This window comes from Myotis nattereri (genome assembly GCF_964212035.1).
Source record: "Myotis nattereri genome assembly, chromosome: 14".
In the NCBI taxonomy this organism is placed as follows: Eukaryota; Metazoa; Chordata; class Mammalia; order Chiroptera; family Vespertilionidae; genus Myotis; species Myotis nattereri.
Window position 1 is genome coordinate 1,044,491 of NC_138089.1, and position 144,179 is coordinate 1,188,669.

The following is a 144,179-nucleotide window of genomic DNA, read 5'->3' on the forward strand; positions in this document are numbered from 1 at the left end:
GTTTTCACATGAATTTGCTTTCAAATATTAGGAATTCTTGTTTATACAGCTCAAAATTTGTGAAGAAAGCCTGTAAGTGACGACTGTACTGCTTATGTTTACAATTGAGGCCGCATTACTCTGGCGACTTTTGTATGACTCTGTTAAAATCCTGACGGTTCCAGTACATATTAGTAAGAAAACTCTCTAGTTGTGGTAAAACTCTTAAAATACGCAATCAGAGTTTCCAGAAATGATTAAAAAGTTGGAAGAACCCCTTGAAATTAAAGTAAATTGATTCTTCCTACATTTCCTGCCTTTTGTTATCACAGACATTACCAGTGGAACGCCGTGAAATGACCAGCAAACTGATAATATTTACAACTCCGGGCACTTTAGGGAGCGTTTTCACTTGAATTTGCTTTCAAATATTAGGAATTCTTGTTTAGACAGCTCAAAATTTGTGTAGAAAGCCTGTAAGTGAGGACTGTACTGCTTATGTTTACAATTGAGGCCGCATTACTCTGGCGACTTTTGTATGACTCTGTTAAAATCCTGCCGGTTCCAGTACATATTTGTAAAAAACTCTCTAGTTGTGGTAAAACTCTTAAAATACGCAATTAGAGTTTCCAGAAATGATTAAAAACTTGGAAGAACCCCTTGAAATTAAAGTAAATAGATTCTTCCTACATTTCCTGCCGTTTGTAATCACAGACATTACCAGTGGAAAGCCGTGAAATGACCAGCAAACTGATAATATTTACAACTCCGGGCACTTTAGGGAGCGTTTTCACTTGAATTTGCTTTCAAATATTAGGAATTCTTGTTTATACAGCTCAAAATTTGTTTAGAAAGCCTGTAAGTGAGGACTGTACTGCTTATGTTTACAATTGAGGCCGCATTACTCTGGCGACTTTTGTATGACTCTGTTAAAATCCTGACGGTTCCAGTACATATTTGTAAAAAACTCTCTAGTTGTGGTAAAACTCTTAAAATACGCAATTAGAGTTTCCAGAAATGATTAAAAAGTTGGAAGAACCCCTTGAAATTAAAGTAAATTGATTCCTCCTACATTTCCTGCCATTTGTAATCACAGACATTACCAGTGGAAAGCCGTGAAATGACCAGCAAACTGATAATATTTACAACTCCGGGCACTTTAGCGAGCGTTTTCACTTGAATTTGCTTTCAAATATTAGGAATTCTTGTTTATACAGCTCAAAATTTGTGTAGAAAGCCTGTAAGTGAGGACTGTACTGCTTATGTTTACAATTGAGGCCGCATTACTCTGGCGACTTTTGTATGACTCTGTTAAAACCCTGACGGTTCCAGTACATATTTGTAAGAAAACTATCTAGTTGTGGTAAAACTCTTAAAATACGCAATCAGAGTTTCCAGAAATGATTAAAAAGTTGGAAGAACCCCTTGAAATTAAAGTAAATTGATTCTTCCTACATTTCCTGCCGTTTGTAATCACAGACATTACCAGTGGAAAGCCGTGAAATGACCAGCAAACTGATAATATTTACAACTCCGGGCACTTTAGCGAGCGTTTTCACTTGAATTTGCTTTCAAATATTAGGAATTCTTGTTTATACAGCTCAAAATTTGTGTAGAAAGCCTGTAAGTGAGGACTGTACTGCTTATGTTTACAATTGAGGCCGCATTACTCTGGCGACTTTTGTATGACTCTGTTAAAATCCTGCCGGTTCCAGTACATATTTGTAAAAAACTCTCTGGTTGTGGTAAAACTCTTAAAATACGCAATTAGAGTTTCCAGAAATGATTAAAAAGTTGGAAGAACCCCTTGAAATTAAAGTAAATAGATTCTTCCTACATTTCCTGCCCTTTGTAATCATAGACATTACCAGTGGAAAGCCGTGAAATGACCAGCAAACTGATAATATTTACAACTCCGGGCACTTTAGCGAGCGTTTTCACTTGAATTTGCTTTCAAATATTAGGAATTCTTCTTTATACAGCTCAAAATTTGTGTAGAAAGCCTGTAAGTGAGGTCTAAACTGCGTATGTTTACAATTGAGGCCCCATTACTCTGGCGACTTTTGTATGACTCTGTTAAAATCCTGACGGTTCCAGTACATATTAGTAAGAAAACTCTCTAGTTGTGGTAAAACTCTTAAAATACGCAATTAGAGTTTCCAGAAATGATTAAAAACTTGGAAGAACCCCTTGAAATTAAAGTAAATAGATTCTTCCTACATTTCCTGCCGTTTGTAATCACAGACATTACCAGTGGAAAGCCGTGAAATGACCAGCAAACTGATAATATTTACAACTCCGGGCACTTTAGCGAGTGTTTTCACTTGAATTTGCTTTCAAATATTAGGAATTCTTGTTTATACAGCTCAAAATTTGTGTAGAAAGCCTGTAAGTGAGGACTGTATTGCTTATGTTTACAATTGAGGCGGCATTACTCTGGCGACTTTTGTATGACTCTGTTAAAATCCTGCCGATTCCAGTACATATTTGTAAAAAACTCTCTGGTTGTGGTAAAACTCTTAAAATACGCAATTAGAGTTTCCAGAAATGATTAAAAAGTTGGAAGAACCCCTTGAAATTAAAGTAAATTGATTCTTCCTTCATTTCCTGCCGTTTGTAATCACAGACATTACCAGTGGAAAGCCGTGAAATGACCAGCAAACTGATAATATTTACAACTCCGGGCACTTTAGGGAGCGTTTTCACTTGAATTTGCTTTCAAATATTAGGAATTCTTGTTTATACAGCTCAAAATTTGTGTAGAAAGCCTGTAAGTGAGGACTGTACTGCTTATGTTTACAATTGAGGCCGCATTACTCTGGCGACTTTTGTATGACTCTGTTAAAATCCTGACGGTTCCAGTACATATTAGTAAGAAAACTCTCTAGTTGTGGTAAAACTCTTAAAATACGCAATCAGAGTTTCCAGAAATGATTAAAAAGTTGGAAGAACCCCTTGAAATTAAAGTAAATTGATTCTTCCTACATTTCCTGCCTTTTGTTATCACAGACATTACCAGTGGAACGCCGTGAAATGACCAGCAAACTGATAATATTTACAACTCCGGGCACTTTAGCGAGCGTTTTCACTTGAATTTGCTTTCAAATATTAGGAATTCTTCTTTATACAGCTCAAAATTTGTGTAGAAAGCCTGTAAGTGAGGTCTAAACTGCGTATGTTTACAATTGAGGCCCCATTACTCTGGCGACTTTTGTATGACTCTGTTAAAATCCTGCCGATTCCAGTACATATTTGTAAAAAACTCTCTGGTTGTGGTAAAACTCTTAAAATACGCAATTAGAGTTTCCAGAAATGATTAAAAAGTTGGAAGAACCCCTTGAAATTAAAGTAAATTGATTCTTCCTTCATTTCCTGCCGTTTGTAATCACAGACATTACCAGTGGAAAGCCGTGAAATGACCAGCAAACTGATAATATTTACAACTCCGGGCACTTTAGCGAGCGTTTTCACTTGAATTTGCTTTCAAATATTAGGAATTCTTGTTTATACAGCTCAAAATTTGTGTAGAAAGCCTGTAAGTGAGGACTGTACTGCTTATGTTTACAATTGAGGCCGCATTACTCTGGCGACTTTTGTATGACTCTGTTAAAATCCTGACGGTTCCAGTACATATTTTAAGAAAACTCTCTAGTTGTGGTAAAACTCTTAAAATACGCAATCAGAGTTTCCAGAAATGATTAAAAAGTTGGAAGAACCCCTTGAAATTAAAGTAAATTGATTCTTCCTACATTTCCTGCCTTTTGTTATCACAGACATTACCAGTGGAACGCCGTGAAATGACCAGCAAACTGATAATATTTACAACTCCGGGCACTTTAGCGAGCGTTTTCACTTGAATTTGCTTTCAAATATTAGGAATTCTTGTTTATACAGCTCAAAATTTGTGTAGAAAGCCTGTAAGTGAGGACTGTACTGCTTATGTTTACAATTGAGGCCGCATTACTCTGGCGACTTTTGTATGACTCTGTTAAAATCCTGACGGTTCCAGTACATATTTGTAAAAAACTCTCTGATTGTGGTAAAACTCTTAAAATACGCAATTAGAGTTTCCAGAAATGATTAAAAAGTTGGAAGAACCCCTTGAAATTAAAGTAAATTGATTCTTCCTACATTTCCTGCCGTTTGTAATCACAGACATTACCAGTGGAAAGCCGTGAAATGACCAGCAAACTGATAATATTTACAACTCCGGGCACTTTAGCGAGCGTTTTCACTTGAATTTGCTTTCAAATATTAGGAATTCTTGTTTATACAGCTCAAAATTTGTGTAGAAAGCCTGTAAGTGAGGACTGTACTGCTTATGTTTACAATTGAGGCCGCATTACTCTGGCGACTTTTGTATGACTCTGTTAAAACCCTGACGGTTCCAGTACATATTTGTAAGAAAACTATCTAGTTGTGGTAAAACTCTTAAAATACGCAATTAGAGTTTCCAGAAATGATTAAAAAGTTGGAAGAACCCCTTGAAATTAAAGTAAATTGATTCTTCCTACATTTCCTGCCGTTTGTAATCACAGACATTACCAGTGGAAAGCCGTGAAATGACCAGCAAACTGATAATATTTACAACTCCGGGCACTTTAGCGAGCGTTTTCACTTGAATTTGCTTTCAAATATTAGGAATTCTTGTTTATACAGCTCAAAATTTGTGTAGAAAGCCTGTAAGTGAGGACTGTACTGCTTATGTTTACAATTGAGGCCGCATTACTCTGGCGACTTTTGTATGACTCTGTTAAAACCCTGACGGTTCCAGTACATATTTGTAAGAAAACTATCTAGTTGTGGTAAAACTCTTAAAATACGCAATCAGAGTTTCCAGAAATGATTAAAAAGTTGGAAGAACCCCTTGAAATTAAAGTAAATTGATTCTTCCTACATTTCCTGCCGTTTGTAATCACAGACATTACCAGTGGAAAGCCGTGAAATGACCAGCAAACTGATAATATTTACAACTCCGGGCACTTTAGCGAGCGTTTTCACTTGAATTTGCTTTCAAATATTAGGAATTCTTGTTTATACAGCTCAAAATTTGTGTAGAAAGCCTGTAAGTGAGGACTGTACTGCTTATGTTTACAATTGAGGCCGCATTACTCTGGCGAATTTTGTATGACTCTGTTAAAATCCTGCCGGTTCCAGTACATATTTGTAAAAAACTCTCTGGTTGTGGTAAAACTCTTAAAATACGCAATTAGAGTTTCCAGAAATGATTAAAAAGTTGGAAGAACCCCTTGAAATTAAAGTAAATTGATTCTTCCTACATTTCCTGCCGTTTGTAATCACAGACATTACCAGTGGAAAGCCGTGAAATGACCAGCAAACTGATAATATTTACAACTCCGGGCACTTTAGCGAGTGTTTTCACTTGAATTTGCTTTCAAATATTAGGAATTCTTGTTTATACAGCTCAAAATTTGTGTAGAAAGCCTGTAAGTGAGGACTGTACTGCTTATGTTTACAATTGAGGCCGCATTACTCTGGCGACTTTTGTATGACTCTGTTAAAATCCTGACGGTTCCAGTACATATTTGTAAAAAACTCTCTGGTTGTGGTAAAACTCTTAAAATACGCAATTCGAGTTTCCAGAAATGATTAAAAAGTGTGAAGAACCCCTTGAAATTAAAGTAAATTGATTCTTCCTACATTTCCTGCCGTTTGTAATCACAGACATTACCAGTGGAAAGCCGTGAAATGACCAGCAAACTGATAATATTTACAACTCCGGGCACTTTAGCGAGCGTTTTCACTTGAATTTGCTTTCAAATATTAGGAATTCTTGTTTATACAGCTCAAAATTTGTGTAGAAAGCCTGTAAGTGACGACTGTACTGCTTATGTTTACAATTGAGGCCGCATTACTCTGGCGACTTTTGTATGACTCTGTTAAAATCCTGACGGTTCCAGTACATATAAGTAAGAAAACTCTCTAGTTGTGGTAAAACTCTTAAAATACGCAATTGGAGTTTCCAGAAATGATTAAAAAGTTGGAAGAACCCCTTGAAATTAAAGTAAATTGATTCTTCCTACATTTCCTGCCGTTTGTAATCACAGACATTACCAGTGGAAAGCCGTGAAATGACCAGCAAACTGATAACATTTACAACTCCGGGCACTTTAGGGAGCGTTTTCACATGAATTTGCTTTCAAATATTAGGAATTCTTGTTTATACAGCTCAAAATTTGTGTAGAAAGCCTGTAAGTGACGACTGTACCGCTTATGTTTACAATTGAGGCCGCATTACTCTGGCGACTTTTGTATGACTCTGTTAAAATCCTGACGGTTCCAGTACATATTTGTAAGAAAACTCTCTAGTTGTGGTAAAACTCTTAAAATACGCAATTAGAGTTTCCAGAAATGATTAAAAAGTTGGAAGAACCCCTTGAAATTAAAGTAAATTGATTCTTCCTACATTTCCTGCCGTTTGTAATCACAGACATTACCAGTGGAAAGCCGTGAAATGACCAGCAAACTGATAACATTTACAACTCCGGGCACTTTAGGGAGCGTTTTCACTTGAATTTGCTTTCAAATATTAGGAATTCTTGTTTATACAGCTCAAAATTTGTGTAGAAAGCCTGTAAGTGGAGACTGTACTGCTTATGTTTACAATTGAGGCCGCATTACTCTGGCGACTTTTGTATGACTCTGTTAAAATCCTGACGGTTCCAGTACATATTAGTAAGAAAACTCTCTAGTTGTGGTAAAACTCTTAAAATACGCAATCAGAGTTTCCAGAAATGATTAAAAAGTTGGAAGAACCCCTTGAAATTAAAGTAAATTGATTCTTCCTACATTTCCTGCCTTTTGTTATCACAGACATTACCAGTGGAACGCCGTGAAATGACCAGCAAACTGATAATATTTACAACTCCGGGCACTTTAGGGAGCGTTTTCACTTGAATTTGCTTTCAAATATTAGGAATTCTTGTTTAGACAGCTCAAAATTTGTGTAGAAAGCCTGTAAGTGAGGACTGTACTGCTTATGTTTACAATTGAGGCCGCATTACTCTGGCGACTTTTGTATGACTCTGTTAAAATCCTGCCGGTTCCAGTACATATTTGTAAAAAACTCTCTAGTTGTGGTAAAACTCTTAAAATACGCAATTAGAGTTTCCAGAAATGATTAAAAACTTGGAAGAACCCCTTGAAATTAAAGTAAATAGATTCTTCCTACATTTCCTGCCGTTTGTAATCACAGACATTACCAGTGGAAAGCCGTGAAATGACCAGCAAACTGATAATATTTACAACTCCGGGCACTTTAGGGAGCGTTTTCACTTGAATTTGCTTTCAAATATTAGGAATTCTTGTTTATACAGCTCAAAATTTGTTTAGAAAGCCTGTAAGTGAGGACTGTACTGCTTATGTTTACAATTGAGGCCGCATTACTCTGGCGACTTTTGTATGACTCTGTTAAAATCCTGACGGTTCCAGTACATATTAGTAAGAAAACTCTCTAGTTGTGGTAAAACTCTTAAAATACGCAATCAGAGTTTCCAGAAATGATTAAAAAGTTGGAAGAACCCCTTGAAATTAAAGTAAATTGATTCTTCCTACATTTCCTGCCTTTTGTTATCACAGACATTACCAGTGGAACGCCGTGAAATGACCAGCAAACTGATAATATTTACAACTCCGGGCACTTTAGCGAGCGTTTTCACTTGAATTTGCTTTCAAATATTAGGAATTCTTCTTTATACAGCTCAAAATTTGTGTAGAAAGCCTGTAAGTGAGGTCTAAACTGCTTATGTTTACAATTGAGGCCGCATTACTCTGGCGACTTTTGTATGACTCTGTTAAAATCCTGACGGTTCCAGTACATATTAGTAAGAAAACTCTCTAGTTGTGGTAAAACTCTTAAAATACGCAATTAGAGTTTCCAGAAATGATTAAAAACTTGGAAGAACCCCTTGAAATTAAAGTAAATAGATTCTTCCTACATTTCCTGCCGTTTGTAATCACAGACATTACCAGTGGAAAGCCGTGAAATGACCAGCAAACTGATAATATTTACAACTCCGGGCACTTTAGCGAGCGTTTTCACTTGAATTTGCTTTCAAATATTAGGAATTCTTGTTTATACAGCTCAAAATTTGTGTAGAAAGCCTGTAAGTGAGGACTGTATTGCTTATGTTTACAATTGAGGCGGCATTACTCTGGCGACTTTTGTATGACTCTGTTAAAATCCTGCCGATTCCAGTACATATTTGTAAAAAACTCTCTGGTTGTGGTAAAACTCTTAAAATACGCAATTAGAGTTTCCAGAAATGATTAAAAAGTTGGAAGAACCCCTTGAAATTAAAGTAAATTGATTCTTCCTACATTTCCTGCCGTTTGTAATCACAGACATTACCAGTGGAAAGCCGTGAAATGACCAGCAAACTGATAATATTTACAACTCCGGGCACTTTAGCGAGCGTTTTCACTTGAATTTGCTTTCAAATATTAGGAATTCTTGTTTATACAGCTCAAAATTTGTGTAGAAAGCCTGTAAGTGAGGACTGTACTGCTTATGTTTACAATTGAGGCCGCATTACTCTGGCGACTTTTGTATGACTCTGTTAAAACCCTGACGGTTCCAGTACATATTTGTAAGAAAACTATCTAGTTGTGGTAAAACTCTTAAAATACGCAATCAGAGTTTCCAGAAATTATTAAAAAGTTGGAAGAACCCCTTGAAATTAAAGTAAATTGATTCTTCCTACATTTCCTGCCGTTTGTAATCACAGACATTACCAGTGGAAAGCCGTGAAATGACCAGCAAACTGATAATATTTACAACTCCGGGCACTTTAGCGAGCGTTTTCACTTGAATTTGCTTTCAAATATTAGGAATTCTTGTTTATACAGCTCAAAATTTGTGTAGAAAGCCTGTAAGTGACGACTGTACTGCTTATGTTTACAATTGAGGCCGCATTACTCTGGCGACTTTTGTATGACTCTGTTAAAACCCTGACGGTTCCAGTACATATTTGTAAGAAAACTATCTAGTTGTGGTAAAACTCTTAAAATACGCAATCAGAGTTTCCAGAAATGATTAAAAAGTTGGAAGAACCCCTTGAAATTAAAGTAAATTGATTCTTCCTACATTTCCTGCCGTTTGTAATCACAGACATTACCAGTGGAAAGCCGTGAAATGACCAGCAAACTGATAATATTTACAACTCCGGGCACTTTAGCGAGCGTTTTCACTTGAATTTGCTTTCAAATATTAGGAATTCTTGTTTATACAGCTCAAAATTTGTGTAGAAAGCCTGTAAGTGAGGACTGTACTGCTTATGTTTACAATTGAGGCCGCATTACTCTGGCGACTTTTGTATGACTCTGTTAAAACCCTGACGGTTCCAGTACATATTTGTAAGAAAACTATCTAGTTGTGGTAAAACTCTTAAAATACGCAATCAGAGTTTCCAGAAATGATTAAAAAGTTGGAAGAACCCCTTGAAATTAAAGTAAATTGATTCTTCCTACATTTCCTGCCGTTTGTAATCACAGACATTACCAGTGGAAAGCCGTGAAATGACCAGCAAACTGATAATATTTACAACTCCGGGCACTTTAGCGAGCGTTTTCACTTGAATTTGCTTTCAAATATTAGGAATTCTTGTTTATACAGCTCAAAATTTGTGTAGAAAGCCTGTAAGTGAGGACTGTACTGCTTATGTTTACAATTGAGGCCGCATTACTCTGGCGAATTTTGTATGACTCTGTTAAAATCCTGCCGGTTCCAGTACATATTTGTAAAAAACTCTCTGGTTGTGGTAAAACTCTTAAAATACGCAATTAGAGTTTCCAGAAATGATTAAAAAGTTGGAAGAACCCCTTGAAATTAAAGTAAATTGATTCTTCCTACATTTCCTGCCGTTTGTAATCACAGACATTACCAGTGGAAAGCCGTGAAATGACCAGCAAACTGATAATATTTACAACTCCGGGCACTTTAGCGAGTGTTTTCACTTGAATTTGCTTTCAAATATTAGGAATTCTTGTTTATACAGCTCAAAATTTGTGTAGAAAGCCTGTAAGTGAGGACTGTACTGCTTATGTTTACAATTGAGGCCGCATTACTCTGGCGACTTTTGTATGACTCTGTTAAAATCCTGACGGTTCCAGTACATATTTGTAAAAAACTCTCTGGTTGTGGTAAAACTCTTAAAATACGCAATTCGAGTTTCCAGAAATGATTAAAAAGTGTGAAGAACCCCTTGAAATTAAAGTAAATTGATTCTTCCTACATTTCCTGCCGTTTGTAATCACAGACATTACCAGTGGAAAGCCGTGAAATGACCAGCAAACTGATAATATTTACAACTCCGGGCACTTTAGCGAGCGTTTTCACTTGAATTTGCTTTCAAATATTAGGAATTCTTGTTTATACAGCTCAAAATTTGTGTAGAAAGCCTGTAAGTGACGACTGTACTGCTTATGTTTACAATTGAGGCCGCATTACTCTGGCGACTTTTGTATGACTCTGTTAAAATCCTGACGGTTCCAGTACATATAAGTAAGAAAACTCTCTAGTTGTGGTAAAACTCTTAAAATACGCAATTGGAGTTTCCAGAAATGATTAAAAAGTTGGAAGAACCCCTTGAAATTAAAGTAAATTGATTCTTCCTACATTTCCTGCCGTTTGTAATCACAGACATTACCAGTGGAAAGCCGTGAAATGACCAGCAAACTGATAACATTTACAACTCCGGGCACTTTAGGGAGCGTTTTCACATGAATTTGCTTTCAAATATTAGGAATTCTTGTTTATACAGCTCAAAATTTGTGTAGAAAGCCTGTAAGTGACGACTGTACCGCTTATGTTTACAATTGAGGCCGCATTACTCTGGCGACTTTTGTATGACTCTGTTAAAATCCTGACGGTTCCAGTACATATTTGTAAGAAAACTCTCTAGTTGTGGTAAAACTCTTAAAATACGCAATTAGAGTTTCCAGAAATGATTAAAAAGTTGGAAGAACCCCTTGAAATTAAAGTAAATTGATTCTTCCTACATTTCCTGCCGTTTGTAATCACAGACATTACCAGTGGAAAGCCGTGAAATGACCAGCAAACTGATAACATTTACAACTCCGGGCACTTTAGGGAGCGTTTTCACTTGAATTTGCTTTCAAATATTAGGAATTCTTGTTTATACAGCTCAAAATTTGTGTAGAAAGCCTGTAAGTGGAGACTGTACTGCTTATGTTTACAATTGAGGCCGCATTACTCTGGCGACTTTTGTATGACTCTGTTAAAATCCTGACGGTTCCAGTACATATTAGTAAGAAAACTCTCTAGTTGTGGTAAAACTCTTAAAATACGCAATCAGAGTTTCCAGAAATGATTAAAAAGTTGGAAGAACCCCTTGAAATTAAAGTAAATTGATTCTTCCTACATTTCCTGCCTTTTGTTATCACAGACATTACCAGTGGAACGCCGTGAAATGACCAGCAAACTGATAATATTTACAACTCCGGGCACTTTAGGGAGCGTTTTCACTTGAATTTGCTTTCAAATATTAGGAATTCTTGTTTAGACAGCTCAAAATTTGTGTAGAAAGCCTGTAAGTGAGGACTGTACTGCTTATGTTTACAATTGAGGCCGCATTACTCTGGCGACTTTTGTATGACTCTGTTAAAATCCTGCCGGTTCCAGTACATATTTGTAAAAAACTCTCTAGTTGTGGTAAAACTCTTAAAATACGCAATTAGAGTTTCCAGAAATGATTAAAAACTTGGAAGAACCCCTTGAAATTAAAGTAAATAGATTCTTCCTACATTTCCTGCCGTTTGTAATCACAGACATTACCAGTGGAAAGCCGTGAAATGACCAGCAAACTGATAATATTTACAACTCCGGGCACTTTAGGGAGCGTTTTCACTTGAATTTGCTTTCAAATATTAGGAATTCTTGTTTATACAGCTCAAAATTTGTTTAGAAAGCCTGTAAGTGAGGACTGTACTGCTTATGTTTACAATTGAGGCCGCATTACTCTGGCGACTTTTGTATGACTCTGTTAAAATCCTGACGGTTCCAGTACATATTAGTAAGAAAACTCTCTAGTTGTGGTAAAACTCTTAAAATACGCAATCAGAGTTTCCAGAAATGATTAAAAAGTTGGAAGAACCCCTTGAAATTAAAGTAAATTGATTCTTCCTACATTTCCTGCCTTTTGTTATCACAGACATTACCAGTGGAACGCCGTGAAATGACCAGCAAACTGATAATATTTACAACTCCGGGCACTTTAGCGAGCGTTTTCACTTGAATTTGCTTTCAAATATTAGGAATTCTTCTTTATACAGCTCAAAATTTGTGTAGAAAGCCTGTAAGTGAGGTCTAAACTGCTTATGTTTACAATTGAGGCCGCATTACTCTGGCGACTTTTGTATGACTCTGTTAAAATCCTGACGGTTCCAGTACATATTAGTAAGAAAACTCTCTAGTTGTGGTAAAACTCTTAAAATACGCAATTAGAGTTTCCAGAAATGATTAAAAACTTGGAAGAACCCCTTGAAATTAAAGTAAATAGATTCTTCCTACATTTCCTGCCGTTTGTAATCACAGACATTACCAGTGGAAAGCCGTGAAATGACCAGCAAACTGATAATATTTACAACTCCGGGCACTTTAGCGAGCGTTTTCACTTGAATTTGCTTTCAAATATTAGGAATTCTTGTTTATACAGCTCAAAATTTGTGTAGAAAGCCTGTAAGTGAGGACTGTATTGCTTATGTTTACAATTGAGGCGGCATTACTCTGGCGACTTTTGTATGACTCTGTTAAAATCCTGCCGATTCCAGTACATATTTGTAAAAAACTCTCTGGTTGTGGTAAAACTCTTAAAATACGCAATTAGAGTTTCCAGAAATGATTAAAAAGTTGGAAGAACCCCTTGAAATTAAAGTAAATTGATTCTTCCTACATTTCCTGCCGTTTGTAATCACAGACATTACCAGTGGAAAGCCGTGAAATGACCAGCAAACTGATAATATTTACAACTCCGGGCACTTTAGCGAGCGTTTTCACTTGAATTTGCTTTCAAATATTAGGAATTCTTGTTTATACAGCTCAAAATTTGTGTAGAAAGCCTGTAAGTGAGGACTGTACTGCTTATGTTTACAATTGAGGCCGCATTACTCTGGCGACTTTTGTATGACTCTGTTAAAACCCTGACGGTTCCAGTACATATTTGTAAGAAAACTATCTAGTTGTGGTAAAACTCTTAAAATACGCAATCAGAGTTTCCAGAAATTATTAAAAAGTTGGAAGAACCCCTTGAAATTAAAGTAAATTGATTCTTCCTACATTTCCTGCCGTTTGTAATCACAGACATTACCAGTGGAAAGCCGTGAAATGACCAGCAAACTGATAATATTTACAACTCCGGGCACTTTAGCGAGCGTTTTCACTTGAATTTGCTTTCAAATATTAGGAATTCTTGTTTATACAGCTCAAAATTTGTGTAGAAAGCCTGTAAGTGACGACTGTACTGCTTATGTTTACAATTGAGGCCGCATTACTCTGGCGACTTTTGTATGACTCTGTTAAAATCCTGACGGTTCCAGTACATATAAGTAAGAAAACTCTCTAGTTGTGGTAAAACTCTTAAAATACGCAATTGGAGTTTCCAGAAATGATTAAAAAGTTGGAAGAACCCCTTGAAATTAAAGTAAATTGATTCTTCCTACATTTCCTGCCGTTTGTAATCACAGACATTACCAGTGGAAAGCCGTGAAATGACCAGCAAACTGATAACATTTACAACTCCGGGCACTTTAGGGAGCGTTTTCACATGAATTTGCTTTCAAATATTAGGAATTCTTGTTTATACAGCTCAAAATTTGTGTAGAAAGCCTGTAAGTGACGACTGTACTGCTTATGTTTACAATTGAGGCCGCATTACTCTGGCGACTTTTGTATGACTCTGTTAAAATCCTGACGGTTCCAGTACATATTTGTAAGAAAACTCTCTAGTTGTGGTAAAACTCTTAAAATACGCAATTAGAGTTTCCAGAAATGATTAAAAAGTTGGAAGAACCCCTTGAAATTAAAGTAAATTGATTCTTCCTACATTTCCTGCCGTTTGTAATCACAGACATTACCAGTGGAAAGCCGTGAAATGACCAGCAAACTGATAACATTTACAACTCCGGGCACTTTAGGGAGCGTTTTCACTTGAATTTGCTTTCAAATATTAGGAATTCTTGTTTATACAGCTCAAAATTTGTGTAGAAAGCCTGTAAGTGGAGACTGTACTGCTTATGTTTACAATTGAGGCCGCATTACTCTGGCGACTTTTGTATGACTCTGTTAAAATCCTGACGGTTCCAGTACATATTAGTAAGAAAACTCTCTAGTTGTGGTAAAACTCTTAAAATACGCAATCAGAGTTTCCAGAAATGATTAAAAAGTTGGAAGAACCCCTTGAAATTAAAGTAAATTGATTCTTCCTACATTTCCTGCCTTTTGTTATCACAGACATTACCAGTGGAACGCCGTGAAATGACCAGCAAACTGATAATATTTACAACTCCGGGCACTTTAGGGAGCGTTTTCACTTGAATTTGCTTTCAAATATTAGGAATTCTTGTTTAGACAGCTCAAAATTTGTGTAGAAAGCCTGTAAGTGAGGACTGTACTGCTTATGTTTACAATTGAGGCCGCATTACTCTGGCGACTTTTGTATGACTCTGTTAAAATCCTGCCGGTTCCAGTACATATTTGTAAAAAACTCTCTAGTTGTGGTAAAACTCTTAAAATACGCAATTAGAGTTTCCAGAAATGATTAAAAACTTGGAAGAACCCCTTGAAATTAAAGTAAATAGATTCTTCCTACATTTCCTGCCGTTTGTAATCACAGACATTACCAGTGGAAAGCCGTGAAATGACCAGCAAACTGATAATATTTACAACTCCGGGCACTTTAGGGAGCGTTTTCACTTGAATTTGCTTTCAAATATTAGGAATTCTTGTTTATACAGCTCAAAATTTGTTTAGAAAGCCTGTAAGTGAGGACTGTACTGCTTATGTTTACAATTGAGGCCGCATTACTCTGGCGACTTTTGTATGACTCTGTTAAAATCCTGACGGTTCCAGTACATATTAGTAAGAAAACTCTCTAGTTGTGGTAAAACTCTTAAAATACGCAATCAGAGTTTCCAGAAATGATTAAAAAGTTGGAAGAACCCCTTGAAATTAAAGTAAATTGATTCTTCCTACATTTCCTGCCTTTTGTTATCACAGACATTACCAGTGGAACGCCGTGAAATGACCAGCAAACTGATAATATTTACAACTCCGGGCACTTTAGCGAGCGTTTTCACTTGAATTTGCTTTCAAATATTAGGAATTCTTCTTTATACAGCTCAAAATTTGTGTAGAAAGCCTGTAAGTGAGGTCTAAACTGCTTATGTTTACAATTGAGGCCGCATTACTCTGGCGACTTTTGTATGACTCTGTTAAAATCCTGACGGTTCCAGTACATATTAGTAAGAAAACTCTCTAGTTGTGGTAAAACTCTTAAAATACGCAATTAGAGTTTCCAGAAATGATTAAAAACTTGGAAGAACCCCTTGAAATTAAAGTAAATAGATTCTTCCTACATTTCCTGCCGTTTGTAATCACAGACATTACCAGTGGAAAGCCGTGAAATGACCAGCAAACTGATAATATTTACAACTCCGGGCACTTTAGCGAGCGTTTTCACTTGAATTTGCTTTCAAATATTAGGAATTCTTGTTTATACAGCTCAAAATTTGTGTAGAAAGCCTGTAAGTGAGGACTGTATTGCTTATGTTTACAATTGAGGCCGCATTACTCTGGCGACTTTTGTATGACTCTGTTAAAATCCTGACGGTTCCAGTACATATTTGTAAAAAACTCTCTGATTGTGGTAAAACTCTTAAAATACGCAATTAGAGTTTCCAGAAATGATTAAAAAGTTGGAAGAACCCCTTGAAATTAAAGTAAATTGATTCTTCCTACATTTCCTGCCGTTTGTAATCACAGACATTACCAGTGGAAAGCCGTGAAATGACCAGCAAACTGATAATATTTACAACTCCGGGCACTTTAGCGAGCGTTTTCACTTGAATTTGCTTTCAAATATTAGGAATTCTTGTTTATACAGCTCAAAATTTGTGTAGAAAGCCTGTAAGTGAGGACTGTACTGCTTATGTTTACAATTGAGGCCGCATTACTCTGGCGACTTTTGTATGACTCTGTTAAAACCCTGACGGTTCCAGTACATATTTGTAAGAAAACTATCTAGTTGTGGTAAAACTCTTAAAATACGCAATCAGAGTTTCCAGAAATGATTAAAAAGTTGGAAGAACCCCTTGAAATTAAAGTAAATTGATTCTTCCTACATTTCCTGCCGTTTGTAATCACAGACATTACCAGTGGAAAGCCGTGAAATGACCAGCAAACTGATAATATTTACAACTCCGGGCACTTTAGCGAGCGTTTTCACTTGAATTTGCTTTCAAATATTAGGAATTCTTGTTTATACAGCTCAAAATTTGTGTAGAAAGCCTGTAAGTGAGGACTGTACTGCTTATGTTTACAATTGAGGCCGCATTACTCTGGCGACTTTTGTATGACTCTGTTAAAACCCTGACGGTTCCAGTACATATTTGTAAGAAAACTATCTAGTTGTGGTAAAACTCTTAAAATACGCAATCAGAGTTTCCAGAAATGATTAAAAAGTTGGAAGAACCCCTTGAAATTAAAGTAAATTGATTCTTCCTACATTTCCTGCCGTTTGTAATCACAGACATTACCAGTGGAAAGCCGTGAAATGACCAGCAAACTGATAATATTTACAACTCCGGGCACTTTAGCGAGCGTTTTCACTTGAATTTGCTTTCAAATATTAGGAATTCTTGTTTATACAGCTCAAAATTTGTGTAGAAAGCCTGTAAGTGAGGACTGTACTGCTTATGTTTACAATTGAGGCCGCATTACTCTGGCGAATTTTGTATGACTCTGTTAAAATCCTGCCGGTTCCAGTACATATTTGTAAAAAACTCTCTGGTTGTGGTAAAACTCTTAAAATACGCAATTAGAGTTTCCAGAAATGATTAAAAAGTTGGAAGAACCCCTTGAAATTAAAGTAAATTGATTCTTCCTACATTTCCTGCCGTTTGTAATCACAGACATTACCAGTGGAAAGCCGTGAAATGACCAGCAAACTGATAATATTTACAACTCCGGGCACTTTAGCGAGTGTTTTCACTTGAATTTGCTTTCAAATATTAGGAATTCTTGTTTATACAGCTCAAAATTTGTGTAGAAAGCCTGTAAGTGAGGACTGTACTGCTTATGTTTACAATTGAGGCCGCATTACTCTGGCGACTTTTGTATGACTCTGTTAAAATCCTGACGGTTCCAGTACATATTTGTAAAAAACTCTCTGGTTGTGGTAAAACTCTTAAAATACGCAATTCGAGTTTCCAGAAATGATTAAAAAGTGTGAAGAACCCCTTGAAATTAAAGTAAATTGATTCTTCCTACATTTCCTGCCGTTTGTAATCACAGACATTACCAGTGGAAAGCCGTGAAATGACCAGCAAACTGATAATATTTACAACTCCGGGCACTTTAGCGAGCGTTTTCACTTGAATTTGCTTTCAAATATTAGGAATTCTTGTTTATACAGCTCAAAATTTGTGTAGAAAGCCTGTAAGTGAGGACTGTACTGCTTATGTTTACAATTGAGGCCGCATTACTCTGGCGACTTTTGTATGACTCTGTTAAAACCCTGACGGTTCCAGTACATATTTGTAAGAAAACTATCTAGTTGTGGTAAAACTCTTAAAATACGCAATCAGAGTTTCCAGAAATGATTAAAAAGTTGGAAGAACCCCTTGAAATTAAAGTAAATTGATTCTTCCTACATTTCCTGCCGTTTGTAATCACAGACATTACCAGTGGAAAGCCGTGAAATGACCAGCAAACTGATAATATTTACAACTCCGGGCACTTTAGCGAGCGTTTTCACTTGAATTTGCTTTCAAATATTAGGAATTCTTGTTTATACAGCTCAAAATTTGTGTAGAAAGCCTGTAAGTGAGGACTGTACTGCTTATGTTTACAATTGAGGCCGCATTACTCTGGCGACTTTTGTATGACTCTGTTAAAACCCTGACGGTTCCAGTACATATTTGTAAGAAAACTATCTAGTTGTGGTAAAACTCTTAAAATACGCAATCAGAGTTTCCAGAAATGATTAAAAAGTTGGAAGAACCCCTTGAAATTAAAGTAAATTGATTCTTCCTACATTTCCTGCCGTTTGTAATCACAGACATTACCAGTGGAAAGCCGTGAAATGACCAGCAAACTGATAATATTTACAACTCCGGGCACTTTAGCGAGCGTTTTCACTTGAATTTGCTTTCAAATATTAGGAATTCTTGTTTATACAGCTCAAAATTTGTGTAGAAAGCCTGTAAGTGAGGACTGTACTGCTTATGTTTACAATTGAGGCCGCATTACTCTGGCGAATTTTGTATGACTCTGTTAAAATCCTGCCGGTTCCAGTACATATTTGTAAAAAACTCTCTGGTTGTGGTAAAACTCTTAAAATACGCAATTAGAGTTTCCAGAAATGATTAAAAAGTTGGAAGAACCCCTTGAAATTAAAGTAAATTGATTCTTCCTACATTTCCTGCCGTTTGTAATCACAGACATTACCAGTGGAAAGCCGTGAAATGACCAGCAAACTGATAATATTTACAACTCCGGGCACTTTAGCGAGTGTTTTCACTTGAATTTGCTTTCAAATATTAGGAATTCTTGTTTATACAGCTCAAAATTTGTGTAGAAAGCCTGTAAGTGAGGACTGTACTGCTTATGTTTACAATTGAGGCCGCATTACTCTGGCGACTTTTGTATGACTCTGTTAAAATCCTGACGGTTCCAGTACATATTTGTAAAAAACTCTCTGGTTGTGGTAAAACTCTTAAAATACGCAATTCGAGTTTCCAGAAATGATTAAAAAGTGTGAAGAACCCCTTGAAATTAAAGTAAATTGATTCTTCCTACATTTCCTGCCGTTTGTAATCACAGACATTACCAGTGGAAAGCCGTGAAATGACCAGCAAACTGATAATATTTACAACTCCGGGCACTTTAGCGAGCGTTTTCACTTGAATTTGCTTTCAAATATTAGGAATTCTTGTTTATACAGCTCAAAATTTGTGTAGAAAGCCTGTAAGTGACGACTGTACTGCTTATGTTTACAATTGAGGCCGCATTACTCTGGCGACTTTTGTATGACTCTGTTAAAATCCTGACGGTTCCAGTACATATAAGTAAGAAAACTCTCTAGTTGTGGTAAAACTCTTAAAATACGCAATTGGAGTTTCCAGAAATGATTAAAAAGTTGGAAGAACCCCTTGAAATTAAAGTAAATTGATTCTTCCTACATTTCCTGCCGTTTGTAATCACAGACATTACCAGTGGAAAGCCGTGAAATGACCAGCAAACTGATAACATTTACAACTCCGGGCACTTTAGGGAGCGTTTTCACATGAATTTGCTTTCAAATATTAGGAATTCTTGTTTATACAGCTCAAAATTTGTGTAGAAAGCCTGTAAGTGACGACTGTACCGCTTATGTTTACAATTGAGGCCGCATTACTCTGGCGACTTTTGTATGACTCTGTTAAAATCCTGACGGTTCCAGTACATATTTGTAAGAAAACTCTCTAGTTGTGGTAAAACTCTTAAAATACGCAATTAGAGTTTCCAGAAATGATTAAAAAGTTGGAAGAACCCCTTGAAATTAAAGTAAATTGATTCTTCCTACATTTCCTGCCGTTTGTAATCACAGACATTACCAGTGGAAAGCCGTGAAATGACCAGCAAACTGATAACATTTACAACTCCGGGCACTTTAGGGAGCGTTTTCACTTGAATTTGCTTTCAAATATTAGGAATTCTTGTTTATACAGCTCAAAATTTGTGTAGAAAGCCTGTAAGTGGAGACTGTACTGCTTATGTTTACAATTGAGGCCGCATTACTCTGGCGACTTTTGTATGACTCTGTTAAAATCCTGACGGTTCCAGTACATATTAGTAAGAAAACTCTCTAGTTGTGGTAAAACTCTTAAAATACGCAATCAGAGTTTCCAGAAATGATTAAAAAGTTGGAAGAACCCCTTGAAATTAAAGTAAATTGATTCTTCCTACATTTCCTGCCTTTTGTTATCACAGACATTACCAGTGGAACGCCGTGAAATGACCAGCAAACTGATAATATTTACAACTCCGGGCACTTTAGGGAGCGTTTTCACTTGAATTTGCTTTCAAATATTAGGAATTCTTGTTTAGACAGCTCAAAATTTGTGTAGAAAGCCTGTAAGTGAGGACTGTACTGCTTATGTTTACAATTGAGGCCGCATTACTCTGGCGACTTTTGTATGACTCTGTTAAAATCCTGCCGGTTCCAGTACATATTTGTAAAAAACTCTCTAGTTGTGGTAAAACTCTTAAAATACGCAATTAGAGTTTCCAGAAATGATTAAAAACTTGGAAGAACCCCTTGAAATTAAAGTAAATAGATTCTTCCTACATTTCCTGCCGTTTGTAATCACAGACATTACCAGTGGAAAGCCGTGAAATGACCAGCAAACTGATAATATTTACAACTCCGGGCACTTTAGGGAGCGTTTTCACTTGAATTTGCTTTCAAATATTAGGAATTCTTGTTTATACAGCTCAAAATTTGTTTAGAAAGCCTGTAAGTGAGGACTGTACTGCTTATGTTTACAATTGAGGCCGCATTACTCTGGCGACTTTTGTATGACTCTGTTAAAATCCTGACGGTTCCAGTACATATTAGTAAGAAAACTCTCTAGTTGTGGTAAAACTCTTAAAATACGCAATCAGAGTTTCCAGAAATGATTAAAAAGTTGGAAGAACCCCTTGAAATTAAAGTAAATTGATTCTTCCTACATTTCCTGCCTTTTGTTATCACAGACATTACCAGTGGAACGCCGTGAAATGACCAGCAAACTGATAATATTTACAACTCCGGGCACTTTAGCGAGCGTTTTCACTTGAATTTGCTTTCAAATATTAGGAATTCTTCTTTATACAGCTCAAAATTTGTGTAGAAAGCCTGTAAGTGAGGTCTAAACTGCTTATGTTTACAATTGAGGCCGCATTACTCTGGCGACTTTTGTATGACTCTGTTAAAATCCTGACGGTTCCAGTACATATTAGTAAGAAAACTCTCTAGTTGTGGTAAAACTCTTAAAATACGCAATTAGAGTTTCCAGAAATGATTAAAAACTTGGAAGAACCCCTTGAAATTAAAGTAAATAGATTCTTCCTACATTTCCTGCCGTTTGTAATCACAGACATTACCAGTGGAAAGCCGTGAAATGACCAGCAAACTGATAATATTTACAACTCCGGGCACTTTAGCGAGCGTTTTCACTTGAATTTGCTTTCAAATATTAGGAATTCTTGTTTATACAGCTCAAAATTTGTGTAGAAAGCCTGTAAGTGAGGACTGTATTGCTTATGTTTACAATTGAGGCGGCATTACTCTGGCGACTTTTGTATGACTCTGTTAAAATCCTGCCGATTCCAGTACATATTTGTAAAAAACTCTCTGGTTGTGGTAAAACTCTTAAAATACGCAATTAGAGTTTCCAGAAATGATTAAAAAGTTGGAAGAACCCCTTGAAATTAAAGTAAATTGATTCTTCCTACATTTCCTGCCGTTTGTAATCACAGACATTACCAGTGGAAAGCCGTGAAATGACCAGCAAACTGATAATATTTACAACTCCGGGCACTTTAGCGAGCGTTTTCACTTGAATTTGCTTTCAAATATTAGGAATTCTTGTTTATACAGCTCAAAATTTGTGTAGAAAGCCTGTAAGTGAGGACTGTACTGCTTATGTTTACAATTGAGGCCGCATTACTCTGGCGACTTTTGTATGACTCTGTTAAAACCCTGACGGTTCCAGTACATATTTGTAAGAAAACTATCTAGTTGTGGTAAAACTCTTAAAATACGCAATCAGAGTTTCCAGAAATTATTAAAAAGTTGGAAGAACCCCTTGAAATTAAAGTAAATTGATTCTTCCTACATTTCCTGCCGTTTGTAATCACAGACATTACCAGTGGAAAGCCGTGAAATGACCAGCAAACTGATAATATTTACAACTCCGGGCACTTTAGCGAGCGTTTTCACTTGAATTTGCTTTCAAATATTAGGAATTCTTGTTTATACAGCTCAAAATTTGTGTAGAAAGCCTGTAAGTGACGACTGTACTGCTTATGTTTACAATTGAGGCCGCATTACTCTGGCGACTTTTGTATGACTCTGTTAAAACCCTGACGGTTCCAGTACATATTTGTAAGAAAACTATCTAGTTGTGGTAAAACTCTTAAAATACGCAATCAGAGTTTCCAGAAATGATTAAAAAGTTGGAAGAACCCCTTGAAATTAAAGTAAATTGATTCTTCCTACATTTCCTGCCGTTTGTAATCACAGACATTACCAGTGGAAAGCCGTGAAATGACCAGCAAACTGATAATATTTACAACTCCGGGCACTTTAGCGAGCGTTTTCACTTGAATTTGCTTTCAAATATTAGGAATTCTTGTTTATACAGCTCAAAATTTGTGTAGAAAGCCTGTAAGTGAGGACTGTACTGCTTATGTTTACAATTGAGGCCGCATTACTCTGGCGACTTTTGTATGACTCTGTTAAAACCCTGACGGTTCCAGTACATATTTGTAAGAAAACTATCTAGTTGTGGTAAAACTCTTAAAATACGCAATCAGAGTTTCCAGAAATGATTAAAAAGTTGGAAGAACCCCTTGAAATTAAAGTAAATTGATTCTTCCTACATTTCCTGCCGTTTGTAATCACAGACATTACCAGTGGAAAGCCGTGAAATGACCAGCAAACTGATAATATTTACAACTCCGGGCACTTTAGCGAGCGTTTTCACTTGAATTTGCTTTCAAATATTAGGAATTCTTGTTTATACAGCTCAAAATTTGTGTAGAAAGCCTGTAAGTGAGGACTGTACTGCTTATGTTTACAATTGAGGCCGCATTACTCTGGCGAATTTTGTATGACTCTGTTAAAATCCTGCCGGTTCCAGTACATATTTGTAAAAAACTCTCTGGTTGTGGTAAAACTCTTAAAATACGCAATTAGAGTTTCCAGAAATGATTAAAAAGTTGGAAGAACCCCTTGAAATTAAAGTAAATTGATTCTTCCTACATTTCCTGCCGTTTGTAATCACAGACATTACCAGTGGAAAGCCGTGAAATGACCAGCAAACTGATAATATTTACAACTCCGGGCACTTTAGCGAGTGTTTTCACTTGAATTTGCTTTCAAATATTAGGAATTCTTGTTTATACAGCTCAAAATTTGTGTAGAAAGCCTGTAAGTGAGGACTGTACTGCTTATGTTTACAATTGAGGCCGCATTACTCTGGCGACTTTTGTATGACTCTGTTAAAATCCTGACGGTTCCAGTACATATTTGTAAAAAACTCTCTGGTTGTGGTAAAACTCTTAAAATACGCAATTCGAGTTTCCAGAAATGATTAAAAAGTGTGAAGAACCCCTTGAAATTAAAGTAAATTGATTCTTCCTACATTTCCTGCCGTTTGTAATCACAGACATTACCAGTGGAAAGCCGTGAAATGACCAGCAAACTGATAATATTTACAACTCCGGGCACTTTAGCGAGCGTTTTCACTTGAATTTGCTTTCAAATATTAGGAATTCTTGTTTATACAGCTCAAAATTTGTGTAGAAAGCCTGTAAGTGACGACTGTACTGCTTATGTTTACAATTGAGGCCGCATTACTCTGGCGACTTTTGTATGACTCTGTTAAAATCCTGACGGTTCCAGTACATATAAGTAAGAAAACTCTCTAGTTGTGGTAAAACTCTTAAAATACGCAATTGGAGTTTCCAGAAATGATTAAAAAGTTGGAAGAACCCCTTGAAATTAAAGTAAATTGATTCTTCCTACATTTCCTGCCGTTTGTAATCACAGACATTACCAGTGGAAAGCCGTGAAATGACCAGCAAACTGATAACATTTACAACTCCGGGCACTTTAGGGAGCGTTTTCACATGAATTTGCTTTCAAATATTAGGAATTCTTGTTTATACAGCTCAAAATTTGTGTAGAAAGCCTGTAAGTGACGACTGTACCGCTTATGTTTACAATTGAGGCCGCATTACTCTGGCGACTTTTGTATGACTCTGTTAAAATCCTGACGGTTCCAGTACATATTTGTAAGAAAACTCTCTAGTTGTGGTAAAACTCTTAAAATACGCAATTAGAGTTTCCAGAAATGATTAAAAAGTTGGAAGAACCCCTTGAAATTAAAGTAAATTGATTCTTCCTACATTTCCTGCCGTTTGTAATCACAGACATTACCAGTGGAAAGCCGTGAAATGACCAGCAAACTGATAACATTTACAACTCCGGGCACTTTAGGGAGCGTTTTCACTTGAATTTGCTTTCAAATATTAGGAATTCTTGTTTATACAGCTCAAAATTTGTGTAGAAAGCCTGTAAGTGGAGACTGTACTGCTTATGTTTACAATTGAGGCCGCATTACTCTGGCGACTTTTGTATGACTCTGTTAAAATCCTGACGGTTCCAGTACATATTAGTAAGAAAACTCTCTAGTTGTGGTAAAACTCTTAAAATACGCAATCAGAGTTTCCAGAAATGATTAAAAAGTTGGAAGAACCCCTTGAAATTAAAGTAAATTGATTCTTCCTACATTTCCTGCCTTTTGTTATCACAGACATTACCAGTGGAACGCCGTGAAATGACCAGCAAACTGATAATATTTACAACTCCGGGCACTTTAGGGAGCGTTTTCACTTGAATTTGCTTTCAAATATTAGGAATTCTTGTTTAGACAGCTCAAAATTTGTGTAGAAAGCCTGTAAGTGAGGACTGTACTGCTTATGTTTACAATTGAGGCCGCATTACTCTGGCGACTTTTGTATGACTCTGTTAAAATCCTGCCGGTTCCAGTACATATTTGTAAAAAACTCTCTAGTTGTGGTAAAACTCTTAAAATACGCAATTAGAGTTTCCAGAAATGATTAAAAACTTGGAAGAACCCCTTGAAATTAAAGTAAATAGATTCTTCCTACATTTCCTGCCGTTTGTAATCACAGACATTACCAGTGGAAAGCCGTGAAATGACCAGCAAACTGATAATATTTACAACTCCGGGCACTTTAGGGAGCGTTTTCACTTGAATTTGCTTTCAAATATTAGGAATTCTTGTTTATACAGCTCAAAATTTGTTTAGAAAGCCTGTAAGAGAGGACTGTACTGCTTATGTTTACAATTGAGGCCGCATTACTCTGGCGACTTTTGTATGACTCTGTTAAAATCCTGACGGTTCCAGTACATATTAGTAAGAAAACTCTCTAGTTGTGGTAAAACTCTTAAAATACGCAATCAGAGTTTCCAGAAATGATTAAAAAGTTGGAAGAACCCCTTGAAATTAAAGTAAATTGATTCTTCCTACATTTCCTGCCTTTTGTTATCACAGACATTACCAGTGGAACGCCGTGAAATGACCAGCAAACTGATAATATTTACAACTCCGGGCACTTTAGCGAGCGTTTTCACTTGAATTTGCTTTCAAATATTAGGAATTCTTCTTTATACAGCTCAAAATTTGTGTAGAAAGCCTGTAAGTGAGGTCTAAACTGCTTATGTTTACAATTGAGGCCGCATTACTCTGGCGACTTTTGTATGACTCTGTTAAAATCCTGACGGTTCCAGTACATATTAGTAAGAAAACTCTCTAGTTGTGGTAAAACTCTTAAAATACGCAATTAGAGTTTCCAGAAATGATTAAAAACTTGGAAGAACCCCTTGAAATTAAAGTAAATAGATTCTTCCTACATTTCCTGCCGTTTGTAATCACAGACATTACCAGTGGAAAGCCGTGAAATGACCAGCAAACTGATAATATTTACAACTCCGGGCACTTTAGCGAGCGTTTTCACTTGAATTTGCTTTCAAATATTAGGAATTCTTGTTTATACAGCTCAAAATTTGTGTAGAAAGCCTGTAAGTGAGGACTGTATTGCTTATGTTTACAATTGAGGCGGCATTACTCTGGCGACTTTTGTATGACTCTGTTAAAATCCTGCCGATTCCAGTACATATTTGTAAAAAACTCTCTGGTTGTGGTAAAACTCTTAAAATACGCAATTAGAGTTTCCAGAAATGATTAAAAAGTTGGAAGAACCCCTTGAAATTAAAGTAAATTGATTCTTCCTACATTTCCTGCCGTTTGTAATCACAGACATTACCAGTGGAAAGCCGTGAAATGACCAGCAAACTGATAATATTTACAACTCCGGGCACTTTAGCGAGCGTTTTCACTTGAATTTGCTTTCAAATATTAGGAATTCTTGTTTATACAGCTCAAAATTTGTGTAGAAAGCCTGTAAGTGAGGACTGTACTGCTTATGTTTACAATTGAGGCCGCATTACTCTGGCGACTTTTGTATGACTCTGTTAAAACCCTGACGGTTCCAGTACATATTTGTAAGAAAACTATCTAGTTGTGGTAAAACTCTTAAAATACGCAATCAGAGTTTCCAGAAATTATTAAAAAGTTGGAAGAACCCCTTGAAATTAAAGTAAATTGATTCTTCCTACATTTCCTGCCGTTTGTAATCACAGACATTACCAGTGGAAAGCCGTGAAATGACCAGCAAACTGATAATATTTACAACTCCGGGCACTTTAGCGAGCGTTTTCACTTGAATTTGCTTTCAAATATTAGGAATTCTTGTTTATACAGCTCAAAATTTGTGTAGAAAGCCTGTAAGTGACGACTGTACTGCTTATGTTTACAATTGAGGCCGCATTACTCTGGCGACTTTTGTATGACTCTGTTAAAATCCTGACGGTTCCAGTACATATAAGTAAGAAAACTCTCTAGTTGTGGTAAAACTCTTAAAATACGCAATTGGAGTTTCCAGAAATGATTAAAAAGTTGGAAGAACCCCTTGAAATTAAAGTAAATTGATTCTTCCTACATTTCCTGCCGTTTGTAATCACAGACATTACCAGTGGAAAGCCGTGAAATGACCAGCAAACTGATAACATTTACAACTCCGGGCACTTTAGGGAGCGTTTTCACATGAATTTGCTTTCAAATATTAGGAATTCTTGTTTATACAGCTCAAAATTTGTGTAGAAAGCCTGTAAGTGACGACTGTACTGCTTATGTTTACAATTGAGGCCGCATTACTCTGGCGACTTTTGTATGACTCTGTTAAAATCCTGACGGTTCCAGTACATATTTGTAAGAAAACTCTCTAGTTGTGGTAAAACTCTTAAAATACGCAATTAGAGTTTCCAGAAATGATTAAAAAGTTGGAAGAACCCCTTGAAATTAAAGTAAATTGATTCTTCCTACATTTCCTGCCGTTTGTAATCACAGACATTACCAGTGGAAAGCCGTGAAATGACCAGCAAACTGATAACATTTACAACTCCGGGCACTTTAGGGAGCGTTTTCACTTGAATTTGCTTTCAAATATTAGGAATTCTTGTTTATACAGCTCAAAATTTGTGTAGAAAGCCTGTAAGTGGAGACTGTACTGCTTATGTTTACAATTGAGGCCGCATTACTCTGGCGACTTTTGTATGACTCTGTTAAAATCCTGACGGTTCCAGTACATATTAGTAAGAAAACTCTCTAGTTGTGGTAAAACTCTTAAAATACGCAATCAGAGTTTCCAGAAATGATTAAAAAGTTGGAAGAACCCCTTGAAATTAAAGTAAATTGATTCTTCCTACATTTCCTGCCTTTTGTTATCACAGACATTACCAGTGGAACGCCGTGAAATGACCAGCAAACTGATAATATTTACAACTCCGGGCACTTTAGGGAGCGTTTTCACTTGAATTTGCTTTCAAATATTAGGAATTCTTGTTTAGACAGCTCAAAATTTGTGTAGAAAGCCTGTAAGTGAGGACTGTACTGCTTATGTTTACAATTGAGGCCGCATTACTCTGGCGACTTTTGTATGACTCTGTTAAAATCCTGCCGGTTCCAGTACATATTTGTAAAAAACTCTCTAGTTGTGGTAAAACTCTTAAAATACGCAATTAGAGTTTCCAGAAATGATTAAAAACTTGGAAGAACCCCTTGAAATTAAAGTAAATAGATTCTTCCTACATTTCCTGCCGTTTGTAATCACAGACATTACCAGTGGAAAGCCGTGAAATGACCAGCAAACTGATAATATTTACAACTCCGGGCACTTTAGGGAGCGTTTTCACTTGAATTTGCTTTCAAATATTAGGAATTCTTGTTTATACAGCTCAAAATTTGTTTAGAAAGCCTGTAAGTGAGGACTGTACTGCTTATGTTTACAATTGAGGCCGCATTACTCTGGCGACTTTTGTATGACTCTGTTAAAATCCTGACGGTTCCAGTACATATTAGTAAGAAAACTCTCTAGTTGTGGTAAAACTCTTAAAATACGCAATCAGAGTTTCCAGAAATGATTAAAAAGTTGGAAGAACCCCTTGAAATTAAAGTAAATTGATTCTTCCTACATTTCCTGCCTTTTGTTATCACAGACATTACCAGTGGAACGCCGTGAAATGACCAGCAAACTGATAATATTTACAACTCCGGGCACTTTAGCGAGCGTTTTCACTTGAATTTGCTTTCAAATATTAGGAATTCTTCTTTATACAGCTCAAAATTTGTGTAGAAAGCCTGTAAGTGAGGTCTAAACTGCTTATGTTTACAATTGAGGCCGCATTACTCTGGCGACTTTTGTATGACTCTGTTAAAATCCTGACGGTTCCAGTACATATTAGTAAGAAAACTCTCTAGTTGTGGTAAAACTCTTAAAATACGCAATTAGAGTTTCCAGAAATGATTAAAAACTTGGAAGAACCCCTTGAAATTAAAGTAAATAGATTCTTCCTACATTTCCTGCCGTTTGTAATCACAGACATTACCAGTGGAAAGCCGTGAAATGACCAGCAAACTGATAATATTTACAACTCCGGGCACTTTAGCGAGCGTTTTCACTTGAATTTGCTTTCAAATATTAGGAATTCTTGTTTATACAGCTCAAAATTTGTGTAGAAAGCCTGTAAGTGAGGACTGTATTGCTTATGTTTACAATTGAGGCGGCATTACTCTGGCGACTTTTGTATGACTCTGTTAAAATCCTGCCGATTCCAGTACATATTTGTAAAAAACTCTCTGGTTGTGGTAAAACTCTTAAAATACGCAATTAGAGTTTCCAGAAATGATTAAAAAGTTGGAAGAACCCCTTGAAATTAAAGTAAATTGATTCTTCCTACATTTCCTGCCGTTTGTAATCACAGACATTACCAGTGGAAAGCCGTGAAATGACCAGCAAACTGATAATATTTACAACTCCGGGCACTTTAGCGAGCGTTTTCACTTGAATTTGCTTTCAAATATTAGGAATTCTTGTTTATACAGCTCAAAATTTGTGTAGAAAGCCTGTAAGTGAGGACTGTACTGCTTATGTTTACAATTGAGGCCGCATTACTCTGGCGACTTTTGTATGACTCTGTTAAAACCCTGACGGTTCCAGTACATATTTGTAAGAAAACTATCTAGTTGTGGTAAAACTCTTAAAATACGCAATCAGAGTTTCCAGAAATTATTAAAAAGTTGGAAGAACCCCTTGAAATTAAAGTAAATTGATTCTTCCTACATTTCCTGCCGTTTGTAATCACAGACATTACCAGTGGAAAGCCGTGAAATGACCAGCAAACTGATAATATTTACAACTCCGGGCACTTTAGCGAGCGTTTTCACTTGAATTTGCTTTCAAATATTAGGAATTCTTGTTTATACAGCTCAAAATTTGTGTAGAAAGCCTGTAAGTGAGGACTGTACTGCTTATGTTTACAATTGAGGCCGCATTACTCTGGCGACTTTTGTATGACTCTGTTAAAATCCTGCCGGTTCCAGTACATATTTGTAAAAAACTCTCTGGTTGTGGTAAAACTCTTAAAATACGCAATTAGAGTTTCCAGAAATGATTAAAAAGTTGGAAGAACCCCTTGAAATTAAAGTAAATTGATTCTTCCTACATTTCCTGCCGTTTGTAATCACAGACATTACCAGTGGAAAGCCGTGAAATGACCAGCAAACTGATAATATTTACAACTCCGGGCACTTTAGCGAGCGTTTTCACTTGAATTTGCTTTCAAATATTAGGAATTCTTGTTTATACAGCTCAAAATTTGTGTAGAAAGCCTGTAAGTGACGACTGTACTGCTTATGTTTACAATTGAGGCCGCATTACTCTGGCGACTTTTGTATGACTCTGTTAAAATCCTGACGGTTCCAGTACATATAAGTAAGAAAACTCTCTAGTTGTGGTAAAACTCTTAAAATACGCAATTGGAGTTTCCAGAAATGATTAAAAAGTTGGAAGAACCCCTTGAAATTAAAGTAAATTGATTCTTCCTACATTTCCTGCCGTTTGTAATCACAGACATTACCAGTGGAAAGCCGTGAAATGACCAGCAAACTGATAACATTTACAACTCCGGGCACTTTAGGGAGCGTTTTCACATGAATTTGCTTTCAAATATTAGGAATTCTTGTTTATACAGCTCAAAATTTGTGTAGAAAGCCTGTAAGTGACGACTGTACTGCTTATGTTTACAATTGAGGCCGCATTACTCTGGCGACTTTTGTATGACTCTGTTAAAATCCTGACGGTTCCAGTACATATTTGTAAGAAAACTCTCTAGTTGTGGTAAAACTCTTAAAATACGCAATTAGAGTTTCCAGAAATGATTAAAAAGTTGGAAGAACCCCTTGAAATTAAAGTAAATTGATTCTTCCTACATTTCCTGCCGTTTGTAATGACAGACATTACCAGTGGAAAGCCGTGAAATGACCAGCAAACTGATAACATTTACAACTCCGGGCACTTTAGGGAGCGTTTTCACTTGAATTTGCTTTCAAATATTAGGAATTCTTGTTTATACAGCTCAAAATTTGTGTAGAAAGCCTGTAAGTGGAGACTGTACTGCTTATGTTTACAATTGAGGCCGCATTACTCTGGCGACTTTTGTATGACTCTGTTAAAATCCTGACGGTTCCAGTACATATTAGTAAGAAAACTCTCTAGTTGTGGTAAAACTCTTAAAATACGCAATCAGAGTTTCCAGAAATGATTAAAAAGTTGGAAGAACCCCTTGAAATTAAAGTAAATTGATTCTTCCTACATTTCCTGCCTTTTGTTATCACAGACATTACCAGTGGAATGCCGTGAAATGACCAGCAAACTGATAATATTTACAACTCCGGGCACTTTAGGGAGCGTTTTCACTTGAATTTGCTTTCAAATATTAGGAATTCTTGTTTAGACAGCTCAAAATTTGTGTAGAAAGCCTGTAAGTGAGGACTGTACTGCTTATGTTTACAATTGAGGCCGCATTACTCTGGCGACTTTTGTATGACTCTGTTAAAATCCTGCCGGTTCCAGTACATATTTGTAAAAAACTCTCTAGTTGTGGTAAAACTCTTAAAATACGCAATTAGAGTTTCCAGAAATGATTAAAAACTTGGAAGAACCCCTTGAAATTAAAGTAAATAGATTCTTCCTACATTTCCTGCCGTTTGTAATCACAGACATTACCAGTGGAAAGCCGTGAAATGACCAGCAAACTGATAATATTTACAACTCCGGGCACTTTAGGGAGCGTTTTCACTTGAATTTGCTTTCAAATATTAGGAATTCTTGTTTATACAGCTCAAAATTTGTTTAGAAAGCCTGTAAGTGAGGACTGTACTGCTTATGTTTACAATTGAGGCCGCATTACTCTGGCGACTTTTGTATGACTCTGTTAAAATCCTGACGGTTCCAGTACATATTAGTAAGAAAACTCTCTAGTTGTGGTAAAACTCTTAAAATACGCAATCAGAGTTTCCAGAAATGATTAAAAAGTTGGAAGAACCCCTTGAAATTAAAGTAAATTGATTCTTCCTACATTTCCTGCCTTTTGTTATCACAGACATTACCAGTGGAACGCCGTGAAATGACCAGCAAACTGATAATATTTACAACTCCGGGCACTTTAGCGAGCGTTTTCACTTGAATTTGCTTTCAAATATTAGGAATTCTTCTTTATACAGCTCAAAATTTGTGTAGAAAGCCTGTAAGTGAGGTCTAAACTGCGTATGTTTACAATTGAGGCCCCATTACTCTGGCGACTTTTGTATGACTCTGTTAAAATCCTGACGGTTCCAGTACATATTAGTAAGAAAACTCTCTAGTTGTGGTAAAACTCTTAAAATACGCAATTAGAGTTTCCAGAAATGATTAAAAACTTGGAAGAACCCCTTGAAATTAAAGTAAATAGATTCTTCCTACATTTCCTGCCGTTTGTAATCACAGACATTACCAGTGGAAAGCCGTGAAATGACCAGCAAACTGATAATATTTACAACTCCGGGCACTTTAGCGAGCGTTTTCACTTGAATTTGCTTTCAAATATTAGGAATTCTTGTTTATACAGCTCAAAATTTGTGTAGAAAGCCTGTAAGTGAGGACTGTATTGCTTATGTTTACAATTGAGGCGGCATTACTCTGGCGACTTTTGTATGACTCTGTTAAAATCCTGCCGATTCCAGTACATATTTGTAAAAAACTCTCTGGTTGTGGTAAAACTCTTAAAATACGCAATTAGAGTTTCCAGAAATGATTAAAAAGTTGGAAGAACCCCTTGAAATTAAAGTAAATTGATTCTTCCTTCATTTCCTGCCGTTTGTAATCACAGACATTACCAGTGGAAAGCCGTGAAATGACCAGCAAACTGATAATATTTACAACTCCGGGCACTTTAGCGAGCGTTTTCACTTGAATTTGCTTTCAAATATTAGGAATTCTTGTTTATACAGCTCAAAATTTGTGTAGAAAGCCTGTAAGTGAGGACTGTACTGCTAATGTTTACAATTGAGGCCGCATTACTCTGGCGACTTTTGTATGACTCTGTTAAAATCCTGACGGTTCCAGTACATATTAGTAAGAAAACTCTCTAGTTGTGGTAAAACTCTTAAAATACGCAATCAGAGTTTCCAGAAATGATTAAAAAGTTGGAAGAACCCCTTGAAATTAAAGTAAATTGATTCTTCCTACATTTCCTGCCGTTTGTAATCACAGACATTACCAGTGGAAAGCCGTGAAATGACCAGCAAACTGATAATATTTACAACTCCGGGCACTTTAGCGAGCGTTTTCACTTGAATTTGCTTTCAAATATTAGGAATTCTTGTTTATACAGCTCAAAATTTGTGTAGAAAGCCTGTAAGTGAGGACTGTACTGCTTATGTTTACAATTGAGGCCGCATTACTCTGGCGACTTTTGTATGACTCTGTTAAAATCCTGCCGGTTCCAGTACATATTTGTAAAAAACTCTCTGGTTGTGGTAAAACTCTAAAAATACGCAATTAGAGTTTCCAGAAATGATTAAAAAGTTGGAAGAACCCCTTGAAATTAAAGTAAATTGATTCTTCCTACATTTCCTGCCGTTTGTAATCACAGACATTACCAGTGGAAAGCCGTGAAATGACCAGCAAACTGATAATATTTACAACTCCGGGCACTTTAGCGAGTGTTTTCACTTGAATTTGCTTTCAAATATTAGGAATTCTTGTTTATACAGCTCAAAATTTGTGTAGAAAGCCTGTAAGTGAGGACTGTACTGCTTATGTTTACAATTGAGGCCGCATTACTCTGGCGACTTTTGTATGACTCTGTTAAAATCCTGACGGTTCCAGTACATATTTGTAAAAAACTCTCTGGTTGTGGTAAAACTCTTAAAATACGCAATTCGAGTTTCCAGAAATGATTAAAAAGTTGGAAGAACCCCTTGAAATTAAAGTAAATTGATTCTTCCTACATTTCCTGCCGTTTGTAATCACAGACATTACCAGTGGAAAGCCGTGAAATGACCAGCAAACTGATAATATTTACAACTCCGGGCACTTTAGCGAGCGTTTTCACTTGAATTTGCTTTCAAATATTAGGAATTCTTGTTTATACAGCTCAAAATTTGTGTAGAAAGCCTGTAAGTGACGACTGTACTGCTTATGTTTACAATTGAGGCCGCATTACTCTGGCGACTTTTGTATGACTCTGTTAAAATCCTGACGGTTCCAGTACATATAAGTAAGAAAACTCTCTAGTTGTGGTAAAACTCTTAAAATACGCAATTGGAGTTTCCAGAAATGATTAAAAAGTTGGAAGAACCCCTTGAAATTAAAGTAAATTGATTCTTCCTACATTTCCTGCCGTTTGTAATCACAGACATTACCAGTGGAAAGCCGTGAAATGACCAGCAAACTGATAACATTTACAACTCCGGGCACTTTAGGGAGCGTTTTCACATGAATTTGCTTTCAAATATTAGGAATTCTTGTTTATACAGCTCAAAATTTGTGTAGAAAGCCTGTAAGTGACGACTGTACTGCTTATGTTTACAATTGAGGCCGCATTACTCTGGCGACTTTTGTATGACTCTGTTAAAATCCTGACGGTTCCAGTACATATTAGTAAGAAAACTCTCTAGTTGTGGTAAAACTCTTAAAATACGCAATCAGAGTTTCCAGAAATGATTAAAAAGTTGGAAGAACCCCTTGAAATTAAAGTAAATTGATTCTTCCTACATTTCCTGCCTTTTGTTATCACAGACATTACCAGTGGAACGCCGTGAAATGACCAGCAAACTGATAATATTTACAACTCCGGGCACTTTAGGGAGCGTTTTCACTTGAATTTGCTTTCAAATATTAGGAATTCTTGTTTAGACAGCTCAAAATTTGTGTAGAAAGCCTGTAAGTGAGGACTGTACTGCTTATGTTTACAATTGAGGCCGCATTACTCTGGCGACTTTTGTATGACTCTGTTAAAATCCTGCCGGTTCCAGTACATATTTGTAAAAAACTCTCTAGTTGTGGTAAAACTCTTAAAATACGCAATTAGAGTTTCCAGAAATGATTAAAAACTTGGAAGAACCCCTTGAAATTAAAGTAAATAGATTCTTCCTACATTTCCTGCCGTTTGTAATCACAGACATTACCAGTGGAAAGCCGTGAAATGACCAGCAAACTGATAATATTTACAACTCCGGGCACTTTAGGGAGCGTTTTCACTTGAATTTGCTTTCAAATATTAGGAATTCTTGTTTATACAGCTCAAAATTTGTGTAGAAAGCCTGTAAGTGGAGACTGTACTGCTTATGTTTACAATTGAGGCCGCATTACTCTGGCGACTTTTGTATGACTCTGTTAAAATCCTGACGGTTCCAGTACATATTAGTAAGAAAACTCTCTAGTTGTGGTAAAACTCTTAAAATACGCAATCAGAGTTTCCAGAAATGATTAAAAAGTTGGAAGAACCCCTTGAAATTAAAGTAAATTGATTCTTCCTACATTTCCTGCCTTTTGTTATCACAGACATTACCAGTGGAACGCCGTGAAATGACCAGCAAACTGATAATATTTACAACTCCGGGCACTTTAGGGAGCGTTTTCACTTGAATTTGCTTTCAAATATTAGGAATTCTTGTTTAGACAGCTCAAAATTTGTGTAGAAAGCCTGTAAGTGAGGACTGTACTGCTTATGTTTACAATTGAGGCCGCATTACTCTGGCGACTTTTGTATGACTCTGTTAAAATCCTGCCGGTTCCAGTACATATTTGTAAAAAACTCTCTAGTTGTGGTAAAACTCTTAAAATACGCAATTAGAGTTTCCAGAAATGATTAAAAACTTGGAAGAACCCCTTGAAATTAAAGTAAATAGATTCTTCCTACATTTCCTGCCGTTTGTAATCACAGACATTACCAGTGGAAAGCCGTGAAATGACCAGCAAACTGATAATATTTACAACTCCGGGCACTTTAGGGAGCGTTTTCACTTGAATTTGCTTTCAAATATTAGGAATTCTTGTTTATACAGCTCAAAATTTGTTTAGAAAGCCTGTAAGTGAGGACTGTACTGCTTATGTTTACAATTGAGGCCGCATTACTCTGGCGACTTTTGTATGACTCTGTTAAAATCCTGACGGTTCCAGTACATATTAGTAAGAAAACTCTCTAGTTGTGGTAAAACTCTTAAAATACGCAATCAGAGTTTCCAGAAATGATTAAAAAGTTGGAAGAACCCCTTGAAATTAAAGTAAATTGATTCTTCCTACATTTCCTGCCTTTTGTTATCACAGACATTACCAGTGGAACGCCGTGAAATGACCAGCAAACTGATAATATTTACAACTCCGGGCACTTTAGCGAGCGTTTTCACTTGAATTTGCTTTCAAATATTAGGAATTCTTCTTTATACAGCTCAAAATTTGTGTAGAAAGCCTGTAAGTGAGGTCTAAACTGCTTATGTTTACAATTGAGGCCGCATTACTCTGGCGACTTTTGTATGACTCTGTTAAAATCCTGACGGTTCCAGTACATATTAGTAAGAAAACTCTCTAGTTGTGGTAAAACTCTTAAAATACGCAATTAGAGTTTCCAGAAATGATTAAAAACTTGGAAGAACCCCTTGAAATTAAAGTAAATAGATTCTTCCTACATTTCCTGCCGTTTGTAATCACAGACATTACCAGTGGAAAGCCGTGAAATGACCAGCAAACTGATAATATTTACAACTCCGGGCACTTTAGCGAGCGTTTTCACTTGAATTTGCTTTCAAATATTAGGAATTCTTGTTTATACAGCTCAAAATTTGTGTAGAAAGCCTGTAAGTGAGGACTGTATTGCTTATGTTTACAATTGAGGCGGCATTACTCTGGCGACTTTTGTATGACTCTGTTAAAATCCTGCCGATTCCAGTACATATTTGTAAAAAACTCTCTGGTTGTGGTAAAACTCTTAAAATACGCAATTAGAGTTTCCAGAAATGATTAAAAAGTTGGAAGAACCCCTTGAAATTAAAGTAAATTGATTCTTCCTACATTTCCTGCCGTTTGTAATCACAGACATTACCAGTGGAAAGCCGTGAAATGACCAGCAAACTGATAATATTTACAACTCCGGGCACTTTAGCGAGCGTTTTCACTTGAATTTGCTTTCAAATATTAGGAATTCTTGTTTATACAGCTCAAAATTTGTGTAGAAAGCCTGTAAGTGAGGACTGTACTGCTTATGTTTACAATTGAGGCCGCATTACTCTGGCGACTTTTGTATGACTCTGTTAAAACCCTGACGGTTCCAGTACATATTTGTAAGAAAACTATCTAGTTGTGGTAAAACTCTTAAAATACGCAATCAGAGTTTCCAGAAATTATTAAAAAGTTGGAAGAACCCCTTGAAATTAAAGTAAATTGATTCTTCCTACATTTCCTGCCGTTTGTAATCACAGACATTACCAGTGGAAAGCCGTGAAATGACCAGCAAACTGATAATATTTACAACTCCGGGCACTTTAGCGAGCGTTTTCACTTGAATTTGCTTTCAAATATTAGGAATTCTTGTTTATACAGCTCAAAATTTGTGTAGAAAGCCTGTAAGTGAGGACTGTACTGCTTATGTTTACAATTGAGGCCGCATTACTCTGGCGACTTTTGTATGACTCTGTTAAAATCCTGCCGGTTCCAGTACATATTTGTAAAAAACTCTCTGGTTGTGGTAAAACTCTTAAAATACGCAATTAGAGTTTCCAGAAATGATTAAAAAGTTGGAAGAACCCCTTGAAATTAAAGTAAATTGATTCTTCCTACATTTCCTGCCGTTTGTAATCACAGACATTACCAGTGGAAAGCCGTGAAATGACCAGCAAACTGATAATATTTACAACTCCGGGCACTTTAGCGAGTGTTTTCACTTGAATTTGCTTTCAAATATTAGGAATTCTTGTTTATACAGCTCAAAATTTGTGTAGAAAGCCTGTAAGTGACGACTGTACTGCTTATGTTTACAATTGAGGCCGCATTACTCTGGCGACTTTTGTATGACTCTGTTAAAATCCTGACGGTTCCAGTACATATTTGTAAAAAACTCTCTGGTTGTGGTAAAACTCTTAAAATACGCAATTCGAGTTTCCAGAAATGATTAAAAAGTTGGAAGAACCCCTTGAAATTAAAGTAAATTGATTCTTCCTACATTTCCTGCCGTTTGTAATCACAGACATTACCAGTGGAAAGCCGTGAAATGACCAGCAAACTGATAATATTTACAACTCCGGGCACTTTAGCGAGCGTTTTCACTTGAATTTGCTTTCAAATATTAGGAATTCTTGTTTATACAGCTCAAAATTTGTGTAGAAAGCCTGTAAGTGACGACTGTACTGCTTATGTTTACAATTGAGGCCGCATTACTCTGGCGACTTTTGTATGACTCTGTTAAAATCCTGACGGTTCCAGTACATATAAGTAAGAAAACTCTCTAGTTGTGGTAAAACTCTTAAAATACGCAATTGGAGTTTCCAGAAATGATTAAAAAGTTGGAAGAACCCCTTGAAATTAAAGTAAATTGATTCTTCCTACATTTCCTGCCGTTTGTAATCACAGACATTACCAGTGGAAAGCCGTGAAATGACCAGCAAACTGATAACATTTACAACTCCGGGCACTTTAGGGAGCGTTTTCACATGAATTTGCTTTCAAATATTAGGAATTCTTGTTTATACAGCTCAAAATTTGTGTAGAAAGCCTGTAAGTGACGACTGTACTGCTTATGTTTACAATTGAGGCCGCATTACTCTGGCGACTTTTGTATGACTCTGTTAAAATCCTGACGGTTCCAGTACATATTTGTAAGAAAACTCTCTAGTTGTGGTAAAACTCTTAAAATACGCAATTAGAGTTTCCAGAAATGATTAAAAAGTTGGAAGAACCCCTTGAAATTAAAGTAAATTGATTCTTCCTACATTTCCTGCCGTTTGTAATGACAGACATTACCAGTGGAAAGCCGTGAAATGACCAGCAAACTGATAACATTTACAACTCCGGGCACTTTAGGGAGCGTTTTCACTTGAATTTGCTTTCAAATATTAGGAATTCTTGTTTATACAGCTCAAAATTTGTGTAGAAAGCCTGTAAGTGGAGACTGTACTGCTTATGTTTACAATTGAGGCCGCATTACTCTGGCGACTTTTGTATGACTCTGTTAAAATCCTGACGGTTCCAGTACATATTAGTAAGAAAACTCTCTAGTTGTGGTAAAACTCTTAAAATACGCAATCAGAGTTTCCAGAAATGATTAAAAAGTTGGAAGAACCCCTTGAAATTAAAGTAAATTGATTCTTCCTACATTTCCTGCCTTTTGTTATCACAGACATTACCAGTGGAACGCCGTGAAATGACCAGCAAACTGATAATATTTACAACTCCGGGCACTTTAGGGAGCGTTTTCACTTGAATTTGCTTTCAAATATTAGGAATTCTTGTTTAGACAGCTCAAAATTTGTGTAGAAAGCCTGTAAGTGAGGACTGTACTGCTTATGTTTACAATTGAGGCCGCATTACTCTGGCGACTTTTGTATGACTCTGTTAAAATCCTGCCGGTTCCAGTATATATTTGTAAAAAACTCTCTAGTTGTGGTAAAACTCTTAAAATACGCAATTAGAGTTTCCAGAAATGATTAAAAACTTGGAAGAACCCCTTGAAATTAAAGTAAATAGATTCTTCCTACATTTCCTGCCGTTTGTAATCACAGACATTACCAGTGGAAAGCCGTGAAATGACCAGCAAACTGATAATATTTACAACTCCGGGCACTTTAGGGAGCGTTTTCACTTGAATTTGCTTTCAAATATTAGGAATTCTTGTTTATACAGCTCAAAATTTGTTTAGAAAGCCTGTAAGTGAGGACTGTACTGCTTATGTTTACAATTGAGGCCGCATTACTCTGGCGACTTTTGTATGACTCTGTTAAAATCCTGACGGTTCCAGTACATATTAGTAAGAAAACTCTCTAGTTGTGGTAAAACTCTTAAAATACGCAATCAGAGTTTCCAGAAATGATTAAAAAGTTGGAAGAACCCCTTGAAATTAAAGTAAATTGATTCTTCCTACATTTCCTGCCTTTTGTTATCACAGACATTACCAGTGGAACGCCGTGAAATGACCAGCAAACTGATAATATTTACAACTCCGGGCACTTTAGCGAGCGTTTTCACTTGAATTTGCTTTCAAATATTAGGAATTCTTCTTTATACAGCTCAAAATTTGTGTAGAAAGCCTGTAAGTGAGGTCTAAACTGCGTATGTTTACAATTGAGGCCCCATTACTCTGGCGACTTTTGTATGACTCTGTTAAAATCCTGACGGTTCCAGTACATATTAGTAAGAAAACTCTCTAGTTGTGGTAAAACTCTTAAAATACGCAATTAGAGTTTCCAGAAATGATTAAAAACTTGGAAGAACCCCTTGAAATTAAAGTAAATAGATTCTTCCTACATTTCCTGCCGTTTGTAATCACAGACATTACCAGTGGAAAGCCGTGAAATGACCAGCAAACTGATAATATTTACAACTCCGGGCACTTTAGCGAGCGTTTTCACTTGAATTTGCTTTCAAATATTAGGAATTCTTGTTTATACAGCTCAAAATTTGTGTAGAAAGCCTGTAAGTGAGGACTGTATTGCTTATGTTTACAATTGAGGCGGCATTACTCTGGCGACTTTTGTATGACTCTGTTAAAATCCTGCCGATTCCAGTACATATTTGTAAAAAACTCTCTGGTTGTGGTAAAACTCTTAAAATACGCAATTAGAGTTTCCAGAAATGATTAAAAAGTTGGAAGAACCCCTTGAAATTAAAGTAAATTGATTCTTCCTTCATTTCCTGCCGTTTGTAATCACAGACATTACCAGTGGAAAGCCGTGAAATGACCAGCAAACTGATAATATTTACAACTCCGGGCACTTTAGCGAGCGTTTTCACTTGAATTTGCTTTCAAATATTAGGAATTCTTGTTTATACAGCTCAAAATTTGTGTAGAAAGCCTGTAAGTGAGGACTGTACTGCTTATGTTTACAATTGAGGCCGCATTACTCTGGCGACTTTTGTATGACTCTGTTAAAATCCTGACGGTTCCAGTACATATTAGTAAGAAAACTCTCTAGTTGTGGTAAAACTCTTAAAATACGCAATCAGAGTTTCCAGAAATGATTAAAAAGTTGGAAGAACCCCTTGAAATTAAAGTAAATTGATTCTTCCTACATTTCCTGCCGTTTGTAATCACAGACATTACCAGTGGAAAGCCGTGAAATGACCAGCAAACTGATAATATTTACAACTCCGGGCACTTTAGCGAGCGTTTTCACTTGAATTTGCTTTCAAATATTAGGAATTCTTGTTTATACAGCTCAAAATTTGTGTAGAAAGCCTGTAAGTGAGGACTGTACTGCTTATGTTTACAATTGAGGCCGCATTACTCTGGCGACTTTTGTATGACTCTGTTAAAATCCTGCCGGTTCCAGTACATATTTGTAAAAAACTCTCTGGTTGTGGTAAAACTCTAAAAATACGCAATTAGAGTTTCCAGAAATGATTAAAAAGTTGGAAGAACCCCTTGAAATTAAAGTAAATTGATTCTTCCTACATTTCCTGCCGTTTGTAATCACAGACATTACCAGTGGAAAGCCGTGAAATGACCAGCAAACTGATAATATTTACAACTCCGGGCACTTTAGCGAGTGTTTTCACTTGAATTTGCTTTCAAATATTAGGAATTCTTGTTTATACAGCTCAAAATTTGTGTAGAAAGCCTGTAAGTGAGGACTGTACTGCTTATGTTTACAATTGAGGCCGCATTACTCTGGCGACTTTTGTATGACTCTGTTAAAATCCTGACGGTTCCAGTACATATTTGTAAAAAACTCTCTGGTTGTGGTAAAACTCTTAAAATACGCAATTCGAGTTTCCAGAAATGATTAAAAAGTTGGAAGAACCCCTTGAAATTAAAGTAAATTGATTCTTCCTACATTTCCTGCCGTTTGTAATCACAGACATTACCAGTGGAAAGCCGTGAAATGACCAGCAAACTGATAATATTTACAACTCCGGGCACTTTAGCGAGCGTTTTCACTTGAATTTGCTTTCAAATATTAGGAATTCTTGTTTATACAGCTCAAAATTTGTGTAGAAAGCCTGTAAGTGACGACTGTACTGCTTATGTTTACAATTGAGGCCGCATTACTCTGGCGACTTTTGTATGACTCTGTTAAAATCCTGACGGTTCCAGTACATATAAGTAAGAAAACTCTCTAGTTGTGGTAAAACTCTTAAAATACGCAATTGGAGTTTCCAGAAATGATTAAAAAGTTGGAAGAACCCCTTGAAATTAAAGTAAATTGATTCTTCCTACATTTCCTGCCGTTTGTAATCACAGACATTACCAGTGGAAAGCCGTGAAATGACCAGCAAACTGATAACATTTACAACTCCGGGCACTTTAGGGAGCGTTTTCACATGAATTTGCTTTCAAATATTAGGAATTCTTGTTTATACAGCTCAAAATTTGTGTAGAAAGCCTGTAAGTGACGACTGTACTGCTTATGTTTACAATTGAGGCCGCATTACTCTGGCGACTTTTGTATGACTCTGTTAAAATCCTGACGGTTCCAGTACATATTAGTAAGAAAACTCTCTAGTTGTGGTAAAACTCTTAAAATACGCAATCAGAGTTTCCAGAAATGATTAAAAAGTTGGAAGAACCCCTTGAAATTAAAGTAAATTGATTCTTCCTACATTTCCTGCCTTTTGTTATCACAGACATTACCAGTGGAACGCCGTGAAATGACCAGCAAACTGATAATATTTACAACTCCGGGCACTTTAGGGAGCGTTTTCACTTGAATTTGCTTTCAAATATTAGGAATTCTTGTTTAGACAGCTCAAAATTTGTGTAGAAAGCCTGTAAGTGAGGACTGTACTGCTTATGTTTACAATTGAGGCCGCATTACTCTGGCGACTTTTGTATGACTCTGTTAAAATCCTGCCGGTTCCAGTACATATTTGTAAAAAACTCTCTAGTTGTGGTAAAACTCTTAAAATACGCAATTAGAGTTTCCAGAAATGATTAAAAACTTGGAAGAACCCCTTGAAATTAAAGTAAATAGATTCTTCCTACATTTCCTGCCGTTTGTAATCACAGACATTACCAGTGGAAAGCCGTGAAATGACCAGCAAACTGATAATATTTACAACTCCGGGCACTTTAGGGAGCGTTTTCACTTGAATTTGCTTTCAAATATTAGGAATTCTTGTTTATACAGCTCAAAATTTGTTTAGAAAGCCTGTAAGTGAGGACTGTACTGCTTATGTTTACAATTGAGGCCGCATTACTCTGGCGACTTTTGTATGACTCTGTTAAAATCCTGACGGTTCCAGTACATATTTGTAAAAAACTCTCTGATTGTGGTAAAACTCTTAAAATACGCAATTAGAGTTTCCAGAAATGATTAAAAAGTTGGAAGAACCCCTTGAAATTAAAGTAAATTGATTCTTCCTACATTTCCTGCCATTTGTAATCACAGACATTACCAGTGGAAAGCCGTGAAATGACCAGCAAACTGATAATATTTACAACTCCGGGCACTTTAGCGAGCGTTTTCACTTGAATTTGCTTTCAAATATTAGGAATTCTTGTTTATACAGCTCAAAATTTGTGTAGAAAGCCTGTAAGTGAGGACTGTACTGCTTATGTTTACAATTGAGGCCGCATTACTCTGGCGACTTTTGTATGACTCTGTTAAAACCCTGACGGTTCCAGTACATATTTGTAAGAAAACTATCTAGTTGTGGTAAAACTCTTAAAATACGCAATCAGAGTTTCCAGAAATGATTAAAAAGTTGGAAGAACCCCTTGAAATTAAAGTAAATTGATTCTTCCTACATTTCCTGCCGTTTGTAATCACAGACATTACCAGTGGAAAGCCGTGAAATGACCAGCAAACTGATAATATTTACAACTCCGGGCACTTTAGCGAGCGTTTTCACTTGAATTTGCTTTCAAATATTAGGAATTCTTGTTTATACAGCTCAAAATTTGTGTAGAAAGCCTGTAAGTGAGGACTGTACTGCTTATGTTTACAATTGAGGCCGCATTACTCTGGCGACTTTTGTATGACTCTGTTAAAATCCTGCCGGTTCCAGTACATATTTGTAAAAAACTCTCTGGTTGTGGTAAAACTCTTAAAATACGCAATTAGAGTTTCCAGAAATGATTAAAAAGTTGGAAGAACCCCTTGAAATTAAAGTAAATTGATTCTTCCTACATTTCCTGCCGTTTGTAATCACAGACATTACCAGTGGAAAGCCGTGAAATGACCAGCAAACTGATAATATTTACAACTCCGGGCACTTTAGCGAGCGTTTTCACTTGAATTTGCTTTCAAATATTAGGAATTCTTGTTTATACAGCTCAAAATTTGTGTAGAAAGCCTGTAAGTGAGGACTGTACTGCTTATGTTTACAATTGAGGCCGCATTACTCTGGCGACTTTTGTATGACTCTGTTAAAATCCTGACGGTTCCAGTACATATTTGTAAAAAACTCTCTGGTTGTGGTAAAACTCTTAAAATACGCAATTAGAGTTTCCAGAAATGATTAAAAAGTTGGAAGAACCCCTTGAAATTAAAGTAAATTGATTCTTCCTACATTTCCTGCCGTTTGTAATCACAGACATTACCAGTGGAAAGCCGTGAAATGACCAGCAAACTGATAATATTTACAACTCCGGGCACTTTAGCGAGCGTTTTCACTTGAATTTGCTTTCAAATATTAGGAATTCTTGTTTATACAGCTCAAAATTTGTGTAGAAAGCCTGTAAGTGACGACTGTACTGCTTATGTTTACAATTGAGGCCGCATTACTCTGGCGACTTTTGTATGACTCTGTTAAAATCCTGACGGTTCCAGTACATATAAGTAAGAAAACTCTCTAGTTGTGGTAAAACTCTTAAAATACGCAATTGGAGTTTCCAGAAATGATTAAAAAGTTGGAAGAACCCCTTGAAATTAAAGTAAATTGATTCTTCCTACATTTCCTGCCGTTTGTAATCACAGACATTACCAGTGGAAAGCCGTGAAATGACCAGCAAACTGATAACATTTACAACTCCGGGCACTTTAGGGAGCGTTTTCACATGAATTTGCTTTCAAATATTAGGAATTCTTGTTTATACAGCTCAAAATTTGTGTAGAAAGCCTGTAAGTGACGACTGTACTGCTTATGTTTACAATTGAGGCCGCATTACTCTGGCGACTTTTGTATGACTCTGTTAAAATCCTGACGGTTCCAGTACATATTTGTAAGAAAACTCTCTAGTTGTGGTAAAACTCTTAAAATACGCAATTAGAGTTTCCAGAAATGATTAAAAAGTTGGAAGAACCCCTTGAAATTAAAGTAAATTGATTCTTCCTACATTTCCTGCCGTTTGTAATCACAGACATTACCAGTGGAAAGCCGTGAAATGACCAGCAAACTGATAACATTTACAACTCCGGGCACTTTAGGGAGCGTTTTCACATGAATTTGCTTTCAAATATTAGGAATTCTTGTTTATACAGCTCAAAATTTGTGTAGAAAGCCTGTAAGTGACGACTGTACTGCTTATGTTTACAATTGAGGCCGCATTACTCTGGCGACTTTTGTATGACTCTGTTAAAATCCTGACGGTTCCAGTACATATTTGTAAGAAAACTCTCTAGTTGTGGTAAAACTCTTAAAATACGCAATTAGAGTTTCCAGAAATGATTAAAAAGTTGGAAGAACCCCTTGAAATTAAAGTAAATTGATTCTTCCTACATTTCCTGCCGTTTGTAATCACAGACATTACCAGTGGAAAGCCGTGAAATGACCAGCAAACTGATAACATTTACAACTCCGGGCACTTTAGGGAGCGTTTTCACTTGAATTTGCTTTCAAATATTAGGAATTCTTGTTTATACAGCTCAAAATTTGTGTAGAAAGCCTGTAAGTGGAGACTGTACTGCTTATGTTTACAATTGAGGCCGCATTACTCTGGCGACTTTTGTATGACTCTGTTAAAATCCTGACGGTTCCAGTACATATTAGTAAGAAAACTCTCTAGTTGTGGTAAAACTCTTAAAATACGCAATCAGAGTTTCCAGAAATGATTAAAAAGTTGGAAGAACCCCTTGAAATTAAAGTAAATTGATTCTTCCTACATTTCCTGCCTTTTGTTATCACAGACATTACCAGTGGAACGCCGTGAAATGACCAGCAAACTGATAATATTTACAACTCCGGGCACTTTAGCGAGCGTTTTCACTTGAATTTGCTTTCAAATATTAGGAATTCTTGTTTATACAGCTCAAAATTTGTGTAGAAAGCCTGTAAGTGAGGACTGTACTGCTTATGTTTACAATTGAGGCCGCATTACTCTGGCGACTTTTGTATGACTCTGTTAAAATCCTGCCGGTTCCAGTACATATTTGTAAAAAACTCTCTAGTTGTGGTAAAACTCTTAAAATACGCAATTAGAGTTTCCAGAAATGATTAAAAAGTTGGAAGAACCCCTTGAAATTAAAGTAAATTGATTCTTCCTACATTTCCTGCCGTTTGTAATCACAGACATTACCAGTGGAAAGCCGTGAAATGACCAGCAAACTGATAATATTTACAACTCCGGGCACTTTAGCGAGCGTTTTCACTTGAATTTGCTTTCAAATATTAGGAATTCTTGTTTATACAGCTCAAAATTTGTGTAGAAAGCCTGTAAGTGAGGACTGTACTGCTTATGTTTACAATTGAGGCCGCATTACTCTGGCGACTTTTGTATGACTCTGTTAAAATCCTAACGGTTCCAGTACATATTTGTAAAAAACTCTCTGATTGTGGTAAAACTCTTAAAATACGCAATTAGAGTTTCCAGAAATGATTAAAAAGTTGGAAGAACCCCTTGAAATTAAAGTAAATTGATTCTTCCTACATTTCCTGCCGTTTGTAATCACAGACATTACCAGTGGAAAGCCGTGAAATGACCAGCAAACTGATAATATTTACAACTCCGGGCACTTTAGCGAGCGTTTTCACTTGAATTTGCTTTCAAATATTAGGAATTCTTGTTTATACAGCTCAAAATTTGTGTAGAAAGCCTGTAAGTGAGGACTGTACTGCTTATGTTTACAATTGAGGCCGCATTACTCTGGCGACTTTTGTATGACTCTGTTAAAACCCTGACGGTTCCAGTACATATTTGTAAGAAAACTATCTAGTTGTGGTAAAACTCTTAAAATACGCAATCAGAGTTTCCAGAAATGATTAAAAAGTTGGAAGAACCCCTTGAAATTAAAGTAAATTGATTCTTCCTACATTTCCTGCCGTTTGTAATCACAGACATTACCAGTGGAAAGCCGTGAAATGACCAGCAAACTGATAATATTTACAACTCCGGGCACTTTAGCGAGCGTTTTCACTTGAATTTGCTTTCAAATATTAGGAATTCTTGTTTATACAGCTCAAAATTTGTGTAGAAAGCCTGTAAGTGAGGACTGTACTGCTTATGTTTACAATTGAGGCCGCATTACTCTGGCGACTTTTGTATGACTCTGTTAAAATCCTGCCGGTTCCAGTACATATTTGTAAAAAACTCTCTGGTTGTGGTAAAACTCTTAAAATACGCAATTAGAGTTTCGAGAAATGATTAAAAAGTTGGAAGAACCCCTTGAAATTAAAGTAAATTGATTCTTCCTACATTTCCTGCCGTTTGTAATCACAGACATTACCAGTGGAAAGCCGTGAAATGACCAGCAAACTGATAATATTTACAAGTCCGGGCACTTTAGCGAGCGTTTTCACTTGAATTTGCTTTCAAATATTAGGAATTCTTGTTTATACAGCTCAAAATTTGTGTAGAAAGCCTGTAAGTGAGGACTGTACTGCTTATGTTTACAATTGAGGCCGCATTACTCTGGCGACTTTTGTATGACTCTGTTAAAATCCTGCCGGTTCCAGTACATATTTGTAAAAAACTCTCTGGTTGTGGTAAAACTCTTAAAATACGCAATTAGAGTTTCCAGAAATGATTAAATAGTTGGAAGAACCCCTTGAAATTAAAGTAAATTGATTCTTCCTACATTTCCTGCCGTTTGTAATCACAGACATTACCAGTGGAAAGCCGTGAAATGACCAGCAAACTGATAATATTTACAACTCCGGGCACTTTAGCGAGCGTTTTCACTTGAATTTGCTTTCAAATATTAGGAATTCTTGTTTATACAGCTCAAAATTTGTGTAGAAAGCCTGTAAGTGAGGACTGTACTGCTTATGTTTACAATTGAGGCCGCATTACTCTGGCGACTTTTGTATGACTCTGTTAAAATCCTGCCGGTTCCAGTACATATTTGTAAAAAACTCTCTGGTTGTGGTAAAACTCTTAAAATACGCAATTAGAGTTTCCAGAAATGATTAAAAAGTTGGAAGAACCCCTTGAAATTAAAGTAAATTGATTCTTCCTACATTTCCTGCCGTTTGTAATCACAGACATTACCAGTGGAAAGCCGTGAAATGACCAGCAAACTGATAATATTTACAACTCCGGGCACTTTAGCGAGCGTTTTCACTTGAATTTGCTTTCAAATATTAGGAATTCTTGTTTATACAGCTCAAAATTTGTGTAGAAAGCCTGTAAGTGAGGACTGTACTGCTTATGTTTACAATTGAGGCCGCATTACTCTGGCGACTTTTGTATGACTCTGTTAAAATCCTGACGGTTCCAGTACATATTTGTAAAAAACTCTCTGGTTGTGGTAAAACTCTTAAAATACGCAATTAGAGTTTCCAGAAATGATTAAAAAGTTGGAAGAACCCCTTGAAATTAAAGTAAATTGATTCTTCCTACATTTCCTGCCGTTTGTAATCACAGACATTACCAGTGGAAAGCCGTGAAATGACCAGCAAACTGATAATATTTACAACTCCGGGCACTTTAGCGAGCGTTTTCACTTGAATTTGCTTTCAAATATTAGGAATTCTTGTTTATACAGCTCAAAATTTGTGTAGAAAGCCTGTAAGTGACGACTGTACTGCTTATGTTTACAATTGAGGCCGCATTACTCTGGCGACTTTTGTATGACTCTGTTAAAATCCTGACGGTTCCAGTACATATAAGTAAGAAAACTCTCTAGTTGTGGTAAAACTCTTAAAATACGCAATTGGAGTTTCCAGAAATGATTAAAAAGTTGGAAGAACCCCTTGAAATTAAAGTAAATTGATTCTTCCTACATTTCCTGCCGTTTGTAATCACAGACATTACCAGTGGAAAGCCGTGAAATGACCAGCAAACTGATAACATTTACAACTCCGGGCACTTTAGGGAGCGTTTTCACATGAATTTGCTTTCAAATATTAGGAATTCTTGTTTATACAGCTCAAAATTTGTGTAGAAAGCCTGTAAGTGACGACTGTACTGCTTATGTTTACAATTGAGGCCGCATTACTCTGGCGACTTTTGTATGACTCTGTTAAAATCCTGACGGTTCCAGTACATATTTGTAAGAAAACTCTCTAGTTGTGGTAAAACTCTTAAAATACGCAATTAGAGTTTCCAGAAATGATTAAAAAGTTGGAAGAACCCCTTGAAATTAAAGTAAATTGATTCTTCCTACATTTCCTGCCGTTTGTAATCACAGACATTACCAGTGGAAAGCCGTGAAATGACCAGCAAACTGATAACATTTACAACTCCGGGCACTTTAGGGAGCGTTTTCACATGAATTTGCTTTCAAATATTAGGAATTCTTGTTTATACAGCTCAAAATTTGTGTAGAAAGCCTGTAAGTGACGACTGTACTGCTTATGTTTACAATTGAGGCCGCATTACTCTGGCGACTTTTGTATGACTCTGTTAAAATCCTGACGGTTCCAGTACATATTTGTAAGAAAACTCTCTAGTTGTGGTAAAACTCTTAAAATACGCAATTAGAGTTTCCAGAAATGATTAAAAAGTTGGAAGAACCCCTTGAAATTAAAGTAAATTGATTCTTCCTACATTTCCTGCCGTTTGTAATCACAGACATTACCAGTGGAAAGCCGTGAAATGACCAGCAAACTGATAACATTTACAACTCCGGGCACTTTAGGGAGCGTTTTCACTTGAATTTGCTTTCAAATATTAGGAATTCTTGTTTATACAGCTCAAAATTTGTGTAGAAAGCCTGTAAGTGGAGACTGTACTGCTTATGTTTACAATTGAGGCCGCATTACTCTGGCGACTTTTGTATGACTCTGTTAAAATCCTGACGGTTCCAGTACATATTAGTAAGAAAACTCTCTAGTTGTGGTAAAACTCTTAAAATACGCAATCAGAGTTTCCAGAAATGATTAAAAAGTTGGAAGAACCCCTTGAAATTAAAGTAAATTGATTCTTCCTACATTTCCTGCCTTTTGTTATCACAGACATTACCAGTGGAACGCCGTGAAATGACCAGCAAACTGATAATATTTACAACTCCGGGCACTTTAGCGAGCGTTTTCACTTGAATTTGCTTTCAAATATTAGGAATTCTTGTTTATACAGCTCAAAATTTGTGTAGAAAGCCTGTAAGTGAGGACTGTACTGCTTATGTTTACAATTGAGGCCGCATTACTCTGGCGACTTTTGTATGACTCTGTTAAAATCCTGCCGGTTCCAGTACATATTTGTAAAAAACTCTCTAGTTGTGGTAAAACTCTTAAAATACGCAATTAGAGTTTCCAGAAATGATTAAAAAGTTGGAAGAACCCCTTGAAATTAAAGTAAATTGATTCTTCCTACATTTCCTGCCGTTTGTAATCACAGACATTACCAGTGGAAAGCCGTGAAATGACCAGCAAACTGATAATATTTACAACTCCGGGCACTTTAGCGAGCGTTTTCACTTGAATTTGCTTTCAAATATTAGGAATTCTTGTTTATACAGCTCAAAATTTGTGTAGAAAGCCTGTAAGTGAGGACTGTACTGCTTATGTTTACAATTGAGGCCGCATTACTCTGGCGACTTTTGTATGACTCTGTTAAAATCCTAACGGTTCCAGTACATATTTGTAAAAAACTCTCTGATTGTGGTAAAACTCTTAAAATACGCAATTAGAGTTTCCAGAAATGATTAAAAAGTTGGAAGAACCCCTTGAAATTAAAGTAAATTGATTCTTCCTACATTTCCTGCCGTTTGTAATCACAGACATTACCAGTGGAAAGCCGTGAAATGACCAGCAAACTGATAATATTTACAACTCCGGGCACTTTAGCGAGCGTTTTCACTTGAATTTGCTTTCAAATATTAGGAATTCTTGTTTATACAGCTCAAAATTTGTGTAGAAAGCCTGTAAGTGAGGACTGTACTGCTTATGTTTACAATTGAGGCCGCATTACTCTGGCGACTTTTGTATGACTCTGTTAAAACCCTGACGGTTCCAGTACATATTTGTAAGAAAACTATCTAGTTGTGGTAAAACTCTTAAAATACGCAATCAGAGTTTCCAGAAATGATTAAAAAGTTGGAAGAACCCCTTGAAATTAAAGTAAATTGATTCTTCCTACATTTCCTGCCGTTTGTAATCACAGACATTACCAGTGGAAAGCCGTGAAATGACCAGCAAACTGATAATATTTACAACTCCGGGCACTTTAGCGAGCGTTTTCACTTGAATTTGCTTTCAAATATTAGGAATTCTTGTTTATACAGCTCAAAATTTGTGTAGAAAGCCTGTAAGTGACGACTGTACTGCTTATGTTTACAATTGAGGCCGCATTACTCTGGCGACTTTTGTATGACTCTGTTAAAATCCTGACGGTTCCAGTACATATAAGTAAGAAAACTCTCTAGTTGTGGTAAAACTCTTAAAATACGCAATTGGAGTTTCCAGAAATGATTAAAAAGTTGGAAGAACCCCTTGAAATTAAAGTAAATTGATTCTTCCTACATTTCCTGCCGTTTGTAATCACAGACATTACCAGTGGAAAGCCGTGAAATGACCAGCAAACTGATAACATTTACAACTCCGGGCACTTTAGGGAGCGTTTTCACATGAATTTGCTTTCAAATATTAGGAATTCTTGTTTATACAGCTCAAAATTTGTGTAGAAAGCCTGTAAGTGACGACTGTACTGCTTATGTTTACAATTGAGGCCGCATTACTCTGGCGACTTTTGTATGACTCTGTTAAAATCCTGACGGTTCCAGTACATATTTGTAAGAAAACTCTCTAGTTGTGGTAAAACTCTTAAAATACGCAATTAGAGTTTCCAGAAATGATTAAAAAGTTGGAAGAACCCCTTGAAATTAAAGTAAATTGATTCTTCCTACATTTCCTGCCGTTTGTAATCACAGACATTACCAGTGGAAAGCCGTGAAATGACCAGCAAACTGATAACATTTACAACTCCGGGCACTTTAGGGAGCGTTTTCACATGAATTTGCTTTCAAATATTAGGAATTCTTGTTTATACAGCTCAAAATTTGTGTAGAAAGCCTGTAAGTGACGACTGTACTGCTTATGTTTACAATTGAGGCCGCATTACTCTGGCGACTTTTGTATGACTCTGTTAAAATCCTGACGGTTCCAGTACATATTTGTAAGAAAACTCTCTAGTTGTGGTAAAACTCTTAAAATACGCAATTAGAGTTTCCAGAAATGATTAAAAAGTTGGAAGAACCCCTTGAAATTAAAGTAAATTGATTCTTCCTACATTTCCTGCCGTTTGTAATCACAGACATTACCAGTGGAAAGCCGTGAAATGACCAGCAAACTGATAACATTTACAACTCCGGGCACTTTAGGGAGCGTTTTCACTTGAATTTGCTTTCAAATATTAGGAATTCTTGTTTATACAGCTCAAAATTTGTGTAGAAAGCCTGTAAGTGGAGACTGTACTGCTTATGTTTACAATTGAGGCCGCATTACTCTGGCGACTTTTGTATGACTCTGTTAAAATCCTGACGGTTCCAGTACATATTAGTAAGAAAACTCTCTAGTTGTGGTAAAACTCTTAAAATACGCAATCAGAGTTTCCAGAAATGATTAAAAAGTTGGAAGAACCCCTTGAAATTAAAGTAAATTGATTCTTCCTACATTTCCTGCCTTTTGTTATCACAGACATTACCAGTGGAACGCCGTGAAATGACCAGCAAACTGATAATATTTACAACTCCGGGCACTTTAGCGAGCGTTTTCACTTGAATTTGCTTTCAAATATTAGGAATTCTTGTTTATACAGCTCAAAATTTGTGTAGAAAGCCTGTAAGTGAGGACTGTACTGCTTATGTTTACAATTGAGGCCGCATTACTCTGGCGACTTTTGTATGACTCTGTTAAAATCCTGCCGGTTCCAGTACATATTTGTAAAAAACTCTCTAGTTGTGGTAAAACTCTTAAAATACGCAATTAGAGTTTCCAGAAATGATTAAAAAGTTGGAAGAACCCCTTGAAATTAAAGTAAATTGATTCTTCCTACATTTCCTGCCGTTTGTAATCACAGACATTACCAGTGGAAAGCCGTGAAATGACCAGCAAACTGATAATATTTACAACTCCGGGCACTTTAGCGAGCGTTTTCACTTGAATTTGCTTTCAAATATTAGGAATTCTTGTTTATACAGCTCAAAATTTGTGTAGAAAGCCTGTAAGTGAGGACTGTACTGCTTATGTTTACAATTGAGGCCGCATTACTCTGGCGACTTTTGTATGACTCTGTTAAAATCCTAACGGTTCCAGTACATATTTGTAAAAAACTCTCTGATTGTGGTAAAACTCTTAAAATACGCAATTAGAGTTTCCAGAAATGATTAAAAAGTTGGAAGAACCCCTTGAAATTAAAGTAAATTGATTCTTCCTACATTTCCTGCCGTTTGTAATCACAGACATTACCAGTGGAAAGCCGTGAAATGACCAGCAAACTGATAATATTTACAACTCCGGGCACTTTAGCGAGCGTTTTCACTTGAATTTGCTTTCAAATATTAGGAATTCTTGTTTATACAGCTCAAAATTTGTGTAGAAAGCCTGTAAGTGAGGACTGTACTGCTTATGTTTACAATTGAGGCCGCATTACTCTGGCGACTTTTGTATGACTCTGTTAAAACCCTGACGGTTCCAGTACATATTTGTAAGAAAACTATCTAGTTGTGGTAAAACTCTTAAAATACGCAATCAGAGTTTCCAGAAATGATTAAAAAGTTGGAAGAACCCCTTGAAATTAAAGTAAATTGATTCTTCCTACATTTCCTGCCGTTTGTAATCACAGACATTACCAGTGGAAAGCCGTGAAATGACCAGCAAACTGATAATATTTACAACTCCGGGCACTTTAGCGAGCGTTTTCACTTGAATTTGCTTTCAAATATTAGGAATTCTTGTTTATACAGCTCAAAATTTGTGTAGAAAGCCTGTAAGTGAGGACTGTACTGCTTATGTTTACAATTGAGGCCGCATTACTCTGGCGACTTTTGTATGACTCTGTTAAAATCCTGCCGGTTCCAGTACATATTTGTAAAAAACTCTCTGGTTGTGGTAAAACTCTTAAAATACGCAATTAGAGTTTCCAGAAATGATTAAAAAGTTGGAAGAACCCCTTGAAATTAAAGTAAATTGATTCTTCCTACATTTCCTGCCGTTTGTAATCACAGACATTACCAGTGGAAAGCCGTGAAATGACCAGCAAACTGATAATATTTACAACTCCGGGCACTTTAGCGAGCGTTTTCACTTGAATTTGCTTTCAAATATTAGGAATTCTTGTTTATACAGCTCAAAATTTGTGTAGAAAGCCTGTAAGTGAGGACTGTACTGCTTATGTTTACAATTGAGGCCGCATTACTCTGGCGACTTTTGTATGACTCTGTTAAAATCCTGCCGGTTCCAGTACATATTTGTAAAAAACTCTCTGGTTGTGGTAAAACTCTTAAAATACGCAATTAGAGTTTCCAGAAATGATTAAAAAGTTGGAAGAACCCCTTGAAATTAAAGTAAATTGATTCTTCCTACATTTCCTGCCGTTTGTAATCACAGACATTACCAGTGGAAAGCCGTGAAATGACCAGCAAACTGATAATATTTACAACTCCGGGCACTTTAGCGAGCGTTTTCACTTGAATTTGCTTTCAAATATTAGGAATTCTTGTTTATACAGCTCAAAATTTGTGTAGAAAGCCTGTAAGTGACGACTGTACTGCTTATGTTTACAATTGAGGCCGCATTACTCTGGCGACTTTTGTATGACTCTGTTAAAATCCTGACGGTTCCAGTACATATAAGTAAGAAAACTCTCTAGTTGTGGTAAAACTCTTAAAATACGCAATTGGAGTTTCCAGAAATGATTAAAAAGTTGGAAGAACCCCTTGAAATTAAAGTAAATTGATTCTTCCTACATTTCCTGCCGTTTGTAATCACAGACATTACCAGTGGAAAGCCGTGAAATGACCAGCAAACTGATAACATTTACAACTCCGGGCACTTTAGGGAGCGTTTTCACATGAATTTGCTTTCAAATATTAGGAATTCTTGTTTATACAGCTCAAAATTTGTGTAGAAAGCCTGTAAGTGACGACTGTACTGCTTATGTTTACAATTGAGGCCGCATTACTCTGGCGACTTTTGTATGACTCTGTTAAAATCCTGACGGTTCCAGTACATATTTGTAAGAAAACTCTCTAGTTGTGGTAAAACTCTTAAAATACGCAATTAGAGTTTCCAGAAATGATTAAAAAGTTGGAAGAACCCCTTGAAATTAAAGTAAATTGATTCTTCCTACATTTCCTGCCGTTTGTAATCACAGACATTACCAGTGGAAAGCCGTGAAATGACCAGCAAACTGATAACATTTACAACTCCGGGCACTTTAGGGAGCGTTTTCACTTGAATTTGCTTTCAAATATTAGGAATTCTTGTTTATACAGCTCAAAATTTGTGTAGAAAGCCTGTAAGTGGAGACTGTACTGCTTATGTTTACAATTGAGGCCCCATTACTCTGGCGACTTTTGTATGACTCTGTTAAAATCCTGACGGTTCCAATACATATTAGTAAGAAAACTCTCTAGTTGTGGTAAAACTCTTAAAATACGCAATTAGAGTTTCCAGAAATGATTAAAAAGTTGGAAGAACCCCTTGAAATTAAAGTAAATTGATTCTTCCTACATTTCCTGCCGTTTGTAATCACAGACATTACCAGTGGAAAGCCGTGAAATGACCAGCAAACTGATAATATTTACAACTCCGGGCACTTTAGGGAGCGTTTTCACTTGAATTTGCTTTCAAATATTAGGAATTCTTGTTTATACAGCTCAAAATTTGTGTAGAAAGCCTGTAAGTGAGGACTGTACTGCTTATGTTTACAATTGAGGCCGCATTACTCTGGCGACTTTTGTATGACTCTGTTAAAATCCTGCCGGTTCCAGTACATATTTGTAAAAAACTCTCTGGTTGTGGTAAAACTCTTAAAATACGCAATTAGAGTTTCCAGAAATGACTAAAAAGTTGGAAGAACCCCTTGAAATTAAAGTAAATTGATTCTTCCTACATTTCCTGCCGTTTGTAATCACAGACATTACCAGTGGAAAGCCGTGAAATGACCAGCAAACTGATAATATTTACAACTCCGGGCACTTTAGCGAGCGTTTTCACTTGAATTTGATTTCAAATATTAGGAATTCTTGTTTATACAGCTCAAAATTTGTGTAGAAAGCCTGTAAGTGAGGACTGTACTGCTTATGTTTACAATTGAGGCCGCATTACTCTGGCGACTTTTGTATGACTCTGTTAAAATCCTGCCGGTTCCAGTACATATTTGTAAAAAACTCTCAGGTTGTGGTAAAACTCTTAAAATACGCAATTAGAGTTTCCAGAAATGATTAAAAAGTTGGAAGAACCCCTTGAAATTAAAGTAAATTGATTCTTCCTACATTTCCTGCCGTTTGTAATCACAGACATTACCAGTGGAAAGCCGTGAAATGACCAGCAAACTGATAATATTTACAACTCCGGGCACTTTAGCGAGCGTTTTCACTTGAATTTGCTTTCAAATATTAGGAATTCTTGTTTATACAGCTCAAAATTTGTGTAGAAAGCCTGTAAGTGAGGAATGTACTGCTTATGTTTACAATTGAGGCCGCATTACTCTGGCGACTTTTGTATGACTCTGTTAAAATCCTGCCGGTTCCAGTACATATTTGTAAAAAACTCTCTGGTTGTGGTAAAACTCTTAAAATACGCAATTAGAGTTTCCAGAAATGATTAAAAAGTTGGAAGAACCCCTTGAAATTAAAGTAAATTGATTCTTCCTACATTTCCTGCCGTTTGTAATCACAGACATTACCAGTGGAAAGCCTTGAAATGACCAGCAAACTGATAATATTTACAACTCCGGGCACTTTAGGGAGCGTTTTCACTTGAATTTGCTTTCAAATATTAGGAATTCTTGTTTATACAGCTCAAAATTTGTGTAGAAAGCCTGTAAGTGACGACTGTACTGCTTATGTTTACAATTGAGGCCGCATTACTCTGGTGACTTTTGTATGACTCTGTTAAAATCCTGACGGTTCCAGTACATATAAGTAAGAAAACTCTCTAGTTGTGGTAAAACTCTTAAAATACGCAATTGGAGTTTCCAGAAATGATTAAAAAGTTGGAAGAACCCCTTGAAATTAAAGTAAATTGATTCTTCCTACATTTCCTGCCGTTTGTAATCACAGACATTACCAGTGGAAAGCCGTGAAATGACCAGCAAACTGATAACATTTACAACTCCGGGCACTTTAGGGAGCGTTTTCACATGAATTTGCTTTCAAATATTAGGAATTCTTGTTTATACAGCTCAAAATTTGTGTAGAAACCCTGTAAGTGACGACTGTACTGCTTATGTTTACAATTGAGGCCGCATTACTCTGGCGACTTTTGTATGACTCTGTTAAAATCCTGACGGTTCCAGTACATATTTGTAAGAAAACTCTCTAGTTGTGGTAAAACTCTTAAAATACGCAATTAGAGTTTCCAGAAATGATTAAAAAGTTGGAAGAACCCCTTGAAATTAAAGTAAATTGATTCTTCCTACATTTCCTGCCGTTTGTAATCACAGACATTACCAGTGGAAAGCCGTGAAATGACCAGCAAACTGATAACATTTACAACTCCGGGCACTTTAGGGAGCGTTTTCACTTGAATTTGCTTTCAAATATTAGGAATTCTTGTTTATACAGCTCAAAATTTGTGTAGAAAGCCTGTAAGTGGAGACTGTACTGCTTATGTTTACAATTGAGGCCGCATTACTCTGGCGACTTTTGTATGACTCTGTTAAAATCCTGACGGTTCCAATACATATTAGTAAGAAAACTCTCTAGTTGTGGTAAAACTCTTAAAATACGCAATTAGAGTTTCCAGAAATGATTAAAAAGTTGGAAGAACCCCTTGAAATTAAAGTAAATTGATTCTTCCTACATTTCCTGCCGTTTGTAATCACAGACATTACCAGTGGAAAGCCGTGAAATGACCAGCAAACTGATAATATTTACAACTCCGGGCACTTTAGGGAGCGTTTTCACTTGAATTTGCTTTCAAATATTAGGAATTCTTGTTTATACAGCTCAAAATTTGTGTAGAAAGCCTGTAAGTGAGGACTGTACTGCTTATGTTTACAATTGAGGCCGCATTACTCTGGCGACTTTTGTATGACTCTGTTAAAATCCTGCCGGTTCCAGTACATATTTGTAAAAAACTCTCTGGTTGTGGTAAAACTCTTAAAATACGCAATTAGAGTTTCCAGAAATGACTAAAAAGTTGGAAGAACCCCTTGAAATTAAAGTAAATTGATTCTTCCTACATTTCCTGCCGTTTGTAATCACAGACATTACCAGTGGAAAGCCGTGAAATGACCAGCAAACTGATAATATTTACAACTCCGGGCACTTTAGCGAGCGTTTTCACTTGAATTTGATTTCAAATATTAGGAATTCTTGTTTATACAGCTCAAAATTTGTGTAGAAAGCCTGTAAGTGAGGACTGTACTGCTTATGTTTACAATTGAGGCCGCATTACTCTGGCGACTTTTGTATGACTCTGTTAAAATCCTGCCGGTTCCAGTACATATTTGTAAAAAACTCTCAGGTTGTGGTAAAACTCTTAAAATACGCAATTAGAGTTTCCAGAAATGATTAAAAAGTTGGAAGAACCCCTTGAAATTAAAGTAAATTGATTCTTCCTACATTTCCTGCCGTTTGTAATCACAGACATTACCAGTGGAAAGCCGTGAAATGACCAGCAAACTGATAATATTTACAACTCCGGGCACTTTAGCGAGCGTTTTCACTTGAATTTGCTTTCAAATATTAGGAATTCTTGTTTATACAGCTCAAAATTTGTGTAGAAAGCCTGTAAGTGAGGAATGTACTGCTTATGTTTACAATTGAGGCCGCATTACTCTGGCGACTTTTGTATGACTCTGTTAAAATCCTGCCGGTTCCAGTACATATTTGTAAAAAACTCTCTGGTTGTGGTAAAACTCTTAAAATACGCAATTAGAGTTTCCAGAAATGATTAAAAAGTTGGAAGAACCACTTGAAATTAAAGTAAATTGATTCTTCCTACATTTCCTGCCGTTTGTAATCACAGACATTACCAGTGGAAAGCCTTGAAATGACCAGCAAACTGATAATATTTACAACTCCGGGCACTTTAGGGAGCGTTTTCACTTGAATTTGCTTTCAAATATTAGGAATTCTTGTTTATACAGCTCAAAATTTGTGTAGAAAGCCTGTAAGTGACGACTGTACTGCTTATGTTTACAATTGAGGCCGCATTACTCTGGTGACTTTTGTATGACTCTGTTAAAATCCTGACGGTTCCAGTACATATTTGTAAGAAAACTCTCTAGTTGTGGTAAAACTCTTAAAATACGCAATTAGAGTTTCCAGAAATGATTAAAAACTTGGAAGAACCCCTTGAAATTAAAGTAAATAGATTCTTCCTACATTTCCTGCCGTTTGTAATCATAGACATTACCAGTGGAAAGCCGTGAAATGACCAGCAAACTGATAATATTTACAACTCCGGGCACTTTAGCGAGCGTTTTCACTTGAATTTGCTTTCAAATATTAGGAATTCTTGTTTATACAGCTCAAAATTTGTGTAGAAAGCCTGTAAGTGAGGTCTAAACTGCGTATGTTTACAATTGAGGCCCCATTACTCTGGCGACTTTTGTATGACTCTGTTAAAATCCTGACGGTTCCAGTACATATTAGTAAGAAAACTCTCTAGTTGTGGTAAAACTCTTAAAATACGCAATTAGAGTTTCCAGAAATGATTAAAAACTTGGAAGAACCCCTTGAAATTAAAGTAAATTGATTCTTCCTACATTTCCTGCCGTTTGTAATCACAGACATTACCAGTGGAAAGCCGTGAAATGACCAGCAAACTGATAATATTTACAACTCCGGGCACTTTAGCGAGCGTTTTCACTTGAATTTGCTTTCAAATATTAGGAATTCTTGTTTATACAGCTCAAAATTTGTGTAGAAAGCCTGTAAGTGAGGACTGTACTGCTTATGTTTACAATTGAGGCCGCATTACTCTGGCGACTTTTGTATGACTCTGTTAAAATCCTGCCGATTCCAGTACATATTTGTAAAAAACTCTCTGGTTGTGGTAAAACTCTTAAAATACGCAATTAGAGTTTCCAGAAATGATTAAAAAGTTGGAAGAACCCCTTGAAATTAAAGTAAATTGATTCTTCCTTCATTTCCTGCCGTTTGTAATCACAGACATTACCAGTGGAAAGCCGTGAAATGACCAGCAAACTGATAATATTTACAACTCCGGGCACTTTAGCGAGCGTTTTCACTTGAATTTGCTTTCAAATATTAGGAATTCTTGTTTATACAGCTCAAAATTTGTGTAGAAAGCCTGTAAGTGAGGACTGTACTGCTTATGTTTACAATTGAGGCCGCATTACTCTGGCGACTTTTGTATGACTCTGTTAAAATCCTGACGGTTCCAGTACATATTAGTAAGAAAACTCTCTAGTTGTGGTAAAACTCTTAAAATACGCAATCAGAGTTTCCAGAAATGATTAAAAAGTTGGAAGAACCCCTTGAAATTAAAGTAAATTGATTCTTCCTACATTTCCTGCCGTTTGTAATCACAGACATTACCAGTGGAACGCCGTGAAATGACAAGCAAACTGATAATATTTACAACTCCGGGCACTTTAGCGAGCGTTTTCACTTGAATTTGCTTTCAAATATTAGGAATTCTTGTTTATACAGCTCAAAATTTGTGTAGAAAGCCTGTAAGTTAGGACTGTACTGCTTATGTTTACAATTGAGGCCGCATTACTCTGGCGACTTTTGTATGACTCTGTTAAAATCCTGCCGGTTCCAGTACATATTTGTAAAAAACTCTCTAGTTGTGGTAAAACTCTTAAAATACGCAATTAGAGTTTCCAGAAATGATTAAAAAGTTGGAAGAACCCCTTGAAATTAAAGTAAATTGATTCTTCCTACATTTCCTGCCGTTTGTAATCACAGACATTACCAGTGGAAAGCCGTGAAATGACCAGCAAACTGATAACATTTACAACTCCGGGCACTTTAGGGAGCGTTTTCACATGAATTTGCTTTCAAATATTAGGAATTCTTGTTTATACAGCTCAAAATTTGTGTAGAAAGCCTGTAAGTGACGACTGTACTGCTTATGTTTACAATTGAGGCCGCATTACTCTGGCGACTTTTGTATGACTCTGTTAAAATCCTGACAGTTCCAGTACATATTTGTAAGAAAACTCTCTAGTTGTGGTAAAACTCTGAAAATACGCAATTAGAGTTTCCAGAAATGATTAAAAACTTGGAAGAACCCCTTGAAATTAAAGTAAATTGATTCTTCCTACATTTCCTGCCGTTTGTAATCACAGACATTACCAGTGGAAAGCCGTGAAATGACCAGCAAACTGATAACATTTACAACTCCGGGCACTTTAGCGCGCGTTTTCACTTGAATTTGCTTTCAAATATTAGGAATTCTTGTTTATACAGCTCAAAATTTGTGTAGAAAGCCTGTAAGTGAGGACTGTACTGCTTATGTTTACAATTGAGGCAGTATTACTCTGGCGACTTTTGTATGACTCTGTTAAAATCCTGACGGTTCCAGTACATATTTGTAAGAAAACTATCTAGTTGTGGTAAAACTCTTAAAATACGCAATTAGAGTTTCCAGAAATGATTAAAAACTTGGAAGAACCCCTTGAAATTAAAGTAAATAGATTCTTCCTACATTTCCTGCCGTTTGTAATCACAGACATTACCAGTGGAAAACCGTGAAATGACCAGCAAACTGATAATATTTACAACTCCGGGCACTTTAGGGAGCGTTTTCACTTGAATTTGCTTTCAAATATTAGGAATTCTTGTTTATACAGCTCAAAATTTGTGTAGAAAGCCTGTAAGTGAGGACTGTACTGCTTATGTTTACAATTGAGGCCGTATTACTCTGGCGACTTTTGTATGACTCTGTTAAAATCCTGACGGTTCCAGTACATTTTTGTAAGAAAACTCTCTAGTTGTGGTAAAACTCTTAAAATACGTAATTAGAGTTTCCAGAAATGATTAAAAAGTTGGAAGAACCCCTTGAAATTAAAGTAAATAGATTCTTCCTACATTTCCTGCCGTTTGTAATCACAGACGTTACCAGTGGAAAACCGTGAAATGACCAGCAAACTGATAACATTTACAACTCCGGGCACTTTAGCGAGCGTTTTCACTTGAATTTGCTTTCAAATATTAGGAATTCTTGTTTATACAGCTCAAAATTTGTGTAGAAAGCCTGTAAGTGAGGACTGTACTGCTTATGTTTACAATTGAGGCAGTATTACTCTGGCGACTTTTGTATGACTCTGTTAAAATCCTGACGGTTCCAGTACATATTTGTAAGAAAACTCTCTAGTTGTGGTAAAACTCTGAAAATACGCAATTAGAGTTTCCAGAAATGATTAAAAACTTGGAAGAACCCCTTGAAATTAAAGTAAATTGATTCTTCCTACATTTCCTGCCGTTTGTAATCACAGACATTACCAGTGGAAAGCCGTGAAATGACCAGCAAACTGATAATATTTACAACTCGGGGCAATTTAGGGAGCGTTTTCACTTGAATTTGCTTTCAAATATTAGGAATTCTTGTTTATACAGCTCAAAATTTGTGTAGAAAGCCTGTAAGTGAGGACTGTACTGCTTATGTTTACAATTGAGGCCGCATTACTCTGGCGACTTTTGTATGACTCTGTTAAAATCCTGACGGTTCCAGTACATATTTGTAAGCAAACTCTCTGGTTGTGGTAAAACTCTTAAAATACGCAATTAGAGTTTCCAGAAATGATTAAAAACTTGGAAGAACCCCTTGAAATTAAAGTAAATTGATTCTTCCTACATTTCCTGCCGTTTGTAATCACAGACATTACCAGTGGAAAGCCGTGAAATGACCAGCAAACTGATAACATTTACAACTCCGGGCACTTTAGCGCGCGTTTTCACTTGAATTTGCTTTCAAATATTAGGAATTCTTGTTTATACAGCTCAAAATTTGTGTAGAAAGCCTGTAATTGAGGACTGTACTGCTTATGTTTACAATTGAGGCAGTATTACTCTGGCGACTTTTGTATGACTCTGTTAAAATCCTGACGGTTCCAGTACATATTTGTAAGAAAACTATCTAGTTGTGGTAAAACTCTTAAAATACGCAATTAGAGTTTCCAGAAATGATTAAAAACTTGGAAGAACCCCTTGAAATTAAAGTAAATAGATTCTTCCTACATTTCCTGCCGTTTGTAATCACAGACATTACCAGTGGAAAACCGTGAAATGACCAGCAAACTGATAATATTTACAACTCCGGGCACTTTAGGGAGCGTTTTCACTTGAATTTGCTTTCAAATATTAGGAATTCTTGTTTATACAGCTCAAAATTTGTGTAGAAAGCCTGTAAGTGAGGACTGTACTGCTTATGTTTACAATTGAGGCCGTATTACTCTGGCGACTTTTGTATGACTCTGTTAAAATCCTGACGGTTCCAGTACATTTTTGTAAGAAAACTCTCTAGTTGTGGTAAAACTCTTAAAATACGTAATTAGAGTTTCCAGAAATGATTAAAAAGTTGGAAGAACCCCTTGAAATTAAAGTAAATAGATTCTTCCTACATTTCCTGCCGTTTGTAATCACAGACGTTACCAGTGGAAAACCGTGAAATGACCAGCAAACTGATAACATTTACAACTCCGGGCACTTTAGCGAGCGTTTTCACTTGAATTTGCTTTCAAATATTAGGAATTCTTGTTTATACAGCTCAAAATTTGTGTAGAAAGCCTGTAAGTGAGGACTGTACTGCTTATGTTTACAATTGAGGCCGCATTACTCTGGCGACTTTTGTATGACTCTGTTAAAATCCTGACGGTTCCAGTACATATTTGTAAGCAAACTCTCTGGTTGTGGTAAAACTCTTAAAATACGCAATTAGAGTTTCCAGAAATGATTAAAAACTTGGAAGAACCCCTTGAAATTAAAGTAAATTGATTCTTCCTACATTTCCTGCCGTTTGTAATCACAGACATTACCAGTGGAAAGCCGTGAAATGACCAGCAAACTGATAACATTTACAACTCCGGGCACTTTAGCGCGCGTTTTCACTTGAATTTGCTTTCAAATATTAGGAATTCTTGTTTATACAGCTCAAAATTTGTGTAGAAAGCCTGTAATTGAGGACTGTACTGCTTATGTTTACAATTGAGGCAGTATTACTCTGGCGACTTTTGTATGACTCTGTTAAAATCCTGACGGTTCCAGTACATATTTGTAAGAAAACTATCTAGTTGTGGTAAAACTCTTAAAATACGCAATTAGAGTTTCCAGAAATGATTAAAAACTTGGAAGAACCCCTTGAAATTAAAGTAAATAGATTCTTCCTACATTTCCTGCCGTTTGTAATCACAGACATTACCAGTGGAAAACCGTGAAATGACCAGCAAACTGATAATATTTACAACTCCGGGCACTTTAGGGAGCGTTTTCACTTGAATTTGCTTTCAAATATTAGGAATTCTTGTTTATACAGCTCAAAATTTGTGTAGAAAGCCTGTAAGTGAGGACTGTACTGCTTATGTTTACAATTGAGGCCGTATTACTCTGGCGACTTTTGTATGACTCTGTTAAAATCCTGACGGTTCCAGTACATTTTTGTAAGAAAACTCTCTAGTTGTGGTAAAACTCTTAAAATACGTAATTAGAGTTTCCAGAAATGATTAAAAAGTTGGAAGAACCCCTTGAAATTAAAGTAAATAGATTCTTCCTACATTTCCTGCCGTTTGTAATCACAGACGTTACCAGTGGAAAACCGTGAAATGACCAGCAAACTGATAACATTTACAACTCCGGGCACTTTAGCGAGCGTTTTCACTTGAATTTGCTTTCAAATATTAGGAATTCTTGTTTATACAGCTCAAAATTTGTGTAGAAAGCCTGTAAGTGAGGACTGTACTGCTTATGTTTACAATTGAGGCAGTATTACTCTGGCGACTTTTGTATGACTCTGTTAAAATCCTGACGGTTCCAGTACATATTTGTAAGAAAACTCTCTAGTTGTGGTAAAACTCTGAAAATACGCAATTAGAGTTTCCAGAAATGATTAAAAACTTGGAAGAACCCCTTGAAATTAAAGTAAATTGATTCTTCCTACATTTCCTGCCGTTTGTAATCACAGACATTACCAGTGGAAAGCCGTGAAATGACCAGCAAACTGATAATATTTACAACTCGGGGCACTTTAGGGAGCGTTTTCACTTGAATTTGCTTTCAAATATTAGGAATTCTTGTTTATACAGCTCAAAATTTGTGTAGAAAGCCTGTAAGTGAGGACTGTACTGCTTATGTTTACAATTGAGGCCGCATTACTCTGGCGACTTTTGTATGACTCTGTTAAAATCCTGACGGTTCCAGTACATATTTGTAAGCAAACTCTCTGGTTGTGGTAAAACTCTTAAAATACGCAATTAGAGTTTCCAGAAATGATTAAAAACTTGGAAGAACCCCTTGAAATTAAAGTAAATTGATTCTTCCTACATTTCCTGCCGTTTGTAATCACAGACATTACCAGTGGAAAGCCGTGAAATGACCAGCAAACTGATAATATTTACAACTCCGGGCACTTTAGGGAGCGTTTTCACTTGAATTTGCTTTCAAATATTAGGAATTCTTGTTTATACAGCTCAAAATTTGTGTAGAAAGCCTGTAAGTGAGGACTGTACTGCTTATGTTTACAATTGAGGCCGTATTACTCTGGCGACTTTTGTATGACTCTGTTAAAATCCTGACGGTTCCAGTACATTTTTGTAAGAAAACTCTCTAGTTGTGGTAAAACTCTTAAAATTCGTAATTAGAGTTTCTAGAAATGATTAAAAAGTTGGAAGAACCCCTTGAAATTAAAGTAAATTGATTCTTCCTACATTTCCTGCCGTTTGTAATCACAGACATTACCAGTGGAAAGCCGTGAAATGACCAGCAAACTGATAACATTTACAATTCCGGGCACTTTAGCGCGCGTTTTCACTTGAATTTGCTTTCAAATATTAGGAATTCTTGTTTATACAGCTCAAAATTTGTGTAGAAAGACTGTAAGTGAGGACTGTACTGCTTATGTTTACAATTGAGGCAGTATGACTCTGGCGACTTTTGTATGACTCTGTTAAAATCCTGACGGTTCCAGTACATATTTGTAAGAAAACTATCTAGTTCTGGTAAAACTCTTAAAATACGCAATTAGAGTTTCCAGAAATGATTAAAAACTTGGAAGAACCCCTTGAAATTAAAGTAAATAGATTCTTCCTACATTTCCTGCCGTTTGTAATCACAGACATTACCAGTGGAAAACCGTGAAATGACCAGCAAACTGATAACATTTACAACTCCGGTTACTTTAGCGAGCGTTTTCACTTGAATATGCTTTCAAATATTAGGAATTCTTGTTTATACAGCTCAAAATTTGTGTAGAAAGCCTGTAAGTGAGGACTGTACTGCTTATGTTTACAATTGAGGCCGCATTACTCTGGCGACTTTTGTATGACTCTGTTAAAATCCTGACAGTTCCAGTACATATTTGTAAGAAAACTCTCTAGTTGTGGTAAAACTCTGAAAATACGCAATTAGAGTTTCCAGAAATGATTAAAAAGTTGGAAGAACCCCTTGAAATTAAAGTAAATTGATTCTTCCTACATTTCCTGCCGTTTGTAATCACAGACATTACCAGTGGAAAACCGTGAAATGACCAGCAAACTGATAACATTTACAACTCCGGGCACTTTAGCGAGCGTTTTCACTTGAATATGCTTTCAAATATTAGGAATTCTTGTTTATACAGCTCAAAATTTGTGTAGAAAGCCTGTAAGTGAGGACTGTACTGCTTATGTTTACAATTGAGGCCGCATTACTCTGGCGACTTTTGTATGACTCTGTTAAAATCCTGACAGTTCCAGTACATATTTGTAAGAAAACTCTCTAGTTGTGGTAAAACTCTGAAAATACGCAATTAGAGTTTCCAGAAATGATTAAAAAGTTGGAAGAACCCCTTGAAATTAAAGTAAATTGATTCTTCCTACATTTCCTGCCGTTTGTAATCACAGACATTACCAGTGGAAAGCCGTGAAATGACCAGCAAACTGATAATATTTACAACTCCAGGCACTTTAGGGAGCGTTTTCACTTGAATTTGCTTTCAAATATTAGGAATTCTTGTTTATACAGCTCAAAATTTGTGTAGAAAGCCTGTAAGTGAGGACTGTACTGCTTATGTTTACAATTGAGGCCGTATTACTCTGGCGACTTTTGTATGACTCTGTTAAAATCCTGACGGTTCCAGTACATTTTTGTAAGAAAACTCTCTAGTTGTGGTAAAACTCTTAAAATACGTAATTAGAGTTTCCAGAAATGATTAAAAAGTTGGAAGAACCCCTTGAAATTAAAGTAAATTGATTCTTCCTACATTTCCTGCCGTTTGTAATCACAGACATTACCAGTGGAAAGCCGTGAACTGACCAGCAAACTGATAACATTTACAATTCCGGGCACTTTAGCGCGCGTTTTCACTTGAATTTGCTTTCAAATATTAGGAATTCTTGTTTATACAGCTCAAAATTTGTGTCGAAAGCCTGTAAGTGAGGACTGTACTGCTTATGTTTACAATTGAGGCAGTATTACTCTGGCGACTTTTGTATGACTCTGTTAAAATCCTGACGGTTCCAGTACATATTTGTAAGAAAACTCTCTAGTTGTGGTAAAACTCTTAAAATACGCAATTAGAGTTTCCAGAAATGATTAAAAACTTGGAAGAACCCCTTGAAATTAAAGTAAATTGATTCTTCCTACATTTCCTGCCGTTTGTAATCACAGACATTACCAGTGGAAAGCCGTGAAATGACCAGCAAACTGATAATATTTACAACTCGGGGCACTTTAGGGAGCGTTTTCACTTGAATTTGCTTTCAAATATTAGGAATTCTTGTTTATACAGCTCAAAATTTGTGTAGAAAGCCTGTAAGTGAGGACTGTACTGCTTATGTTTACAATTGAGGCCGCATTACTCTGGCGACTTTTGTATGACTCTGTTAAAATCCTGACGGTTCCAGTACATATTTGTAAGCAAACTCTCTGGTTGTGGTAAAACTCTTAAAATACGCAATTAGAGTTTCCAGAAATGATTAAAAACTTGGAAGAACCCCTTGAAATTAAAGTAAATAGATTCTTCCTTCATTTCCTGCCGTTTGTAATCACAGACATTACCAGTGGAAAACCGTGAAATGACCAGCAAACTGATAACATTTACAACTCCGGGCACTTTAGCGAGCGTTTTCACTTGAATATGCTTTCAAATATTAGGAATTCTTGTTTATACAGCTCAAAATTTGTGTAGAAAGCCTGTAAGTGAGGACTGTACTGCTTATGTTTACAATTGAGGCCGCATTACTCTGGCGACTTTTGTATGACTCTGTTAAAATCCTGACAGTTCCAGTACATATTTGTAAGAAAACTCTCTAGTTGTGGTAAAACTCTGAAAATACGCAATTAGAGTTTCCAGAAATGATTAAAAACTTGGAAGAACCCCTTGAAATTAAAGTAAATTGATTCTTCCTACATTTCCTGCCGTTTGTAATCACAGACATTACCAGTGGAAAGCCGTGAAATGACCAGCAAAGTGATAACATTTACAACTCCGGGCACTTTAGCGCGCGTTTTCACTTGAATTTGCTTTCAAATATTAGGAATTCTTGTTTATACAGCTCAAAATTTGTGTAGAAAGCCTGTAAGTGAGGACTGTACTGCTTATGTTTACAATTGAGGCCGCATTACTCTGGCGACTTTTGTATGACTCTGTTAAAATCCTGACAGTTCCAGTACATATTTGTAAGAAAACTCTCTAGTTGTGGTAAAACTCTGAAAATACGCAATTAGAGTTTCCAGAAATGATTAAAAACTTGGAAGAACCCCTTGAAATTAAAGTAAATTGATTCTTCCTACATTTCCTGCCGTTTGTAATCACAGACATTACCAGTGGAAAGCCGTGAAATGACCAGCAAACTGATAACATTTACAACTCCGGGCACTTTAGCGCGCGTTTTCACTTGAATTTGCTTTCAAATATTAGGAATTCTTGTTTATACAGCTCAAAATTTGTGTAGAAAGCCTGTAAGTGAGGACTGTACTGCTTATGTTTACAATTGAGGCCGTATTACTCTGGCGACTTTTGAATGACTCTGTTAAAATCCTGACGGTTCCAGTACATTTTTGTAAGAAAACTCTCTAGTTGTGGTAAAACTCTTAAAATTCGTAATTAGAGTTTCCAGAAATGATTAAAAAGTTGGAAGAACCCCTTGAAATTAAAGTAAATAGATTCTTCCTACATTTCCTGCCGTTTGTAATCACAGACATTACCAGTGGAAAGCCGTGAAATGACCAGCAAACTGATAATATTTACAACTCCGGGCACTTTAGGGAGCGTTTTCACTTGAATTTGCTTTCAAATATTAGGAATTCTTGTTTATACAGCTCAAAATTTGTGTAGAAAGCCTGTAAGTGAGGACTGTACTGCTTATGTTTACAATTGAGGCCGCATTACTCTGGCGACTTTTGTATGACTCTGTTAAAATCCTGACGGTTCCAGTACATATTTGTAAGCAAACTCTCTGGTTGTGGTAAAACTCTGAAAATACGCAATTAGAGTTTCCAGAAATGATTAAAAAGTTGGAAGAACCCCTTGAAATTAAAGTAAATTGATTCTTCCTACATTTCCTGCCATTAGTAATCACAGACATTACCAGTGGAAAGCCGTGAAATGACCAGCAAACTGATAATATTTACAACTCCGGGCACTTTAGGGAGCGTTTTCACTTGAATTTGCTTTCAAATATTAGGAATTCTTGTTTATACAGCTCAAAATTTGTGTAGAAAGTCTGTAACTGAGGACTGTACTGCTTATGTTTACAATTGAGGCCGCATTACTCTGGCGACTTTTGTATGACTCTGTTAAAATCCTGACGGTTCCAGTACATATTTGTAAGAAAACTCTCTAGTTGTGGTAAAACTCTTAAAATACGCAATTAGAGTTTCCAGAAATGATTAAAAAGTTGGAAGAACCCCTTGAAATTAAAGTAAATTGATTCTTCCTACATTTCCTGCCGTTTGTAATCACAGACATTACCAGTGGAAAGCCGTGAAATGACCAGCAAACTGATAATATTTACAACTCCGGGCACTTTAGGGAGCGTTTTCACTTGAATTTGCTTTCAAATATTAGGAATTCTTGTTTATACAGCTCAAAATTTGTGTAGAAAGCCTGTAAGTGAGGACTGTACTGCTTATGTTTACAATTGAGGCCGTATTACTCTGGCGACTTTTGTATGACTCTGTTAAAATCCTGACGGTTCCAGTACATTTTTGTAAGAAAACTCTCTAGTTGTGGTAAAACTCTTAAAATTCGTAATTAGAGTTTCCAGAAATGATTAAAAAGTTGGAAGAACCCCTTGAAATTAAAGTAAATTGATTCTTCCTAGATTTCCTGCCGTTTGTAATCACAGACATTACCAGTGGAAAGCCGTGAAATGACCAGCAAACTGATAACATTTACAATTCAGGGCACTTTAGCGCGCGTTTTCACTTGAATTTGCTTTCAAATATTAGGAATTCTTGTTTATACAGCTCAAAATTTGTGTAGAAAGCCTGTAAGTGAGGACTGTACTGCTTATGTTTACAATTGAGGCAGTATTACTCTGGCGACTTTTGTATGACTCTGTTAAAATCCTGACGGTTCCAGTACATATTTGTAAGAAAACTCTCTAGTTGTGGTAAAACTCTTAAAATACGCAATTAGAGTTTCCAGAAATGATTAAAAACTTGGAAGAACCCCTTGAAATTAAAGTAAATAGATTCTTCCTACATTTCCTGCCGTTTGTAATCACAGACATTACCAGTGGAAAACCGTGAAATGACCAGCAAACTGATAACATTTACAACTCCGGGAACTTTAGCGAGCGTTTTCACTTGAATATGCTTTCAAATATTAGGAATTCTTGTTTATACAGCTCAAAATTTGTGTAGAAAGCCTGTAAGTGAGGACTGTACTGCTTATGTTTACAATTGAGGCCGCATTACTCTGGCGACTTTTGTATTACTCTGTTAAAATCCTGACAGTTCCAGTACATATTTGTAAGAAAACTCTCTAGTTGTGGTAAAACTCTGAAAATACGCAATTAGAGTTTCCAGAAATGATTAAAAACTTGGAAGAACCCCTTGAAATTAAAGTAAATTGATTCTTCCTACATTTCCTGCCGTTTGTAATCACAGACATTACCAGTGGAAAGCCGTGAAATGACCAGCAAACTGATAATATTTACAACTCCGGGCACTTTAGGGAGCGTTTTCACTTGAATTTGCTTTCAAATATTAGGAATTCTTGTTTATACAGCTCAAAATTTGTGTAGAAAGCCTGTAAGTGAGGACTGTACTGCTTATGTTTACAATTGAGGCCGTATTACTCTGGCGACTTTTGTATGACTCTGTTAAAATCCTGACGGTTCCAGTACATTTTTGTAAGAAAACTCCCTAGTTGTGGTAAAACTCTTAAAATACGTAATTAGAGTTTCCAGAAATGATTAAAAAGTTGGAAGAACCCCTTGAAATTAAAGTAAATTGATTCTTCCTACATTTCCTGCCGTTTGTAATCACAGACATTACCAGTGGAAAGCCGTGAAATGACCAGCAAACTGATAACATTTACAATTCCGGGCACTTTAGCGCGCGTTTTCACTTGAATTTGCTTTCAAATATTAGGAATTCTTGTTTATACAGCTCAAAATTTGTGTAGAAAGCCTGTAAGTGAGGACTGTACTGCTTATGTTTACAATTGAGGCAGTATTACTCTGGCGACTTTTGTATGACTCTGTTAAAATCCTGACGGTTCCAGTACATATTTGTAAGAAAACTCTCTAGTTATGGTAAAACTCTTAAAATACGCAATTAGAGTTTCCAGAAATGATTAAAAACTTGGAAGAACCCCTTGAAATTAAAGTAAATAGATTCTTCCTACATTTCCTGCCGTTTGTAATCACAGACATTACCAGTGGAAAACCGTGAAATGACCAGCAAACTGATAACATTTACAACTCCGGGCACTTTAGCGAGCGTTTTCACTTGAATATGCTTTCAAATATTAGGAATTCTTGTTTATACAGCTCAAAATTTGTGTAGAAAGCCTGTAAGTGAGGACTGTACTGCTTATGTTTACAATTGAGGCCGCATTACTCTGGCGACTTTTGTATGACTCTGTTAAAATCCTGACACTTCCAGTACATATTTGTAAGAAAAGTCTCTAGTTGTGGTAAAACTCTGAAAATACGCAATTAGAGTTTCCAGAAATGATTAAAAACTTGGAAGAACCCCTTGAAATTAAAGTAAATTGATTCTTCCTACATTTCCTGCCGTTTGTAATCACAGACATTACCAGTGGAAAGCCGTGAAATGACCAGCAAACTGATAATATTTACAACTCGGGGCACTTTAGGGAGCGTTTTCACTTGAATTTGCTTTCAAATATTAGGAATTCTTGTTTATACAGCTCAAAATTTGTGTAGAAAGCCTGTAAGTGAGGACTGTACTGCTTATGTTTACAATTGAGGCCGTATTACTCTGGCGACTTTTGTATGACTCTGTTAAAATCCTGACGGTTCCAGTACATATTTGTAAGCAAACTCTCTGGTTGTGGTAAAACTCTTAAAATACGCAATTAGAGTTTCCAGAAATGATTAAAAACTTGGAAGAACCCCTTGAAATTAAAGTAAATTGATTCTTCCTACATTTCCTGCCATTTGTAATCACAGACATTACCAGTGGAAAGCCGTGAAATGACCAGCAAACTGATAATATTTACATCTCGGGGCACTTTAGGGAGCGTTTTCACTTGAATTTGCTTTCAAATATTAGGAATTCTTGTTTATACAGCTCAAAATTTGTGTAGAAAGTCTGTAAGTGAGGACTGTACTGCTTATGTTTACAATTGAGGCCGCATTACTCTGGCGACTTTTGTATGACTCTGTTAAAATCCTGACGGTTCCAGTACATATTAGTAAGAAAACTCTCTAGTTGTGGTAAAACTCTTAAAATACGCAATTAGAGTTTCCAGAAATGATTAAAAACTTGGAAGAACCCCTTGAAATTAAAGTAAATTGATTCTTCCTACATTTCCTGCCGTTTGTAATCACAGACATTACCAGTGGAAAGCCGTGAAATGACCAGCAAACTGATAATATTTACAACTCGGGGCACTTTAGGGAGCGTTTTCACTTGAATTTGCTTTCAAATATTAGGAATTCTTGTTTATACAGCTCAAAATTTGTGTAGAAAGCCTGTAAGTGAGGACTGTACTGCTTATGTTTACAATTGAGGCCGCATTACTCTGGCGACTTTTGTATGACTCTGTTAAAATCCTGACGGTTCCAGTACATATTTGTAAGCAAACTCTCTGGTTGTGGTAAAACTCTTAAAATACGCAATTAGAGTTTCCAGAAATGATTAAAAACTTGGAAGAACCCCTTGAAATTAAAGTAAATTGATTCTTCCTACATTTCCTGCCGTTTGTAATCACAGACATTACCAGTGGAAAACCGTGAAATGACCAGCAAACTGATAACATTTACAACTCCGGGCACTTTAGCGCGCGTTTTCACTTGAATATGCTTTCAAATATTAGGAATTCTTGTTTATACAGCTCAAAATTTGTGTAGAAAGCCTGTAAGTGAGGACTGTACTGCTTATGTTTACAATTGAGGCCGCATTACTCTGGCGACTTTTGTATGACTCTGTTAAAATCCTGACGGTTCCAGTACATATTTGTAAGAAAACTCTCTAGTTGTGGTAAAACTCTGAAAATACGCAATTAGAGTTTCCAGAAATGATTAAAAACTTGGAAGAACCCCTTGAAATTAAAGTAAATTGATTCTTCCTACATTTCCTGCCGTTTGTAATCACAGACATTACCAGTGGAAAGCCGTGAAATGACCAGCAAACTGATAACATTTACAACTCCGGGCACTTTAGCGCGCGTTTTCACTTGAATTTGCTTTCAAATATTAGGAATTCTTGTTTATACAGCTCAAAATTTGTGTAGAAAGCCTGTAAGTGAGGACTGTACTGCTTATGTTTACAATTGAGGCCGCATTACTCTGGCGACTTTTGTATGACTCTGTTAAAATCCTGACGGTTCCAGTACATATTTGTAAGAAAACTCTCTAGTTGTGGTAAAACTCTTAAAATACGCAATTAGAGTTTCCAGAAATGATTAAAAAGTTGGAAGAACCCCTTGAAATTAAAGTAAATTGATTCTTCCTACATTTCCTGCCGTTTGTAATCACAGACATTACCAGTGGAAAGCCGTGAAATGACCAGCAAACTGATAATATTTACAACTCCGGGCACTTTAGGGAGCGTTTTCACTTGAATTTGCTTTCAAATATTAGGAATTCTTGTTTATACAGCTCAAAATTTGTGTAGAAAGCCTGTAAGTGAGGACTGTACTGCTTATGTTTACAATTGAGGCCGTATTACTCTGGCGACTTTTGTATGACTCTGTTAAAATCCTGACGGTTCCAGTGCATTTTTGTAAGAAAACTCTCTAGTTGTGGTAAAACTCTTAAAATACGTAATTAGAGTTTCCAGAAATGATTAAAAAGTTGGAAGAACCCCTTGAAATTAAAGTAAATTGATTCTTCCTACATTTCCTGCCGTTTGTAATCACAGACATTACCAGTGGAAAACCGTGAAATGACCAGCAAACTGATAACATTTACAACTCCGGGCACTTTAGCGAGCGTTTTCACTTGAATTTGCTTTCAAATATTAGGAATTCTTGTTTATACAGCTCAAAATTTGTGTAGAAAGCCTGTAAGTGAGGACTGTACTGCTTATGTTTACAATTGAGGCCGTATTACTCTGGCGACTTTTGTATGACTCTGTTAAAATCCTGACGGTTCCAGTACATTTTTGTAAGAAAACTCTCTAGTTGTGGTAAAACTCTTAAAATACGTAATTAGAGTTTCCAGAAATGATTAAAAAGTTGGAAGAACCCCTTGAAATTAAAGTAAATTGATTCTTCCTACATTTCCTGCCGTTTGTAATCACAGACATTACCAGTGGAAAGCCGTGAAATGACCAGCAAACTGATAACATTTACAATTCCGGGCACTTTAGCGCGCGTTTTCACTTGAATTTGCTTTCAAATATTAGGAATTCTTGTTTATACAGCTCAAAATTTGTGTAGAAAGCCTGTAAGTGAGGACTGTACTGCTTATGTTTACAATTGAGGCAGTATTACTCTGGCGACTTTTGTATGACTCTGTTAAAATCCTGACGGTTCCAGTACATATTTGTAAGAAAACTCTCTAGTTGTGGTAAAACTCTGAAAATACGCAATTAGAGTTTCCAGAAATGATTAAAAACTTGGAAGAACCCCTTGAAATTAAAGTAAATTGATTCTTCCTACATTTCCTGCCGTTTGTAATCACAGACATTACCAGTGGAAAGCCGTGAAATGACCAGCAAACTGATAATATTTACAACTCGGGGCACTTTAGGGAGCGTTTTCACTTGAATTTGCTTTCAAATATTAGGAATTCTTGTTTATACAGCTCAAAATTTGTGTAGAAAGCCTGTAAGTGAGGACTGTACTGCTTATGTTTACAATTGAGGCCGCATTACTCTGGCGACTTTTGTATGACTCTGTTAAAATCCTGACGGTTCCAGTACATATTTGTAAGCAAACTCTCTGGTTGTGGTAAAACTCTTAAAATACGCAATTAGAGTTTCCAGAAATGATTAAAAACTTGGAAGAACCCCTTGAAATTAAAGTAAATAGATTCTTCCTTCATTTCCTGCCGTTTGTAATCACAGACATTACCAGTGGAAAACCGTGAAATGACCAGCAAACTGATAACATTTACAACTCCGGGCACTTTAGCGAGCGTTTTCACTTGAATATGCTTTCAAATATTAGGAATTCTTGTTTATACAGCTCAAAATTTGTGTAGAAAGCCTGTAAGTGAGGACTGTACTGCTTATGTTTACAATTGAGGCCGCATTACTCTGGCGACTTTTGTATGACTCTGTTAAAATCCTGACAGTTCCAGTACATATTTGTAAGAAAACTCTCTAGTTGTGGTAAAACTCTGAAAATACGCAATTAGAGTTTCCAGAAATGATTAAAAACTTGGAAGAACCCCTTGAAATTAAAGTAAATTGATTCTTCCTACATTTCCTGCCGTTTGTAATCACAGACATTACCAGTGGAAAGCCGTGAAATGACCAGCAAAGTGATAACATTTACAACTCCGGGCACTTTAGCGCGCGTTTTCACTTGAATTTGCTTTCAAATATTAGGAATTCTTGTTTATACAGCTCAAAATTTGTGTAGAAAGCCTGTAAGTGAGGACTGTACTGCTTATGTTTACAATTGAGGCCGCATTACTCTGGCGACTTTTGTATGACTCTGTTAAAATCCTGACAGTTCCAGTACATATTTGTAAGAAAACTCTCTAGTTGTGGTAAAACTCTGAAAATACGCAATTAGAGTTTCCAGAAATGATTAAAAACTTGGAAGAACCCCTTGAAATTAAAGTAAATTGATTCTTCCTACATTTCCTGCCGTTTGTAATCACAGACATTACCAGTGGAAAGCCGTGAAATGACCAGCAAACTGATAACATTTACAACTCCGGGCACTTTAGCGCGCGTTTTCACTTGAATTTGCTTTCAAATATTAGGAATTCTTGTTTATACAGCTCAAAATTTGTGTAGAAAGCCTGTAAGTGAGGACTGTACTGCTTATGTTTACAATTGAGGCCGTATTACTCTGGCGACTTTTGAATGACTCTGTTAAAATCCTGACGGTTCCAGTACATTTTTGTAAGAAAACTCTCTAGTTGTGGTAAAACTCTTAAAATTCGTAATTAGAGTTTCCAGAAATGATTAAAAAGTTGGAAGAACCCCTTGAAATTAAAGTAAATAGATTCTTCCTACATTTCCTGCCGTTTGTAATCACAGACATTACCAGTGGAAAGCCGTGAAATGACCAGCAAACTGATAATATTTACAACTCCGGGCACTTTAGGGAGCGTTTTCACTTGAATTTGCTTTCAAATATTAGGAATTCTTGTTTATACAGCTCAAAATTTGTGTAGAAAGCCTGTAAGTGAGGACTGTACTGCTTATGTTTACAATTGAGGCCGCATTACTCTGGCGACTTTTGTATGACTCTGTTAAAATCCTGACGGTTCCAGTACATATTTGTAAGCAAACTCTCTGGTTGTGGTAAAACTCTGAAAATACGCAATTAGAGTTTCCAGAAATGATTAAAAAGTTGGAAGAACCCCTTGAAATTAAAGTAAATTGATTCTTCCTACATTTCCTGCCATTAGTAATCACAGACATTACCAGTGGAAAGCCGTGAAATGACCAGCAAACTGATAATATTTACAACTCCGGGCACTTTAGGGAGCGTTTTCACTTGAATTTGCTTTCAAATATTAGGAATTCTTGTTTATACAGCTCAAAATTTGTGTAGAAAGTCTGTAACTGAGGACTGTACTGCTTATGTTTACAATTGAGGCCGCATTACTCTGGCGACTTTTGTATGACTCTGTTAAAATCCTGACGGTTCCAGTACATATTTGTAAGAAAACTCTCTAGTTGTGGTAAAACTCTTAAAATACGCAATTAGAGTTTCCAGAAATGATTAAAAAGTTGGAAGAACCCCTTGAAATTAAAGTAAATTGATTCTTCCTACATTTCCTGCCGTTTGTAATCACAGACATTACCAGTGGAAAGCCGTGAAATGACCAGCAAACTGATAATATTTACAACTCCGGGCACTTTAGGGAGCGTTTTCACTTGAATTTGCTTTCAAATATTAGGAATTCTTGTTTATACAGCTCAAAATTTGTGTAGAAAGCCTGTAAGTGAGGACTGTACTGCTTATGTTTACAATTGAGGCCGTATTACTCTGGCGACTTTTGTATGACTCTGTTAAAATCCTGACGGTTCCAGTACATTTTTGTAAGAAAACTCTCTAGTTGTGGTAAAACTCTTAAAATTCGTAATTAGAGTTTCCAGAAATGATTAAAAAGTTGGAAGAACCCCTTGAAATTAAAGTAAATTGATTCTTCCTAGATTTCCTGCCGTTTGTAATCACAGACATTACCAGTGGAAAGCCGTGAAATGACCAGCAAACTGATAACATTTACAATTCAGGGCACTTTAGCGCGCGTTTTCACTTGAATTTGCTTTCAAATATTAGGAATTCTTGTTTATACAGCTCAAAATTTGTGTAGAAAGCCTGTAAGTGAGGACTGTACTGCTTATGTTTACAATTGAGGCAGTATTACTCTGGCGACTTTTGTATGACTCTGTTAAAATCCTGACGGTTCCAGTACATATTTGTAAGAAAACTCTCTAGTTGTGGTAAAACTCTTAAAATACGCAATTAGAGTTTCCAGAAATGATTAAAAACTTGGAAGAACCCCTTGAAATTAAAGTAAATAGATTCTTCCTACATTTCCTGCCGTTTGTAATCACAGACATTACCAGTGGAAAACCGTGAAATGACCAGCAAACTGATAACATTTACAACTCCGGGAACTTTAGCGAGCGTTTTCACTTGAATATGCTTTCAAATATTAGGAATTCTTGTTTATACAGCTCAAAATTTGTGTAGAAAGCCTGTAAGTGAGGACTGTACTGCTTATGTTTACAATTGAGGCCGCATTACTCTGGCGACTTTTGTATTACTCTGTTAAAATCCTGACAGTTCCAGTACATATTTGTAAGAAAACTCTCTAGTTGTGGTAAAACTCTGAAAATACGCAATTAGAGTTTCCAGAAATGATTAAAAACTTGGAAGAACCCCTTGAAATTAAAGTAAATTGATTCTTCCTACATTTCCTGCCGTTTGTAATCACAGACATTACCAGTGGAAAGCCGTGAAATGACCAGCAAACTGATAATATTTACAACTCCGGGCACTTTAGGGAGCGTTTTCACTTGAATTTGCTTTCAAATATTAGGAATTCTTGTTTATACAGCTCAAAATTTGTGTAGAAAGCCTGTAAGTGAGGACTGTACTGCTTATGTTTACAATTGAGGCCGTATTACTCTGGCGACTTTTGTATGACTCTGTTAAAATCCTGACGGTTCCAGTACATTTTTGTAAGAAAACTCCCTAGTTGTGGTAAAACTCTTAAAATACGTAATTAGAGTTTCCAGAAATGATTAAAAAGTTGGAAGAACCCCTTGAAATTAAAGTAAATTGATTCTTCCTACATTTCCTGCCGTTTGTAATCACAGACATTACCAGTGGAAAGCCGTGAAATGACCAGCAAACTGATAACATTTACAATTCCGGGCACTTTAGCGCGCGTTTTCACTTGAATTTGCTTTCAAATATTAGGAATTCTTGTTTATACAGCTCAAAATTTGTGTAGAAAGCCTGTAAGTGAGGACTGTACTGCTTATGTTTACAATTGAGGCAGTATTACTCTGGCGACTTTTGTATGACTCTGTTAAAATCCTGACGGTTCCAGTACATATTTGTAAGAAAACTCTCTAGTTATGGTAAAACTCTTAAAATACGCAATTAGAGTTTCCAGAAATGATTAAAAACTTGGAAGAACCCCTTGAAATTAAAGTAAATAGATTCTTCCTACATTTCCTGCCGTTTGTAATCACAGACATTACCAGTGGAAAACCGTGAAATGACCAGCAAACTGATAACATTTACAACTCCGGGCACTTTAGCGAGCGTTTTCACTTGAATATGCTTTCAAATATTAGGAATTCTTGTTTATACAGCTCAAAATTTGTGTAGAAAGCCTGTAAGTGAGGACTGTACTGCTTATGTTTACAATTGAGGCCGCATTACTCTGGCGACTTTTGTATGACTCTGTTAAAATCCTGACACTTCCAGTACATATTTGTAAGAAAAGTCTCTAGTTGTGGTAAAACTCTGAAAATACGCAATTAGAGTTTCCAGAAATGATTAAAAACTTGGAAGAACCCCTTGAAATTAAAGTAAATTGATTCTTCCTACATTTCCTGCCGTTTGTAATCACAGACATTACCAGTGGAAAGCCGTGAAATGACCAGCAAACTGATAATATTTACAACTCGGGGCACTTTAGGGAGCGTTTTCACTTGAATTTGCTTTCAAATATTAGGAATTCTTGTTTATACAGCTCAAAATTTGTGTAGAAAGCCTGTAAGTGAGGACTGTACTGCTTATGTTTACAATTGAGGCCGTATTACTCTGGCGACTTTTGTATGACTCTGTTAAAATCCTGACGGTTCCAGTACATATTTGTAAGCAAACTCTCTGGTTGTGGTAAAACTCTTAAAATACGCAATTAGAGTTTCCAGAAATGATTAAAAACTTGGAAGAACCCCTTGAAATTAAAGTAAATTGATTCTTCCTACATTTCCTGCCATTTGTAATCACAGACATTACCAGTGGAAAGCCGTGAAATGACCAGCAAACTGATAATATTTACATCTCGGGGCACTTTAGGGAGCGTTTTCACTTGAATTTGCTTTCAAATATTAGGAATTCTTGTTTATACAGCTCAAAATTTGTGTAGAAAGTCTGTAAGTGAGGACTGTACTGCTTATGTTTACAATTGAGGCCGCATTACTCTGGCGACTTTTGTATGACTCTGTTAAAATCCTGACGGTTCCAGTACATATTAGTAAGAAAACTCTCTAGTTGTGGTAAAACTCTTAAAATACGCAATTAGAGTTTCCAGAAATGATTAAAAACTTGGAAGAACCCCTTGAAATTAAAGTAAATTGATTCTTCCTACATTTCCTGCCGTTTGTAATCACAGACATTACCAGTGGAAAGCCGTGAAATGACCAGCAAACTGATAATATTTACAACTCGGGGCACTTTAGGGAGCGTTTTCACTTGAATTTGCTTTCAAATATTAGGAATTCTTGTTTATACAGCTCAAAATTTGTGTAGAAAGCCTGTAAGTGAGGACTGTACTGCTTATGTTTACAATTGAGGCCGCATTACTCTGGCGACTTTTGTATGACTCTGTTAAAATCCTGACGGTTCCAGTACATATTTGTAAGCAAACTCTCTGGTTGTGGTAAAACTCTTAAAATACGCAATTAGAGTTTCCAGAAATGATTAAAAACTTGGAAGAACCCCTTGAAATTAAAGTAAATTGATTCTTCCTACATTTCCTGCCGTTTGTAATCACAGACATTACCAGTGGAAAACCGTGAAATGACCAGCAAACTGATAACATTTACAACTCCGGGCACTTTAGCGCGCGTTTTCACTTGAATATGCTTTCAAATATTAGGAATTCTTGTTTATACAGCTCAAAATTTGTGTAGAAAGCCTGTAAGTGAGGACTGTACTGCTTATGTTTACAATTGAGGCCGCATTACTCTGGCGACTTTTGTATGACTCTGTTAAAATCCTGACGGTTCCAGTACATATTTGTAAGAAAACTCTCTAGTTGTGGTAAAACTCTGAAAATACGCAATTAGAGTTTCCAGAAATGATTAAAAACTTGGAAGAACCCCTTGAAATTAAAGTAAATTGATTCTTCCTACATTTCCTGCCGTTTGTAATCACAGACATTACCAGTGGAAAGCCGTGAAATGACCAGCAAACTGATAACATTTACAACTCCGGGCACTTTAGCGCGCGTTTTCACTTGAATTTGCTTTCAAATATTAGGAATTCTTGTTTATACAGCTCAAAATTTGTGTAGAAAGCCTGTAAGTGAGGACTGTACTGCTTATGTTTACAATTGAGGCCGCATTACTCTGGCGACTTTTGTATGACTCTGTTAAAATCCTGACGGTTCCAGTACATATTTGTAAGAAAACTCTCTAGTTGTGGTAAAACTCTTAAAATACGCAATTAGAGTTTCCAGAAATGATTAAAAAGTTGGAAGAACCCCTTGAAATTAAAGTAAATTGATTCTTCCTACATTTCCTGCCGTTTGTAATCACAGACATTACCAGTGGAAAGCCGTGAAATGACCAGCAAACTGATAATATTTACAACTCCGGGCACTTTAGGGAGCGTTTTCACTTGAATTTGCTTTCAAATATTAGGAATTCTTGTTTATACAGCTCAAAATTTGTGTAGAAAGCCTGTAAGTGAGGACTGTACTGCTTATGTTTACAATTGAGGCCGTATTACTCTGGCGACTTTTGTATGACTCTGTTAAAATCCTGACGGTTCCAGTGCATTTTTGTAAGAAAACTCTCTAGTTGTGGTAAAACTCTTAAAATACGTAATTAGAGTTTCCAGAAATGATTAAAAAGTTGGAAGAACCCCTTGAAATTAAAGTAAATTGATTCTTCCTACATTTCCTGCCGTTTGTAATCACAGACATTACCAGTGGAAAACCGTGAAATGACCAGCAAACTGATAACATTTACAACTCCGGGCACTTTAGCGAGCGTTTTCACTTGAATTTGCTTTCAAATATTAGGAATTCTTGTTTATACAGCTCAAAATTTGTGTAGAAAGCCTGTAAGTGAGGACTGTACTGCTTATGTTTACAATTGAGGCCGTATTACTCTGGCGACTTTTGTATGACTCTGTTAAAATCCTGACGGTTCCAGTACATTTTTGTAAGAAAACTCTCTAGTTGTGGTAAAACTCTTAAAATACGTAATTAGAGTTTCCAGAAATGATTAAAAAGTTGGAAGAACCCCTTGAAATTAAAGTAAATTGATTCTTCCTACATTTCCTGCCGTTTGTAATCACAGACATTACCAGTGGAAAGCCGTGAAATGACCAGCAAACTGATAACATTTACAATTCCGGGCACTTTAGCGCGCGTTTTCACTTGAATTTGCTTTCAAATATTAGGAATTCTTGTTTATACAGCTCAAAATTTGTGTAGAAAGCCTGTAAGTGAGGACTGTACTGCTTATGTTTACAATTGAGGCAGTATTACTCTGGCGACTTTTGTATGACTCTGTTAAAATCCTGACGGTTCCAGTACATATTTGTAAGAAAACTCTCTAGTTGTGGTAAAACTCTGAAAATACGCAATTAGAGTTTCCAGAAATGATTAAAAACTTGGAAGAACCCCTTGAAATTAAAGTAAATTGATTCTTCCTACATTTCCTGCCGTTTGTAATCACAGACATTACCAGTGGAAAACCGTGAAATGACCAGCAAACTGATAACATTTACAACTCCGGGCACTTTAGCGAGCGTTTTCACTTGAATATGCTTTCAAATATTAGGAATTCTTGTTTATACAGCTCAAAATTTGTGTAGAAAGCCTGTAAGTGAGGACTGTACTGCTTATGTTTACAATTGAGGCCGCATTACTCTGGCGACTTTTGTATGACTCTGTTAAAATCCTGACACTTCCAGTACATATTTGTAAGAAAAGTCTCTAGTTGTGGTAAAAGTCTGAAAATACGCAATTAGAGTTTCCAGAAATGATTAAAAACTTGGAAGAACCCCTTGAAATTAAAGTAAATTGATTCTTCCTACATTTCCTGCCGTTTGTAATCACAGACATTACCAGTGGAAAGCCGTGAAATGACCAGCAAACTGATAATATTTACAACTCGGGGCACTTTAGGGAGCGTTTTCACTTGAATTTGCTTTCAAATATTAGGAATTCTTGTTTATACAGCTCAAAATTTGTGTAGAAAGCCTGTAAGTGAGGACTGTACTGCTTATGTTTACAATTGAGGCCGTATTACTCTGGCGACTTTTGTATGACTCTGTTAAAATCCTGACGGTTCAAGTACATATTTGTAAGCAAACTCTCTGGTTGTGGTAAAACTCTTAAAATACGCAATTAGAGTTTCCAGAAATGATTAAAAACTTGGAAGAACCCCTTGAAATTAAAGTAAATTGATTCTTCCTACATTTCCTGCCATTTGTAATCACAGACATTACCAGTGGAAAGCCGTGAAATGACCAGCAAACTGATAATATTTACATCTCGGGGCACTTTAGGGAGCGTTTTCACTTGAATTTGATTTCAAATATTAGGAATTCTTGTTTATACAGCTCAAAATTTGTGTAGAAAGTCTGTAAGTGAGGACTGTACTGCTTATGTTTACAATTGAGGCCGCATTACTCTGGCGACTTTTGTATGACTCTGTTAAAATCCTGACGGTTCCAGTACATATTTGTAAGAAAACTCTCTAGTTGTGGTAAAACTCTTAAAATACGCAATTAGAGTTTCCAGAAATGATTAAAAACTTGGAAGAACCCCTTGAAATTAAAGTAAATTGATTCTTCCTACATTTCCTGCCGTTTGTAATCACAGACATTACCAGTGGAAAGCCGTGAAATGACCAGCAAACTGATAATATTTACAACTCGGGGCACTTTAGGGAGCGTTTTCACTTGAATTTGCTTTCAAATATTAGGAATTCTTGTTTATACAGCTCAAAATTTGTGTAGAAAGCCTGTAAGTGAGGACTGTACTGCTTATGTTTACAATTGAGGCCGCATTACTCTGGCGACTTTTGTATGACTCTGTTAAAATCCTGACGGTTCCAGTACATATTTGTAAGCTAACTCTCTGGTTGTGGTAAAACTCTTAAAATACGCAATTAGAGTTTCCAGAAATGATTAAAAACTTGGAAGAACCCCTTGAAATTAAAGTAAATTGATTCTTCCTACATTTCCTGCCGTTTGTAATCACAGACATTACCAGTGGAAAACCGTGAAATGACCAGCAAACTGATAACATTTACAACTCCGGGCACTTTAGCGCGCGTTTTCACTTGAATATGCTTTCAAATATTAGGAATTCTTGTTTATACAGCTCAAAATTTGTGTAGAAAGCCTGTAAGTGAGGACTGTACTGCTTATGTTTACAATTGAGGCCGCATTACTCTGGCGACTTTTGTATGACTCTGTTAAAATCCTGACGGTTCCAGTACATATTTGTAAGAAAACTCTCTAGTTGTGGTAAAACTCTGAAAATACGCAATTAGAGTTTCCAGAAATGATTAAAAACTTGGAAGAACCCCTTGAAATTAAAGTAAATTGATTCTTCCTACATTTCCTGCCGTTTGTAATCACAGACATTACCAGTGGAAAGCCGTGAAATGACCAGCAAACTGATAACATTTACAACTCCGGGCACTTTAGCGCGCGTTTTCACTTGAATTTGCTTTCAAATATTAGGAATTCTTGTTTATACAGCTCAAAATTTGTGTAGAAAGCCTGTAAGTGAGGACTGTACTGCTTATGTTTACAATTGAGGCCGCATTACTCTGGCGACTTTTGTATGACTCTGTTAAAATCCTGACGGTTCCAGTACATATTTGTAAGAAAACTCTCTAGTTGTGGTAAAACTCTTAAAATACGCAATTAGAGTTTCCAGAAATGATTAAAAAGTTGGAAGAACCCCTTGAAATTAAAGTAAATTGATTCTTCCTACATTTCCTGCCGTTTGTAATCACAGACATTACCAGTGGAAAACCGTGAAATGACCAGCAAACTGATAACATTTACAACTCCGGGCACTTTAGCGAGCGTTTTCAATTGAATTTGCTTTCAAATATTAGGAATTCTTGTTTATACAGCTCAAAATTTGTGTAGAAAGCCTGTAAGTGAGGACTGTACTGCTTATGTTTACAATTGAGGCAGTATTACTCTGGCGACTTTTGTATGACTCTGTTAAAATCCTGACGGTTCCAGTACATATTTGTAAGAAAACTCTCTAGTTGTGGTAAAACTCTTAAAATACGCAATTAGAGTTTCCAGAAATGATTAAAAACTTGGAAGAACCCCTTGAAATTAAAGTAAATTGATTCTTCCTACATTTCCTGCCGTTTGTAATCACAGACATTACCAGTGGAAAGCCGTGAAATGACCAGCAAACTGATAATATTTACAACTCGGGGCACTTTAGGGAGCGTTTTCACTTGAATTTGCTTTCAAATATTAGGAATTCTTGTTTATACAGCTCAAAATTTGTGTAGAAAGCCTGTAAGTGAGGACTGTACTGCTTATGTTTACAATTGAGGCCGCATTACTCTGGCGACTTTTGTATGACTCTGTTAAAATCCTGACGGTTCCAGTACATATTTGTAAGCAAACTCTCTGGTTGTGGTAAAACTCTTAAAATACGCAATTAGAGTTTCCAGAAATGATTAAAAACTTGGAAGAACCCCTTGAAATTAAAGTAAATTGATTCTTCCTACATTTCCTGCCGTTTGTAATCACAGACATTACCAGTGGAAAGCCGTGAAATGACCAGCAAACTGATAATATTTACAACTCGGGGCACTTTAGCGAGCGTTTTCACTTGAATTTGCTTTCAAATATTAGGAATTCTTGTTTATACAGCTCAAAATTTGTGTAGAAAGTCTGTAAGTGAGGACTGTACTGCTTATGTTTACAATTGAGGCCGCATTACTCTGGCGACTTTTGTATGACTCTGTTAAAATCCTGACGGTTCCAGTACATATTTGTAAGAAAACTCTCTAGTTGTGGTAAAACTCTTAAAATACGCAATTTGAGTTTCCAGAAATGATTAAAAAGTTGGAAGAACTCCTTGAAATTAAAGTAAATTGATTCTTCCTACATTTCCTGCCGTTTGTAATCACAGACATTACCAGTGGAAAGCCGTGAAATGACCAGCAAACTGATAACATTTACAATTCAGGGCACTTTAGCGCGCGTTTTCACTTGAATTTGCTTTCAAATATTAGGAATTCTTGTTTATACAGCTCAAAATTTGTGTAGAAAGCCTGTAATTGAGGACTGTACTGCTTATGTTTACAATTGAGGCAGTATTACTCTGGCGACTTTTGTATGACTCTGTTAAAATCCTGACGGTTCCAGTACATATTTGTAAGAAAACTATCTAGTTGTGGTAAAACTCTTAAAATACGCAATTAGAGTTTCCAGAAATGATTAAAAACTTGGAAGAACCCCTTGAAATTAAAGTAAATAGATTCTTCCTACATTTCCTGCCGTTTGTAATCACAGACATTACCAGTGGAAAACCGTGAAATGACCAGCAAACTTATAACATTTACAACTCCGGGCACTTTAGCGAGCGTTTTCACTTGAATATGCTTTCAAATATTAGGAATTCTTGTTTATACAGCTCAAAATTTGTGTAGAAAGCCTGTAAGTGAGGACTGTACTGCTTATGTTTACAATTGAGGCCGCATTACTCTGGCGACTTTTGTATGACTCTGTTAAAATCCTGACAGTTCCAGTACATATTTGTAAGAAAACTCTCTAGTTGTGGTAAAACTCTGAAAATACGCAATTAGAGTTTCCAGAAATGATTAAAAACTTGGAAGAACCCCTTGAAATTAAAGTAAATTGATTCTTCCTACATTTCCTGCCGTTTGTAATCACAGACATTACCAGTGGAAAGCCGTGAAATGACCAGCAAACTGATAACATTTACAACTCCGGGCACTTTAGCGCGCGTTTTCACTTGAATTTGCTTTCAAATATTAGGAATTCTTGTTTATACAGCTCAAAATTTGTGTAGAAAGCCTGTAAGTGAGGACTGTACTGCTTATGTTTACAATTGAGGCCGCATTACTCTGGCGACTTTTGTATGACTCTGTTAAAATCCTGACGGTTCCAGTACATATTTGTAAGAAAACTCTCTAGTTGTGGTAAAACTCTTAAAATACGCAATTAGAGTTTCCAGAAATGATTAAAAAGTTGGAAGAACCCCTTGAAATTAAAGTAAAATGATTCTTCCTACATTTCCTGCCGTTTGTAATCACAGACATTACCAGTGGAAAACCGTGAAATGACCAGCAAACTGATAACATTTACAACTCCGGGCACTTTAGCGAGCGTTTTCACTTGAATATGCTTTCAAATATTAGGAATTCTTGTTTATACAGCTCAAAATTTGTGTAGAAAGCCTGTAAGTGAGGACTGTACTGCTTATGTTTACAATTGAGGCCGCATTACTCTGGCGACTTTTGTATGACTCTGTTAAAATCCTGACGGTTCCAGTACATATTTGTAAGAAAACTCTCTAGTTGTGGTAAAACTCTTAAAATACGCAATTAGAGTTTCCAGAAATGATTAAAAAGTTGGAAGAACCCCTTGAAATTAAAGTAAAATGATTCTTCCTACATTTCCTGCCGTTTGTAATCACAGACATTACCAGTGGAAAACCGTGAAATGACCAGCAAACTGATAACATTTACAACTCCGGGCACTTTAGCGAGCGTTTTCACTTGAATATGCTTTCAAATATTAGGAATTCTTGTTTATACAGCTCAAAATTTGTGTAGAAAGCCTGTAAGTGAGGACTGTACTGCTTATGTTTACAATTGAGGCCGCATTACTCTGGCGACTTTTGTATGACTCTGTTAAAATCCTGACGGTTCCAGTACATATTTGTAAGAAAACTCTCTAGTTGTGGTAAAACTCTTAAAATACGCAATTTGAGTTTCCAGAAATGATTAAAAAGTTGGAAGAACTCCTTGAAATTAAAGTAAATTGATTCTTCCTACATTTCCTGCCGTTTGTAATCACAGACATTACCAGTGGAAAGCCGTGAAATGACCAGCAAACTGATAACATTTACAATTCAGGGCACTTTAGCGCGCGTTTTCACTTGAATTTGCTTTCAAATATTAGGAATTCTTGTTTATACAGCTCAAAATTTGTGTAGAAAGCCTGTAATTGAGGACTGTACTGCTTATGTTTACAATTGAGGCAGTATTACTCTGGCGACTTTTGTATGACTCTGTTAAAATCCTGACGGTTCCAGTACATATTTGTAAGAAAACTATCTAGTTGTGGTAAAACTCTTAAAATACGCAATTAGAGTTTCCAGAAATGATTAAAAACTTGGAAGAACCCCTTGAAATTAAAGTAAATAGATTCTTCCTACATTTCCTGCCGTTTGTAATCACAGACATTACCAGTGGAAAACCGTGAAATGACCAGCAAACTGATAACATTTACAACTCCGGGCACTTTAGCGAGCGTTTTCACTTGAATATGCTTTCAAATATTAGGAATTCTTGTTTATACAGCTCAAAATTTGTGTAGAAAGCCTGTAAGTGAGGACTGTACTGCTTATGTTTACAATTGAGGCCGCATTACTCTGGCGACTTTTGTATGACTCTGTTAAAATCCTGACAGTTCCAGTACATATTTGTAAGAAAACTCTCTAGTTGTGGTAAAACTCTGAAAATACGCAATTAGAGTTTCCAGAAATGATTAAAAACTTGGAAGAACCCCTTGAAATTAAAGTAAATTGATTCTTCCTACATTTCCTGCCGTTTGTAATCACAGACATTACCAGTGGAAAGCCGTGAAATGACCAGCAAACTGATAACATTTACAACTCCGGGCACTTTAGCGCGCGTTTTCACTTGAATTTGCTTTCAAATATTAGGAATTCTTGTTTATACAGCTCAAAATTTGTGTAGAAAGCCTGTAAGTGAGGACTGTACTGCTTATGTTTACAATTGAGGCCGCATTACTCTGGCGACTTTTGTATGACTCTGTTAAAATCCTGACGGTTCCAGTACATATTTGTAAGAAAACTCTCTAGTTGTGGTAAAACTCTTAAAATACGCAATTAGAGTTTCCAGAAATGATTAAAAAGTTGGAAGAACCCCTTGAAATTAAAGTAAAATGATTCTTCCTACATTTCCTGCCGTTTGTAATCACAGACATTACCAGTGGAAAACCGTGAAATGACCAGCAAACTGATAACATTTACAACTCCGGGCACTTTAGCGAGCGTTTTCACTTGAATATGCTTTCAAATATTAGGAATTCTTGTTTATACAGCTCAAAATTTGTGTAGAAAGCCTGTAAGTGAGGACTGTACTGCTTATGTTTACAATTGAGGCCGCATTACTCTGGCGACTTTTGTATGACTCTGTTAAAATCCTGACGGTTCCAGTACATATTTGTAAGAAAACTCTCTAGTTGTGGTAAAACTCTTAAAATACGCAATTTGAGTTTCCAGAAATGATTAAAAAGTTGGAAGAACTCCTTGAAATTAAAGTAAATTGATTCTTCCTACATTTCCTGCCGTTTGTAATCACAGACATTACCAGTGGAAAGCCGTGAAATGACCAGCAAACTGATAACATTTACAATTCAGGGCACTTTAGCGCGCGTTTTCACTTGAATTTGCTTTCAAATATTAGGAATTCTTGTTTATACAGCTCAAAATTTGTGTAGAAAGCCTGTAATTGAGGACTGTACTGCTTATGTTTACAATTGAGGCAGTATTACTCTGGCGACTTTTGTATGACTCTGTTAAAATCCTGACGGTTCCAGTACATATTTGTAAGAAAACTATCTAGTTGTGGTAAAACTCTTAAAATACGCAATTAGAGTTTCCAGAAATGATTAAAAACTTGGAAGAACCCCTTGAAATTAAAGTAAATAGATTCTTCCTACATTTCCTGCCGTTTGTAATCACAGACATTACCAGTGGAAAACCGTGAAATGACCAGCAAACTGATAACATTTACAACTCCGGGCACTTTAGCGAGCGTTTTCACTTGAATATGCTTTCAAATATTAGGAATTTTTGTTTATACAGCTCAAAATTTGTGTAGAAAGCCTGTAAGTGAGGACTGTACTGCTTATGTTTACAATTGAGGCCGCATTACTCTGGCGACTTTTGTATGACTCTGTTAAAATCCTGACAGTTCCAGTACATATTTGTAAGAAAACTCTCTAGTTGTGGTAAAACTCTGAAAATACGCAATTAGAGTTTCCAGAAATGATTAAAAACTTGGAAGAACCCCTTGAAATTAAAGTAAATTGATTCTTCCTACATTTCCTGCCGTTTGTAATCACAGACATTACCAGTGGAAAGCCGTGAAATGACCAGCAAACTGATAACATTTACAACTCCGGGCACTTTAGCGCGCGTTTTCACTTGAATTTGCTTTCAAATATTAGGAATTCTTGTTTATACAGCTCAAAATTTGTGTAGAAAGCCTGTAAGTGAGGACTGTACTGCTTATGTTTACAATTGAGGCCGCATTACTCTGGCGACTTTTGTATGACTCTGTTAAAATCCTGACGGTTCCAGTACATATTTGTAAGAAAACTCTCTAGTTGTGGTAAAACTCTTAAAATACGCAATTAGAGTTTCCAGAAATGATTAAAAAGTTGGAAGAACCCCTTGAAATTAAAGTAAAATGATTCTTCCTACATTTCCTGCCGTTTGTAATCACAGACATTACCAGTGGAAAACCGTGAAATGACCAGCAAACTGATAACATTTACAACTCCGGGCACTTTAGCGAGCGTTTTCACTTGAATATGCTTTCAAATATTAGGAATTCTTGTTTATACAGCTCAAAATTTGTGTAGAAAGCCTGTAAGTGAGGACTGTACTGCTTATGTTTACAATTGAGGCCGCATTACTCTGGCGACTTTTGTATGACTCTGTTAAAATCCTGACGGTTCCAGTACATATTTGTAAGAAAACTCTCTAGTTGTGGTAAAACTCTTAAAATACGCAATTTGAGTTTCCAGAAATGATTAAAAAGTTGGAAGAACTCCTTGAAATTAAAGTAAATTGATTCTTCCTACATTTCCTGCCGTTTGTAATCACAGACATTACCAGTGGAAAGCCGTGAAATGACCAGCAAACTGATAACATTTACAATTCAGGGCACTTTAGCGCGCGTTTTCACTTGAATTTGCTTTCAAATATTAGGAATTCTTGTTTATACAGCTCAAAATTTGTGTAGAAAGCCTGTAATTGAGGACTGTACTGCTTATGTTTACAATTGAGGCCGTATTACTCTGGCGACTTTTGTATGACTCTGTTAAAATCCTGACGGTTCCAGTACATATTTGTAAGAAAACTATCTAGTTGTGGTAAAACTCTTAAAATACGCAATTAGAGTTTCCAGAAATGATTAAAAACTTGGAAGAACCCCTTGAAATTAAAGTAAATAGATTCTTCCTACATTTCCTGCCGTTTGTAATCACAGACATTACCAGTGGAAAACCGTGAAATGACCAGCAAACTGATAACATTTACAACTCCGGGCACTTTAGCGAGCGTTTTCACTTGAATATGCTTTCAAATATTAGGAATTCTTGTTTATACAGCTCAAAATTTGTGTAGAAAGCCTGTAATTGAGGACTGTACTGCTTATGTTTACAATTGAGGCCGTATTACTCTGGCGACTTTTGTATGACTCTGTTAAAATCCTGACAGTTCCAGTACATATTTGTAAGAAAACTATCTAGTTGTGGTAAAACTCTTAAAATACGCAATTAGAGTTTCCAGAAATGATTAAAAACTTGGAAGAACCCCTTGAAATTAAAGTAAATAGATTCTTCCTACATTTCCTGCCGTTTGTAATCACAGACATTACCAGTGGAAAACCGTGAAATGACCAGCAAACTGATAACATTTACAACTCCGGGCACTTTAGCGAGCGTTTTCACTTGAATATGCTTTCAAATATTAGGAATTCTTGTTTATACAGCTCAAAATTTGTGTAGAAAGCCTGTAAGTGAGGACTGTACTGCTTATGTTTACAATTGAGGCCGCATTACTCTGGCGACTTTTGTATGACTCTGTTAAAATCCTGACAGTTCCAGTACATATTTGTAAGAAAACTCTCTAGTTGTGGTAAAACTCTGAAAATACGCAATTAGAGTTTCCAGAAATGATTAAAAACTTGGAAGAACCCCTTGAAATTAAAGTAAATTGATTCTTCCTACATTTCCTGCCGTTTGTAATCACAGACATTACCAGTGGAAAGCCGTGAAATGACCAGCAAACTGATAACATTTACAACTCCGGGCACTTTAGCGCGCGTTTTCACTTGAATTTGCTTTCAAATATTAGGAATTCTTGTTTATACAGCTCAAAATTTGTGTAGAAAGCCTGTAAGTGAGGACTGTACTGCTTATGTTTACAATTGAGGCCGCATTACTCTGGCGACTTTTGTATGACTCTGTTAAAATCCTGACGGTTCCAGTACATATTTGTAAGAAAACTCTCTAGTTGTGGTAAAACTCTTAAAATACGCAATTAGAGTTTCCAGAAATGATTAAAAAGTTGGAAGAACCCCTTGAAATTAAAGTAAAATGATTCTTCCTACATTTCCTGCCGTTTGTAATCACAGACATTACCAGTGGAAAACCGTGAAATGACCAGCAAACTGATAACATTTACAACTCCGGGCACTTTAGCGAGCGTTTTCACTTGAATATGCTTTCAAATATTAGGAATTCTTGTTTATACAGCTCAAAATTTGTGTAGAAAGCCTGTAAGTGAGGACTGTACTGCTTATGTTTACAATTGAGGCCGCATTACTCTGGCGACTTTTGTATGACTCTGTTAAAATCCTGACAGTTCCAGTACATATTTGTAAGAAAACTCTCTAGTTGTGGTAAAACTCTGAAAATACGCAATTAGAGTTTCCAGAAATGATTAAAAAGTTGTAAGAACCCCTTGAAATTAAAGTAAATTGATTCTTCCTACATTTCCTGCCGTTTGTAATCACAGACATTACCAGTGGAAAGCCGTGAAATGACCAGCAAACTGATAATATTTACAACTCCGGGCACTTTAGGGAGCGTTTTCACTTGAATTTGCTTTCAAATATTAGGAATTCTTGTTTATACAGCTCAAAATTTGTGTAGAAAGCCTGTAAGTGAGGACTGTACTGCTTATGTTTACAATTGAGGCCATATTACTCTGGCGACTTTTGTATGACTCTGTTAAAATCCTGACGGTTCCAGTACATTTTTGTAAGAAAACTCTCTAGTTGTGGTAAAACTCTTAAAATACGTAATTAGAGTTTCCAGAAATGATTAAAAAGTTGGAAGAACCCCTTGAAATTAAAGTAAATTGATTCTTCCTACATTTCCTGCCGTTTGTAATCACAGACATTACCAGTGGAAAGCCGTGAAATGACCAGCAAACTGATAACATTTACAATTCCGGGCACTTTAGCGCGCGTTTTCACTTGAATTTGCTTTCAAATATTAGGAATTCTTGTTTATACAGCTCAAAATTTGTGTAGAAAGCCTGTAAGTGAGGACTGTACTGCTTATGTTTACGATTGAGGCAGTATTACTCTGGCGACTTTTGTATGACTCTGTTAAAATCCTGACGGTTCCAGTACATATTTGTAAGAAAACTCTCTAGTTGTGGTAAAACTCTTAAAATACGCAATTAGAGTTTCCAGAAATGATTAAAAACTTGGAAGAACCCCTTGAAATTAAAGTAAATAGATTCTTCCTACATTTCCTGCCGTTTGTAATCACAGACATTACCAGTGGAAAACCGTGAAATGACCAGCAAACTGATAACATTTACAACTCCGGGCACTTTAGCGAGCGTTTTCACTTGAATATGCTTTCAAATATTAGGAATTCTTGTTTATACAGCTCAAAATTTGTGTAGAAAGCCTGTAAGTGAGGACGGTACTGCTTATGTTTACAATTGAGGCCGCATTACTCTGGCGACTTTTGTATGACTCTGTTAAAATCCTGACAGTTCCAGTACATATTTGTAAGAAAACTCTCTAGTTGTGGTAAAACTCTGAAAATACGCAATTAGAGTTTCCAGAAATGATTAAAAACTTGGAAGAACCCCTTGAAATTAAAGTAAATTGATTCTTCCTACATTTCCTGCCGTTTGTAATCACAGACATTACCAGTGGAAAGCCGTGAAATGACCAGCAAACTGATAACATTTACAACTCCGGGCACTTTAGCGCGCGTTTTCACTTGAATTTGCTTTCAAATATTAGGAATTCTTGTTTATACAGCTCAAAATTTGTGTAGAAAGCCTGTAAGTGAGGACTGTACTGCTTATGTTTACAATTGAGGCCGCATTACTCTGGCGACTTTTGTATGACTCTGTTAAAATCCTGACGGTTCCAGTACATATTTGTAAGAAAACTCTCTAGTTGTGGTAAAACTCTTAAAATACGCAATTAGAGTTTCCAGAAATGATTAAAAAGTTGGAAGAACCCCTTGAAATTAAAGTAAAATGATTCTTCCTACATTTCCTGCCGTTTGTAATCACAGACATTACCAGTGGAAAACCGTGAAATGACCAGCAAACTGATAACATTTACAACTCCGGGCACTTTAGCGAGCGTTTTCACTTGAATATGCTTTCAAATATTAGGAATTCTTGTTTATACAGCTCAAAATTTGTGTAGAAAGCCTGTAAGTGAGGACTGTACTGCTTATGTTTACAATTGAGGCCGCATTACTCTGGCGACTTTTGTATGACTCTGTTAAAATCCTGACGGTTCCAGTACATATTTGTAAGAAAACTCTCTAGTTGTGGTAAAACTCTTAAAATACGCAATTTGAGTTTCCAGAAATGATTAAAAAGTTGGAAGAACTCCTTGAAATTAAAGTAAATTGATTCTTCCTACATTTCCTGCCGTTTGTAATCACAGACATTACCAGTGGAAAGCCGTGAAATGACCAGCAAACTGATAACATTTACAATTCAGGGCACTTTAGCGCGCGTTTTCACTTGAATTTGCTTTCAAATATTAGGAATTCTTGTTTATACAGCTCAAAATTTGTGTAGAAAGCCTGTAATTGAGGACTGTACTGCTTATGTTTACAATTGAGGCCGTATTACTCTGGCGACTTTTGTATGACTCTGTTAAAATCCTGACGGTTCCAGTACATATTTGTAAGAAAACTATCTAGTTGTGGTAAAACTCTTAAAATACGCAATTAGAGTTTCCAGAAATGATTAAAAACTTGGAAGAACCCCTTGAAATTAAAGTAAATAGATTCTTCCTACATTTCCTGCCGTTTGTAATCACAGACATTACCAGTGGAAAACCGTGAAATGACCAGCAAACTGATAACATTTACAACTCCGGGCACTTTAGCGAGCGTTTTCACTTGAATATGCTTTCAAATATTAGGAATTCTTGTTTATACAGCTCAAAATTTGTGTAGAAAGCCTGTAAGTGAGGACTGTACTGCTTATGTTTACAATTGAGGCCGCATTACTCTGGCGACTTTTGTATGACTCTGTTAAAATCCTGACAGTTCCAGTACATATTTGTAAGAAAACTCTCTAGTTGTGGTAAAACTCTGAAAATACGCAATTAGAGTTTCCAGAAATGATTAAAAACTTGGAAGAACCCCTTGAAATTAAAGTAAATTGATTCTTCCTACATTTCCTGCCGTTTGTAATCACAGACATTACCAGTGGAAAGCCGTGAAATGACCAGCAAACTGATAACATTTACAACTCCGGGCACTTTAGCGCGCGTTTTCACTTGAATTTGCTTTCAAATATTAGGAATTCTTGTTTATACAGCTCAAAATTTGTGTAGAAAGCCTGTAAGTGAGGACTGTACTGCTTATGTTTACAATTGAGGCCGCATTACTCTGGCGACTTTTGTATGACTCTGTTAAAATCCTGACGGTTCCAGTACATATTTGTAAGAAAACTCTCTAGTTGTGGTAAAACTCTTAAAATACGCAATTAGAGTTTCCAGAAATGATTAAAAAGTTGGAAGAACCCCTTGAAATTAAAGTAAAATGATTCTTCCTACATTTCCTGCCGTTTGTAATCACAGACATTACCAGTGGAAAACCGTGAAATGACCAGCAAACTGATAACATTTACAACTCCGGGCACTTTAGCGAGCGTTTTCACTTGAATATGCTTTCAAATATTAGGAATTCTTGTTTATACAGCTCAAAATTTGTGTAGAAAGCCTGTAAGTGAGGACTGTACTGCTTATGTTTACAATTGAGGCCGCATTACTCTGGCGACTTTTGTATGACTCTGTTAAAATCCTGACAGTTCCAGTACATATTTGTAAGAAAACTCTCTAGTTGTGGTAAAACTCTGAAAATACGCAATTAGAGTTTCCAGAAATGATTAAAAAGTTGTAAGAACCCCTTGAAATTAAAGTAAATTGATTCTTCCTACATTTCCTGCCGTTTGTAATCACAGACATTACCAGTGGAAAGCCGTGAAATGACCAGCAAACTGATAATATTTACAACTCCGGGCACTTTAGGGAGCGTTTTCACTTGAATTTGCTTTCAAATATTAGGAATTCTTGTTTATACAGCTCAAAATTTGTGTAGAAAGCCTGTAAGTGAGGACTGTACTGCTTATGTTTACAATTGAGGCCATATTACTCTGGCGACTTTTGTATGACTCTGTTAAAATCCTGACGGTTCCAGTACATTTTTGTAAGAAAACTCTCTAGTTGTGGTAAAACTCTTAAAATACGTAATTAGAGTTTCCAGAAATGATTAAAAAGTTGGAAGAACCCCTTGAAATTAAAGTAAATTGATTCTTCCTACATTTCCTGCCGTTTGTAATCACAGACATTACCAGTGGAAAGCCGTGAAATGACCAGCAAACTGATAACATTTACAATTCCGGGCACTTTAGCGCGCGTTTTCACTTGAATTTGCTTTCAAATATTAGGAATTCTTGTTTATACAGCTCAAAATTTGTGTAGAAAGCCTGTAAGTGAGGACTGTACTGCTTATGTTTACGATTGAGGCAGTATTACTCTGGCGACTTTTGTATGACTCTGTTAAAATCCTGACGGTTCCAGTACATATTTGTAAGAAAACTCTCTAGTTGTGGTAAAACTCTTAAAATACGCAATTAGAGTTTCCAGAAATGATTAAAAACTTGGAAGAACCCCTTGAAATTAAAGTAAATAGATTCTTCCTACATTTCCTGCCGTTTGTAATCACAGACATTACCAGTGGAAAACCGTGAAATGACCAGCAAACTGATAACATTTACAACTCCGGGCACTTTAGCGAGCGTTTTCACTTGAATATGCTTTCAAATATTAGGAATTCTTGTTTATACAGCTCAAAATTTGTGTAGAAAGCCTGTAAGTGAGGACTGTACTGCTTATGTTTACAATTGAGGCCGCATTACTCTGGCGACTTTTGTATGACTCTGTTAAAATCCTGACAGTTCCAGTACATATTTGTAAGAAAACTCTCTAGTTGTGGTAAAACTCTGAAAATACGCAATTAGAGTTTCCAGAAATGATTAAAAACTTGGAAGAACCCCTTGAAATTAAAGTAAATTGATTCTTCCTACATTTCCTGCCGTTTGTAATCACAGACATTACCAGTGGAAAGCCGTGAAATGACCAGCAAACTGATAACATTTACAACTCCGGGCACTTTAGCGCGCGTTTTCACTTGAATTTGCTTTCAAATATTAGGAATTCTTGTTTATACAGCTCAAAATTTGTGTAGAAAGCCTGTAAGTGAGGACTGTACTGCTTATGTTTACAATTGAGGCCGCATTACTCTGGCGACTTTTGTATGACTCTGTTAAAATCCTGACGGTTCCAGTACATATTTGTAAGAAAACTCTCTAGTTGTGGTAAAACTCTTAAAATACGCAATTAGAGTTTCCAGAAATGATTAAAAAGTTGGAAGAACCCCTTGAAATTAAAGTAAAATGATTCTTCCTACATTTCCTGCCGTTTGTAATCACAGACATTACCAGTGGAAAACCGTGAAATGACCAGCAAACTGATAACATTTACAACTCCGGGCACTTTAGCGAGCGTTTTCACTTGAATATGCTTTCAAATATTAGGAATTCTTGTTTATACAGCTCAAAATTTGTGTAGAAAGCCTGTAAGTGAGGACTGTACTGCTTATGTTTACAATTGAGGCCGCATTACTCTGGCGACTTTTGTATGACTCTGTTAAAATCCTGACGGTTCCAGTACATATTTGTAAGAAAACTCTCTAGTTGTGGTAAAACTCTTAAAATACGCAATTTGAGTTTCCAGAAATGATTAAAAAGTTGGAAGAACTCCTTGAAATTAAAGTAAATTGATTCTTCCTACATTTCCTGCCGTTTGTAATCACAGACATTACCAGTGGAAAGCCGTGAAATGACCAGCAAACTGATAACATTTACAATTCAGGGCACTTTAGCGCGCGTTTTCACTTGAATTTGCTTTCAAATATTAGGAATTCTTGTTTATACAGCTCAAAATTTGTGTAGAAAGCCTGTAATTGAGGACTGTACTGCTTATGTTTACAATTGAGGCAGTATTACTCTGGCGACTTTTGTATGACTCTGTTAAAATCCTGACGGTTCCAGTACATATTTGTAAGAAAACTATCTAGTTGTGGTAAAACTCTTAAAATACGCAATTAGAGTTTCCAGAAATGATTAAAAACTTGGAAGAACCCCTTGAAATTAAAGTAAATAGATTCTTCCTACATTTCCTGCCGTTTGTAATCACAGACATTACCAGTGGAAAACCGTGAAATGACCAGCAAACTGATAACATTTACAACTCCGGGCACTTTAGCGAGCGTTTTCACTTGAATATGCTTTCAAATATTAGGAATTCTTGTTTATACAGCTCAAAATTTGTGTAGAAAGCCTGTAAGTGAGGACTGTACTGCTTATGTTTACAATTGAGGCCGCATTACTCTGGCGACTTTTGTATGACTCTGTTAAAATCCTGACAGTTCCAGTACATATTTGTAAGAAAACTCTCTAGTTGTGGTAAAACTCTGAAAATACGCAATTAGAGTTTCCAGAAATGATTAAAAACTTGGAAGAACCCCTTGAAATTAAAGTAAATTGATTCTTCCTACATTTCCTGCCGTTTGTAATCACAGACATTACCAGTGGAAAGCCGTGAAATGACCAGCAAACTGATAACATTTACAACTCCGGGCACTTTAGCGCGCGTTTTCACTTGAATTTGCTTTCAAATATTAGGAATTCTTGTTTATACAGCTCAAAATTTGTGTAGAAAGCCTGTAAGTGAGGACTGTACTGCTTATGTTTACAATTGAGGCCGCATTACTCTGGCGACTTTTGTATGACTCTGTTAAAATCCTGACGGTTCCAGTACATATTTGTAAGAAAACTCTCTAGTTGTGGTAAAACTCTTAAAATACGCAATTAGAGTTTCCAGAAATGATTAAAAAGTTGGAAGAACCCCTTGAAATTAAAGTAAAATGATTCTTCCTACATTTCCTGCCGTTTGTAATCACAGACATTACCAGTGGAAAACCGTGAAATGACCAGCAAACTGATAACATTTACAACTCCGGGCACTTTAGCGAGCGTTTTCACTTGAATATGCTTTCAAATATTAGGAATTCTTGTTTATACAGCTCAAAATTTGTGTAGAAAGCCTGTAAGTGAGGACTGTACTGCTTATGTTTACAATTGAGGCCGCATTACTCTGGCGACTTTTGTATGACTCTGTTAAAATCCTGACAGTTCCAGTACATATTTGTAAGAAAACTCTCTAGTTGTGGTAAAACTCTGAAAATACGCAATTAGAGTTTCCAGAAATGATTAAAAAGTTGTAAGAACCCCTTGAAATTAAAGTAAATTGATTCTTCCTACATTTCCTGCCGTTTGTAATCACAGACATTACCAGTGGAAAGCCGTGAAATGACCAGCAAACTGATAATATTTACAACTCCGGGCACTTTAGGGAGCGTTTTCACTTGAATTTGCTTTCAAATATTAGGAATTCTTGTTTATACAGCTCAAAATTTGTGTAGAAAGCCTGTAAGTGAGGACTGTACTGCTTATGTTTACAATTGAGGCCGTATTACTCTGGCGACTTTTGTATGACTCTGTTAAAATCCTGACGGTTCCAGTACATTTTTGTAAGAAAACTCTCTAGTTGTGGTAAAACTCTTAAAATACGTAATTAGAGTTTCCAGAAATGATTAAAAAGTTGGAAGAACCCCTTGAAATTAAAGTAAATTGATTCTTCCTACATTTCCTGCCGTTTGTAATCACAGACATTACCAGTGGAAAGCCGTGAAATGACCAGCAAACTGATAACATTTACAATTCCGGGCACTTTAGCGCGCGTTTTCACTTGAATTTGCTTTCAAATATTAGGAATTCTTGTTTATACAGCTCAAAATTTGTGTAGAAAGCCTGTAAGTGAGGACTGTACTGCTTATGTTTACGATTGAGGCAGTATTACTCTGGCGACTTTTGTATGACTCTGTTAAAATCCTGACGGTTCCAGTACATATTTGTAAGAAAACTCTCTAGTTGTGGTAAAACTCTTAAAATACGCAATTAGAGTTTCCAGAAATGATTAAAAACTTGGAAGAACCCCTTGAAATTAAAGTAAATAGATTCTTCCTACATTTCCTGCCGTTTGTAATCACAGACATTACCAGTGGAAAACCGTGAAATGACCAGCAAACTGATAACATTTACAACTCCGGGCACTTTAGCGAGCGTTTTCACTTGAATATGCTTTCAAATATTAGGAATTCTTGTTTATACAGCTCAAAATTTGTGTAGAAAGCCTGTAAGTGAGGACTGTACTGCTTATGTTTACAATTGAGGCCGCATTACTCTGGCGACTTTTGTATGACTCTGTTAAAATCCTGACAGTTCCAGTACATATTTGTAAGAAAACTCTCTAGTTGTGGTAAAACTCTGAAAATACGCAATTAGAGTTTCCAGAAATGATTAAAAACTTGGAAGAACCCCTTGAAATTAAAGTAAATTGATTCTTCCTACATTTCCTGCCGTTTGTAATCACAGACATTACCAGTGGAAAGCCGTGAAATGACCAGCAAACTGATAATATTTACAACTCGGGGCACTTTAGGGAGCGTTTTCACTTGAATTTGCTTTCAAATATTAGGAATTCTTGTTTATACAGCTCAAAATTTGTGTAGAAAGCCTGTAAGTGAGGACTGTACTGCTTATGTTTACAATTGAGGCCGCATTACTCTGGCGACTTTTGTATGACTCTGTTAAAATCCTGACGGTTCCAGTACATATTTGTAAGCAAACTCTCTGGTTGTGGTAAAACTCTTAAAATACGCAATTAGAGTTTCCTAAATGATTAAAAACTTGGAAGAACCCCTTGAAATTAAAGTAAATAGATTCTTCCTACATTTCCTGCCGTTTGTAATTACAGACATTACCAGTGGAAAACCGTGAAATGACCAGCAAACTGATAACATTTACAACTCCGGGCACTTTAGCGAGCGTTTTCACTTGAATATGCTTTCAAATATTAGGAATTCTTGTTTATACAGCTCAAAATTTGTGTAGAAAGCCTGTAAGTGAGGACTGTACTGCTTATGTTTACAATTGAGGCCGCATTACTCTGGCGACTTTTGTATGACTCTGTTAAAATCCTGACAGTTCCAGTACATATTTGTAAGAAAACTCTCTAGTTGTGGTAAAACTCTGAAAATACGCAATTAGAGTTTCCAGAAATGATTAAAAACTTGGAAGAACCCCTTGAAATTAAAGTAAATTGATTCTTCCTACATTTCCTGCCGTTTGTAATCACAGACATTACCAGTGGAAAGCCGTGAAATGACCAGCAAACTGATAACATTTACAACTCCGGGCACTTTAGGGAGCGTTTTCACTTGAATTTGCTTTCAAATATTAGGAATTCTTGTTTATACAGCTCAAAATTTGTGTAGAAAGCCTGTAAGTGAGGACTGTACTGCTTATGTTTACAATTGAGGCCGCATTACTCTGGCGACTTTTGTATGACTCTGTTAAAATCCTGACGGTTCCAGTACATATTTGTAAGAAAACTCTCTAGTTGTGGTAAAACTCTTAAAATACGCAATTAGAGTTTCCAGAAATGATTAAAAAGTTGGAAGAACCCCTTGAAATTAAAGTAAATTGATTCTTCCTACATTTCCTGCCGTTTGTAATCACAGACATTACCAGTGGAAAACCGTGAAATGACCAGCAAACTGATAACATTTACAACTCCGGGCACTTTAGCGAGCGTTTTCACTTGAATATGCTTTCAAATATTAGGAATTCTTGTTTATACAGCTCAAAATTTGTGTAGAAAGCCTGTAAGTGAGGACTGTACTGCTTATGTTTACAATTGAGGCCGCATTACTCTGGCGACTTTTGTATGACTCTGTTAAAATCCTGACAGTTCCAGTACATATTTGTAAGAAAACTCTCTAGTTGTGGTAAAACTCTGAAAATACGCAATTAGAGTTTCCAGAAATGATTAAAAACTTGGAAGAACCCCTTGAAATTAAAGTAAATTGATTCTTCCTACATTTCCTGCCGTTTGTAATCACAGACATTACCAGTGGAAAGCCGTGAAATGACCAGCAAACTGATAACATTTACAACTCCGGGCACTTTAGCGCGCGTTTTCACTTGAATTTGCTTTCAAATATTAGGAATTCTTGTTTATACAGCTCAAAATTTGTGTAGAAAGCCTGTAAGTGAGGACTGTACTGCTTATGTTTACAATTGAGGCCGCATTACTCTGGCGACTTTTGTATGACTCTGTTAAAATCCTGACGGTTCCAGTACATATTTGTAAGAAAACTCTCTAGTTGTGGTAAAACTCTTAAAATACGCAATTAGAGTTTCCAGAAATGATTAAAAAGTTGGAAGAACCCCTTGAAATTAAAGTAAATTGATTCTTCCTACATTTCCTGCCGTTTGTAATCACAGACATTACCAGTGGAAAACCGTGAAATGACCAGCAAACTGATAACATTTACAACTCCGGGCACTTTAGCGAGCGTTTTCACTTGAATATGCTTTCAAATATTAGGAATTCTTGTTTATACAGCTCAAAATTTGTGTAGAAAGCCTGTAAGTGAGGACTGTACTGCTTATGTTTACAATTGAGGCCGCATTACTCTGGCGACTTTTGTATGACTCTGTTAAAATCCTGACGGTTCCAGTACATATTTGTAAGCAAACTCTCTTGTTGTGGTAAAACTCTTAAAATACGCAATTAGAGTTTCCTAAATGATTAAAAACTTGGAAGAACCCCTTGAAATTAAAGTAAATAGATTCTTCCTACATTTCCTGCCGTTTGTAATCACAGACATTACCAGTGGAAAACCGTGAAATGACCAGCAAACTGATAACATTTACAACTCCGGGCACTTTAGCGAGCGTTTTCACTTGAATATGCTTTCAAATATTAGGAATTCTTGTTTATACAGCTCAAAATTTGTGTAGAAAGCCTGTAAGTGAGGACTGTACTGCTTATGTTTACAATTGAGGCCGCATTACTCTGGCGACTTTTGTATGACTCTGTTAAAATCCTGACAGTTCCAGTACATATTTGTAAGAAAACTCTCTAGTTGTGGTAAAACTCTGAAAATACGCAATTAGAGTTTCCAGAAATGATTAAAAACTTGGAAGAACCCCTTGAAATTAAAGTAAATTGATTCTTCCTACATTTCCTGCCGTTTGTAATCACAGACATTACCAGTGGAAAGCCGTGAAATGACCAGCAAACTGATAACATTTACAACTCCGGGCACTTTAGGGAGCGTTTTCACTTGAATTTGCTTTCAAATATTAGGAATTCTTGTTTATACAGCTCAAAATTTGTGTAGAAAGCCTGTAAGTGAGGACTGTACTGCTTATGTTTACAATTGAGGCCGCATTACTCTGGCGACTTTTGTATGACTCTGTTAAAATCCTGACGGTTCCAGTACATATTTGTAAGAAAACTCTCTAGTTGTGGTAAAACTCTTAAAATACGCAATTAGAGTTTCCAGAAATGATTAAAAAGTTGGAAGAACCCCTTGAAATTAAAGTAAATTGATTCTTCCTACATTTCCTGCCGTTTGTAATCACAGACATTACCAGTGGAAAACCGTGAAATGACCAGCAAACTGATAACATTTACAACTCCGGGCACTTTAGCGAGCGTTTTCACTTGAATATGCTTTCAAATATTAGGAATTCTTGTTTATACAGCTCAAAATTTGTGTAGAAAGCCTGTAAGTGAGGACTGTACTGCTTATGTTTACAATTGAGGCCGCATTACTCTGGCGACTTTTGTATGACTCTGTTAAAATCCTGACAGTTCCAGTACATATTTGTAAGAAAACTCTCTAGTTGTGGTAAAACTCTGAAAATACGCAATTAGAGTTTCCAGAAATGATTAAAAACTTGGAAGAACCCCTTGAAATTAAAGTAAATTGATTCTTCCTACATTTCCTGCCGTTTGTAATCACAGACATTACCAGTGGAAAGCCGTGAAATGACCAGCAAACTGATAACATTTACAACTCCGGGCACTTTAGCGCGCGTTTTCACTTGAATTTGCTTTCAAATATTAGGAATTCTTGTTTATACAGCTCAAAATTTGTGTAGAAAGCCTGTAAGTGAGGACTGTACTGCTTATGTTTACAATTGAGGCCGCATTACTCTGGCGACTTTTGTATGACTCTGTTAAAATCCTGACGGTTCCAGTACATATTTGTAAGAAAACTCTCTAGTTGTGGTAAAACTCTTAAAATACGCAATTAGAGTTTCCAGAAATGATTAAAAACTTGGAAGAACCCCTTGAAATTAAAGTAAATTGATTCTTCCTACATTTCCTGCCGTTTGTAATCACAGACATTACCAGTGGAAAGCCGTGAAATGACCAGCAAACTGATAATATTTACAACTCGGGGCACTTTAGGGAGCGTTTTCACTTGAATTTGCTTTCAAATATTAGGAATTCTTTTTTATACAGCTCAAAATTTGTGTAGAAAGCCTGTAAGTGAGGACTGTACTGCTTATGTTTACAATTGAGGCCGTATTACTCTGGCGACTTTTGTATGACTCTGTTAAAATCCTGACGGTTCCAGTACATTTTTGTAAGAAAACTCTCTAGTTGTGGTAAAACTCTTAAAATACGTAATTAGAGTTTCCAGAAATGATTAAAAAGTTGGAAGAACCCCTTGAAATTAAAGTAAATAGATTCTTCCTACATTTCCTGCCGTTTGTAATCACAGACATTACCAGTGGAAAGCCGTGAAATGACCAGCAAACTGATAACATTTACAACTCCGGGCACTTTAGGGAGCGTTTTCACTTGAATTTGCTTTCAAATATTAGGAATTCTTGTTTATACAGCTCAAAATTTGTGTAGAAAGCCTGTAAGTGAGGACTGTACTGCTTATGTTTACAATTGAGGCCGCATTACTCTGGCGACTTTTGTATGACTCTGTTAAAATCCTGACGGTTCCAGTACATATTTGTAAGAAAACTCTCTAGTTGTGGTAAAACTCTTAAAATACGCAATTAGAGTTTCCAGAAATGATTAAAAAGTTGGAAGAACCCCTTGAAATTAAAGTAAATTGATTCTTCCTACATTTCCTGCCGTTTGTAATCACAGACATTACCAGTGGAAAACCGTGAAATGACCAGCAAACTGATAACATTTACAACTCCGGGCACTTTAGCGAGCGTTTTCACTTGAATATGCTTTCAAATATTAGGAATTCTTGTTTATACAGCTCAAAATTTGTGTAGAAAGCCTGTAAGTGAGGACTGTACTGCTTATGTTTACAATTGAGGCCGCATTACTCTGGCGACTTTTGTATGACTCTGTTAAAATCCTGACAGTTCCAGTACATATTTGTAAGAAAACTCTCTAGTTGTGGTAAAACTCTGAAAATACGCAATTAGAGTTTCCAGAAATGATTAAAAACTTGGAAGAACCCCTTGAAATTAAAGTAAATTGATTCTTCCTACATTTCCTGCCGTTTGTAATCACAGACATTACCAGTGGAAAGCCGTGAAATGACCAGCAAACTGATAACATTTACAACTCCGGGCACTTTAGCGCGCGTTTTCACTTGAATTTGCTTTCAAATATTAGGAATTCTTGTTTATACAGCTCAAAATTTGTGTAGAAAGCCTGTAAGTGAGGACTGTACTGCTTATGTTTACAATTGAGGCCGCATTACTCTGGCGACTTTTGTATGACTCTGTTAAAATCCTGACGGTTCCAGTACATATTTGTAAGAAAACTCTCTAGTTGTGGTAAAACTCTTAAAATACGCAATTAGAGTTTCCAGAAATGATTAAAAACTTGGAAGAACCCCTTGAAATTAAAGTAAATTGATTCTTCCTACATTTCCTGCCGTTTGTAATCACAGACATTACCAGTGGAAAGCCGTGAAATGACCAGCAAACTGATAATATTTACAACTCGGGGCACTTTAGGGAGCGTTTTCACTTGAATTTGCTTTCAAATATTAGGAATTCTTTTTTATACAGCTCAAAATTTGTGTAGAAAGCCTGTAAGTGAGGACTGTACTGCTTATGTTTACAATTGAGGCCGTATTACTCTGGCGACTTTTGTATGACTCTGTTAAAATCCTGACGGTTCCAGTACATTTTTGTAAGAAAACTCTCTAGTTGTGGTAAAACTCTTAAAATACGTAATTAGAGTTTCCAGAAATGATTAAAAAGTTGGAAGAACCCCTTGAAATTAAAGTAAATAGATTCTTCCTACATTTCCTGCCGTTTGTAATCACAGACATTACCAGTGGAAAGCCGTGAAATGACCAGCAAACTGATAATATTTACAACTCCGGGCACTTTAGGGAGCGTTTTCACTTGAATTTGCTTTCAAATATTAGGAATTCTTGTTTATACAGCTCAAAATTTGTGTAGAAAGCCTGTAAGTGAGGACTGTACTGCTTATGTTTACAATTGAGGCCGTATTACTCTGGCGACTTTTGTATGACTCTGTTAAAATCCTGACGGTTCCAGTACATTTTTGTAAGAAAACTCTCTAGTTGTGGTAAAACTCTTAAAATACGTAATTAGAGTTTCCAGAAATGATTAAAAAGTTGGAAGAACCCCTTGAAATTAAAGTAAATTGATTCTTCCTACATTTCCTGCCGTTTGTAATCACAGACATTACCAGTGGAAAGCCGTGAAATGACCAGCAAACTGATAACATTTACAATTCCGGGCACTTTAGCGCGCGTTTTCACTTGAATTTGCTTTCAAATATTAGGAATTCTTGTTTATACAGCTCAAAATTTGTGTAGAAAGCCTGTAAGTGAGGACTGTACTGCTTATGTTTACAATTGAGGCAGTATTACTCTGGCGACTTTTGTATGACTCTGTTAAAATCCTGACGGTTCCAGTACATATTTGTAAGAAAACTCTCTAGTTGTGGTAAAACTCTTAAAATACGCAATTAGAGTTTCCAGAAATGATTAAAAACTTGGAAGAACCCCTTGAAATTAAAGTAAATTGATTCTTCCTACATTTCCTGCCGTTTGTAATCACAGACATTACCAGTGGAAAACCGTGAAATGACCAGCAAACTGATAACATTTACAACTCCGGGCACTTTAGCGAGCGTTTTCACTTGAATATGCTTTCAAATATTAGGAATTCTTGTTTATACAGCTCAAAATTTGTGTAGAAAGCCTGTAAGTGAGGACTGTACTGCTTATGTTTACAATTGAGGCCGCATTACTCTGGCGACTTTTGTATGACTCTGTTAAAATCCTGACGGTTCCAGTACATTTTTGTAAGAAAACTCTCTAGTTGTGGTAAAACTCTTAAAATACGTAATTAGAGTTTCCAGAAATGATTAAAAAGTTGGAAGAACCCCTTGAAATTAAAGTAAATTGATTCTTCCTACATTTCCTGCCGTTTGTAATCACAGACATTACCAGTGGAAAGCCGTGAAATGACCAGCAAACTGATAATATTTACAACTCGGGGCACTTTAGGGAGCGTTTTCACTTGAATTTGCTTTCAAATATTAGGAATTCTTGTTTATACAGCTCAAAATTTGTGTAGAAAGCCTGTAAGTGAGGACTGTACTGCTTATGTTTACAATTGAGGCCGTATTACTCTGGCGACTTTTGTATGACTCTGTTAAAATCCTGACGGTTCCAGTACATTTTTGTAAGAAAACTCTCTAGTTGTGGTAAAACTCTTAAAATACGTAATTAGAGTTTCCAGAAATGATTAAAAAGTTGGAAGAACCCCTTGAAATTAAAGTAAATTGATTCTTCCTACATTTCCTGCCGTTTGTAATCACAGACATTACCAGTGGAAAGCCGTGAAATGACCAGCAAACTGATAACATTTACAATTCCAGGCACTTTAGCGCGCGTTTTCACTTGAATTTGCTTTCAAATATTAGGAATTCTTGTTTATACAGCTCAAAATTTGTGTAGAAAGCCTGTAAGTGAGGACTGTACTGCTTAGTTTACAATTGAGGCAGTATTACTCTGGCGACTTTTGTATGACTCTGTTAAAATCCTGACGGTTCCAGTACATATTTGTAAGAAAACTCTCTAGTTGTGGTAAAACTCTTAAAATACGTAATTAGAGTTTCCAGAAATGATTAAAAAGTTGGAAGAACCCCTTGAAATTAAAGTAAATAGATTCTTCCTACATTTCCTGCCGTTTGTAATCACAGACATTACCAGTGGAAAACCGAGAAATGACCAACAAACTGATAACATTTACAACTCCGGGCACTTTAGCGAGCGTTTTCACTTGAATATGCTTTCAAATATTAGGAATTCTTGTTTATACAGCTCAAAATTTGTGTAGAAAGCCTGTAAGTGAGGACTGTACTGCTTATGTTTACAATTGAGGCCGCATTACTCTGGCGACTTTTGTATGACTCTGTTAAAATCCTGACGGTTCCAGTACATATTTGTAAGAAAACTCTCTAGTTGTGGTAAAACTCTGAAAATACGCAATTAGAGTTTCCAGAAATGATTAAAAACTTGGAAGAACCCCTTGAAATTAAAGTAAATTGATTCTTCCTACATTTCCTGCCGTTTGTAATCACAGACATTACCAGTGGAAAGCCGTGAAATGACCAGCAAACTGATAATATTTACAACTCGGGGCACTTTAGGGAGCGTTTTCACTTGAATTTGCTTTCAAATATTAGGAATTCTTGTTTATACAGCTCAAAATTTGTGTAGAAAGCCTGTAAGTGAGGACTGTACTGCTTATGTTTACAATTGAGGCCGCATTACTCTGGCGACGTTTGTATGACTCTGTTAAAATCCTGACGGTTCCAGTACATATTTGTAAGCAAACTCTCTGGTTGTGGTAAAACTCTGAAAATACGCAATTAGAGTTTCCAGAAATGATTAAAAACTTGGAAGAACCCCTTGAAATTAAAGTAAATTGATTCTTCCTACATTTCCTGCCGTTTGTAATCACAGACATTACCAGTGGAAAGCCGTGAAATGACCAGCAAACTGATAACATTTACAACTCCGGGCACTTTAGCGCGCGTTTTCACTTGAATTTGCTTTCAAATATTAGGAATTCTTGTTTATACAGCTCAAAATTTGTGTAGAAAGCCTGTAAGTGAGGACTGTACTGCTTATGTTTACAATTGAGGTCGCATTACTCTGGCGACTTTTGTATGACTCTGTTAAAATCCTGACGGTTCCAGTACATATTTGTAAGAAAACTCTCTAGTTGTGGTAAAACTCTTAAAATACGCAATTAGAGTTTCCAGAAATGATTAAAAAGTTGGAAGAACCCCTTGAAATTAAAGTAAATTGATTCTTCCTACATTTCCTGCCGTTTGTAATCACAGACATTACCAGTGGAAAACCGTGAAATGACCAGCAAACTGATAACATTTACAACTCCGGGCACTTTAGCGAGCGTTTTCACTTGAATATGCTTTCAAATATTAGGAATTCTTGTTTATACAGCTCAAAATTTGTGTAGAAAGCCTGTAAGTGAGGACTGTACTGCTTATGTTTACAATTGAGGCCGCATTACTCTGGCGACTTTTGTATGACTCTGTTAAAATCCTGACAGTTCCAGTACATATTTGTAAGAAAACTCTCTAGTTGTGGTAAAACTCTGAAAATACGCAATTAGAGTTTCCAGAAATGATTAAAAAATTGGAAGAACCCCTTGAAATTAAAGTAAATTGATTCTTCCTACATTTCCTGCCGTTTGTAATCACAGACATTACCAGTGGAAAGCCGTGAAATGACCAGCAAACTGACAACATTTACAACTCGGGGCACTTTAGCGCGCGTTTTCACTTGAATTTGCTTTCAAATATTAGGAATTCTTGTTTATACAGCTCAAAATTTGTGTAGAAAGCCTGTAAGTGAGGACTGTACTGCTTATGTTTACAATTGAGGCCGCATTACTCTGGCGACTTTTGTATGACTCTGTTAAAATCCTGACGGTTCCAGTACATATTTGTAAGAAAACTCTCTAGTTGTGGTAAAACTCTTAAAATACGCAATTTGAGTTTCCAGAAATGATTAAAAAGTTGGAAGAACCCCTTGAAATTAAAGTAAATTGATTCTTCCTACATTTCCTGCCGTTTGTAATCACAGACATTACCAGTGGAAAGCCGTGAAATGACCAGCAAACTGATAATATTTACAACTCCGGGCACTTTAGGGAGCGTTTTCACTTGAATTTGCTTTCAAATATTAGGAATTCTTGTTTATACAGCTCAAAATTTGTGTAGAAAGCCTGTAAGTGAGGACTGTACTGCTTATGTTTACAATTGAGGCCGTATTACTCTGGCGACTTTTGTATGACTCTGTTAAAATCCTGACGGTTCCAGTACATTTTTGTAAGAAAACTCTCTAGTTGTGGTAAAACTCTTAAAATACGTAATTAGAGTTTCCAGAAATGATTAAAAAGTTGGAAGAACCCCTTGAAATTAAAGTAAATAGATTCTTCCTACATTTCCTGCCGTTTGTAATCACAGACATTACCAGTGGAAAACCGTGAAATGACCAGCAAACTGATAACATTTACAACTCCGTGCACTTTAGCGAGCGTTTTCACTTGAATTTGCTTTCAAATATTAGGAATTCTTGTTTATACAGCTCAAAATTTGTGTAGAAAGCCTGTAAGTGAGGACTGTACTGCTTATGTTTACAATTGAGGCAGTATTACTCTGGCGACTTTTGTATGACTCTGTTAAAATCCTGACGGTTCCAGTACATATTTGTAAGAAAACTCTCTAGTTGTGGTAAAACTCTTAAAATACGCAATTAGAGTTTCCAGAAATGATTAAAAACTTGGAAGAACCCCTTGAAATTAAAGTAAATTGATTCTTCCTACATTTCCTGCCGTTTGTAATCACAGACATTACCAGTGGAAAGCCGTGAAATGACCAGCAAACTGATAATATTTACAACTCGGGGCACTTTAGGGAGCGTTTTCACTTGAATTTGCTTTCAAATATTAGGAATTCTTGTTTATACAGTTCAAAATTTGTGTAGAAAGCCTGTAAGTGAGGACTGTACTGCTTATGTTTACAATTGAGGCCGCATTACTCTGGCGACTTTTGTATGACTCTGTTAAAATCCTGACGGTTCCAGTACATATTTGTAAGCAAACTCTCTGGTTGTGGTAAAACTCTTAAAATACGCAATTAGAGTTTCCAGAAATGATTAAAAACTTGGAAGAACCCCTTGAAATTAAAGTAAATTGATTCTTCCTACATTTCCTGCCATTTGTAATCACAGACATTACCAGTGGAAAGCCGTGAAATGACCAGCAAACTGATAATATTTACAACTCGGGGCACTTTAGGGAGCGTTTTCACTTGAATTTGCTTTCAAATATTAGGAATTCTTGTTTATACAGCTCAAAATTTGTGTAGAAAGTCTGTAAGTGAGGACTGTACTGCTTATGTTTACAATTGAGGCCGCATTACTCTGGCGACTTTTGTATGACTCTGTTAAAATCCTGACGGTTCCAGTACATATTTGTAAGAAAACTCTCTAGTTGTGGTAAAACTCTTAAAATACGCAATTAGAGTTTCCAGAAATGATTAAAAAGTTGGAAGAACCCCTTGAAATTAAAGTAAATTGATTCTTCCTACATTTCCTGCCGTTTGTAATCACAGACATTACCAGTGGAAAGCCGTGAAATGACCAGCAAACTGATAACATTTACAATTCCGGGCACTTTAGCGCGCGTTTTCACTTGAATTTGCTTTCAAATATTAGGAATTCTTGTTTATACAGCTCAAAATTTGTGTAGAAAGCCTGTAAGTGAGGACTGTACTGCTTATGTTTACAATTGAGGCAGTATTACTCTGGCGACTTTTGTATGACTCTGTTAAAATACTGACGGTTCCAGTACATATTTGTAAGAAAACTCTCTAGTTGTGGTAAAACTCTTAAAATACGCAATTAGAGTTTCCAGAAATGATTAAAAACTTGGAAGAACCCCTTGAAATTAAAGTAAATTGATTCTTCCTACATTTCCTGCCGTTTGTAATCACAGACATTACCAGTGGAAAGCCGTGAAATGACCAGCAAACTGATAATATTTACAACTCGGGGCACTTTAGGGAGCGTTTTCACTTGAATTTGCTTTCAAATATTAGGAATTCTTGTTTATACAGCTCAAAATTTGTGTAGAAAGCCTGTAAGTGAGGACTGTACTGCTTATGTTTACAATTGAGGCCGCATTACTCTGGCGACATTTGTATGACTCTGTTAAAATCCTGACGGTTCCAGCACATATTTGTAAGCAAACTCTCTGGTTGTGGTAAAACTCTTAAAATACGCAATTAGAGTTTCCAGAAATGATTAAAAACTTGGAAGAACCCCTTGAAATTAAAGTAAATTGATTCTTCCTACATTTCCTGCCATTTGTAATCACAGACATTACCAGTGGAAAGCCGTGAAATGACCAGCAAACTGATAATATTTACAACTCGGGGCACTTTAGGGAGCGTTTTCACTTGAATTTGCTTTCAAATATTAGGAATTCTTGTTTATACAGCTCAAAATTTGTGTAGAAAGCCTGTAAGTGAGGACTGTACTGCTTATGTTTACAATTGAGGCAGTATTACTCTGGCGACTTTTGTATGACTCTGTTAAAATCCTGACGGTTCCAGTACATATTTGTAAGAAAACTCTCTAGTTGTGGTAAAACTCTTAAAATACGCAATTAGAGTTTCCAGAAATGATTAAAAACTTGGAAGAACCCCTTGAAATTAAAGTAAATAGATTCTTCCTACATTTCCTGCCGTTTGTAATCACAGACATTACCAGTGGAAAACCGTGAAATGACCAGCAAACTGATAACATTTACAACTCCGGGCACTTTAGCGAGCGTTTTCACTTGAATATGCTTTCAAATATTAGGAATTCTTGTTTATACAGCTCAAAATTTGTGTATAAAGCCTGTAAGTGAGGACTGTACTGCTTATGTTTACAATTGAGGCCGCATTACTCTGGCGACTTTTGTATGACTCTGTTAAAATCCTGACGGTTCCAGTACATATTTGTAAGCAAACTCTCTGGTTGTGGTAAAACTCTTAAAATACGCAATTAGAGTTTCCAGAAATGATTAAAAACTTGGAAGAACCCCTTGAAATTAAAGTAAATTGATTCTTCCTACATTTCCTGCCATTTGTAATCACAGACATTACCAGTGGAAAGCCGTGAAATGACCAGCAAACTGATAATATTTACAACTCGGGGCACTTTAGGGAGCGTTTTCACTTGAATTTGCTTTCAAATATTAGGAATTCTTGTTTATACAGCTCAAAATTTGTGTAGAAAGTCTGTAAGTGAGGACTGTACTGCTTATGTTTACAATTGAGGCCGCATTACTCTGGCGACTTTTGTATGACTCTGTTAAAATCCTGACGGTTCCAGTACATATTTGTAAGAAAACTCTCTAGTTGTGGTAAAACTCTTAAAATACGCAATTAGAGTTTCCAGAAATGATTAAAAAGTTGGAAGAACCCCTTGAAATTAAAGTAAATTGATTCTTCCTACATTTCCTGCCGTTTGTAATCACAGACATTACCAGTGGAAAGCCGTGAAATGACCAGCAAACTGATAACATTTACAATTCCGGGCACTTTAGCGCGCGTTTTCACTTGAATTTGCTTTCAAATATTAGGAATTCTTGTTTATACAGCTCAAAATTTGTGTAGAAAGCCTGTAAGTGAGGACTGTACTGCTTATGTTTACAATTGAGGCCGTATTACTCTGGCGACTTTTGTATGACTCTGTTAAAATCCTGACGGTTCCAGTACATATTTGTAAGAAAACTCTCTAGTTGTGGTAAAACTCTTAAAATACGCAATTAGAGTTTCCAGAAATGATTAAAAACTTGGAAGAACCCCTTGAAATTAAAGTAAATAGATTCTTCCTACATTTCCTGCCGTTTGTAATCACAGACATTACCAGTGGAAAACCGTGAAATGACCAGCAAACTGATAACATTTACAACTCCGGGCACTTTAGCGAGCGTTTTCACTTGAATATGCTTTCAAATATTAGGAATTCTTGTTTATACAGCTCAAAATTTGTGTATAAAGCCTGTAAGTGAGGACTGTACTGCTTATGTTTACAATTGAGGCCGCATTACTCTGGCGACTTTTGTATGACTCTGTTAAAATCCTGACGGTTCCAGTACATATTTGTAAGCAAACTCTCTGGTTGTGGTAAAACTCTTAAAATACGCAATTAGAGTTTCCAGAAATGATTAAAAACTTGGAAGAACCCCTTGAAATTAAAGTAAATTGATTCTTCCTACATTTCCTGCCATTTGTAATCACAGACATTACCAGTGGAAAGCCGTGAAATGACCAGCAAACTGATAATATTTACAACTCGGGGCACTTTAGGGAGCGTTTTCACTTGAATTTGCTTTCAAATATTAGGAATTCTTGTTTATACAGCTCAAAATTTGTGTAGAAAGTCTGTAAGTGAGGACTGTACTGCTTATGTTTACAATTGAGGCCGCATTACTCTGGCGACTTTTGTATGACTCTGTTAAAATCCTGACGGTTCCAGTACATATTTGTAAGAAAACTCTCTAGTTGTGGTAAAACTCTTAAAATACGCAATTAGAGTTTCCAGAAATGATTAAAAAGTTGGAAGAACCCCTTGAAATTAAAGTAAATTGATTCTTCCTACATTTCCTGCCGTTTGTAATCACAGACATTACCAGTGGAAAGCCGTGAAATGACCAGCAAACTGATAACATTTACAATTCCGGGCACTTTAGCGCGCGTTTTCACTTGAATTTGCTTTCAAATATTAGGAATTCTTGTTTATACAGCTCAAAATTTGTGTAGAAAGCCTGTAAGTGAGGACTGTACTGCTTATGTTTACAATTGAGGCCGTATTACTCTGGCGACTTTTGTATGACTCTGTTAAAATCCTGACGGTTCCAGTACATATTTGTAAGAAAACTCTCTAGTTGTGGTAAAACTCTTAAAATACGCAATTAGAGTTTCCAGAAATGATTAAAAACTTGGAAGAACCCCTTGAAATTAAAGTAAATAGATTCTTCCTACATTTCCTGCCGTTTGTAATCACAGACATTACCAGTGGAAAACCGTGAAATGACCAACAAACTGATAACATTTACAACTCCGGGCACTTTAGCGAGCGTTTTCACTTGAATATGCTTTCAAATATTAGGAATTCTTGTTTATACAGCTCAAAATTTGTGTAGAAAGCCTGTAAGTGAGGACTGTACTGCTTATGTTTACAATTGAGGCCGCATTACTCTGGCGACTTTTGTATGACTCTGTTAAAATCCTGACGGTTCCAGTACATATTTGTAAGCAAACTCTCTGGTTGTGGTAAAACTCTTAAAATACGCAATTAGAGTTTCCAGAAATGATTAAAAAGTTGGAAGAACCCCTTGAAATTAAAGTAAATTGATTCTTCCTACATTTCCTGCCGTTTGTAATCACAGACATTACCAGTGGAAAGCCGTGAAATGACCAGCAAACTGATAATATTTACAACTCGGGGCACTTTAGGGAGCGTTTTCACTTGAATTTGCTTTCAAATATTAGGAATTCTTGTTTATACAGCTCAAAATTTGTGTAGAAAGTCTGTAAGTGAGGACTGTACTGCTTATGTTTACAATTGAGGCCGCATTACTCTGGCAACTTTTGTATGACTCTGTTAAAATCCTGACGGTTCCAGTACATATTTGTAAGAAAACTCTCTAGTTGTGGTAAAACTCTTAAAATACGCAATTAGAGTTTCCAGAAATGATTAAAAACTTGGAAGAACCCCTTGAAATTAAAGTAAATTGATTCTTCCTACATTTCCTGCCGTTTGTAATCACAGACATTACCAGTGGAAAGCCGTGAAATGACCAGCAAACTGATAATATTTACAACTCGGGGCACTTTAGGGAGCGTTTTCACTTGAATTTGCTTTCAAATATTAGGAATTCTTGTTTATACAGCTCAAAATTTGTGTAGAAAGCCTGTAAGTGAGGACTGTACTGCTTATGTTTACAATTGAGGCCGCATTACTCTGGCGACTTTTGTATGACTCTGTTAAAATCCTGACAGTTCCAGTACATATTTGTAAGAAAACTCTCTAGTTGTGGTAAAACTCTGAAAATACGCAATTAGAGTTTCCAGAAATGATTAAAAACTTGGAAGAACCCCTTGAAATTAAAGTAAATTGATTCTTCCTACATTTCCTGCCGTTTGTAATCACAGACATTACCAGTGGAAAGCCGTGAAATGACCAGCAAACTGATAACATTTACAACTCGGGGCAATTTAGCGCGCGTTTTCACTTGAATTTGCTTTCAAATATTAGGAATTCTTGTTTATACAGCTCAAAATTTGTGTAGAAAGCCTGTAAGTGAGGACTGTACTGCTTATGTTTACAATTGAGGCCGCATTACTCTGGCGACTTTTGTATGACTCTGTTAAAATCCTGACGGTTCCAGTACATATTTGTAAGAAAACTCTCTAGTTGTGGTAAAACTCTTAAAATACGCAATTTGAGTTTCCAGAAATGATTAAAAAGTTGGAAGAACCCCTTGAAATTAAAGTAAATTGATTCTTCCTACATTTCCTGCCGTTTGTAATCACAGACATTACCAGTGGAAAGCCGTGAAATGACCAGCAAACTGATAATATTTACAACTCGGGGCATTTTAGGGAGCGTTTTCACTTGAATTTGCTTTCAAATATTAGGAATTCTTGTTTATACAGCTCAAAATTTGTGTAGAAAGCCTGTAAGTGAGGACTGTACTGCTTATGTTTACAATTGAGGCCGTATTACTCTGGCGACTTTTGTATGACTCTGTTAAAATCCTGACGGTTCCAGTACATTTTTGTAAGAAAACTCTCTAGTTGTGGTAAAACTCTTAAAATACGTAATTAGAGTTTCCAGAAATGATTAAAAAGTTGGAAGAACCCCTTGAAATTAAAGTAAATAGATTCTTCCTACATTTCCTGCCGTTTGTAATCACAGACATTACCAGTGGAAAACCGTGAAATGACCAGCAAACTGATAACATTTACAACTCCCGGCACTTTAGCGAGCGTTTTCACTTGAATTTGCTTTCAAATATTAGGAATTCTTGTTTATACAGCTCAAAATTTGTGTAGAAAGCCTGTAAGTGAGGACTGTACTGCTTATGTTTACAATTGAGGCAGTATTACTCTGGCGACTTTTGTATGACTCTGTTAAAATCCTGACGGTTCCAGTACATATTTGTAAGAAAACTCTCTAGTTGTGGTAAAACTCTTAAAATACGCAATTAGAGTTTCCAGAAATGATTAAAAACTTGGAAGAACCCCTTGAAATTAAAGTAAATTGATTCTTCCTACATTTCCTGCCGTTTGTAATCACAGACATTACCAGTGGAAAGCCGTGAAATGACCAGCAAACTGATAATATTTACAACTCGGGGCACTTTAGGGAGCGTTTTCACTTGAATTTGCTTTCAAATATTAGGAATTCTTGTTTATACAGCTCAAAATTTGTGTAGAAAGCCTGTAAGTGAGGACTGTACTGCTTATGTTTACAATTGAGGCCGCATTACTCTGGCGACTTTTGTATGACTCTGTTAAAATCCTGACGGTTCCAGTACATATTTGTAAGCAAACTCTCTGGTTGTGGTAAAACTCTTAAAATACGCAATTAGAGTTTCCAGAAATGATTAAAAACTTGGAAGAACCCCTTGAAATTAAAGTAAATTGATTCTTCCTACATTTCCTGCCATTTGTAATCACAGACATTACCAGTGGAAAGCCGTGAAATGACCAGAAAACTGATAACTTTTACAACTCGGGGCACTTTAGGGAGCGTTTTCACTTGAATTTGCTTTCAAATATTAGGAATTCTTGTTTATACAGCTCAAAATTTGTGTAGAAAGTCTGTAAGTGAGGACTGTACTGCTTATGTTTACAATTGAGGCCGCATTACTCTGGCGACTTTTGTATGACTCTGTTAAAATCCTGACGGTTCCAGTACATATTTGTAAGAAAACTCTCTAGTTGTGGTAAAACTCTTAAAATACGCAATTAGAGTTTCCAGAAATGATTAAAAAGTTGGAAGAACCCCTTGAAATTAAAGTAAATTGATTCTTCCTACATTTCCTGCCGTTTGTAATCACAGACATTACCAGTGGAAAGCCGTGAAATGACCAGCAAACTGATAATATTTACAACTCGGGGCACTTTAGGGAGCGTTTTCACTTGAATTTGCTTTCAAATATTAGGAATTCTTGTTTATACAGCTCAAAATTTGTGTAGAAAGCCTGTAAGTGAGGACTGTACTGCTTATGTTTACAATTGAGGCCGCATTACTCTGGCGACATTTGTATGACTCTGTTAAAATCCTGACGGTTCCAGCACATATTTGTAAGCAAACTCTCTGGTTGTGGTAAAACTCTTAAAATACGCAATTAGAGTTTCCAGAAATGATTAAAAACTTGGAAGAACCCCTTGAAATTAAAGTAAATTGATTCTTCCTACATTTCCTGCCATTTGTAATCACAGACATTACCAGTGGAAAGCCGTGAAATGACCAGCAAACTGATAATATTTACAACTCGGGGCACTTTAGGGAGCGTTTTCACTTGAATTTGCTTTCAAATATTAGGAATTCTTGTTTATACAGCTCAAAATTTGTGTAGAAAGCCTGTAAGTGAGGACTGTACTGCTTATGTTTACAATTGAGGCAGTATTACTCTGGCGACTTTTGTATGACTCTGTTAAAATCCTGACGGTTCCAGTACATATTTGTAAGAAAACTCTCTAGTTGTGGTAAAACTCTTAAAATACGCAATTAGAGTTTCCAGAAATGATTAAAAACTTGGAAGAACCCCTTGAAATTAAAGTAAATAGATTCTTCCTACATTTCCTGCCGTTTGTAATCACAGACATTACCAGTGGAAAACCGTGAAATGACCAGCAAACTGATAACATTTACAACTCCGGGCACTTTAGCGAGCGTTTTCACTTGAATATGCTTTCAAATATTAGGAATTCTTGTTTATACAGCTCAAAATTTGTGTAGAAAGCCTGTAAGTGAGGACTGTACTGCTTATGTTTACAATTGAGGCCGCATTACTCTGGCGACTTTTGTATGACTCTGTTAAAATCCTGACAGTTCCAGTACATATTTGTAAGAAAACTCTCTAGTTGTGGTAAAACTCTGAAAATACGCAATTAGAGTTTCCAGAAATGATTAAAAACTTGGAAGAACCCCTTGAAATTAAAGTAAATTGAGTCTTCCTACATTTCCTGCCGTTTGTAATCACAGACATTACCAGTGGAAAGCCGTGAAATGACCAGCAAACTGATAACATTTACAACTCCGGGCACTTTAGCGCGCGTTTTCACTTGAATTTGCTTTCAAATATTAGGAATTCTTGTTTATACAGCTCAAAATTTGTGTAGAAAGCCTGTAAGTGAGGACTATACTGCTTATGTTTACAATTGAGGCCGCATTACTCTGGCGACTTTTGTATGACTCTGTTAAAATCCTGACGGTTCCAGTACATATTTGTAAGAAAACTCTCTAGTTGTGGTAAAACTCTTAAAATACGCAATTAGAGTTTCCAGAAATGATTAAAAAGTTGGAAGAACACCTTGAAATTAAAGTAAATTGATTCTTCCTACATTTCCTGCCGTTTGTAATCACAGACATTACCAGTGGAAAGCCGTGAAATGACCAGCAAACTGATAACATTTACAACTCCGGGCACTTTAGCGCGCGTTTTCACTTGAATTTGCTTTCAAATATTAGGAATTCTTGTTTATACAGCTCAAAATTTGTGTAGAAAGCCTGTAAGTGAGGACTATACTGCTTATGTTTACAATTGAGGCCGCATTACTCTGGCGACTTTTGTATGACTCTGTTAAAATCCTGACGGTTCCAGTACATATTTGTAAGAAAACTCTCTAGTTGTGGTAAAACTCTTAAAATACGCAATTAGAGTTTCCAGAAATGATTAAAAAGTTGGAAGAACACCTTGAAATTAAAGTAAATTGATTCTTCCTACATTTCCTGCCGTTTGTAATCACAGACATTACCAGTGGAAAGCCGTGAAATGACCAGCAAACTGATAATATTTACAACTCCGGGCACTTAAGGGAGCGTTTTCACTTGAATTTGCTTTCAAATATTAGGAATTCTTGTTTATACAGCTCAAAATTTGTGTAGAAAGCCTGTAAGTGAGGACTGTACTGCTTATGTTTACAATTGAGGCCGTATTACTCTGGCGACTTTTGTATGACTCTGTTAAAATCCTGACGGTTCCAGTACATTTTTGTAAGAAAACTCTCTAGTTGTGGTAAAACTCTTAAAATACGTAATTAGAGTTTCCAGAAATGATTAAAAAGTTGGAAGAACCCCTTGAAATTAAAGTAAATAGATTCTTCCTACATTTCCTGCCGTTTGTAATCACAGACTTTACCAGTGGAAAACCGTGAAATGACCAGCAAACTGATAACATTTACAACTCCGGGCACTTTAGCGAGCGTTTTCACTTGAATTTGCTTTCAAATATTAGGAATTCTTGTTTATACAGCTCAAAATTTGTGTAGAAAGCCTGTAAGTGAGGACTGTACTGCTTATGTTTACAATTGAGGCAGTATTACTCTGGCGACTTTTGTATGACTCTGTTAAAATCCTGACGGTTCCAGTACATATTTGTAAGAAAACTCTCTAGTTGTGGTAAAACTCTTAAAATACGCAATTAGAGTTTCCAGAAATGATTAAAAACTTGGAAGAACCCCTTGAAATTAAAGTAAATTGATTCTTCCTACATTTCCTGCCGTTTGTAATCACAGACATTACCAGTGGAAAGCCGTGAAATGACCAGCAAACTGATAATATTTACAACTCGGGGCACTTTAGGGAGCGTTTTCACTTGAATTTGCTTTCAAATATTAGGAATTCTTGTTTATACAGCTCAAAATTTGTGTAGAAAGCCTGTAAGTGAGGACTGTACTGCTTATGTTTACAATTGAGGCCGCATTACTCTGGCGACTTTTGTATGACTCTGTTAAAATCCTGACGGTTCCAGTACATATTTGTAAGCAAACTCTCTGGTTGTGGTAAAACTCTTAAAATACGCAATTAGAGTTTCCAGAAATGATTAAAAACTTGGAAGAACCCCTTGAAATTAAAGTAAATTGATTCTTCATACATTTCCTGCCATTTGTAATCACAGACATTACCAGTGGAAAGCCGTGAAATGACCAGCAAACTGATAATATTTACAACTCGGGGCACTTTAGGGAGCGTTTTCACTTGAATTTGCTTTCAAATATTAGGAATTCTTGTTTATACAGCTCAAAATTTGTGTAGAAAGTCTGTAAGTGAGGACTGTACTGCTTATGTTTACAATTGAGGCCGCATTACTCTGGCGACTTTTGTATGACTCTGTTAAAATCCTGACGGTTCCAGTACATATTTGTAAGAAAACTCTCTAGTTGTGGTAAAACTCTTAAAATACGCAATTAGAGTTTCCAGAAATGATTAAAAAGTTGGAAGAAACCCTTGAAATTAAAGTAAATTGATTCTTCCTACATTTCCTGCCGTTTGTAATCACAGACATTACCAGTGGAAAGCCGTGAAATGACCAGCAAACTGATAATATTTACAACTCCGGGCACTTTAGGGAGCGTTTTCACTTGAATTTGCTTTCAAATATTAGGAATTCTTGTTTATACAGCTCAAAATTTGTGTAGAAAGCCTGTAAGTGAGGACTGTACTGCTTATGTTTACAATTGAGGCCGTATTACTCTGGCGACTTTTGTATGACTCTGTTAAAATCCTGACGGTTCCAGTACATTTTTGTAAGAAAACTCTCTAGTTGTGGTAAAACTCTTAAAATACGCAATTAGAGTTTCCAGAAATGATTAAAAACTTGGAAGAACCCCTTGAAATTAAAGTAAATAGATTCTTCCTACATTTCCTGCCGTTTGTAATCACAGACATTACTAGTGGAAAGCCGTGAAATGACCAGCAAACTGATAATATTTACAACTCGGGGCACTTTAGGGAGCGTTTTCACTTGAATTTGCTTTCAAATATTAGGAATTCTTGTTTATACAGCTCAAAATTTGTGTAGAAAGCCTGTAAGTGAGGACTGTACTGCTTATGTTTACAATTGAGGCCGTATTACTCTGGCGACTTTTGTATGACTCTGTTAAAATCCTGACGGTTCCAGTACATTTTTGTAAGAAAACTCTCTAGTTGTGGTAAAACTCTTAAAATACGTAATTAGAGTTTCCAGAAATGATTAAAAAGTTGGAAGAACCCCTTGAAATTAAAGTAAATTGATTCTTCCTACATTTCCTGCCGTTTGTAATCACAGACATTACCAGTAGAAAGCCGTGAAATGACCAGCAAACTGATAACATTTACAATTCCAGGCACTTTAGCGCGCGTTTTCACTTGAATTTGCTTTCAAATATTAGGAATTCTTGTTTATACAGCTCAAAATTTGTGTAGAAAGCCTGTAAGTGAGGACTGTACTGCTTATGTTTACTATTGAGGCAGTATTACTCTGGCGACTTTTGTATGACTCTGTTAAAATCCTGACGGTTCCAGTACATATTTGTAAGAAAACTCTCTAGTTGTGGTAAAACTCTTAAAATACGCAATTAGAGTTTCCAGAAATGATTAAAAACTTGGAAGAACCCCTTGAAATTAAAGTAAATTGATTCTTCCTACATTTCCTGCCGTTTGTAATCACAGACATTACCAGTGGAAAGCCGTGAAATGACCAGCAAACTGATAATATTTACAACTCGGGGCACTTTAGAGAGCGTTTTCACTTGAATTTGCTTTCAAATATTAGGAATTCTTGTTTATACAGCTCAAAATTTGTGTAGAAAGCCTGTAAGTGAGGACTGTACTGCTTATGTTTACAATTGAGGCCGCATTACTCTGGCGACTTTTGTATGACTCTGTTAAAATCCTGACGGTTCCAGTACATTTTTGTAAGAAAATTCTCTAGTTGTGGTAAAACTCTTAAAATACGTAATTAGAGTTTCCAGAAATGATTGAAAAGTTGGAAGAACCCCTTGAAATTAAAGTAAATTGATTCTTCCTACATTTCCTGCCGTTTGTAATCACAGACATTACCAGTGGAAAGCCGTGAAATGACCAGCAAACTGATAACATTTACAACTCCGGGCACTTTAGGGAGCGTTTTCACTTGAATTTGCTTTCAAATATTAAGAATTCTTGTTTATACAGCTCAAAATTTGTGTAGAAAGCCTGTAAGTGAGGACTGTACTGCTTATGTTTACAATTGAGGCCGTATTACTCTGGCGACTTTTGTATGACTCTGTTAAAATCCTGACGGTTCCAGTACATATTTGTAAGAAAACTCTCTAGTTGTGGTAAAACTCTTAAAATACGCAATTAGAGTTTCCAGAAATGATTAAAAACTTGGAAGAACCCCTTGAAATTAAAGTAAATTGATTCTTCCTACATTTCCTGCCGTTAGTAATCACAGACATTACCAGTGGAAAGCCGTGAAATGACCAGAAAACTGATAACTTTTACAACTCCGGGCACTTTAGCGAGCGTTTTCACTTGAATTTGCTTTCAAATATTAGGAATTCTGGTTTATACAGCTCAAAATTTGTGTAGAAAGCCTGTAAGTGAGGACTGTACTGCTTATGTTTACAATTGAGGCCGCATTACTCTGGCGACTTTTGTATGACTCTGTTAAAATCCTGACGGTTCCAGTACATATTTGTAAGCAAACTCTCTGGTTGTGGTAAAACTCTTAAAATACGCAATTAGAGTTTCCAGAAATGATTAAAAAGTTGGAAGAACCCCTTGAAATTAAAGTAAATTGATTCTTCCTACATTTCCTGCCGTTTGTAATCACAGACATTACCAGTGGAAAGCCGTGAAATGACCAGCAAACTGATAATATTTACAACTCGGGGCACTTTAGGGAGCGTTTTCACTTGAATTTGCTTTCAAATATTAGGAATTCTTGTTTATACAGCTCAAAATTTGTGTAGAAAGCCTGTAAGTGAGGACTGTACTGCTTATGTTTACAATTGAGGCCGCATTACTCTGGCGACTTTTGTATGACTCTGTTAAAATCCTGACGGTTCCAGTACATATTTGTAAGCAAACTCTCTGGTTGTGGTAAAACTCTTAAAATACGCAATTAGAGTTTCCAGAAATGATTAAAAACTTGGAAGAACCCCTTGAAATTAAAGTAAATTGATTCTTCCTACATTTCCTGCCTTTTGTAATCACAGACATTACCAGTGGAAAGCCGTGAAATGACCAGCAAACTGATAACATTTACAACTCCGGGCACTTTAGCGCGCGTTTTCACTTGAATTTGCTTTCAAATATTAGGAATTCTTGTTTATACATCTCAAAATTTGTGTAGAAAGCCTGTAAGTGAGGACTGTACTGCTTATGTTTACAATTGAGGCCGCATTACTCTGGCGACTTTTGTATTACTCTGTTAAAATCCTGACGGTTCCAGTACATATTTGTAAGAAAACTCTCTAGTTGTGGTAAAACTCTTAAAATACGCAATTAGAGTTTCCAGAAATGATTGAAAAGTTGGAAGAACCCCTTGAAATTAAAGTAAATTGATTCTTCCTACATTTCCTGCCGTTTGTAATCACAGACATTACCAGTGGAAAGCCGTGAAATGACCAGCAAACTGATAACATTTACAATTCCAGGCACTTTAGCGCGCGTTTTCACTTAAATTTGCTTTCAAATATTAGGAATTCTTGTTTATACAGCTCAAAATTTGTGTAGAAAGCCTGTAAGTGAGGACTGTACTGCTTATGTTTACAATTGAGGCCGCATTACTCTGGCGACTTTTGTATGACTCTGTTAAAATCCTGACGGTTCCAGTACATTTTTGTAAGAAAACTCTCTAGTTGTGGTAAAACTCTTAAAATACGTAATTAGAGTTTCCAGAAATGATTAAAAAGTTGGAAGAACCCCTTGAAATTAAAGTAAATTGATTCTTCCTACATTTCCTGCCGTTTGTAATCACAGACATTACCAGTGGAAAGCCGTGAAATGACCAGCAAACTGATAACATTTACAACTCCGGGCACTTTAGGGAGCGTTTTCACTTGAATTTGCTTTCAAATATTAGGAATTCTTGTTTATACAGCTCAAAATTTGTGTAGAAAGCCTGTAAGTGAGGACTGTACTGCTTATGTTTACAATTGAGGCCGTATTACTCTGGCGACTTTTGTATGACTCTGTTAAAATCCTGACGGTTCCAGTACATATTTGTAAGAAAACTCTCTAGTTGTGGTAAAACTCTTAAAATACGCAATTAGAGTTTCCAGAAATGATTAAAAACTTGGAAGAACCCCTTGAAATTAAAGTAAATTGATTCTTCCTACATTTCCTGCCGTTTGTAATCACAGACATTACCAGTGGAAAGCCGTGAAATGACCAGAAAACTGATAACATTTACAACTCGGGGCACTTTAGCGAGCGTTTTCACTTGAATTTGCTTTCAAATATTAGGAATTCTGGTTTATACAGCTCAAAATTTGTGTAGAAAGCCTGTAAGTGAGGACTGTACTGCTTATGTTTACAATTGAGGCCGCATTACTCTGGCGACTTTTGTATGACTCTGTTAAAATCCTGACGGTTCCAGTACATATTTGTAAGCAAACTCTCTGGTTGTGGTAAAACTCTTAAAATACGCAATTAGAGTTTCCAGAAATGATTAAAAACTTGGAAGAACCCCTTGAAATTAAAGTAAATTGATTCTTCCTACATTTCCTGCCGTTTGTAATCACAGACATTACCAGTGGAAAGCCGTGAAATGACCAGCAAACTGATAATATTTACAACTCGGGGCACTTTAGGGAGCGTTTTCACTTGAATTTGCTTTCAAATATTAGGAATTCTTGTTTATACAGCTCAAAATTTGTGTAGAAAGCCTGTAAGTGAGGACTGTACTGCTTATGTTTACAATTGAGGCCGCATTACTCTGGCGACTTTTGTATGACTCTGTTAAAATCCTGACGGTTCCAGTACATATTTGTAAGAAAACTCTCTGGTTGTGGTAAAACTCTTAAAATACGCAATTAGAGTTTCCAGAAATGATTAAAAAGTTGGAAGAACCCCTTGAAATTAAAGTAAATAGATTCTTCCTACATTTCCTGCCGTTTGTAATCACAGACATTACCAGTGGAAAACCGTGAAATGACCAGCAAACTGATAACATTTACAACTCCGGGCACTTTAGCGAGCGTTTTCACTTGAATTTGCTTTCAAATATTAGGAATTCTTGTTTATACAGCTCAAAATTTGTGTAGAAAGCCTGTAAGTGAGGACTGTACTGCTTATGTTTACAATTGAGGCCGCATTACTCTGGCGACTTTTGTATGACTCTGTTAAAATCCTGACGGTTCCAGTACATATTTGTAAGAAAACTCTCTAGTTGTGGTAAAACTCTTAAAATACGCAATTAGAGTTTCCAGAAATGATTGAAAAGTTGGAAGAACCCCTTGAAATTAAAGTAAATTGATTCTTCCTACATTTCCTGCCGTTTGTAATCACAGACATTACCAGTGGAAAGCCGTGAAATGACCAGCAAACTGATAACATTTACAACTCCGGGCACTTTAGGGAGCGTTTTCACTTGAATTTGCTTTCAAATATTAGGAATTCTTGTTTATACAGCTCAAAATTTGTGTAGAAAGCCTGTAAGTGAGGACTGTACTGCTTATGTTTACAATTGAGGCAGTATTACTCTGGCGACTTTTGTATGACTCTGTTAAAATCCTGACGGTTCCAGTACATATTTGTAAGAAAACTCTCTAGTTGTGGTAAAACTCTTAAAATACGCAATTAGAGTTTCCAGAAATGATTAAAAACTTGGAAGAACCCCTTGAAATTAAAGTAAATTGATTCTTCCTACATTTCCTGCCGTTTGTAATCACAGACATTACCAGTGGAAAGCCGTGAAATGACCAGCAAACTGATAACTTTTAAACTCCGGGCACTTTAGCGAGCGTTTTCACTTGAATTTGCTTTCAAATATTAGGAATTCTGGTTTATACAGCTCAAAATTTGTGTAGAAAGCCTGTAAGTGAGGACTGTACTGCTTATGTTTACAATTGAGGCCGCATTACTCTGGCGACTTTTGTATGACTCTGTTAAAATCCTGACGGTTCCAGTACATATTTGTAAGAAAACTCTCTGGTTGTGGTAAAACTCTTAAAATACGCAATTAGAGTTTCCAGAAATGATTAAAAAGTTGGAAGAACCCCTTGAAATTAAAGTAAATTGATTCTTCCTACATTTCCTGCCGTTTGTAATCACAGACATTACCAGTGGAAAGCCGTGAAATGACCAGCAAACTGATAATATTTACAACTCGGGGCACTTTAGGGAGCGTTTTCACTTGAATTTGCTTTCAAATATTAGGAATTCTTTTTTATACAGCTCAAAATTTGTGTAGAAAGCCTGTAAGTGAGGACTGTACTGCTTATGTTTACAATTGAGGCCGTATTACTCTGGCGACTTTTGTATGACTCTGTTAAAATCCTGACGGTTCCAGTACATTTTTGTAAGAAAACTCTCTAGTTGTGGTAAAACTCTTAACATACGTAATTAGAGTTTCCAGAAATGATTAAAAAGTTGGAAGAACCCCTTGAAATTAAAGTAAATAGATTCTTCCTACATTTCCTGCCGTTTGTAATCACAGACATTACCAGTGGAAAACCGTGAAATGACCAGCAAACTGATAACATTTACAACTCCGGGCACTTTAGCGAGCGTTTTCACTTGAATTTGCTTTCAAATATTAGGAATTCTTGTTTATACAGCTCAAAATTTGTGTAGAAAGCCTGTAAGTGAGGACTGTACTGCTTATGTTTACAATTGAGGCCGCATTACTCTGGCGACTTTTGTATGACTCTGTTAAAATCCTGACAGTTCCAGTACATATTTGTAAGAAAACTCTCTAGTTGTGGTAAAACTCTTAAAATACGCAATTAGAGTTTCCAGAAATGATTGAAAAGTTGGAAGAACCCCTTGAAATTAAAGTAAATTGATTCTTCCTACATTTCCTGCCGTTTGTAATCACAGACATTACCAGTGGAAAGCCGTGAAATGACCAGCAAACTGATAACATTTACAACTCCGGGCACTTTAGGGAGCGTTTTCACTTGAATTTGCTTTCAAATATTAGGAATTCTTGTTTATACAGCTCAAAATTTGTGTAGAAAGCCTGTAAGTGAGGACTGTACTGCTTATGTTTACAATTGAGGCCGCATTACTCTGGCGACTTTTGTATGACTCTGTTAAAATCCTGACAGTTCCAGTACATATTTGTAAGAAAACTCTCTAGTTGTGGTAAAACTCTTAAAATACGCAATTAGAGTTTCCAGAAATGATTGAAAAGTTGGAAGAACCCCTTGAAATTAAAGTAAATTGATTCTTCCTACATTTCCTGCCGTTTGTAATCACAGACATTACCAGTGGAAAGCCGTGAAATGACCAGCAAACTGATAACATTTACAACTCCGGGCACTTTAGGGAGCGTTTTCACTTGAATTTGCTTTCAAATATTAGGAATTCTTGTTTATACAGCTCAAAATTTGTGTAGAAAGCCTGTAAGTGAGGACTGTACTGCTTATGTTTACAATTGAGGCAGTATTACTCTGGCGACTTTTGTATGACTCTGTTAAAATCCTGACGGTTCCAGTACATATTTGTAAGAAAACTCTCTAGTTGTGGTAAAACTCTTAAAATACGCAATTAGAGTTTCCAGAAATGATTAAAAACTTGGAAGAACCCCTTGAAATTAAAGTAAATTGATTCTTCCTACATTTCCTGCCGTTTGTAATCACAGACATTACCAGTGGAAAGCCGTGAAATGACCAGCAAACTGATAACTTTTAAACTCCGGGCACTTTAGCGAGCGTTTTCACTTGAATTTGCTTTCAAATATTAGGAATTCTGGTTTATACAGCTCAAAATTTGTGTAGAAAGCCTGTAAGTGAGGACTGTACTGCTTATGTTTACAATTGAGGCCGCATTACTCTGGCGACTTTTGTATGACTCTGTTAAAATCCTGACGGTTCCAGTACATATTTGTAAGCAAACTCTCTGGTTGTGGTAAAACTCTTAAAATACGCAATTAGAGTTTCCAGAAATGATTAAAAACTTGGAAGAACCCCTTGAAATTAAAGTAAATTGATTCTTCCTACATTTCCTGCCGTTTGTAATCACAGACATTACCAGTGGAAAGCCGTGAAATGACCAGCAAACTGATAATATTTACAACTCGGGGCACTTTAGGGAGCGTTTTCACTTGAATTTGCTTTCAAATATTAGGAATTCTTGTTTATACAGCTCAAAATTTGTGTAGAAAGCCTGTAAGTGAGGACTGTACTGCTTATGTTTACAATTGAGGCCGCATTACTCTGGCGACTTTTGTATGACTCTGTTAAAATCCTGACGGTTCCAGTACATATTTGTAAGAAAACTCTCTGGTTGTGGTAAAACTCTTAAAATACGCAATTAGAGTTTCCAGAAATGATTAAAAAGTTGGAAGAACCCCTTGAAATTAAAGTAAATTGATTCTTCCTACATTTCCTGCCTTTTGTAATCACAGACATTACCAGTGGAAAGCCGTGAAATGACCAGCAAACTGATAATATTTACAACTCGGGGCACTTTAGGGAGCGTTTTCACTTGAATTTGCTTTCAAATATTAGGAATTCTTGTTTATACAGCTCAAAATTTGTGTAGAAAGCCTGTAAGTGAGGACTGTACTGCTTATGTTTACAATTGAGGCTGTATTACTCTGGCGACTTTTGTATGACTCTGTTAAAATCCTGACGGTTCCAGTACATTTTTGTAAGAAAACTCTCTAGTTGTGGTAAAACTCTTAAAATACGTAATTAGAGTTTCCAGAAATGATTAAAAAGTTGGAAGAACCCCTTGAAATTAAAGTAAATAGATTCTTCCTACATTTCCTGCCGTTTGTAATCACAGACATTACCAGTGGAAAACCGTGAAATGACCAGCAAACTGATAACATTTACAACTCCGGGCACTTTAGCGAGCGTTTTCACTTGAATTTGCTTTCAAATATTAGGAATTCTTGTTTATACAGCTCAAAATTTGTGTAGAAAGCCTGTAAGTGAGGACTGTACTGCTTATGTTTACAATTGAGGCCGCATTACTCTGGCGACTTTTGTATGACTCTGTTAAAATCCTGACAGTTCCAGTACATATTTGTAAGAAAACTCTCTAGTTGTGGTAAAACTCTTAAAATACGCAATTAGAGTTTCCAGAAATGATTGAAAAGTTGGAAGAACCCCTTGAAATTAAAGTAAATTGATTCTTCCTACATTTCCTGCCGTTTGTAATCACAGACATTACCAGTGGAAAGCCGTGAAATGACCAGCAAACTGATAACATTTACAACTCCGGGCACTTTAGGGAGCGTTTTCACTTGAATTTGCTTTCAAATATTAGGAATTCTTGTTTATACAGCTCAAAATTTGTGTAGAAAGCCTGTAAGTGAGGACTGTACTGCTTATGTTTACAATTGAGGCAGTATTACTCTGGCGACTTTTGTATGACTCTGTTAAAATCCTGACGGTTCCAGTACATATTTGTAAGAAAACTCTCTAGTTGTGGTAAAACTCTTAAAATACGCAATTAGAGTTTCCAGAAATGATTAAAAACTTGGAAGAACCCCTTGAAATTAAAGTAAATTGATTCTTCCTACATTTCCTGCCGTTTGTAATCACAGACATTACCAGTGGAAAGCCGTGAAATGACCAGCAAACTGATAACTTTTAAACTCCGGGCACTTTAGCGAGCGTTTTCACTTGAATTTGCTTTCAAATATTAGGAATTCTGGTTTATACAGCTCAAAATTTGTGTAGAAAGCCTGTAAGTGAGGACTGTACTGCTTATGTTTACAATTGAGGCCGCATTACTCTGGCGACTTTTGTATGACTCTGTTAAAATCCTGACGGTTCCAGTACATATTTGTAAGCAAACTCTCTGGTTGTGGTAAAACTCTTAAAATACGCAATTAGAGTTTCCAGAAATGATTAAAAACTTGGAAGAACCCCTTGAAATTAAAGTAAATTGATTCTTCCTACATTTCCTGCCGTTTGTAATCACAGACATTACCAGTGGAAAGCCGTGAAATGACCAGCAAACTGATAATATTTACAACTCGGGGCACTTTAGGGAGCGTTTTCACTTGAATTTGCTTTCAAATATTAGGAATTCTTTTTTATACAGCTCAAAATTTGTGTAGAAAGCCTGTAAGTGAGGACTGTACTGCTTATGTTTACAATTGAGGCCGTATTACTCTGGCGACTTTTGTATGACTCTGTTAAAATCCTGACGGTTCCAGTACATTTTTGTAAGAAAACTCTCTAGTTGTGGTAAAACTCTTAAAATACGTAATTAGAGTTTCCAGAAATGATTAAAAAGTTGGAAGAACCCCTTGAAATTAAAGTAAATAGATTCTTCCTACATTTCCTGCCGTTTGTAATCACAGACATTACCAGTGGAAAACCGTGAAATGACCAGCAAACTGATAACATTTACAACTCCGGGCACTTTAGCGAGCGTTTTCACTTGAATTTGCTTTCAAATATTAGGAATTCTTGTTTATACAGCTCAAAATTTGTGTAGAAAGCCTGTAAGTGAGGACTGTACTGCTTATGTTTACAATTGAGGCCGCATTACTCTGGCGACTTTTGTATGACTCTGTTAAAATCCTGACAGTTCCAGTACATATTTGTAAGAAAACTCTCTAGTTGTGGTAAAACTCTTAAAATACGCAATTAGAGTTTCCAGAAATGATTGAAAAGTTGGAAGAACCCCTTGAAATTAAAGTAAATTGATTCTTCCTACATTTCCTGCCGTTTGTAATCACAGACATTACCAGTGGAAAGCCGTGAAATGACCAGCAAACTGATAACATTTTCAACTCCGGGCACTTTAGGGAGCGTTTTCACTTGAATTTGCTTTCAAATATTAGGAATTCTTGTTTATACAGCTCAAAATTTGTGTAGAAAGCCTGTAAGTGAGGACTGTACTGCTTATGTTTACAATTGAGGCAGTATTACTCTGGCGACTTTTGTATGACTCTGTTAAAAATCTGACGGTTCCAGTACATATTTGTAAGAAAACTCTCTAGTTGTGGTAAAACTCTTAAAATACGCAATTAGAGTTTCCAGAAATGATTAAAAACTTGAAAGAACCCCTTGAAATTAAAGTAAATTGATTCTTCCTACATTTCCTGCCGTTTGTAATCACAGACATTACCAGTGGAAAGCCGTGAAATGACCAGCAAACTGATAACTTTTAAACTCCGGGCACTTTAGCGAGCGTTTTCACTTGAATTTGCTTTCAAATATTAGGAATTCTGGTTTATACAGCTCAAAATTTGTGTAGAAAGCCTGTAAGTGAGGACTGTACTGCTTATGTTTACAATTGAGGCCGCATTACTCTGGCGACTTTTGTATGACTCTGTTAAAATCCTGACGGTTCCAGTACATATTTGTAAGCAAACTCTCTGGTTGTGGTAAAACTCTTAAAATACGCAATTAGAGTTTCCAGAAATGATTAAAAACTTGGAAGAACCCCTTGAAATTAAAGTAAATTGATTCTTCCTACATTTCCTGCCGTTTGTAATCACAGACATTACCAGTGGAAAGCCGTGAAATGACCAGCAAACTGATAATATTTACAACTCGGGGCACTTTAGGGAGCGTTTTCACTTGAATTTGCTTTCAAATATTAGGAATTCTTGTTTATACAGCTCAAAATTTGTGTAGAAAGCCTGTAAGTGAGGACTGTACTGCTTATGTTTACAATTGAGGCCGCATTACTCTGGCGACTTTTGTATGACTCTGTTAAAATCCTGACGGTTCCAGTACATATTTGTAAGAAAACTCTCTGGTTGTGGTAAAACTCTTAAAATACGCAATTAGAGTTTCCAGAAATGATTAAAAAGTTGGAAGAACCCCTTGAAATTAAAGTAAATTGATTCTTCCTACATTTCCTGCCTTTTGTAATCACAGACATTACCAGTGGAAAGCCGTGAAATGACCAGCAAACTGATAATATTTACAACTCGGGGCACTTTAGGGAGCGTTTTCACTTGAATTTGCTTTCAAATATTAGGAATTCTTGTTTATACAGCTCAAAATTTGTGTAGAAAGCCTGTAAGTGAGGACTGTACTGCTTATGTTTACAATTGAGGCCGTATTACTCTGGCGACTTTTGTATGACTCTGTTAAAATCCTGACGGTTCCAGTACATTTTTGTAAGAAAACTCTCTAGTTGTGGTAAAACTCTTAAAATACGTAATTAGAGTTTCCAGAAATGATTAAAAAGTTGGAAGAACCCCTTGAAATTAAAGTAAATAGATTCTTCCTACATTTCCTGCCGTTTGTAATCACAGACATTACCAGTGGAAAACCGTGAAATGACCAGCAAACTGATAACATTTACAACTCCGGGCAATTTAGCGAGCGTTTTCACTTGAATTTGCTTTCAAATATTAGGAATTCTTGTTTATACAGCTCAAAATTTGTGTAGAAAGCCTGTAAGTGAGGACTGTACTGCTTATGTTTACAATTGAGGCAGTATTACTCTGGCGACTTTTGTATGACTCTGTTAAAATCCTGACGGTTCCAGTACATATTTGTAAGAAAACTCTCTAGTTGTGGTAAAACTCTTAAAATACGCAATTAGAGTTTCCAGAAATGATTAAAAACTTGGAAGAACCCCTTGAAATTAAAGTAAATTGATTCTTCCTACATTTCCTGCCGTTTGTAATCACAGACATTACCAGTGGAAAGCCGTGAAATGACCAGCAAACTGATAACTTTTAAACTCCGGGCACTTTAGCGAGCGTTTTCACTTGAATTTGCTTTCAAATATTAGGAATTCTGGTTTATACAGCTCAAAATTTGTGTAGAAAGCCTGTAAGTGAGGACTGTACTGCTTATGTTTACAATTGAGGCCGCATTACTCTGGCGACTTTTGTATGACTCTGTTAAAATCCTGACGGTTCCAGTACATATTTGTAAGCAAACTCTCTGGTTGTGGTAAAACTCTTAAAATACGCAATTAGAGTTTCCAGAAATGATTAAAAACTTGGAAGAACCCCTTGAAATTAAAGTAAATTGATTCTTCCTACATTTCCTGCCGTTTGTAATCACAGACATTACCAGTGGAAAGCCGTGAAATGACCAGCAAACTGATAATATTTACAACTCGGGGCACTTTAGGGAGCGTTTTCACTTGAATTTGCTTTCAAATATTAGGAATTCTTGTTTATACAGCTCAAAATTTGTGTAGAAAGCCTGTAAGTGAGGACTGTACTGCTTATGTTTACAATTGAGGCCGCATTACTCTGGCGACTTTTGTATGACTCTGTTAAAATCCTGACGGTTCCAGTACATATTTGTAAGAAAACTCTCTGGTTGTGGTAAAACTCTTAAAATACGCAATTAGAGTTTCCAGAAATGATTAAAAAGTTGGAAGAACCCCTTGAAATTAAAGTAAATAGATTCTTCCTACATTTCCTGCCGTTTGTAATCACAGACATTACCAGTGGAAAACCGTGAAATGACCAGCAAACTGATAACATTTACAACTCCGGGCACTTTAGCGAGCGTTTTCACTTGAATTTGCTTTCAAATATTAGGAATTCTTGTTTATACAGCTCAAAATTTGTGTAGAAAGCCTGTAAGTGAGGATTGTACTGCTTATGTTTACAATTGAGGCCGCATTACTCTGGCGACTTTTGTATGACTCTGTTAAAATCCTGACGGTTCCAGTACATATTTGTAAGAAAACTCTCTAGTTGTGGTAAAACTCTTAAAATACGCAATTAGAGTTTCCAGAAATGATTGAAAAGTTGGAAGAACCCCTTGAAATTAAAGTAAATTGATTCTTCCTACATTTCCTGCCGTTTGTAATCACAGACATTACCAGTGGAAAGCCGTGAAATGACCAGCAAACTGATAACATTTACAACTCCGGGCACTTTAGGGAGCGTTTTCACTTGAATTTGCTTTCAAATATTAGGAATTCTTGTTTATACAGCTCAAAATTTGTGTAGAAAGCCTGTAAGTGAGGACTGTACTGCTTATGTTTACAATTGAGGCAGTATTACTCTGGCGACTTTTGTATGACTCTGTTAAAATCCTGACGGTTCCAGTACATATTTGTAAGAAAACTCTCTAGTTGTGGTAAAACTCTTAAAATACGCAATTAGAGTTTCCAGAAATGATTAAAAACTTGGAAGAACCCCTTGAAATTAAAGTAAATTGATTCTTCCTACATTTCCTGCCGTTTGTAATCACAGACATTACCAGTGGAAAGCCGTGAAATGACCAGCAAACTGATAACTTTTAAACTCCGGGCACTTTAGCGAGCGTTTTCACTTGAATTTGCTTTCAAATATTAGGAATTCTGGTTTATACAGCTCAAAATTTGTGTAGAAAGCCTGTAAGTGAGGACTGTACTGCTTATGTTTACAATTGAGGCCGCATTACTCTGGCGACTTTTGTATGACTCTGTTAAAATCCTGACGGTTCCAGTACATATTTGTAAGCAAACTCTCTGGTTGTGGTAAAACTCTTAAAATACGCAATTAGAGTTTCCAGAAATGATTAAAAACTTGGAAGAACCCCTTGAAATTAAAGTAAATTGATTCTTCCTACATTTCCTGCCGTTTGTAATCACAGACATTACCAGTGGAAAGCCGTGAAATGACCAGCAAACTGATAATATTTACAACTCGGGGCACTTTAGGGAGCGTTTTCACTTGAATTTGCTTTCAAATATTAGGAATTCTTGTTTATACAGCTCAAAATTTGTGTAGAAAGCCTGTAAGTGAGGACTGTACTGCTTATGTTTACAATTGAGGCCGCATTACTCTGGCGACTTTTGTATGACTCTGTTAAAATCCTGACGGTTCCAGTACATATTTGTAAGCAAACTCTCTGGTTGTGGTAAAACTCTTAAAATACGCAATTAGAGTTTCCAGAAATGATTAAAAAGTTGGAAGAACCCCTTGAAATTAAAGTAAATTGATTCTTCCTACATTTCCTGCCGTTTGTAATCACAGACATTACCAGTGGAAAGCCGTGAAATGACCAGCAAACTGATAATATTTACAACTCGGGGCACTTTAGGGAGCGTTTTCGCTTGAATTTGCTTTCAAATATTAGGAATTCTTTTTTATACAGCTCAAAATTTGTGTAGAAAGCCTGTAAGTGAGGACTGTACTGCTTATGTTTACAATTGAGGCCGCATTACTCTGGCGACTTTTGTATGACTCTGTTAAAATCCTGACGGTTCCAGTACATATTTGTAAGAAAACTCTCTGGTTGTGGTAAAACTCTTAAAATACGCAATTAGAGTTTCCAGAAATGATTGAAAAGTTGGAAGAACCCCTTGAAATTAAAGTAAATTGATTCTTCCTACATTTCCTGCCGTTTGTAATCACAGACATTACCAGTGGAAAGCCGTGAAATGACCAGCAAACTGATAACATTTACAACTCCGGGCACTTTAGGGAGCGTTTTCACTTGAATTTGCTTTCAAATATTAGGAATTCTTGTTTATACAGCTCAAAATTTGTGTAGAAAGCCTGTAAGTGAGGACTGTACTGCTTATGTTTACAATTGAGGCAGTATTACTCTGGCGACTTTTGTATGACTCTGTTAAAATCCTGACGGTTCCAGTACATATTTGTAAGAAAACTCTCTAGTTGTGGTAAAACTCTTAAAATACGCAATTAGAGTTTCCAGAAATGATTAAAAACTTGGAAGAACCCCTTGAAATTAAAGTAAATTGATTCTTCCTACATTTCCTGCCGTTTGTAATCACAGACATTACCAGTGGAAAGCCGTGAAATGACCAGCAAACTGATAACTTTTAAACTCCGGGCACTTTAGCGAGCGTTTTCACTTGAATTTGCTTTCAAATATTAGGAATTCTGGTTTATACAGCTCAAAATTTGTGTAGAAAGCCTGTAAGTGAGGACTGTACTGCTTATGTTTACAATTGAGGCCGCATTACTCTGGCGACTTTTGTATGACTCTGTTAAAATCCTGACGGTTCCAGTACATATTTGTAAGCAAACTCTCTGGTTGTGGTAAAACTCTTAAAATACGCAATTAGAGTTTCCAGAAATGATTAAAAACTTGGAAGAACCCCTTGAAATTAAAGTAAATTGATTCTTCCTACATTTCCTGCCGTTTGTAATCACAGACATTACCAGTGGAAAGCCGTGAAATGACCAGCAAACTGATAATATTTACAACTCGGGGCACTTTAGGGAGCGTTTTCACTTGAATTTGCTTTCAAATATTAGGAATTCTTGTTTATACAGCTCAAAATTTGTGTAGAAAGCCTGTAAGTGAGGACTGTACTGCTTATGTTTACAATTGAGGCCGCATTACTCTGGCGACTTTTGTATGACTCTGTTAAAATCCTGACGGTTCCAGTACATATTTGTAAGCAAACTCTCTGGTTGTGGTAAAACTCTTAAAATACGCAATTAGAGTTTCCAGAAATGATTAAAAAGTTGGAAGAACCCCTTGAAATTAAAGTAAATTGATTCTTCCTACATTTCCTGCCGTTTGTAATCACAGACATTACCAGTGGAAAGCCGTGAAATGACCAGCAAACTGATAATATTTACAACTCGGGGCACTTTAGGGAGCGTTTTCGCTTGAATTTGCTTTCAAATATTAGGAATTCTTTTTTATACAGCTCAAAATTTGTGTAGAAAGCCTGTAAGTGAGGACTGTACTGCTTATGTTTACAATTGAGGCCGCATTACTCTGGCGACTTTTGTATGACTCTGTTAAAATCCTGACGGTTCCAGTACATATTTGTAAGAAAACTCTCTGGTTGTGGTAAAACTCTTAAAATACGCAATTAGAGTTTCCAGAAATGATTGAAAAGTTGGAAGAACCCCTTGAAATTAAAGTAAATTGATTCTTCCTACATTTCCTGCCGTTTGTAATCACAGACATTACCAGTGGAAAGCCGTGAAATGACCAGCAAACTGATAATATTTACAACTCCGGGCACTTTAGGGAGCGTTTTCACTTGAATTTGCTTTCAAATATTAGGAATTCTTGTTTATACAGCTCAAAATTTGTGTAGAAAGCCTGTAAGTGAGGACTGTACTGCTTATGTTTACAATTGAGGCAGTATTACTCTGGCGACTTTTGTATGACTCTGTTAAAATCCTGACGGTTCCAGTACATATTTGTAAGAAAACTCTCTAGTTGTGGTAAAACTCTTAAAATACGCAATTAGAGTTTCCAGAAATGATTAAAAACTTGGAAGAACCCCTTGAAATTAAAGTAAATTGATTCTTCCTACATTTCCTGCCGTTTGTAATCACAGACATTACCAGTGGAAAGCCGTGAAATGACCAGCAAACTGATAACTTTTAAACTCCGGGCACTTTAGCGAGCGTTTTCACTTGAATTTGCTTTCAAATATTAGGAATTCTGGTTTATACAGCTCAAAATTTGTGTAGAAAGCCTGTAAGTGAGGACTGTACTGCTTATGTTTACAATTGAGGCAGTATTACTCTGGCGACTTTTGTATGACTCTGTTAAAATCCTGACGGTTCCAGTACATATTTGTAAGAAAACTCTCTAGTTGTGGTAAAACTCTTAAAATACGCAATTAGAGTTTCCAGAAATGATTAAAAACTTGGAAGAACCCCTTGAAATTAAAGTAAATTGATTCTTCCTACATTTCCTGCCGTTTGTAATCACAGACATTACCAGTGGAAAGCCGTGAAATGACCAGCAAACTGATAACTTTTAAACTCCGGGCACTTTAGCGAGCGTTTTCACTTGAATTTGCTTTCAAATATTAGGAATTCTGGTTTATACAGCTCAAAATTTGTGTAGAAAGCCTGTAAGTGAGGACTGTACTGCTTATGTTTACAATTGAGGCCGCATTACTCTGGCGACTTTTGTATGACTCTGTTAAAATCCTGACGGTTCCAGTACATATTTGTAAGCAAACTCTCTGGTTGTGGTAAAACTCTTAAAATACGCAATTAGAGTTTCCAGAAATGATTAAAAACTTGGAAGAACCCCTTGAAATTAAAGTAAATTGATTCTTCCTACATTTCCTGCCGTTTGTAATCACAGACATTACCAGTGGAAAGCCGTGAAATGACCAGCAAACTGATAATATTTACAACTCGGGGCACTTTAGGGAGCGTTTTCACTTGAATTTGCTTTCAAATATTAGGAATTCTTGTTTATACAGCTCAAAATTTGTGTAGAAAGCCTGTAAGTGAGGACTGTACTGCTTATGTTTACAATTGAGGCCGCATTACTCTGGCGACTTTTGTATGACTCTGTTAAAATCCTGACGGTTCCAGTACATTTTTGTAAGAAAATTCTCTAGTTGTGGTAAAACTCTTAAAATACGTAATGAGAGTTTCCAGAAATGATTAAAAAGTTGGAAGAACCCCTTGAAATTAAAGTAAATAGATTCTTCCTACATTTCCTGCCGTTTGTAATCACAGACATTACCAGTGGAAAACCGTGAAATGACCAGCAAACTGATAACATTTACAACTCCGGGCACTTTAGCGAGCGTTTTCACTTGAATTTGCTTTCAAATATTAGGAATTCTTGTTTATACAGCTCAAAATTTGTGTAGAAAGCCTGTAAGTGAGGACTGTACTGCTTATGTTTACAATTGAGGCCGCATTACTCTGGCGACTTTTGTATGACTCTGTTAAAATCCTGACGGTTCCAGTACATATTTGTAAGCAAACTCTCTGGTTGTGGTAAAACTCTTAAAATACGCAATTAGAGTTTCCAGAAATGATTAAAAACTTGGAAGAACCCCTTGAAATTAAAGTAAATTGATTCTTCCTACATTTCCTGCCGTTTGTAATCACAGACATTACCAGTGGAAAGCCGTGAAATGACCAGCAAACTGATAATATTTACAACTCGGGGCACTTTAGGGAGCGTTTTCACTTGAATTTGCTTTCAAATATTAGGAATTCTTGTTTATACAGCTCAAAATTTGTGTAGAAAGCCTGTAAGTGAGGACTGTACTGCTTATGTTTACAATTGAGGCCGCATTACTCTGGCGACTTTTGTATGACTCTGTTAAAATCCTGACGGTTCCAGTACATATTTGTAAGAAAACTCTCTGGTTGTGGTAAAACTCTTAAAATACGCAATTAGAGTTTCCAGAAATGATTAAAAAGTTGGAAGAACCCCTTGAAATTAAAGTAAATAGATTCTTCCTACATTTCCTGCCGTTTGTAATCACAGACATTACCAGTGGAAAACCGTGAAATGACCAGCAAACTGATAACATTTACAACTCCGGGCACTTTAGCGAGCGTTTTCACTTGAATTTGCTTTCAAATATTAGGAATTCTTGTTTATACAGCTCAAAATTTGTGTAGAAAGCCTGTAAGTGAGGACTGTACTGCTTATGTTTACAATTGAGGCCGCATTACTCTGGCGACTTTTGTATGACTCTGTTAAAATCCTGACGGTTCCAGTACATATTTGTAAGAAAACTCTCTAGTTGTGGTAAAACTCTTAAAATACGCAATTAGAGTTTCCAGAAATGATTGAAAAGTTGGAAGAACCCCTTGAAATTAAAGTAAATTGATTCTTCCTACATTTCCTGCCGTTTGTAATCACAGACATTACCAGTGGAAAGCCGTGAAATGACCAGCAAACTGATAACATTTACAACTCCGGGCACTTTAGGGAGCGTTTTCACTTGAATTTGCTTTCAAATATTAGGAATTCTTGTTTATACAGCTCAAAATTTGTGTAGAAAGCCTGTAAGTGAGGACTGTACTGCTTATGTTTACAATTGAGGCAGTATTACTCTGGCGACTTTTGTATGACTCTGTTAAAATCCTGACGGTTCCAGTACATATTTGTAAGAAAACTCTCTAGTTGTGGTAAAACTCTTAAAATACGCAATTAGAGTTTCCAGAAATGATTAAAAACTTGGAAGAACCCCTTGAAATTAAAGTAAATTGATTCTTCCTACATTTCCTGCCGTTTGTAATCACAGACATTACCAGTGGAAAGCCGTGAAATGACCAGCAAACTGATAACTTTTAAACTCCGGGCACTTTAGCGAGCGTTTTCACTTGAATTTGCTTTCAAATATTAGGAATTCTGGTTTATACAGCTCAAAATTTGTGTAGAAAGCCTGTAAGTGAGGACTGTACTGCTTATGTTTACAATTGAGGCCGCATTACTCTGGCGACTTTTGTATGACTCTGTTAAAATCCTGACGGTTCCAGTACATATTAGTAAGAAAACTATCTAGTTGTGGTAAAACTCTTAAAATACGCAATTAGAGTTTCCAGAAATGATTAAAAAGTTGGAAGAACCCCTTGAAATTAAAGTAAATTGATTCTTCCTACATTTCCTGCCGTTTGTAATCACAGACATTACCAGTGGAAAGCCGTGAAATGACCAGCAAACTGATAATATTTACAACTCGGGGCACTTTAGGGAGCGTTTTCACTTGAATTTGCTTTCAAATATTAGGAATTCTTGTTTATACAGCTCAAAATTTGTGTAGAAAGCCTGTAAGTGAGGACTGTACTGCTTATGTTTACAATTGAGGCCGCATTACTCTGGCGACTTTTGTATGACTCTGTTAAAATCCTGACGGTTCCAGTACATATTTGTAAGAAAACTCTCTGGTTGTGGTAAAACTCTTAAAATACGCAATTAGAGTTTCCAGAAATGATTAAAAACTTGGAAGAACCCCTTGAAATTAAAGTAAATTGATTCTTCCTACATTTCCTGCCGTTTGTAATCACAGACATTACCAGTGGAAAGCCGTGAAATGACCCGCAAACTGATAATATTTACAACTCGGGGCACTTTAGGGAGCGTTTTCGCTTGAATTTGCTTTCAAATATTAGGAATTCTTTTTTATACAGCTCAAAATTTGTGTAGAAAGCCTGTAAGTGAGGACTGTACTGCTTATGTTTACAATTGAGGCCGCATTACTCTGGCGACTTTTGTATGACTCTGTTAAAATCCTGACGGTTCCAGTACATATTTGTAAGAAAACTCTCTGGTTGTGGTAAAACTCTTAAAATACGCAATTAGAGTTTCCAGAAATGATTGAAAAGTTGGAAGAACCCCTTGAAATTAAAGTAAATTGATTCTTCCTACATTTCCTGCCGTTTGTAATCACAGACATTACCAGTGGAAAGCCGTGAAATGACCAGCAAACTGATAACATTTACAACTCCGGGCACTTTAGGGAGCGTTTTCACTTGAATTTGCTTTCAAATATTAGGAATTCTTGTTTATACAGCTCAAAATTTGTGTAGAAAGCCTGTAAGTGAGGACTGTACTGCTTATGTTTACAATTGAGGCAGTATTACTCTGGCGACTTTTGTATGACTCTGTTAAAATCCTGACGGTTCCAGTACATATTTGTAAGAAAACTCTCTAGTTGTGGTAAAACTCTTAAAATACGCAATTAGAGTTTCCAGAAATGATTAAAAACTTGGAAG